Genomic DNA, 140729 nt, shown 5'->3' with positions numbered 1-140729 from the left:
GGGATGGGGTAGGGAATGGTACAGGGTAGAGTTAAAAAGCTACAGTGAACTATTTTTAATCCTACAGAGAAAAAATGTTTACTACTATGAGCATTTGTAATACTCAAATTAATAAATTAATTCAAAGGTGTTTTTAAAACCTACTGAAGCTTAACTTTCTTTAATCAACATCACACCAAATTTTCTGTCAACTATTTTTGGGACTTATAAATCTGTATCCTGTCAGTGCAAAGACACAACTTATGTCTGCAACCTGTTTTCTACTGTCAAAAAAATAAAAAGCTTATTCCCTAATGTTGAAGTTATCTCAAGTTGAACGTGCCTTAAAAACCTTAACATTAAGCAGAATAATAAACTAATGCGGTCTTTATAGAACACACTTTCTGAACCCTTTTTTCAACAAATTAGATATAATCTCTGATCCACCATCACTGTCAAAGGCTATATTAGGCTGCATTCCTTCGTTTCTGATGTCTGGTTTGTGAGGTAGTCAGTCCTGCTTCTCAAAGGGAATCTCATGAGTAACACACCATGATGTGTTGACATTTCTACTGGCATTACTTTGCCAGAAAGCATGATTGGGGAAGGAGGATAAATGATGTGGGTGCCTTAGTGTGTTCTTTGGAATCTTTGGAGTTGAAGCATACGCTGCAATATCTTACTAGTTTCCAGCCTTCTTGCTTACCAACAGTTACTGGAAGGTATTTGTTTCTCCTGATGTTCTTGGTGCCAGCTTTCTACCTAGCCAATGTAGCAGAGCTTGTGGCTTGCTATATTTCTCCTTGCATGCCTTGAACAGCGTCAGCTTAACTGGATGCTCGTTTTATTACCCTAGTGACCTGGTCTATGGATTGCCATGTTAAGAAAAGCTAGTTGTTGTCTGGTTAGTCTAAATCACATACAACTCAAGCCAGGTAAAGAGGAAATGCAGTAAGAACTTTTACTTGTAACAGTTAAAATAGGCAACACACTTAAAAACACTTATGCAAGAGAGAGACAAAAAATAAAAGGCAAAAATGCTTAATGTTAGAAAGGTTTTTACCCCATTCTTGATTTGATCCTCTTCTGTCAGGATTTTCTTGTTTGCACATAGCTTACCTTTCGAGTAACATCTGTTGGAAAGAGCCTGTTCATGAGCCTGCATCAGATAGTTACCCCTCTGATGAGAGAAAGCTGCATCACACCATGTCTTTGGGAGTGTATCTCAGACCATTTTCTGATTCTTGAGCAACCTCTCATTTCTTATTCAGTCTTTTCTACAATTTTTTTTTTGAGACATGGCACTGTTAGTCTTTCATTTCCAAACACATTTCGTTTGTGTCTATCGAGACAAGGTGTCACAGTTGTTCTTAATTATTTCATTATTTGAGACTGAAAGATATCTTTGTTAGTGTATGTGTTACCTTCTTATATTTGACTGGTTAGTCAAAAAGGGAATAAATCTCTTCACCTCCCTTTGAGACTTAGTTTCTGAAAAAAATGTCTTCATGGTGAGCTCTATTCTCTACCAATGAGTGTATTAACATATTAAATGTTGTGCAGAGTTCTGAGTGGCTTTCTTCTGACACTGAGATGGAAAGCTGGTTGTCAGAAGATAGCACAGAGCTGTCTGTTGCTGTCCACTGAATGATGGGTCCACTGAAGTAGGTTACAGGATAGAAGACCTGAGGGGCATAAACTGAGGAGTTTAAGGACCAAGGGCTAGAGAGAAATGGATCTGTAGTGCACTTGGCAAACTGCTTTTCTTTTAACTCTTCAGGGTGCAAATATTTAACCCAGATTATCTTGTCATGTGTGTGTTTTAGACTGTGTGACTGCAGTCTCTGTGAGGGCCTCTAAGCACTGTTATAATATTACTAATAAGGAGTCATGTCTGAAGTCATGTCTTGGTCTAAGAGAGTCCTTTGGCAGAGTGCCATGCTGCTGGAGGGCTTGAGTGAACCTCAGTAGTTTTGCTTATTCATGCATTTGAGTGAGACCCTTTCATTGCGACTTGATTGCGTTTAAGCTCGAAAATAAAGACTTGGATAAAAATACCACACACTGAACGTCTCCCACAGCCTCCAGGGAGCTTGCCCATCTCAATGGCAGTTGTCAGCATCTGCTTTGGGAAATGCCATGAGCCTGTTGATCAAGTTGAAATAACTTTATTCCTCAGCTGCAGGAAAATAGCAAAAGTTAGGGTCTTAATAGCAGGCTTCCACTAGTTTCAATTCAATAACTAATCATTTAGGCTACAGCTATAGGTAGCAATGGCTCAGGGGTACAGAAAGACTGTCTTGTTGTTTCACAACTTCATTAGGAAACACAGGCATGACAGTCTGGTCTTCCAGGCGCTGTGTTTAGAATTCTTAGTTGTGATGTTCTTTGTATGAATGCCTATTGTTAAGTTTCTCGTGACTGGTAGGCATTGCAGAAATTTGTGATGAGGCTGTAGAGACTTTGCAAGTTTCTTGTGCTTTTTTCTCTCACAAGTATTAATTTTGAGTCCATGCTTTGAAGGATCAGAAGTGCAACGACTTCTAACTACATATAATTACATGGGCTGACAGAGAGGATTGCAGATTATTTGCATCTCCTCTATAAACTGTCAAAGGCAACCCAGACCATATAGCTTCATGCCTTTACTAGAACCTATGGAAGAAATGTGATCAGTTCTGTAAGATTAGTACTTTTCCTTATAGTAAAAGGAAAAGTTGTTGGTTGGTTTTTTGTTGTTGGTTGGTTGTTGGTTTTTTTTTTCTTTAATGCACAAGTTGAGCTCCTCAGTTCTAGAATAGTTACAGTTCTGGATTCTGTTTTCAGGTTCATCATCGTCAGATGGTTTAAGGTTTTTAGGCTAAATTGTAATATGCTAACTCTGTTCCACGCCAAGAACTGTTAAAGTCAATGGGGGTGTTCTTAAGAGTACATTAGCATTGAACATTGTTGAGATCTTCAGTCTGCCTTAAACTCTATGAATTTGCAGTTCTGTTGTGCCACTGAAGCCATGTAGTCATTCTACCAGTTTAATTGGTGGCCTGCTCCCAGCTCAAGAGAAGGGGCTTGCAGAGGTGGTAGAGCATAGTAGGGACAACTGGATTGCATGAAGTAATGCAGGCATTCAGTTAAGTTCGTTTTTGCTAGTGATGTCTGTGAGCTAGATTGGGCAAAATCTAACAAAGATGATTGGGGGGTAACAATAGGAGAAACTTTGCAGGAAGTTTTCATCTTCAATAGCAAATAGAAGAGATGTCCAAGTCTGTGCCTGTGATGAAGTGGGCTACCCCGCCATTTACATGAATAGCCATTGTCTTCATGTTGCATTGCCTTTATAACAGAGAAATATAAACCAGTCGCTTGGACGTGGGTATCATCCTCCTATTTGGAAATAAAAGAATAACAGAACAGTGACAGAAACTCTACTGAAGTGAAATCCTGGGGATTTTTTTTTTCCTTTTTCCTCTCCATTGTGTGACTGAAAGTGGTCCTGCAATTTACTGGAAAGATGACATGGAACAATATGCATTCCAGTAACCTTGGAACAGTGTGCAGATACCCCTGGGAAATGTTTCTGCTGGAGAGGGGTGAGGCAGCAATAGGTTTCTGGCTTCCTATTTCTGCAAAACTTTTTTTTTTTTAATAGCTAAGGCTATAAATAGTTGACACTTCTTAAATTGAATAATCCTCTCTTCCTCTCCAGGGTGAGAAAATGGATCAAGATTTTCAAAGCCAAAAGCCTGCAACCAGCTATCCCTATTAATCATCTGTTTGTAATGTTGCTCAGATGTTGAGGGAATTCTCTTATTGTTCCTGTTTTGTGTATGGTGAAGAGAGTCACCCAAAATCTTTCCAGTGGGCCAGCGGCAGAACCAAAAGCAGGACTTAAGTCTCCTGCATTTCAGCTCAGAGCTCTGCCTATGTCATAGTTTAACCCCAGCCGGCAACTAAGCACCATGCAGCCATTCACTCACTACCCCTTTGCCCTTCCGGTGGGATGGGGGAGAGACTCAGAAAGAAAAGAAAACACATGGGTTTGAGATAAACACAGTTTACTAGGACAGCAAAGGAAGAGATAATAACAATAATAATATGTATATATTAATAATGATGATAATAATAATAGAATATACAAAATGAACAATGCTCAATTTCTCACTGTCCAACCACCTGACAACTGATACAGCCTGTCCCAAGCAGTGATCATGGAGCGGAACCAAGAGCAATCTTAGAATGATCTTGAGCAGTGATCTTGGAACAACGATTTCCAGATTTCTGCCCACTGGCCAAGCCCCCTTATATACTGAGCATGATGTCTATGGTATGGAATACTTCCTTCGTCCAGTCTGGGTCAACTGTACTGGCTATACCCCTCCCAGCTTCTTGCACCTGCACGTTGGCAAAACCTGGGAAGCTGAAAAAAGTCCTTGATCTCTTAGCAACAACTAACAACATCAGTGTATTATCAACCTTCTTCACATATCAAATCCCATACTAAATCCAAAACACAGCAGCTACTGGGAAGAAACTTAACTCCTTCCCAGGCGAAACCAGGACAGTTTACTAGATTATATTCTATTGTGTAGCCATATTTAGACATTAGAATCACTTAATTTTCAAAACAGTCAAGCCACCTGTAACTCCACCTGGCTTGGACGCAGTTTACTAAGTGAACACTGCTTTTGAAAGTTGGATTGATAAAGAATTACATGGTAAAATATTCAAACCATGGGAGTAGTTGAATATGCAAAGGACTCCCAGGCACATGCACTAAAGCAGATGGCTTCAGTGACTTTCACATGTTACTTAGACCAGCACTGGTGGTCACTGGTTTGTGTTTCACTCACATCTTTTGCTGGGGTATGAATGATGAAAGGTAAGGAGTTGTTATGTCACCTGTACTGCCATTACTGCTACCAAGGTGGTACTTCACCTACATTTGGGAGGGCTTGCAAGGCACAACATTTCAGTCTTAAAAATGAGATTTTATTCCTTGTATAATTTAAGAGGTTTTTCCAGCATTTTTCCCCATGAATTTACTTCAGAGAAGATATCTGTGAAAGTGCTGGCCATGGTGATCATAACAGTAAGTAGAACTGCATGTGCCAAAGATCAGTGGTAATCAGTGCTGGAACAAAGGGGCTTCCAGTTATGAAGGATTCATTGTGTAAATTTTTATTTTTTACCTTTTGTAATCAGTCACACAACCCCTGATACGGCTGATAGATTTCAACTCGTCCAGTCCAGAGTATGTGTATATTTGGGTTCTTTGCCTTCATGCATCCTACAGCTAATGTTTTCATTAACATTTAGGATGATCATATAGGTACCGACATCCTTCACAGTGGGAAAAGTTATTAGCAAAACATACAGTAGTGTATATTGTGAATCAGGCTACTTGCACTGTTTTTTTCTTATCAGACTGCTATTAAGTAAAAAAAAATTATCTAAGAGGAATATGTAACATATCAGAATATTGACTCAAATCCTAGCAAATTAAAATAGAAATTGTTTAGACTGAGGCACTTATGAAAGTGCTGGTTACTAGCTTAGAAACTGATGTAGAGATTTATTTTAGCCACAGGGATAGAAAACAGCCTAAAGAACATGTTACTTACCAATTTGGAGGATAGCATAAGGTGATCTTAAGAAACAAAAGTCAGCAGTGAAGTTCTGTTATGCTTAATTGAACCAAGTGTATATATTTATGAATGAATTAATAAGCTGTACCACAAATATCCTAGCTTTCTCTGAGAATTGTTCAGGAAATGAAAAGCACTTATGTAATGTTAAAGGAATGAAAGGAAAATTTCTTGTAGCATTAGAGAAGGGAAAATAAAGCTTCACTCTAAAATCCTTAGGAACTAACTATACTAATAAATTAGATCACTGCAAATGTAAAGTACATGCAAAAGTGTGTTTTGACAGCACATCTCAGAACCTCGTATTGTAATGAGTCTGTAGCCCTAATTTTTAGATGTGGCCAAAAAGAGTTTAGAACTGTGCGTGCATGTATGTTTGCATTTGTCCAAATGTGGTTTAAACTTCCTTTTTCTCCCTTGATTCTGGATCTGCCTTTTGCTATGGCAGCCAGGTAGAAGAAGCTGAAGGTGGCTGTAACATCTCTTCTTTGCCAGCAATTCCAGGGAGTGGTATACGTGCCAGGAGGGCCAGAGCTATACGGGATACCTGAACGTGCCTCGTACTCCAGCTGCAAGGAGTATGTGGGAAGCAGACCACTTCTGTTTTGCCAGAAGCATCTCTTACACTGGGGTGTTAGTTATTCCTGGTTAGCACAGGTGGGCAAATGAGCTATGTCCAAGGAAAATGTAGGCTTTTTAAAGAGATTTAAAGGAAGTATGTTACAGATTTTTTTTTCCAGTTAGTGCAGGGCTGTAATTTTCTTGCCTTCCTTGCAGTTCATTTGCTTGAGTTGGTGAAAACAGGCTTACCTGGTGGTGAAGCTTTTTGTTTTCTCTAAAGTAGTTGTCCATTACTTATATTCTGATTAGAATCTTCTTTGCTATGAACTACTAAAAAAATCATAACTTAAGAGTCCAAGTCGAAGAAACTTGGCTGGCAGCTGCTTAGTACTCTTGTAAACTTGTTAAATCTCAACAGCAAAAGAGATACAAAGGTCTAGATTAGAGTTAGGAATTAGGATTTAACAAATTCTCAGTTTCACCTCTTTCCTAGGATGACAATCTATAAAGAGCTTTGGAAAAGGCTTTGCGACTATGTTGGAACCCTCTGGCATTTTACTGAAGTAATCTGTTCTTGTTTTTTAACCCCTATCCCTGATAACAAGGACTTTTCACTTGTTTGATATAACACTATGATTTTACTTTCAGGCAACTCCAGCATGCTCTTTATGTGGGTCACATATTCCTCTTCCTCAATATTGGTCTAGGATTTCCAATTACTTCCATGTCGTAAAAATAAAACAAAACAAAAATAAAAAAATGTCGGAAAATAAAAGAAAAAATAAAATGGCAGAGGACCGAACAGATTAATCACGAACTCCTCATAGAGGTTTATCATGATCTCCATTTAATGAGGGCTTTGTCTACATATTTATAGGGCTATTAAGGTTGCACGCGAGGGTAGGCTTAAACTCACTGGTTATAAGGCTTGTAGCACGCGCCGCTACTATGTGACTGATTGGCTATATGCAAATATGCACGAGCATCTACGTCTTGTTCTTCTCCCCTACTTGCGAGCACATCTTATTCAGCATTCTCTTTCTTCATTGCAGTGTGGCTGTTTGTCACGTACTCGGCTATGTGACCTTCAGATCTCCAGTACTGTAGCTAAAGGCTGGGTTGTGCATGCAGGCCTCAGCCAGAATAGCATGCCCTTGCTCAGTGAGAATATTCTCTACAATTCCCCCTTTTTCTTTTTGCACAACCCAGGCTTTGGCCATTACACGTTCCAAGTTCCTCTTTATACACGATATGGCACAACTTAATACAATCAGACTTACCAATATGACCAAAAGAATTCTCCCTCCTTCAAATATCAATGATTGCAACCAGCCTGTGATTCCCCATTCGGAAAACAATTTACTAAGCCATCCGAGGCCATCACTAACCTGCAATTTTTGCACTTGATCCTTCATGATCTGGATGGCTTTATGAATTGATTCAGAATGGTCTGACAAATTCATGCAGCATATCCCATCCAAATCTTCATATCCATGACCATGTGCTAACAATAAGAAATCTATAGCAGCCCGATTTTGCATTGTAGCGTGTCTTATACTATCCACATCGCTAAGCAAACCATCTAGTGCTATTGAGGTTAAATTGCTCTGTTTGGCTAACCAACATCCCAGTTTCCGCAGATTGGTTAGTGCACTTGCCACACCTACTCCTGGAGCCAGGAAACTGGTGGCTATGATTTCTCCCGGGGACCGGAATTTTGCGTTAGAGTCACATTGTGTATCAAAGGCGTGTGTGCTTCGTCTAGCTCTGTTATGGTTTCTCCTATGTTGCCAAATTTGTGTATCATTAGGGAGGAGTATCGTTAGGCAGCCTAAACTACATGGTCCGCCTTGTAATCGAGAAGGCACTCCGGGTCATGCTCGGTCTCCACATATTAAAAACACTCCTGGTGGTAATTGTATTGGAGTATTGCTGGAAAGAGACAAGTTGGTACTTGTGTAGTTGCACCAATCACTTGCATTGCGATATACCGGCAAGGTTACATTGACAATTTGCCCCTTTTTCATGGTATTACTGCTGTAATTGAACATTACGCAGTAATCCATTTTTATAGAACCAAGAAGTTCCAATTCTTGTGGCTTTACTACTAACCCAGGTAAATGAGGTATAATTCTATCCCAATTGTCAGTCTTGTTCTTGCCTGAGCACACCTCTTTTAGGCTCAGAGGGCAGGGCCATGCCTGGTCATCCAGCGGTACTCCTACCAAACACATGGAAAATGGGTTGCCGGGACTAGCCAAAGATAAGCACAAGGTTGATGTGTTAGTAAGGTTAGCAAGCGTGATCCATATGTTAGTTTTAGGCAAAGCTGGAGGCCGTAAGGCCCCAGCAATACCCCATAATGTGAGTACAAATAAAAACACTTTCTCCATTCTGAGAAGCGGTGATGCCACTCAGTCGTTCCTTTGAATCATGAGTCGTTGTCTTCCTTTTCTCGCACTGCAGGTCTAGTCCATCTGCTGGGCACCCAAATCGGTCTGGAGTCTCTTTCTCCTGTCAGACATAAATAGTTCAATACATACAGCGCTTTTACAAGTCTTTCAGACCTTCTAGTAATTTTCTACTACAGCATTCTTCTACTATTACAGACATAACAACTCCAGTAACTTTCTTATCTAAAAGGCCAGTGACTAGTTTTCTGCAGGCCTCTGTTGAAACAAGCCATAAATTCTGCTAACAATGTCTTGTATATTAAAGCTTCCCTTCTCATTCCATGGCTTTCTTCCTGCGAGCATGATTGTGTTCCTCTCCCAAGGGCAGTGTGCTTTCACTGACACCGTACTGGCTCAGCAAAATACCACGTCTCCCCCTTCTTTTTTTATGAGAAGAGGCTTGTTTCAACGCTTTATCTATTAAAGTTTGAACACATTTTAACACACGGAATACAGATCAAAATACATATATAAGAAGAATGAATAAGCATCCTACAGCTATTTGTAATAAACTTACAACAATCCACCAAAAAGATTTCTGAATATATCAAAATCATTACTTTGTTACAGTTTTTGTACTCCTTTTTGCAAGTTTTGAATACATTTGTGAATAGATTCCGAATGATCAGACAGGTTCATGCAGCAAAGCCCATCAAAATCCTGACAACCATGATTTTGTGCTAATAATAAAAAATCTACTGCTGATCTATACTGTTACTAACCCGATTACGCCAAAGACACCGCCGAGCAGGAGGGTGATTATCAGCCGGGTCAGAGCAGAGAAAGGAGGGAGGCGCAGCACCTTCAGGGCGTCCCCTATTACAAATAAAGTGTGCTTTGGGTCCCTCCTCTCTCCTCTGCTCTGAGCCACCTCTGTTTATACCCTCAGCAGATTCAGTGAAAGAGTACTGACTAGGTGTTGCTGCATGCGTGGCCAGCGCATGCAACAAGGCCTGTCAAATAGGTGCTCTGCAGGCTAACAGCGGTTCTGTTTTGCAAAGTAGCATAGTGTATAGAATCTACATCAGTTAACAGCGTTGATAGTGCTGATGCAGTTGTATTGGTTTGCTTAGCAAGCCAACAGCCCAATTTATTTAGCGTAGCTAACGCCTGGGCACTTGCCACACCAGGTGCAAAGACTGAAGTAGCAATAATTTCACTTGGTTTCCAAAACTCTATATTATCTTGGCAATCAGATTCAAAGCTATGTGTACTTCGTTTAGGTCTTTTATGCTGTCTGGATTTTGATATGTGCTCATGTGATTACATCATGCTGTATCGTTGCAATGTATAGGTCTTAAAACATTTACAATCATTACCCCTCTAGCAACATTAGCTCCTGAATAGTTAAAGAAAATAGGCAGAAGTCCATCTTTACTGATCCCAAAAGTTCCATCTCTTGTAGTTCAGCACTCAGCACTCGCAGCTGCTGTTGTTTTGCTCAGAGTTGCCGTCCCACCGTTACTTGGCAGATTGACCAAGCAAGTTCTGAAAGGCTTATTTGCAGATGATACAGACAGACAAATAGTGTCCTGGCCCGTGGCATTAGCCATAGTTACCCATACATTTCTTCTCTCTGTTACTGATAACCATGGGCCTGCAACACAGCTTGTTAACAGTCCGATGAACCCAAGGCAGCTTGGAGCGCAGGTCGTGCCCATCGTGCACTTGTTCACTGCTCCTGCAGAGACACAAGCATATCCTTCCCCCACGTCATAAGAGGGAATGGTCCTTCCCAATTACCTGTTTCCAGATTATTATTTTCACCTTTTTTTTTTTAAACTGGTCATACAATAAAGGATTATTAATTTGTTTTAACATTGTCCATTCAGTGCATTGTATCACATTGACCACATAGGCAGAATCTGAGACAATATTGAGGGATTAATCTTTTCACTTATACAAAGCTCGTACCACCACTGCAAGTTCTACAATTTGGGTTGAACCTTCTACCAATTGTACGTCATGATGCCACTTATCATTTTTCTTCCACACAATTACAGATTTGTGTGTTTTTCCTGATCCATCTGTAAATATTGTTAAGACATTTTTTATGGGAGTGCAACTTAAATGAGTTGCTGGATACAACATTAATTCTCTTAAAAATTTCAGCTTTTGGTTGCTTAGGCCAATGAATGGAGATCTGTAGCAAAACTGTTTGTAATGCAGTTTGTGCTTCTGGAGTCAGTCTCCTTTAAGTATTTGGAGTAGTGGAGAAAGCAATTCAGTAGAGAGGCCTGATACTGGGCGTACCCAGTTGATAGCTCCCAGCAATTTCTGCAAATTGTTTAAGGTAAACACTGTTTGAGGGATTTTTAACTTTTGTGGCATAATTGTTTTTTCCATAATTTGTCAGCCGAGATACTGCTAGGGACATACCTTTTGAATTTTTTCTTGAGCAATAACCAATTTAAATCCGGATAATGCACTGGTGATATCATTAAGAACTCTGTCCACCAGAGACTCATTGGGTGCTGCAATTAAGATATTATTCATATAATGATAAACAAGGCTGTTCTTATACAAGCGCCTTACTGGTGCTATGGCTTGTGTGTCGTACCGGTGGCAGATGGTTGGACTATTTTTCATACCCTGCGGAAGTACTGTCCAGTGATATCGCTGATTAGGTTCTCCCATATTGATTGAAGGCACAGAAAATGCGAATCGTGGAGCATCCGATTTTCCCGTATTACAAACACAGGTGTATTCTAGGTACTGTCTGTTAGCTTTGTATGTCCAAGTTGTAATCGCTCGTCAACTAACTCATTCAAATGGTGCAGCTTTTTTTCTTGCTAAAGACCACTGGTCAACTCAGACGGGAGTATCTGTAAACTATGGCAGTTTTTGGGTAAGCTGCCCCCGCTGGGGGCGCCTGGTGGTGGCCGCGGCGAGAGATCTTAAAACCACTGTCACAGGCAAAACAGACTCAACCTGGGGAAAATTATTCATTATTATTAAAACCAAAGCAGGATAATGAGAAAGGGAACAAGACAACCTCCTCCCCGCCCCCTCCCTCTTCCCGGGCTTAACAGCATCTCCATGTCCTTCCCCCGCCCCCTGAGCGGGACTGGGCGGTGGGGGGGAAGAAGGAATGGGGGCCACGGTCGGCCAATCACACGTTACCTTATGCTGCAGTTTACTAAGAAGAAACCTACAATAATAACAAAGTAGAAGAACATTAATAGAGACAAAATGAACAGTGTATAATTTCTCATCACCCGATGTCCAAATGACAGATACTCTGTCTGCCTTTGGCCCAGCTCCCTGCATCTGCACGTCAATGAGACTTGGAAAGCCAGACAGTGTCCTTGGTCTCATTAACAACAACTCTTATCATCAGAGCATTTTATCAACATTCTTCACATACAAACCCAAAGCTACTGAGAGAAAAATTAACTCCATCCCTGCTAAAACCAAGACAGTATTCACCCCTTATTCTGTAGCATTCACTTCATGCTTATACGCACACACACACAGACTGCTTATACCTGTCTAGGAAATTTTTTACTTTCCTCCGGACTATAATCTGTTAATTTCTCTGTTTGCACTGCCTGTCCGTTTCCACTTAAAGATTTTATAACTTAGCGCTGTGCCTTGCACGCAACAATATCAGCCTGGATGTATCCCTTGTTCTAACGGGGTCAATCTGCGACACCGCACACACCCAAACACTCAGCTATAGCACAAATAGAGATCAGCTGGAGTAAAGTTACGTCCACACCAACAACACTGAACAGTAACAAAAATATGACACCTTTGACAGGTAGGACACACACACAAACACGCCACCTCTATAATGAGGAAGCTCCAAAGACTGAAGGCTCCTTTTCCGGATCTATGGGACCTGGATCAAAGAAATTTCCTGGCTCGCTGTTAGTCTTTATTTCCATGGACGGAGGAGCGGACGGGGTAATGGGTGCTGTCAAATCCTTCTTCTGCGTGTGTTTCCTTAAGGCTTCAAACATTACACGCCACGCCGGTAATAATTTTTGAACAGCAGGCTCACTCCGCGTTACACAGTCCCACAGTTCAACACTTCCACTATCCCAGGTGCCCATCGTGCAGATATTAGAGATGTTAATGTCCGCTACATGAGCGGACACCCAAATCAACAAGCTCTTCAGGTCAGTGTTATTAATAGCACAGTTCTGTTCCTCTAACATTTTTGTTAGAATCGTTAAAATTGACTTATGTTCCTTTGAAGCAGTGCTTCTCGTCATTCTGGTCTCAGGGACCGCGGCTCTTATCTCCACTGCAAACAATAACGGTGGGGCTTTCATAAAGCCATTTTCTCGTGCCCATATAAAGAGCTTATCCAAGTCCTTCTCTTTTACTGCTTCCCCTTGCTTAGCAAGGATACTTAAAAGCAGTTTTCGTGCCGCTGCAAATTCTAATTCCATGCCAGCGGTCTTAAGGGCAGGGGGAAGGTAGAGACCCTTCCTACCTGGATACCGATGCCCATCTTCGGTCCTTGTTCCAGACTCCTCTGCCAACGGTCCTCTTAAGGCTCCTATCCGTGAACAGTGTTCCCGTTGTGAACATTGCAGACGAATTCTAGGGGCTTTCTTATCAGGGTAACTACTGCCCTCGCTTGCCTGCAAGCAGAGGGTCCCTGTTCAGGCGCCAAATGTCGTAAAAATAAAACAAAACAAAAATAAAAAAATGTCGGAAAATAAAAGAAAAAATAAAATGGTGGAGGACCAAACGGATTAATCACAAACTCCTCATAGAGGTTAGCATGATCTCCGTTTATTGAGGGCTTTGTCTACATATTTATAGGGCTATTAAGGTTGCACGCGAGGGTAGGCTTAAACTCATTGGTTATAAGGCTTGTAGCACGCGCCGCTACTATGTGACTGATTGGCTATATGCAAATATGCACGAGCATCTACGTCTTGTTCTTCTCCCCTACTTGCGAGCACATCTTATTCAGCATTCTCTTTCTTCATTGCAGTGTGGCTGTTTGTCACGTACTCGGCTATGTGACCTTCAGATCTCCAGTACTGTAGCTAAAGGCTGGGTTGTGCATGCAGGCCTCAGCCAGAATAGCATGCCCTTGCTCAGTGAGAATATTCTCTACACTTCCATATTTATTTAGCACAGTCAATTGAAACAGGCAGGCTGCTCAATGTCTTTTCCACTCCAGGAGTAATTTAATCAGGGAGTGACTGCATTATTTTTTTCAGAGCGCTGAGCTGTGCATGCCAGGTGATCTGCAGCAGAGAGCAGTATCATTATTAAAAAGGCTTAGGCATTTCATGCCATTTTGTTCTTCTGCAACTTGTCGTGCAGCTAAAGGTACTGTCCTGATGTTTTTTTCTAATATGCATGATTCAAATGTAATCTGTTAAAGGAGGTGTAGAAAAGAGGATGGATGAGCCATGGAACTGTATGGCTCGTACAGTTGGGTTTAAAAGCTGTTGGATCCTAAGAGATCCTTAATCACTGTTATATTTGTGTTATAGAAGTGCTGGTACTCACTGAGCAGATTAAGTCTATTTCTTTAGTTTCCCTCCAGAGTTCCATCCTAGAGTTAAAAGATCTTTAATGGAAGTTTGATAATGATACATTCCCACAGAAATATTTCAACTTCCGTAAAACAGCAAAGGAGAGAACTGTGTGTGAGGGGAAAGTATACAGGCAATACTTGCCTGTATAAAATCTTAATCTTGGTTGACTAATGTGCTCTTCTTTAGACAACCAGAGAGAATAGGTGAACCTTTGCTGTTACAGGGAACCTTAGGTCCATAAGAATTACCTTCCACTGGGAAGACCTAACTGGATGTTCCTTGCTATCAAGGGCAGTCCAAGGGAAGGGTAAGCTCTTTTCCGGATTTACCAAGGGAATAGAGAACATGGGGATGAAACAGATCAGAGTCCTGATGTGATAAATATCTGTGCTCTGCTAATTTCTTGCTGCTGAGCACTATTATCTAGGTGAACATCAGCTTCAAGTGACAACTGCATTTTTCTTTGGAGTCCCTGGGCCAGCAGGCAAGAGTTATTCACAATTCTTTACTGACATTTTTTCTATTACATGGGGCAGTTTCCTTTGAGTTATGCCTATTTTCTGGCTAAATCTTTAATTGTTTTCCTCAGCACACTGTGTGTTTTTCCTAATTTTGATCTGGTTTTTTGATCATATTCCATCTTGCTGGCAATCCAGATTAAAATGAACCTTTCACTTAGGGTCTTCAAGAGTGTGTTTCAAGATAGAGGGGAAGAATTTCCAAATTGCAGTGTTATTTTTCAGATCAGAAAGCAGCTAGGACACCAAAACTTATCAGTACAGAAAGTTTGTTGCAATTCATAGGGCAAAACCAGCTGATGTCTCTGTGTTGTGATACCTAAGTCAAAGTTAAGACCTGAGTCTGCATTTAGTTCCACGTAAGCTGCAGTTAGAATTGGATTTTAGTCAGTCTCCCAAACTAAAACTGCTACATGAAGCTGCTTTTGCTTTCATGTAGCACAGAGGTCCCAAAAAAACCTGTCTTAAAATTAATCCAGATGTGGCTCAGGTGATACAGGAGAAAACACAGAATTGAAAAGCTTCAGTCTTGCCCAGTGCATAATTCATCTAAGTCTAGGATGCCAGGCTGTGTTGCGGTATCACCATTGTGATATATTGACACCGTTGTCAATACTGCACTTTGTGTTCTCATCTCTTGATTAGTCCTATTTAATGCTCAGAAATATCAACTTATACTGAAAGCCAGTTTTCTGGTAGGTCCCAGTGATTGAAGTTTGACTCCTGGAGATAGGACAGAGAGCTGTTACATGTTGATGTTGTTTCAGCCTTTTTGGTGCTCTATAATTTGTGTCCTCATAACTGTCTCCAGGACACAATCTCTCATGCTGAACATCTGCGTTGGTCCAGGTTTTCACCAAGTGGATAGCCTCTCTCTTAGGCTGGCCTAATTCATGACATACTTAACACAATAATTGTCATCTTTCCTACAGCACTTCAGCATGTGCAGTTTTGACAGCCTGTCTCTTTCCAGAGTTCATATAACATTTCCTATTTTTTCCTCTGTCTTGATGTTTGATTAGCAGTTTACATAACTGTACTGTGATGCTAATTGCATTATCTATGAGTAATCCAAGACATGCAGACTGACATTTGATTTTCAGTGGTATAGTAGCTGGGGAAGATATTTGCTTTGTCTTCACAAATATTATATTCAGAGGCAACATATACTGTCATACATTACTATTCTAATTTTTGCAAGGATAGGCTGGAAGGTTTCTGAAAGATGGAAAATAATAAATTCCTATGAAGTGATGTTGGGGTGCTCAGCAAAGCAGTGCACGTATGTGGCAGGGACCTAGACTCCCACACTGTGGAAAGAAACAGAATGAGGCTGACACAGACCAAAGAGGTAACACTGATAACCTGTAAGGAACTGGAAAGTTGCTCTCCAGTTCCTGGAGAGGAATCTGGGTTCAAGTTTTTTAGGTATAGTTCTTGTTCCCAGATGTCCCAGGAGCTCAGTTAGGAGTCCAGAGTGCTGAGCTGAGGTGGCTTTTGGTCACAGAGCAAGTGCAAATCCATGCCAGAGAATTCCTCAGAAAATGATTCTTACAGATGGCTTGTGGGAGATATCTAGGCTGTGTTTTGACCTTATCTTTCAGGCTCTGCTGCTCACCATGGCAATGGGAACATAAATGGGGAAATACTGGTGGTAAATAAACAGTGATACCTTTGATTCAACTGCATCACTGGACAGATGGCTAAGAGTCTCTGAAGGACAGAGCTATGTGTCTGGAGAGGGAGGCAGAGCAGTCAGAAGCATTCAAGGCCAGGCTGGATGAGGCTCTGAGCAACCTGATCTAGTCGGGGATGTCCCTGCTCCTTGCAGGGGGGTTGGACTAGATGACCTTTGAGGGTCCCTTCCAACTCTAACCATTCTATGATTCTATGATTCTAAGTGTATGAGGAGACAGAAAGCCAGATAGCAACACTTGCCTAAGGCCAGAGAGAAGGGCTAAGCTTTGTAAGATGAAGATATGTAGGGATGTGCCTCTTCTGACTTCTTTTTTTCCCCCCTCCTTTGGCTTATTATGTTTCTGTGAACAAATAAAAGATACTGTCTTTCTGATGTAGCTTGGCTGAGTCACTTCATTTCATAACAGTCACAAGTGCCCAGAAAGTTTGTTGTAGCTGGATTCAGGCCCATTGGAACTTGCTGATATAAATATACTTGGTGGAAAGAAGGCTGTTAAGAGCTTCCTAACCCAGGCTGCCTTGGGAAGACCAAAAGCTGAAAGTCCCTTGCTGCACAGGGAAAATAGGAGAGTCACTTGAATAGGGCTCCCAGTCCACTCCTCACTCCTTCATAAGAGGTGTGGTTCTGGTCCAGGCCCTGTTGTGCTCTCTAAAGCTCTCTTGATGTTCTCTGCAGATATGTGTGTCTTGAATACATTGGAATTTTTTTTGTTTTTTTTTTTTTCCCCAAACACATTTCAGAATTCAAGCCAGCTGCCACAGCTCTTTCCCTTCAGCAAAACTTCAAGCCACGTTGAGGTTTTGTGGCTCTTTGTAGCTGTGAACCTACTTGTAGCCAATTTCTTCACATTGCGAAGTTATTTTAGCAACAACATGATTCTAAGTGGTTTCCACAAAAGCCTTCATCTTTTGTCTCCACTTGTTTACTCCTCACTTCTTCCTTCTAAACATGTTTTTCCATCCCTTCAGCACAACAAAGGGAGTTGTATGTCCCCAGCTTGGGTATATCAGTGCTTATGCCCAGCCTGGAGGAACGCTTGAGGACAGCAGAGTCTACAATTTAATCCAGTCCCTTCTGTTTCCTAGAGTGAAGGTTTCAGTTTGGAACATGTGGTTTGTATTTCCACAAATGTATGGCTTATTTGCATCCGTGAGGTCTAAGCATTTAGCATCTGAAAATCAGCGCCTGTAAACAGCCTGTTGCCTTAGGAAATCTATGCTGTGCTACTTGTTTACTTTGAGTATAAATGTCATCTTGGCAGATTGTTGGAGGTAAGGAATATCAGAAGCCCTGGGATTGAAAAATAAGGGACCTTCTAAGAGAAGCAAAATCGAGGACACCTGGTGGTGGTTAGAGGAACTATGGGTATAAAAGCATGGAAACAGCAAGAATAGTTGGCTCTCTGCCTAGTTTGTAGTGGAGTCTGAGACTGTGCTCTAACAACTGGACTAGACTCTGTCAACTGGAATATGCTCTAAATGGCTATGCACTGACAGCAGGTGATACATCTGCCCTCTTGTGTACACAAAGTTTGTAATTTGATTGCTGAGCTTAAATGGCATAGGCTTGGTAATGAATTTTCAAGTTTGTGTTTCTGTTCTTTAGTGACTGCGCACATTATGCAAAGGCACAAAGCAAGTTGGTGTTCTTTGAAGCTGCTTTCCGATGTTCTGTTACAGTGTATGTGTTGAGATAATCAGAGGGATTTGACATTTTGAGATTGAATAGGTGAATTAAGGAGAAAAAAAAAAAAAGATTATTGTAGTTTTCAACGAAGTGAGAGCATGGACTGATTGAAATAATGGCTCCTGGCTGTGACATCTTGTCAGATCGTCTACTTGCAATGTTCATTAGTAGTGGTTACTACTGCTGTACTTATGTTTTGGACTGACACAATACTTTACAAAGAATCAGTGCCAGAAAAACAGATTCAAATTCAGCAGTTAGTATTGTTCTAAGCCTTCAGAAGAATCTCATTAATTTCTTCCTTTAAAATGAAACTAAAACTTTCACAATAAATGATTATGACATTAGTAATAATTTAATTTTTCCATTTAGCTCATACATAGATGCTCTCTGTATTTTTTCTTCCAAGTCATTTGAGAAATAAGACAAATCCAAAGTGTCCTGATGCCTGATTAGATTGATGTAATTCCTGAATAAATGGGAAAAGTTATTGAGAAAGTGCATGTTTACAGGAAAAAAAGTAGCAAAGGGTAACTAAATGTATCCAGCTGTAAGGCTCTGAAAATAGTTTTCATGTTGTGTCTGCTGTGCCTTTGAAATATACATAGCGGGCATAAAATCAGAGGTTTGAAAAGATTTACTTTCCATCAGTACAGCTGACTGTTGTTTTCACTAGGAAATTAGAATTTGTAAATTCTTTCTCCTTTGATTTATGAAGAATTACTGAAGTCATCTGCATGACTTGCTCATGTTATCTGACAAGTATTAATAAGCTGTAGTGTCTGTGTGCTTGGTGTTATGTTCCTTTGAATAGTGGGACAGAGGTGGTTTGTCCAGCGTATTTTGTCTATGGCAGAGGGAAGTGTGCCTTTGTGGTTTCTGTTACAGTAGAACTAGTGCTACTCATTACAAATGTTCCTCTTCTATGAGCATATCATCATTACCTGAACTCCTTGGGGAACTTCCCTTTTCCAAAGGAAGATAATTCCAGTGACCATCCCATTAAAATCCTTTTTGTGGGATTACTTTTTTTTGGTTACAGGTTTACATGTATCTCTTTTATGAAATACAAATTCTAGCTGTGCTTCCACAGTACACCATCTCCTTTTAGCAAGTCCTCTGTTTCAAGTAGCCTGACAATGCTGTGTTTCAGTTGTGTGAGAAACTGCATCTAGTTACATCATTGCTACACTGGTGAAAAAAAAAAGGGGTATGTCCTTTAGAAAGCTTTCTCAGTGTTCTCAGTGATGGATGTAGTGTTTCCCAGCTGAGATTGATCACGTGTTTATAAAACCAGGAAATAGACATGCTGGGGTCTTTAAAATCATGCACTTTTGGTGTAGAAAGTTTTTAAACTGAACAGGCTGGGCTGTCTTCCACAGGCATGGTGGAAGAATTTGCTGGTCATTTTGTGATTTTATTTTTTTTTTTTTGACAGCTTTGCAGACTGAAGTGGATTAAATTTGAGAACTGACTTGTCTAATGGATAAAGCCTGCATTCTGTGGCATTGTGCCAAAGTGCGAATTTGAGTAGAGGGAGGGCTGTGTTTTGCCCTGCATACGCAGTTAAACTTTGTTTATATCTTTGGATAGAATGTGCTGCTAAGAAATGCTCTATTGCATAAGCCTTTTATGGAGTGTGTTCCAGTGAATGACTCTTAGCTTGAATTGCTCTGGAAAAGGAGACTGCCTAAAAGCAAGTCTTTCTACCCATTACAGTGAGTTGTCTTTACTTTTGCCTCCTTTTGGCTGGATATTAGGGACCCATATCTAGAGAGGCCTCCATGTGCAGTTCAGCATCTAAGGAAGCCACTTCTCATCTGTTTCTCTTGTCTCCCTTTAGACTCTGAATCCTTTTTTTTTCTCCTGTGCTAACAGGAAGGGCCCATCCTGTAACTGCAGCCTGGATTTTTTGTCTGTAGCTGTAATCCTTAAATCACAGTTTCCTACTTACAAAGGACAGTGTGCTTGGAGGGAGTGAATTTCATGGGGCATCACCTCTGGAAGTCAAGAAGGAATGCGTAGGGCCTCCACCCAGCAAAAGGTACATACATCAAAAAGTGATCCTGAGGACGTACACTTCTTTAAAAGAACAAAATATAAAGTGATACTGTGAGATCCTGGCCAAGGTATTTGCCTCACATCTACTCCTCAAATTCCTTCTGTCTACCCTTGTGTGACAGATTCATGTGAAATTCCAGGTCTGCCAACAGCTCAGGAACCTCAGTGTGTAGCTGCAATATGTGCACAGTATCTAGTTTTAGGTTCCAAAATTTGAAGGCTAAGATGAGATTCTGGTGGAGTATTTCAAGGTATTTACCATTTCCTTATTCTTTTCCTCTGGGCTGTAGCCATAGTCTGTACCATATTTAAAGTTTCTGGGCTTATTGCCAGTGCTAATATGTCATTTCAGCAGACCAGCCATGCTGGTTCTGCTAGGTCCTCTGAAATGGCCTGTGCATCCATTAGGGAGAATGAAGAAGCTATGGGCCACTCTCAGGTATTTGATGCCTTGCTGTCGCAATAGGTTCACTGGGAGCCCAACTGAACCTGACTTCCACTGTGCAAAGTGTTGAACAGTAAGAAACATCATTGTTCTGGAGAGATTTACTGTGTACATAGAAGGAATACCTAAAGAGTGCTCAAAGAGTGCTAGGAATCTGTGCAGCTTTCGTCTGGAGCAGGTCTCACTGCCTGGGAGCCTGGGCATCCTGGAGGGAATGCAGTGAGATCACACATGGGACAGTTGGCTCTTACATCACTGATAATGATGGCAATATTTGCTACTCAAAGTTGGGACAAAATGGCTTTATTTATTTAACCATCTGTTTTCAATAGATTCTCACCATCTTTTTCTTTCATCCACAGATTATTTTTATATCCATATGCCACATTTTGCTGTTTTAAGAGCTTCTCAAAGGATTGGTATTTTCAGACCTGTAATAATGGATGTATGTATGACTCCTCAGCTACCAAGCATCTTGTTAATTCAGATCAGTGCCTGGTTCTTGGATTTCTTATATTTTGAATCAAGTATACATTTTGGGGTAGAAAATCTGGAATAAAGCAGAAGCAGGTGTATAAAACCAAAGATAAGGTCAAGAACATCTGTTTTTTGTTATTTCTCTTTTTTGCTGAGTGGGTGTTTGACTTACTGGAGATGTACTGCACAGGTTGCATGATGTCCAGTAATCTCGTACAAGTGGCTGAAGTCAGAAATAAAATTAATAAACAGTAGGATGCCAGATTAGTCTTACAGGAGGCAAGTCAGTGTGTCAAAGTTACCAGGAGGTTTCCCACTTCCTGATACATTCACTCTGTTGAGCTGTGGTCTTCTGAAGTAATGAATATACTGTAATTATGTAAAATAAGTTAGTTGGCTTAGTGCAATGATGCTTATGCGTAGCTCTTCAGTGAAATAATTGTGTGGAATAGGTGGTGTAGGGGAGAGGGAAGAATATCAATTTTGAAGCAGTGGACGGTCAAAACTGTGTTAAAAATCCAGAGGAGAAATGAAGAAATGTAACAATTCCTAAAAAGGAAAATTGTTTCTTGTGCATGTCTGTTATAAAATACAAACTTATGCTTAGGGAATAGGTTCAATTATTAGAAATATTTTTCTGCTACACAAGATTTTTCCACACATTCCAAAGCACTTGGTATTCTCTGCAAGAGGCAATGTAGACCATTAAATGGATGACTGATCTGATCTGCTCTGTCAAGCAGCTTCTCTTACCTCTATTTTCCTTTAAAAACAGTTATGTATCAAAGTTGATGCAAACATATATAAAAATGTGATGATATTTTTCATAAAATTAAAAAAAACCCCTTTTTTTCATAGCCATTTGACCAAAATCGATGTTTTCTGTGGGTGTGACATCAAGTGGAAAGCTGAAGCACTGTGATTTGTTAAGTTAAAACAAAGTAGACATTCTCAACCTGTTGAAATATTTTATTTAAAAATAAATCCATATAAGTGACAGGGTATCATACAAAGATAAACATCTTCATTCTGTTGAGATCAATTGACCTAAGTAAAACCCTGAGGATAGCTGTGTTTTGCAAGATAGTTCTTTACTTTTTAGTTGTCTTCGGTTTATTTTGAATTCCTTTTTGGAAGGAGAATTTCATGACCAAGTAGATAGACTGTAAAATATTAAACATAGAAAGCCTTCCTTTCTTTTCCCCCTCTGCCAGGACCTTTTCTGCAGACACTTTGCTATGATTGATCTTTTCAAGTTCCCATAATAAAGAACTGGCTAGTTTAATAATGAAGGTGAAGTCATTGATTTAAATATTATGTGAGCCTCAAATAAAGAAAAGAAAATGGTATTTGGAAGCTTTCTCTAGAAAGACAAAAATGTTTTACTTAAACAAAGAAAAAAGCTTGGCCTTCTCTAAGAATTGCTAGAAGACTTTTCTGATATATTAAGGAAATGCTAGGTCTTTGACCAAAACCACGTATCAAAACAGTGGTGATTAACTAAATGGGACTGTGTGGTACATCTTTTTTCATTGTTAGTAAGCACTAACCTGGCGGAAGAAGGAAATGGGGGCTGAGTCAGGGGACTGGCCTCTTCCTGTCAGTCAGTACTGACCAGACTGATAGGGAAATGCAGATCAGCAGAGCTTGGGGGTTGGTACCTGAGGTATGAGAGCTGTTAATGTTGCATGTTTTAGAGCTGCGTGTGGAGCTTGAGTAACCTGTCTTAATACTGAGCTGGGTTGCAGTTATTTTCTGACTTCCTGGTTATTAATTTGTAGTCTGAACCTTTGTTTTCTTATGTAATGTAAACCATAGCTGAAGAGCAGTCTTGGTCAGCAGTCTTCGTCCCTATCCTGATAATTTTTGCTTAACCTAGATAACGTACCGAGCCCTTTATACCTTGTCTACCAAGCTGTTTTTTCTCTTGTCCCTTTAACTCTTAATTATTATATTTGAAGCACTGTCTTCACACCATACTACCCAGCAAATTTCACTTGAAGTACAGCAAACACAAAATTTAGAGCTCTGCATTACCATGAGAATGTAACATTAGACTTGTGGGAGCCAGACGTCTGTCCTCAGTTCCCACATGTTGGACTCGGGAGGGAGGAGACATCCTCTATTGTCAATGCTGCTGGAGTTAATGAAGTTCAAGTCCACCATCTAGATTAGTACAGGGGATTCTAGCTGTACCAGGGCATTTCTGGCAAGAGGGGCGAAGGGAATCTCCAGGTCAGACTGGATTGTTAGATATCTTAAAACTATGTTGCTACCTTACAAGGACTTTGATAGAATAGGGACCTTAAGTCACTGTTACTGACTTTATCACCTAAGAGTTTTTCTCAAAGCAGTGGCTTTCATTGCACTTTTCAGGTGCAGCTGAAAGGCTGGTCTGATGGCAACTAAACATACGAGGGCTTATATAGCCCTGACTAAAGCAGTCCAAGATAAATACTGTGACATGCACAAACTGCTTTTCACTCTGCAGCTCAGCCTAGCTAGATTTTCTTGCTTCTCAATACAACTTAGTTGTACATGTTTGCACATTTTAATCAATGGATAAATTACTCTCCTGCTTAATTAGATATGTGCTAAACCCTTCATTGATTCATGACCTATGTCACAGGTCTGTGCACATGCACTGGGTTCCAGATTTCATCAAAAGTCTGGCTGTGGTAGTGTGTGATGTACATCCGGGAAAATCCTCAGGGCTACTGGCATGAAATTATATTAGTATGTACTTTGTACAAAAAATATTTTAAGTAACAATCATGTGACACAATAATGAAGAGATGGGCCCAAACCCACAATCATTCATAGCGTGTCCCTACATAGGTGTAGATACCTTCATTTTTACAAACCTTGCTGCTGCTGACCTGAGCTACGTTTGTAAGGCTGTGGTCATCTTTGTTCTTAAAATGAATGACTGTTCATTCCTGTCGTGGCAGTCAGTTTTCTTTTGCTTGTATAAATCACTGACTGTATGTGTGTAAACATTTCAAAGTGAAGTAACAGCATTTTTTCCAGATCTGGACTTAAATAATAGGATAAATTTTCATTATCCATTTGTTTTAATCAGAAAATACTAAAAGATTTTGTGTTCTATCCATCTTATTATGCTGACTTTGAGCCATTTCAGAAGCTGGTATAACTTGGTGTTATACCAGACCCAGGTAACTACAGGCCGGTCAGCCTCACCTCTGTGCCTGGCAAGGTCATGGAGCAGATTCTCCTGGAAACCAGGCTAAGGCACATGGAGAGCAAGGAGATGGTTGGTGACAGCCAACATGGCTTCACCAAGGGCAGATTGTGCTTGACCAATTTGGTGGCCTTCTATGATGGGGTGACAGCATCAGTGGACAAGGGATGAGCAACGGATATCACCTGGACTTGTGCAAAGCTTTTGACACTGTCCCGCACGACATCCTTCTCTCTAAACTGGAGAGGCATGGGTTTGATGGATGGACCACTCGGTGGATAAGGAGTTGGCTGGATGGCCACACTCAGAGAGTGGTGGTTAATGGCTCAATGTCCATGTGGAGACAGGTGATGAGTGGTGTCCCTCAGGGGTCTGTGTTGGGCCTGGCCCTGTTCAACATCTTTGTCAGCAACATGGACAGTGGGATAGAGCGCACCCTCAGCAAGTTTGCCGACGACACCAAGCTGTGTGGTGCTGTCGACACACTGGAGGGGCGGGATGCCATCCAGAGGGACCTTGACAGGCTGGAGAGGTGGGCCCGTGCCAGCCTCATGAAGTTCAACCAGGCCAAGTGCAAGGTCCTGCACCTGAGTCGTGGCAATCCCAGGCACAAATACAGGCTGGGTGGAGAATGGATCGAGACCTGCCCTGAGGAGGAGGACTTGGGAGTGCTGGTGGTTGAGAAGTTCAACATGAGTTGGCAATGCGCCCTTGCAGCCCAGAAGGCCAACTGCATCCTGGGCTGCATCAAGGGAAGTGTGGCCAGCAGGTGGAGGGAGGTGATTCTGCCTCTCTACTCTGCCCTGGTGAGACCCCACCTGGAGTACTGTGTCCAGTTCTGGAGCCCCCAACACAAGAAGGACATGGACCAGTTGGAGAGGGTCCAGAGGAGGGCCACGAAGATGATAAGAGGGCTGGAGCATCTCTCTTATGAGGACAGGCTGAGAGAGTTGGGGCTGTTGAGCCTGGAGAAGAGGAGGCTCTGGGGAGACCTGATAGCGGTCTTCCGGTACCTCAAGGGGGCCTACAAGAAAGATGGGGAGAGGCTGTTCAGTAGGGCCTGTTGCAATAGGACAAGGAGTAATGGTTTTAAAATAGAGGGGGGTAGATTTAGATTAGATATTAGGAAAAAATTTTTACAATGCGAGTTGTAGAACACTGGAACAGGTTGCCCGGAGAGGTGGTGGAAGCCCCATCCGTGGAAACGTTCAAGGCCAGGCTGGATGAGGCTCTGAGCAACCTGATCTAGTTGGGGATGTCCCTGCTCCTTGCAGGGGAGTTGGACTAGATGACCTTTGAAGGTCCCTTCCAACTCTAACCATTCTATGATTCTACATTAAAACTGAGTTTAGTTTTTCTGGAAGCCCTCTATATGCATGATTTTAAAATAAAGTAAATTAGGGTAGTATATTCTAGCTGTTCCCTGGCTGTAGCTTGTCCTTGTTTTGTTAGCTGGTTTTATGCAAAAAGAAACTGTTCTCAATTAGCATGCTGTTATCCTTGATGTTGTATAGAGCTGTTGCAGCATCACGTGATTGGAATAAAATGTTACTCTGATGCATCTACAAAACTGAGATGGCACTTACCTAAATGAAATTAAATTGAAAATTGTATTCAGAAGGTGCCCATCTTCTAGCTAAGTTGGGCATCTCAGCTATTCAGCCCAAACATTAATTTTTAGGACTGGCAACTATGATGGTTTGTTAATTTGCTCTTAAAAGACCAGGCTAAACTCCAGGTCAACTAAAATTTTTCACCTGCATTTTAGCTAAGTTCAAAACACTTTTGGAGCAACTGAATTCCTAAAACTTCAGGTCAGATCTTGTTAATAAGAAATGGTCCTTTAGAGAAAAGCATTGTAATTTCTTTCCTGTGGTAGCATGGAGTAAATCTTCATGAGTCACAGCATCTTTGAAGCAGCAGTGCATACTTGTTCTCTCTTCTTTACATCTTCTCTTTGGAGCTTGACAGGGCACGCATTAGTCACATTGGCTGCTGGAGGATAAATAGAGTGGTGGAAACTTCCAGGAAAGTCCTGTAAAGGCTTTTGGAAGTGTCCCATAGTACTGTCAGCTAACAATTGTACTGAGGATGTGCAGGTTTATATACCTACAAGTCAGTGTGTTTAGCAGAGAAGAGTAGCGTCTTGTGGTTGCAAGCTGGAAATCTGAGTGTCTCATACAAAAAATAGCATTCCTAATATAGACATTTGCAATTGTTTGTTATTGATCTGTGGATAACTGCCATCTTTAACAGATAACATTGTTCTGGGGGAGAGAAAGCAATTCTGGGAGTGTCATTGCAGTTACGTCAAGTAATAGTTCTTTTTTTTATAATAAACAATGATGTTATTGGTGTGTGGAGTTCATTTTAGATGTTACATTGGTTCTTTTCAGATGTAGTTAGAACTTAATTGATGTTCAACCTTTGTGGTTTTCTGCTTTAAAATAGTTTGCTTTACAGTGGAGTGTGGAAAGCAGTGGCGCTTTCACTCTTGTGTGTGTATATCCACATTGATACACCCCGACACAGGATGTGTATGTACTGGGAGGACAAAGAGACCCCAGTACTCCTTTTGAGTCTTTTGAGCGTTGATTTTTTTTTGTTTGTTTTTTAAATAGAAATAATGATACTTTAAAAGAAATAATTATTACTGGATTTCTACTGTAATAGAAATAATGACTACTGTAAAAGTTGAAACAACTCTGGCATATTTAGTGCATGTAACAGCAGAAGGCTTGTGCCTCTTGGTTTCTGTTCTGGACTGTCTTTGGGAAAGTCACCTTCACAAGCATTGAGACCACAAGTGGATGGTCTAGCACAAGTACACATGCACTTCAGAACTCAACTGAAGTGGTGTGGCAGATGGTGCTGTTAAGTAAAGCTACTGATTTCCCTTGGTAAGAGAGAACCAATTAAATTAGCAGCACTGGGGTCCAGAGTACTAACAAAGGGAAAAGTTATGACTTCTGCATTGATTTCGTAACTTTCAGAGTAGGAAACCTATAGCAGTATCTTGAACGTAAAACCAGCCACTTTGCGGTTCTCTCACAAGAAGGAAACGTGATATTTCCAGGCACATTAATGCTTTTAAGGGTTTCTTGTTTTGTTTAAGACTGCTTCTAATAGTTGTTTTAATCTATTTGCAAGACAATCAGATTGTAATTGTTAATTATAGAGGGGAACAGTGTAATTGTCTTTCTGTGGGCAGGGTTACATACTGAGACTTTTCTCTTTGAGAGTGTGTCTGGCAATGCAAGTAAGATTTTGTTGTTGTTGTTGTTGTTGAAGATTACTCTGGAATCCAAGATTAGGAAACAAAGATTTTTACAGTAAGTTGTCTACTGTCTTCAAGTAGCATTTAGCATTTCATTCTGGACTCTGTTTCTTGACAATCCTTTATTTCTGTTTCAAGCGCTCTATCAGTTGCAAACTTAAGTGGTTTGTTTGGGATGTGTGAGTGTCAACCTAGGAGGGAGCAATGGTGTTGTTTTTAACAGAGGACAATACAGGAAGGCTATGGAAGTACACCCAGTGAGTTTATCAGACAGGTTCTTTTCTTTATGCAGCCTTTTGTTGAATTCAGCCCTGGGCAGATGAATGGGCTGAGAAGTAGTTGAGAAATCATGATTTGACATTAAGGAGAAATAATTTCCTTTTGCATTCCCTCCACATGCACCTTAAACACTTGTGGGAGACTAGATTTTAATCTCAGTGACATGTCCCATTCTGCTGAGTGGCTTAAATTTCTCTTGGGAGGCTAAAGGGAGGAAAAAATCTTGTCCCTAACGTTTAAAGCAGACTAATCCATCTGCAGTGCAGTCCTTGTAATTAAAAAGTTCAAGGCAAATACCAAGTGGCTGCAAAGTGTCTTCTTTTGTTTTGTTTTGTTTTGGTTTTTTTTGTAAAGCCCTTGAAGTCTGGGTGAAACATCTGTTTCCTCCTCCCCGCAACTCATTTTAGAGATTAATATGTTTCTAGTGAAATCTCACTGCAGCATATGATGGTATTCAGTGAAGATGTTTCAAACACCTACACAAAAAGTAATTGCAGCTTTTGCCATTCACTGCCTCTATTTAAAAAAAAAAAAAAAAGAAAAAAAGAAAAATGTAATTTCAGAAAAAATTTTTTTTACTTTTTTTGTTGCCCATGCCATACGTGCTGAGAGATCACTGTCTCTGTAAATGTGACTGTTCTTTTGCCATTCATTTCTGTCCTCAACGTGAAGAGCGAGGAGAGTGTAGAGCTCAGAGGGGAGATACATATACAGAGATATATTCTGCACAAATTCTCAGTTTGGTTTTTGGGAGTAAAAAATTCAGAATTTAAATACCTGGTCTTTTCTGTGCAGAGATAAATTTCCTGTATCTCTACAGTCCATTAAAAATCCAGATGCTGGTGAGTAACAGTGGTGGGTGTGTACCATCCAAAATTTCAAACTAACCAATTTTGTTAAGTTTTGCCATTCCCTATGACTGAGTGCAGCACCCTCCACGGTGCTGAACTGTTTACACAGTGCTTACAGCGGTGACAGAACCTGTTTCTGTGTTCAGATCATTTTTGGGCCCAGGCTCCTTGAAAACAAGTGAAAAGCATCTCTGTAAGCTGGGCTGACCTCTCACTGGGCTAGCAGGTTGAGCTGAGGTTGAAGATGTTTTTGCAAACAGAAGCATTTTTAGAATTAATGTCCTTTTCCTCAGCTATCAGACTAACCACTGCATGTTCATTAAAGCTTCTCTTTGCAAATAGACTAAAACTACTTGATGCAGCTGACTGCTGTGAAATACAGAGGTGTTTTTGTCAGTTCCTGGAAAAAACCTGACATTTCAGTTTGTCTCCACTTCATCTCAGGCTCTCTCAGTTGGTGTGAAACTGTGTATGTAGGTCTAGTGAAATCAACAGAACGGTTGTTAGGAGGAGTTGCCATCCGTAGCTTTCTGGTACTGTCTGTGCAGCTGAGATGCCTTAGCTGTGACCACCTTCAGTGTTGACTTAAAGTAATCTGCTTATTTTGGCACTGACAGAGATTGTAACTGCTTTCACAAGCATGCCCATGAGATAGTAGTACAGTAAGAGTTGTGTATTTAAATGTTCGTCACTGTAAGGCAATGCCACTGAAGCCACCAGTACAATTTAATAAGACAGATCTAGCAACAGAGGGCAAGTAATGAATGCTTGTTGTCAGAATGCTTCCAGTTGTAATGGTAAAATCCCTGTGAAGAAGGTGGAAATCCCCATTTTCTCATTATGAGAATGGTGGTTCAAAGGACAAAGTAGCTCAGTTAATTTGCCGTCGTGAAGTGTTTTTAAAGATTCATCTTTGAGATGTGAGATTATGAACTAGAAAACTACATAGGAAGACCCAGTATGTTTTAGTGAAGATAGCTATATATGCACATATATTTACACATATATTTACATATATTACATATATTACAGTCAACATTTGAAGAGCTCTTTACCCAAAACTCAAGTCTGTTGCTGCTTATAGACATGAAATTGTGTGTTTATCTAAGTCATTGAGATGTAATTTCAGTTTATACTGTGTTAACACAACTAATCCTTTCAGTGATGTTCAGCTTCTGCCAATGCAGTCAATGGACGAATTGTGTGAAGTGAAGCATACAAGCACAGCAGTTATTTTATGTACTTACCACTTCCTGACCCTGTCTCACTGCACACTACCTTCTTGCAGTCTTCCAGCCAGATCTGTTGTGGAGTTAGAAATGCCCAGATTAATTTTCCCTGCTTTGACAAGCTCCTTTACATTGCAGGAGACCAGCTTTTATAGAGCATCTATAGGAGGCGTCTCCACTACAGCCTTTCACCACACAGGAGACAGACTGAAAATGTAGGCAGCTGGCAAATGTGAAAGCAATGAAGAGGTGTTCTGAGGCTGACGGTGCTTTTTATAGTATGCACATTTTCTGGGAAGGGCATAAAAAGGGAGATAAATAGGAGATGATTGTGGCAAGCTGAGAAGTAGCTGTAGCAGACCAAGATGTTCCAAAGAGAAGATCACAGCAAGAAGGTAAGGGCACCAACTTCATCCTGTCCTTTTTCCTGCTGCTTGAATATTTTCTTCAGCATCAACAATTCTTCCTTTGAGAACACTAACATTTTCTGGACAATCCTATAAATACTATAATAGTCATTCAGCATTACTCTGAGAAGAATACAGTAGTAGTTTTATAGCTCACTTTACTCCCCTCAATTCCTACTCTCAAAGTGGTTTTTTTTTTTTCCTAGAAGCTCTGCAGACTAATGAAATATTGATAACAGTTCAAAGATCAGAAATATTTCTGCATAACTGCTATATATAGAGTAATAGTGAATCAAGACACAGGTGGGGAAGTCATGTAGCAGTTATAAACAGTCCTACTTTGACTCAAGACTAGAAAAAAAATGAAAATAACTCTGAAACTCTTACTCTTAGATAAACTGTTTTTACTTAAGGGTCTGCCAGCAAGGATGTATGACTAAAAGGACTATGAATCTCTATTGTCAAAAGCAGTGTCATAATGTCATGCATGCATCCAAGGGGAGAGTGTCAAGTGGTTAATTTGTTTGTGTTCAAGTCTAACAATGCAGTGTCACAATATAATCTAGTATGTTACTCAGCCTTGAGTCAGCTGTGTAAATGATGAAGTTCTTTGCATTGGCATGGATTTGGGCCAAAACTGAGGGATTTTGAAAATCCCACTGATAGTGTTTTCAGTGCAATTGTTTTAATGGAGGTTACGGCTAAATCAATATTCATGTTCAGTTATCTAATTTTTCTTTCCTGTTTCTAAGTATATTTGAGGAAGTCTTACTAAAAATTATAATGTTCACGGTACTGTACATTGTTGCAAGACTTTTTATAACATGAGAAACAGAAGAGGGCCTTAAAATTGTAACAGTGTGTGCAACGATGACAGCCTCCTAGATAGAAAAAAAGCTTCCCCTGATTTTGAGTAAGACTTGATCCGAATGCTCCTGAAAAAATCCTATCCCTAGTTCTTTGGTTTTTATGGAAGCATCTGGTAGGATATTTCAAACATGTTTGTTGCAGCAGTTGCCCTTGGTAACAATTTCTAGTTTCTAGGTTATCAAATTTCTGCTCCGGATCAGGCTTCATGTATTCAAACAGGACTGTATTTGCCACCTGGTGTTTTGGAAAAACATGCCTGGAAGCTGAAATGTATGCGGTAGCTGTGGGACTGACTGACTTCAAAATTTGAGCACTCCAAGAGCTGAGAACACTTGGAGGGCCATCATTGCTTGTATGAACTGAGCACCTTAACATCCCACTAGAAAGTAACAGATAATGACTTCCTAATATTTCTAAAGCATGGCAGACTTTGAGGCCTGGACTAGTTTTTCATTGACAATAGGCCAAGTCATTTTAGTAAAATTAAATGCATGCATACAGGATTTCTTGCACAAGAGTCTTGGCACCTTTTGGGCCTTAGCGGAAGCACTTTACAGCTCTGAGATATAGCAGAGCAGTTGAGAAATGAGGTAAATTCTTAAAACACTCTCAATGGTCTGGACTGAATTACCACATTCTAACATCCCTGAATGACTGTCCTTGTCATTTGTCTTTCAGATCCTCAGGCTCCATCAGCCACCAGCTAATCACATTGCAGCAGCATAGGTGTTGCCATGAGAATCAGGAGGTGTCCTGTTTGCTTCACAGCTTGTCTTTTTGGTCCTGCTGGGTAAACATCAGAGAGTGCCCAATATAAAGGCAGAGCACACGTTTTAAGGGAGCTAACATCCAGTTCCTGCACATACATGCATCTGTGTAAGAATACTCCAAGTCCAGGGACCCCTGTGGCTCTGCATGGATATAAGAACCGTTGCATGTGTGGGATTAGACTCTGATTTTTGAGAGATGTTTCTCCGACGAGGATTTATTCTGTTTCTCCCCCGACTTGTAGGCCTGCTGGTGGTGGCCTGTTGCTCCGTGTCTATTGTTTATATGTTGGCTTGCACACCCAAGGGTGACAACCAGCAGCTTGCCTTGCCCAGGGTACACAGTCCAACTGTGAAGGAGGGATATGAAGCTATTCTGCAAGAGCGAGAAGAGCAACACCGCAACTACATCATCAACTTGAAGAAACAAATTGCCCAGCTGAAGGCTGAGCTCCAGAGCAGAAGTGAGCTGCTTAAGAGTGTGCAGAACGAGTACCCAGACCCCTTGAACATCCGGCTTGACCACAGTAACCCAGAGAAGGCCCAGGCTAACCTACTGGCTTTCCTCCGTTCCCAAATAGACAAAGCAGAGGTGCACAGCGGCATTAAGCTGTCCACAGAATATGCAACGGTGCCCTTTGAGAGCTTTACCCTGCAGAAGGTGTACCAACTGGAGACAGGGCTGACACGCCATCCAGAAGAGAAACCTGTAAGGAAGGATAAGCGAGATGAGTTGATAGAGGTGATCGAATTAGCTGTTGGGAGTTTGAACAATGCAGAGCGGGATGGCAATGCAGAACACCGTGTATACACAGCCTCTGACTTCATTGAAGGTTTGTATGCAGACAGGAGGTTAGAAGGCCCACGTAGTGCTGGTGAGGGGTTCTGCTGTGACTGTGCTGCTGAGGAAGATGGGCATTATCTCAGAGCACGAATGTCTGGGACGGGGTTAGTGCTGTGACCCAGCGATGCTGTCTCATGCACAACTAAAGAATGGCAGCTTTCCTGGGGAGTGGGACTTTGTGACAACAGAGCCTGCCAGCCTCTGGTGGTGACCACCAATGTGTGCTCACAGCTTTCTAGTTATGCGCTTGCCTCAGAACTGACAAAGCAAGGAGTGAATGACCAGGCTGCAATCCAAGATCTGTTACAAGTGTTAAGACTGACAATTGCAGTTTAAATACAAACTCCAATGTTACCCTTACTTCCATGTGCACGGCTCTGCCAGAGACTGAGTGGCAAGACAGGTTTTGAGGACAGCAGCTGAGGAGCTCCGTAACTCAGCTGGTGGCACTTGTGACTCTAAATGACTAGGAAAGCTTAACCTTTACAGGGTATATCCTATACTGGGCGTGGTGCACCTTAGCCCTTGGATTCTGAAATGAGCTAAACAGTCTTTACCCTTACATGCCATATTGAGGCAGGAAGTGTGGATTTTTAAAGTGCCACTTCTAACAGCAACCAGCATTTACTTAATGTCTTCTGTCATTAAATCTGAAGTGCTTACTTGTTTCCAGTCGGGCTACTTTTTCCTAGCCAGCCAAAGGCATCAGATGTATTCCAGGAGTTGTGATGTCTCTGTGGTTGATACTTGTTCAGGTTAGCCTCTGCTGCATGGCAGCTCTGAGTTTACATGGCAGGAACATGTGCAGCAGAAACATGATACAAGACAAGATTTCACAGATTTTGTTTCCAAGGGCTCATTACTGTTTCTCATTCAATGAGTGTGCTGTATTTTTACTTGTAAAGTGTCTGTTCCCTGCGTATTGTTCAATAGTGTTATCTGCAAGGGAGATTTAATCCACAGCTGGCCTAGCTGAATTTAGTATAGGAGGAAAAACTTGTCATCCTCATCTTCAGATGCTTGTGCTACAGACTTAGAGGGTATGTGGGTAAGATGCCTACCTTTTATGGAATGACTGCTCTGTTCTGCTGAACAAAAGCCTCCGTGCTTATCCCAAATCACTAGTGTTTTTTCTGTGGATTGTTTTCTTCATCAAATATTTATGAATAGAACAGAGTAAAATGCATCCTCCATGTGATGATGAACTATTGCTGTTGTGCAATGGCAAGTTGTTTATTTCCACTCCCTGTATAAGTTTCTCCAGTGATCATGGTATTGAGAGACAATAGTTTCTTGAGGCAGTGCTGGACAGATGCCTCCCATTGCAGAGACATGAGTTGTTCAGACTGTGGAGGCCTTGTTGAGGCAGGTCCAGGCTCTTCCTCCACACCTGTCAAATTCGTCTTGCTCAGGGATGGGATCAGGGCATGGGCAGGGAACTGGGAAGTGCTGCTGGCTGCTAGTATTTGAATGCATCATGGAGATTTATAATTTCAAAATATGTTTCTACTGTTTATTATAGGAGCTGAACAAGCATGTACAATTGTTTGGCATCAGCTCTTTCAGGGGAAGAGGGTGAGGGGAAAGGAGGAGATGTTTCCTACCATACATTGCTTAATTCTCCATTGAAGTTACACTTTTGCTTAGAGCTTGCCTTTATACACAATCAAGGGTCTTTGCCTGGGTACAAGTGCTGCCCTTGGGGAATGAGGCAGAATCTAGTGCGCAGAAAGGCATGGGGAAAGGATGCACACTGCAGTGCTGTTTCTGTGGAGGTTCTTCATGTACTAACGGCCTTGCTGGTTTTCACATACAATGGTGGAATAATTCAGAGGGAGGAAGGCCTGCATGTGACATGGAACTCAAAAAACTGAAGTCCTGCAGGCAGCTCAGTCTGAGCTCAAACTTTCCTATTGTCCTCCCTTGCAGGGCACTGCCTCTGCTTCTCTAGGTGCAAGGTAACAAATTCTCATTCTTACTCAGCAGTGCAAACCAATTTGTTTGCAAATACAGAGATCCATGTATCAGGGCTGGAAACAAAGAGCTGACTTGGCAGAAGATTTCCCTGCAGAATTTGTTTGGAAGTCTCTGTCATCTCTTGGCAGTCTCTTTTCCTCCATTCTCCAAGAACGGCAAAAACTGATGATCAAAGCACAAACAAATTCTCTGCTCTGTATAACTTGAGCAGGAGAAGGAGGGACTGAGTTTTATGTTCCAGTTCTACATTTGAAGTGTGGTTCGTACTCAGAACTTGTTTTTGAGACAGTGCTCTGCAGGTGCCACTGCCTACGCAGCAAGTTAGTAACATGCTGGATTCCATGGCAGCTGCTGGCAGCTTCATACCAATCCAGCAACACAGCAACCATGAGCGGCGTAACCCAGCCAGCAAAGCCAGGTGTTTTCATTTTCTGGAACTGCCTAGGGTAGCTGGAGCATTCAGGGAGATATGGCCCAGGTCTGCACTGAAAGTAATACCACTTAACCCTGTAAGCTTTTTATCTTTCAGCTGCTTTAGCAATAACAGCACACAAAAGCTGTGTGTCTCTTATGTTAAAGGTGGAGCTACTGCCCTTGTCTTAAGGTTTGGCAGGTGAAGGGTTGTGCTGAAATGAAAATCAGGTAATCGAGGTCAGAGACAGAATTCAAAACCTGAACTGCCGCTCTTGATATGCGAGACTTGTGTCTTTGTTTCTGTCCTATTCAGCAAAGCCTTTGGCACTGGCTTTACTCAAGTGTGTTGCTGATCCTGAGTCTTACTAGCATTTAGAGTGGTGCAAGTTAATCTTGTTTGCTTGGGGCTCTTGTGTGGATTATTCTGTTCTTGTGGGTCACATTTGGTACCTACTATCACTTTTTCAGTACTAGTTTATTGCTAACATACGCCAATAGGCAGGGTGGTGGTGTGGTGCAATAAATTTGATTAGGGTCTGTATCTCTTCCTCTTTTCCATTCTGTGCCTTTATTCTTGTCTTTGCAGAGAGATGATGTTTCTGCAAACACTTCTTACATTTAAGGAGAAATGTTTTGTCGCTGTGGCTCAGATTTCTTAAAATAAGTGTTGCATCCTCTGCAATTTCTAGACAGAACCACTTATGTGTGGGAATTAAACTGTGACCCTAGTACCTTACATCTTAGCTAAACTCCTTCTCAGCAGATTTGCTGTTACATGAAATTTGGATAGGATTCTTAGACAGTTCTCCTTCCAGGAATAATAGCTGACATGTGGTGGAATTTTCCATTTTTTCCTTATTCAAAACCAAGAGAACCACACCTTCTCCCAGGGGCCCGAAACATATCCATCCGGCTGCTGCTCTGCTCTGCTTCTCTCTTCATAGAGGCACTCGGGCTGCTCAGCTGCTATAATCCTCCCCTTTCCCCCTTACTCCTCCTACTTTTATACCAAGTTCGCTGTTTTTGTGCCATGAAGAGTTAGTAAGAAAAAACATGAAAAGGATCAGAAAATTCTGTGTATTACAAGCAGGCAAAGGACTGCTCTGTTTCCAGTAGAAAGTTGCTCAGTGGGCGGAATAAAAGGTCTGGTCATTAATTTGTGTAAATGGTAGCAGATCTGAGTATATTTGGAAATAATTAATTTTCTCAAAGATGGAGATAATAATTTGGAGATGCTGACAAGCCTCCATAAGTGAATGTAGTCACTACCTGGTGATACTCTTTCCCAACAGGGACAGTTCCAGAAAATCCCTGGATTGCTTCAGAAGTGCCTTGCCATAGCACTATCAAATACGCTGTATCATAAGTTTTCCTATCTGAAGTACGTGGCTGTCTAATGACTGGAATTTTAAATAAGGCCTTGGGGACAAATGAAAAAGAGTACCTTGCTTTCTCAAATTGATACTACTGGTAGTGGGCTCTGTGATGCAGTTTTGCCCTTGAAGCTTATTGGGAGAAAGGATGATGCTCTTCCTCAAAGGATAAGATGCTGTATTTTACTGCATGTGAAGTGGGAAGACCACCGTAATATTAAGTTAAAATGGGGACAAGAAATGCTGATAAATCCTAATAGTGGTTCCTACAACATCTAACAGAATATAAGTAATGACCATGGGCTTGACAGTGGAAGACCTGAAACCTATGGTCTGTGAAACTGAGGCTAAAATTGTCATCCACTCAACAGCAGTTTGTTAAGGCTGCATTGCTGTTTGCTAGTTATCAGTTCCATGTATATTTCTGAAACTTCTTTACCTGCCCTGCTGAATGGATATCAAGTGTTTTCCATTTCTTTAGAGAGCCCTGGGAATTCCTGCTCTGAAGACTGGACACTTACTGCTCTTCAAGTCAACCCTTCAGCCCAAGTCTTTTTTTACTTCTCACTTGTCCTTTTCCTCTATCTTAACGCCAGTCTCTCTGCTAACCCAAAGCTCCTGTTCACTTTTTTACATTGGGTTCCCAAAGGCTTTGTCTTTTTTCCCTGCCTCTGAAAGAAATGGTGCATATTCTGAAACATTGCTGCTGAAATGGAAGCAACAGATGATCAATTAACCTTCTTTTATCCATAGTGAACATCTAGCCTTTCCAAGGCTTTCATTTCAGGAGCAACGTTTTCAGGAAAAGGTTTTTTTTGTTTTACTTTTTTGAGACTACTTTTTTTTCCTCTCCTCATAGCTCATCTCTTAGAATTGCAGCTGCTCGACACATCAAAAAGTCCTGATGGCACAAATGAAGTAGTGCCTTCAGAAATGGAAAAATCTTGTGAAAGGCAGGATGTTTTGCTTGGTGAGTCCCCAGTGTGACTCAAGACATTCAGGCTCACTTCCAAGGCTCACTGCCTGACCTTGGGCAAATCACTTTGTTTTCTGCTTCTAAAAAGAAGATCCTTAAAAAATGAAAGAAGATGGTTAAAAAAGTAAAACAAATTGTTTAAATGCACATCAAGAATAAACACATTTAATTACATGCATTAAACATGCATACAATTCTCTTCAAGGTAAAATGTTAGGATTATAAATTCTTGGATTACCATGTTGGCCTTCACCTAAGCTGCTTATTTTTAGCTGGAGTAGAAGTCCTGAATAAGAACAAAACTGCAGAGTTAGAGGCAGCCTCTGTTCATGTGCCTGTAGCACTAGGAGGGACCCCTTGGGTCACAACATGCATTCTGTGTGAAGGTGCTTCTTGCTTATTTGGCAAAACTTCCTTTATTCCACAGATGTAGTACGTATCTCTGGGGAAGTGGTATTTGTGGGGTGATTGTTTCTTGGCTGAGGTAGAAAAGGACATAGAAGCAAAGAGTTTGCAATGTTGTGTGGTAGCTGTTACTAAATTGCTTAATTTAATTTAGATGTTAGTTATTATGAAAAATGTCAGTTCACTGTGTCAGACGTGAAACAGTCCTATTTATTTATCTTTAGAGACAATGCAAGTCAGATTTAATTTAGATTTTTATTTAGCTTAATGTCAAAAGGCTACCTTAACCTTCTACATCACACACTTCCTTGGCAAGACCTGTGTTCAAAAACTGCCTGAGTAAATGAGTGCACTCAGATCATCAGCAGGCTTTCTGTAAGAATAAATAAGTGAGCAGAATTCAAAGGCCCAGATTTCCATTCTCTGGCCATCAGGAGGAGGAAATGCAGGTCACCATTCAGATAATCTCAAGTGCAGGCTCAAGTTCAATAACGGAAACATGGTCTGCACCTTGGGCAGACTATCTAGAAAAAGCTAGGGGGAATCAAGGGCACAGCTTTGGAAGACTAGCAGTGAAAGAATGATAGAGCTGCTGTCTCACTAGATTCATCTGCTCTGCTGGAGGGAGGTTTGGAGCATTTGTTTGAATCAATTTATATTAAAAATAAAACATGAAGTGAATAACAGATCAGTAAATCTGCATCTAGCATTAACCAACTGAAGTCTTCATTAAGAATAAAATACATAATGATAGTGAAGATAAGACAATCCACAGAACTCTGGCCAGATAAAATCACACCTCATTTATCTTAGGGATGTTCTGGACATACCAATGTAAAAGCTACAATACAAGATTAAGAGCTTATGTCACTTTGCTGTTCAAAGAAACCTTTGACCCAGACCTTCATAAGAAATACAGACAGAGCTGACAGTCTATGAGCTGGATGTATAGCAATGTTACACATCAGGGAATGATTAAGATTGGAAAAAAAAAAAAAAAAAGCCTTATTTTGGTCAAGCTGTTCTTCATAACCAGATGGGGAGGAAAAAAAAGAAGAAGAAGAAACAAGTCAAGTGGAAGAGTTTTCTTCCAGACATGTTTTGCTTGCCTCTTGAGTTTCTACAAGAGATGGAGGGCAATGCAATTATACTCTTCTACTGATTAAGTTGTTAGGATATGTACAGTGGCTTAACAAGTAGTTAGAATAAATATTTAATTATTCCTTCTTAAACCTAAAGGATTTAACCATAAAAAGTTTTATTTCTGTATGCACTATAGACACTGAAGTGTCATTTAAAGTGGGTAAAAACTATAGCCATTTTGCCAAATTTATCTAATTTAAGGTATCAGAGTAGAGTTTCAGTGGGGTAGGACCAATACTTTTGTAGTTCCTGGGAACCAATGGGATCATTTTCGCCCATCGAGTATGTTAAAAGTTAATTCCATACAGGAAAAAAGTACATGCTTGTATGAATTAAATATCGTTGGAGACTGTGTAATGCAGTCTCCAGGACTGTGTCCTGAGTCTAGCCTCTGACAAACTCCATAGTGTCATCCTTGCAAACTGTTCCTCACCCAGGAGTGGGCATCATTGCCACAAAGAAAATAGAAGTCTCTTGAGAGCTGAGTAACAGGAGAGTTTTGTCTTGACTGGCAGTGGGTGAAGCTGATGGCTGCTGGGGCCTGGTTGCATAGTTTTCTTTGGGACTTTCCAGAGAACCTCCCAGAAAGCAGAAAATTCATGTGCTCATCAGGAAATTGCTTTTCTGGGAGATGGCCTAATCACTCATATTGCAGAGAGGCAAGGCTGTCTTTTGCAGTCTCTCTGCATCACAATTACCATGCATGCCTGCAGTGTGCAATTGGAGCAGTCTGAAAAAACAAAGACAGTATGTCTGCTGAGTTATACTGAGTGTGAGCAATTGGTAACCTTCAGGGGTTTGTAACTCAGCCAAGCCTAGAAATATGCCTGCAAGAACACCAAATAGCTCCTGCAACCAACCCAGGGCTGTGTCCCTGTCAGAGTGACAGCCTCCTCCAAATTATGGTTGGTTTGGTACTGGTTTAAAAGTAAATATCTCATGCCTCTGCTGTCTTTTCAGCTTAGATGTAACACATGAAGACTGCGTCCTTTTTTCCCCCAGGAGCCCAAAAATCTCCTTCCTTTTGTTTTCACGCAGGGATCTACCGTACAGAAAAAGACAAAGGCACATTGTACGAGCTGACTTTCAAAGGAGACACAAAACATCAGTTCAAGAAGATTGTTTTATTCCGGCCGTTTGGTCCTGTAATGAAAGTGAAAAATGAAAATGTCAATATGGCTGACACACTTATTAATGTAATTGTGCCATTGGCCAAGAGAGCCAACAAATTTCGGCAATTCATGCAGAATTTCAGGTAGGTTTCCATTCCGGTGCTGCCTTTGCTTTTTCTTAATTGGAAAGTAAGATACAATTTCATGAGTTATCAAGGCCTTACTCGGTGAAATCATGCTAGTTTTACATAATATTTCATCATGCAACTAAGAAGTCCATTTTTGAGATTATAGACACTGAAAGGCATTTAGCTGTTTAATGCATTTTGATTAGCAGTAAAAGCAATTATATTCCAGTCATCAGGGTCTCTGATTTGCATGTACCTGACTTATGTGTCTCAATCTATTTTGTTGGGGCACACATGACTGTGGCAACATGAGACTTTAATTCCATTTTCCATTAGTTGCAAAGGAACATTTCTAAGAAAAAAGGAAATTAGTACTCTCAAACACTTTGCCAGGCTCTGTTAGAGAAAAGATTAAGACAATAAGAGACAAGAAGGAATTGTATTTGAAATTTCAGGATAGTTGCTTTAACCTTCTTTTATTTATTTTTTTTCAGCACAGAGGGAGAGAGGGAGAATTTAATTGAGATGTAGCTTTAAATAGCTGCCCAGAAAAGACTGTGTTAGCAACAGATACTGGCTCTTATAATGGGATTTGTAATTACAGCCATCCAAAAACAAGCTTCTCGTCTAAATTAGCCATCTGATAGATGCTTGTTTTAGGATGGGAGAAATCACCCTCTGGTCATGCTGATCTCTCTGCTGACTGTAGATGAACTCTTGCTGACTAAACTTTGCGCAAGTAAGGCATGATGTCTAGCATTAGTTCAGACCGGTCCTACCCTTAAGCTACTGGCTTAATCTCTGATTGATACTTAGATTTTAGTAAATGTTTCTTAACAAAATGACAAAGATCTGAACTCTGGAATATCTGTTACAAAAAAATCAAGGTTAAGAGGTAGGGTATGTATATCTTCTTTAAAATCTCCCTTTTCGTATTCTCGTGAGTCCTGGGGTTATTGCGTACCAGGTCATTCTTCCTGGGGCTGGATGGCATTTTTTAATAGTGTCCTCCTATTAATATAACAAATACTGCTTAGAGAGCTTTTTCCTAATCTACCCAAAGATAGTCTTCTGTCCCATCAAACAGAGATAGTGAGCCTCTTTGTCAGGACAAGGATCTCTGTCAGTGAATCTCCAAGGAATGCCTTCCAAGATTCACCCTACATGGCCTTCCCCAGTGGATACAGGTTATTGAAGAAAGCTAACTTCTGGGTCAAGTCACAAATCTGTCTCTGTTCTCTAGGGAAATGGGCATTCAGCAGGATAGGAGAATTCACCTCACTGTCGTTTACTTTGGAAAAGAACAAATGAATGAAGTCAAATCAATACTTGAAAATACCTCCAAGTAAGTACCTGAATATCTGATCTGTGCTGTTCATACACAGCAATCATACCATGAATTGGAGACTAGATAGCTGTCCAAGTTTGTAGTTGTTCTGAAAAGTTCTAAACTGCATTGGAGAAAATGGCTTTTTTTTTCCTTCATACAGGATAAAAATGGTGTTACCTCCATAGTCCCATATCTGTGTTTTTGTGATGTTGGTTTTTAGAACGACAAAGCAGATTTTACTGAATTTACCTCAGCTTTTTTTCTTCACTGGTAACTTCTGTAGTGCTTTTGAAAGTGGCTTTAACTATTAGGACTGAATGTTGACTTCCAAAGGCAGGTACAGACAATTTCAGTAGAGCACACAAGAAGTAGATGCTTTTGGCCAGATGTGGTCTGTTGTGTTTGCTTGCATAGCTGTGTTTGTCAAGGTCATGTGGCAGTGTAGCCTTTTGTTATCATCTCTACGTGGGACGAAGACACTTGTATAGATACAGTAATATGACCACAGGGATTTTATATTTGCCTACTAAAGATATTTTTGTCCTTCTAAGACTTGTTGGGATTTTTGTGAAGTCTGCCCGAAGAACGCCTGTGACAGGAGCTCTAGTATAGGAGTACACAGGTCAAGCTCTGAATCTAGATGTAGTGGAAATCGCCTCAAGACTCAAAGAGGACATCTCTTCCCTCAAACTGCTCTCAGAACTGCAATGCTACAGATTTCTAGGTTAATTTTTCATATTGGGTTCCTGCCCCCACTTGTATTAAGAGCTGGAAGGACGGGATAAGTTGCTGAATATTTTCCTTCTTCTAGGTCAGCCAACTTCAAGAACTTCACGTTTATCCAGTTGAATGAAGAATTTTCCAGGGGCAAAGGATTAGATGTTGGTGCTAGATTTTGGAAAGGAAACAATGTTGTTCTCTTTTTTTGCGATGTGGACATATACTTCACAGCTGAATTCCTGAACTCCTGTAGATTGAACACACAGCCAGGTACTGCTACCCATGAATTTGTCTTTCAACAGATTTTTTACCTATTGTGTAACAGCCTTCATCAGAGTATTCTTGCCTTTGAGTTGGTAACAAAGCTGCTGTAAATCGTTCTTCAAGCTTAGAGAACTAATTAAGACATGTATAAAAATTCCATTGCTGGTTGCCTTTTGAAAGGTTATAACACTCCTGCTCCCAGTGTGATTGAATTTGTGTTCAGCACCTGTGCTTTCTGGAACAGGATCTTTTTGTTAATTATATCCTCACACTCACATTCTCATGCAAAGAACAGTCCAAAACTTGTATGACTTTGTCTGGATTTGGCCTGGCCTGGCCAGCATCTTGTGAGTGTGTGAAGTGTGTTTTATATAGCTTTAAAAAAAAATAACTCATTGTCATTTCTAGGGAAGAAGGTGTTTTATCCTGTTCTCTTCAGCCAGTATAACCCGAGTATAATTTATGGCCGCCATGATTCCATCCCATCTTTAGAACAGCAGCTGGTAAGTACATGCTTCTCTGAATGCTTGCTTTTATTTGAACAAACCATTTTTCAAAGGTGCATGTGCTCTTGGGTAGCATTTCCCTATTCCTTGTGCACAGTGACTACAGTGACTACCACACATGCAAAATTAACTACAGCAGTCACCTTACTGTGAGTTCTGCAGTTAAGTTTCATTTATTTTAACTCTTGTTTGATGGAACCTAAGAATTTAAACTGTGTCTGCTTCTCTGCCAAAAGGGATTTTCAGATTATCGAACAATTCCCCCATGGTGTGTTGTCTTGGGGTGAGAGTCCCTGATCTTGCTCTCATTTCTTCCTTGCATTGAACAGTTTCTTTGCCTGCATCTGGAAGACCTGACATTTGTAAAAAGCATAGATACCCTTAGATGAGTCAATGAAAACAGATTTCCAGGGGCTGTCACAGTTATTCCCCCACTTATTTGAACAACTACAGTGGCTTTTCCCATCCCACAGTTTGTGATTAAACTGCGTGTGAGTAGACAGTGTGTTTCTGAAGTGTACCACATTGTTTCAGAGTTCAGTGACATGCTGGGAGCTGTCCCTTCTGGCTTTAATCTGGCACTGATATAACACAGCATAACTCCACTGATTTCCTTCTCCATTTGGTAATCAAAAAGCTATCAGTTATGCGAGCAGATTAGAACCACTGTTTTCTTCCAGAGCTTTTGTGGTCCATGATCCAGATGCCACCATCTGCTTTATAGCAGAGTCTGACTGGTTTACCAGTATGTTTCTGATATTGGATTTGGATCCCATAGAAACTAATGCTTTTGGAGGATGCTTTGCCTGCAAAGAAGCAAACTCCAGAGAGTGATGTGATGTTGCTTCACTTGGTCTAGATCAGCAGGAATGGAGCAAAGCCTGATCATTCCAGATCAGGGGGGTTATCCATGACAGCTAATGACATGGCTTTTTGTCGGGGGGGGTGCAGGCAGAAAAATGCAATGAGTATCTACAAAAACTGCTTCAGGATCAGCCATGGATTTACATGGGGAAGGATAAAAGTGTAGTTGCTCCTATTTCTCACTACATTCAGGGACTTGTCTGCTGCTTACTCTGAAAGAATTTGTGCTCACATATAAACATTCCTTTCCCTCCATGCAGATTATTAAAAAAGACACTGGATTTTGGAGAGACTTCGGTTTTGGGATGACTTGCCAGTACAGATCTGATTTTATTAACATAGGTAAGAACAATACACTCCAATACATCTGCCTTTTTACTGAAACAGAAAATTGTGATCAGCTTCACTTTCCTTGGCCAGTCTGTCTATGCTTTTAAGTTGCAGCAGTGCTCTGGTTAAATGTTCGGACTATTCCTAGGTGACATAGAGGTTACTAAAATCTAAGTGCTGCTAAGTACAAATAAGCAATTTTATCTGATAGTGAAAGGTTTGAAGCTAAAAAATTTGGACACTTTGATGTTGGCAAAAAGTATGGCTGTTTTAAAGGGCTGACTGGAGCCAGAGAACAGCTGTAGTGCAATTAATAGCATTGAGTTTGCTAGTATATATTTATAGTTTTATTTTGGATTTTGTTTGTGTCAGGTGGCTTTGATCTGGACATTAAAGGCTGGGGTGGTGAAGATGTACATCTGTACCGCAAATACCTTCACAGCAACCTCATCGTGATCCGAACGCCTGTCAGAGGTCTCTTCCATCTGTGGCATGAAAAGCAATGTCTGGATGAGCTGACCCCAGAGCAGTACAAAATGTGCATGCAGTCCAAGGCCATGAACGAGGCTTCTCATGGCCAGCTTGGGATGCTTGTTTTCAAGCAAGAGATTGAGATGCACCTGCACAGACAGAAACTGAGCAGTAAGAAGACATGAAGCCAGAAAGGGAGGCAAAAAGCCTCTGAATTGGACAATATGGTGTTTTGGAAAAGAGTTGGTAACAAGAAAAGACTGGATGAGACTGAAAGAGAATGGAGATTATAGCAGGATGGCAGCAGAAGAAGATGAGGGAAAGTGCTTTTTTTTTCTTAATAGGGCTTTTATGTACTCTGTTAGCCTGACTGTTCAGCTTTTGCTTCTGGGGGAGACTTGTGCACTTCATAACACTCAAGGTCACGGAGACAATGAACGTTACATGAATGCCAGTGTGGTATTCACAAAAACAAATGGATGTACTCTTCCCTTGAAATATTTGTAAGATGTCTACAGTTATTTAAAGGATCGACCCTTTGGTGGGCAAATAATGAGTTATTTTCTACATCTATCCTTACAGATCTAAAAAGGGCTATTTTTTAATAAGTACAGAGCTCCTGCTCTGAGAAGGACATCTCATTATTAACAGTGGTTAATCTGGAGTGACCAAAAATCTTTTTCCCTTAAGGGGCTGGGGCAGAGGGACAGCAGCAGTGCACTTACAGGATGTTCTTGGTTCATTCAGAGATAAGAGGCATCTCAGTGCTTTCTAAAATTCAGGAAGAGAAAGCCTACTGGTCAAGTGTGATGTTTCAAAAATGCTGGAGAGTAGTGTTTGTTCTCTTCTGTGGACAGTGAACCAAAAGCAATGAGCCATGTCTGTATCACATGGATCAGATGGTGTGTTTCTGCTTTAGAATACTGTAAGTATCTCAAGATTTATTTTTAAATTAAGTTAGTTTTGCTTGGGAATTACTCTGTCATACTTCAGGTTTTCTACTTCTAGCCTTACTAGGAAATAGTACAGCCTTTCAACACTTGGAAAATGCTCTGCAGATCTGTGTTTCCTGTGGATGGGAACTGAACTCAGTTAAGTGAAGTGATTTTTCTACAGAACCTCGGTGCTGGAAGGCAGAAGCTTTACCATGCTGAAGAAAAGGAAATACATATCAACTTGGAGTACTAATTTAGTAGGAGGCTTTAAACTCTGAATGTCAGATACCGAATTTGATGAACATTTTCTGACTTTATACCAAAGTATTCCTTCTAAACCAAATACAGAATCTTGCCGAGGGCATACCAAGCTTTTTGTAATTAACAAAATAAATTTTTGTGCTGAATTACTGGACCCTGCAAAATACCTTACGATAGTTATAGGTGCATCCTAAAAATCAGTCTCCTTCTTAATAGATTTTTTTTTCAATTGTCGAAAACTGTTGAGAGCATGAGTTACTGCTCTTATAAAGCATTTTCTTTTAATGCTGACTGCTGTTTATCTTTATAAGGTATCCTAGCCAACTGCATGGGCTTGGAAATCCCATTTGCTTACCTAAATGTTATTTCTCTGAGCGGTATCTTTGTTTCATAGCTTCAGATTAATTCAAGACAGTCTAAAACCAGATTCTAATTTGGTTTTTGGCTTGTAAAACCTGGGGGAAGAAATATGCAAGATAGCACTGTACAATGAATAAAATGCTATTTGTTGTGCCACTGTATGGTAGGAAGAATGCTTATGAACCTCTTTTGAAAGTAGTACATGCAGAATCTGCAGAGACCATGCTACTGTAAGTACCCTTGACACGTTTACATGTGTTTGTCTTTTGTTGTATGCAATGATCTGCATTGCACTTCCCTTGCAAATCATCAAATGTTCAAAACCACTGCAAAAATACAAAAAGAATGGAAACTCTGTATGCTTAAATAACCCAACCCCCAATTACATCACTTACCATAAAACTTCAGCAATAACTCAAGTAGGTCCTCCAAAGAACTTTTTTGTTCCCAGAATATGTGATAAATTGTTTATAAAGGGCTTTGTTTTGATGGAGTAACTTTACAAATATTATGCAGTAGGAGGAGACAGGCATGGCTTGTTGAATGTGTATGAGAGCTATGGTAGCTGAGCTGCTTGTAGGTGATAGTTGTTCCTACAGTCCCACTTAATCTGAATTTGAAATTGGGTGAAAGTTTCATAATCATAACCTGCCTCTAGCCTAGACTTAACTATTTACATAATCTTCCCTTAGGTTTTCCTAAGCCCTCAGCAACTTAATGTAACTTTAATGTGATGTTTTAGAGCAGAGCTAAACCAGATGTTCTGCAGAGGTCACTTCAAACCTATGTTAGGCTTTAATTCTAAGCACTGGGCACCTGTAAATTCAACACTTTGTTACTCTGGGTACCTTAGCAAGCATGTCATCCAGGCCCCATCAGAGTTTCACAAGTTATGTTTTTAAATAGCACCTTTTGTGATTCTCTTGCACATCCTTTTCTGCAGAGATGCTGTTCCTCCTGCCAGGAATGATACTGTCTATGCAGTTTCTGTTCCTTGGCTGCAGAAGCCAGTTTGGCAAGAGGCGAGATTGAATCAATGGTGGACAGAGCCAGTCCGCAGTTATTGGTCACCTCCAGGAGAAGCTAATCACAGCAGAAGTCTGACAGGGCTCTCTTAAAGGTGGAGACTGCATTGATAATGAGAGGTGAAGAACAACAAGAGAAAGGGAGACTGCTGTTAGCTATGTTTCTGTGGGACAAGTGGAGCTGTAACAGGTCTTCCAAACTGGTTAGAAAAAGATGAAATCCAAAGGGAGCAGCCAGTAGAACTGTAGATTTTGCCAGGCAGCTCTCTAACTTTCTTGTTCCAGAAACAGCTTGTGATCTTTCTCAGAGTGGCAACTGACTGGATCTTAGTTGAGGAGGGAATAGAGATCACCCTGTGTAGACAGGGAGGCGATATGGGGACCCATTGCTTTAGTTTTTGACAACTTTTGCATGCTCTGGCTAAAGGCACAGAGGCATGGGGCAAAACAAATTACCATATCCATCCACGTGTCATGATCTTTCCAGCAAGCAATTTTCAAACATGACTACTCTTGTAACCCCTGTACGGCATTCCTTGAAGAAAGAAAGATTCTACAGAGAAACTCCCCAAGACAAACTAGCACCCTTGATTCCCAACTCCTGCAAGTTATTCTTGCCCCATGGACTTTCAGGGTAACTAGATTTCAGAGCAACAGAAAAGCCAGTTTTGAGGGTATCTGTTCTGGCAAAGGTGCTGCCTTTGCAGTCAGTGCAGTAATCTAAATGTGTAGGTATAAAACTTCAGGTTTCTTCCCTCACAGCAGACAAGTGAAGCTGGGAGCCTTTTAAAAAACTGAGGCATGATTCTCAAACATGTTGGGTAGATGTGAACACTGATAATGGTTTCTGTGGGCTTAACTGAGGCAACATTTGCAAATAAGTAGTTATAATATAAACGTATGTAAAGCTACTGGTCCACTGGTCACCAGGTCCAACCCCGAGGAGTTCCACTATTGATTTTAGAGCTAAAATTGATCACGTCTTGCAGTCCTGCTGTGTCCATGCCAGATCAGCCTGCATCTTACTTCTGCAAGTTAGCACCTTGCCTCTCAAACTGCCTTTTTAAAGGAGACTTTGGCACCCGTCTGTACCAGCCCATAGGTATACAAAACACTTAGTGATTTATCTCCAGCAGGACACAGCTATGGCATGTTCTTCACATGAGAACAGATGCTAACTTTTCTCTAGGATCTCTGAATGACTTTTCATTTTGGCTATATTTAAAAAAAAACAAACCAATTCATGAAGAAGGAAGGAGGGATTTTTTTCCCCTGCAAATTATCTAGTACCCCTCTCATGACTGATCCAGGTTATGTTGAAAAAATCTCTTTGATACAAGTGATGTAGTGCTCAAGAAGGTCCTTACGTCATTTGCCCTGCCAGTCTTGCTATTTTCAGAATCTCACCTTACATTAAGTCTTTATCTCTAGCAAGTTAAACCTGCTGTAACTGGAGTGCAATTATCCCATTTTTCCTTGTATGGAAACCACCTGTCAGCATAGTTGTAAATTTTCAGACCAGATTATTACAATAATTTATTTTAATCTTTTAATCTGTATTCTGCAAAACACAGATCAATATAGGACTGAAGTTTTTGACTGCTTCCTCAAGTTAAGCAGAGTAGCCCTGATCCAACAGAAAGAAGCGAACAGGTAAACAACTGAAACAAGACTGACTCTTATTCACTGTTTAAGGACCATGTCTGCAAAAAATGATGTTATCAGATTCACATGAGAACCCTCAGCTGTACAGTTTGCCACGTGCAACAGCATGAGGGCAACTGGGTAAGAATTAATTTGTTACGTGATTCTGTCCAGCCTGTCCCCCAATATTCTGAATTATGTATTTAAAGAGCAGTGTAACAGATACAAAGAGAGAACGTTACGTTGACAGAACAAGTTCTGTGTTAAAGTTTACACCAGATGCATCTCAGTAATCTGGACACAATTTGCAATAAATAGGTCAATTTTGGAAAATAGCATTCTTTACTGGCAAGCGCTCTTCTGTAAACTGTAGTAATACTGATATAGACACTGCTGCGTACATTTTTTAGGCTTTATGCATGTGGTAATATTTCATACAAATTCCTGTATCCCTTCTCCTTTCCCTTTAAAAAGGTTAATCCCTTTCTATACAGAAAGGCCAGTGTGGGATTTAAATACAGGTTAAAAGAGTGAAGATCTATATTCAGAGGCTAAAGGAGTTTAAAAAATGCACTTTTCATGAAAATCCCTTTTCACAGAGAACACCTTTCACTGAAAGGCACTGAGGGTTTGCTTGGATGTTTGGCTTGAACATCCTTGATTCCAAGGGCACAGCATTTTACAGGATTAAGCTTCACATTATGCAAGTTACTATATCAAGACATAGTCACCTCTCCAAGTTGTTTTGTGCCTTCAGGAAGGTATGATGTCATTCAACTGTAGACACTAATCTGTTTCCCAGATGGGACACAACCTCGTATTCAAGAACAAAAGGCAGATTGAATACAGAAGTGCCCCAGGGGAATCTGCAAAAACCCACTGAAAATACATGGCAGTATCTCCCTGCTCAACTGATTACTTCATCACCTCACTCACTCCAGTGTGCAGGATACATCCAAGTGCTTTGCAGCTTGCTGAGCTGATGCATCCATGAACTCAGTTGATGCAGCAAGCCCACAAACAGTACTTATCCTCCCACTGTTTTGTTGTGAAGGATATAACATAGAGGCTCTTATGACAGCCGTTTCAGGTAAGCATCAGCAGCTCTAGTTCAAAGTTCAGTCTTTGTGAATACAAGCATGGGGCTGCACAGCGAGTTGAGCAGGTTCATTCAAAGAGAGAAATGTAATCTGGTTCTTGGTCCTCCTGGCTGCATGGGTAAAGCAACAGCTCCTTCCCCAAGGAAGTGATGGGTTCATCCTGTTGATATAGGATATGATTAAACATCAGCTTTCAAACAGACCCTACCTATCACAACATCATGGGGTGGACAGCAGTCTTCCTGCCTCTGTTACAGTGCGGACTTGTTCATCCCACTGTGTGACACAGCTCAGTGCTCCGAGGCACTCAGGGAAGGACCCACATGGCTGACCTCTGTCTTCATAAAACAGCGTTTGTGCTTGGTGCAGTAACCTACTGACATGACTCTGGCAGTTCTTGGAAAAAGCTGTGCTCATCTTGTAGGCAGCCGCAGCGTCTATGGCATGAAATGCTGCCCTGCCTAGAAAGTGCTGGAGTGAGGACTGTGCAGCATGCAGGTAAGCAGAACGGGATGGTTGTGGATCATGCTCCTGGCTGTGTTTATGGGAGGGAAAAGGGTGGGTCCTGGAGTGAGCACATGCCCTCTGCTCAGGCAAGCCCTATTCTAACAAGGGAATTCCCTGATAGTACAGTCTCTTTGGCTTCCCATCTCGTTCTTCACCCTAACAGCAGATGCATGGTGAGAACTTGCCTTCTTTCATGATCATTCAGTGGGTGATAAGCAGAACACACTAGAGCACTTCAGCAGAGTGGGTTCATCTTACCCGTGTCTGCTGTAGTGCAGGGAGACTGTAGGATTCTTTGCAGACTGTGGGCATGGCTCTATCTTTAATATAGATATGCACAGCTAGGCTTTAAATGCTCCGGGTCTAGTACCAATAGCTCCTGCTTTCAACAATTTCAGCCTTAATTGTGAAACCCAAGCAAGAAGCAAGTTTAGATAGCCCAGGTAGAGCTCCATATAGCAAATGAACATAGATATTTCCCTCATGTCCGGTTTTGTTTAGCTGTGTCTGTATTAGGCTAGGCACTTATTTAAAAGAAATGCAGATTTTAAATGAAGCTTTAGACAAAATGATTGTCCTATTCCTGAGTAGATTTCACAGTAAAGGAATGAACAGTCCATCTGGCCCTCCTTGGAGCCTGTGTAACTGCAGTCAGCGCTAGTAAACATTGCTGTTATTGTTGCAAGAACCTGCTGACCTCCTTCTTTCCCTTCTATTTTTTCTTTGCTCAGTATCACACCTTGCCTGCCTTGAGATTATAAAGAGATCTTATTCTCTTTCATGTTGAAGTTGAAGGCAAGCAGGATTTTCTGCTTACCCAACTTGCTAGGACTCCACAACCACAGAGAGAATCCTAAAAAAAAAGGAGTCTGTGTGAGTATGCTGTCACCTCTCACCTTATCAGCATTTCCACTAAATAGTAAGTAATTTGAGCCCTATGTGTAAGGTGTTCTGTGCACTTGAGGGTGAGTGAGTCAGGTCTAAGATGTTTGAGATGTGTTAGGTCACCTGAGATGTATCCACCAGGCTGGCATACCCTTCTAAAGCAGCGTACAGGATACACAACAGCAGCTAAAATGGATGTAGTTACCCACTTTAAAACAAGTTAATCTATTCTTTCTTATTTTGAAGTTCCCTGAGGCAACTAAACAAACAGTTAATGAATGCATTGCTAGATGTTCACCTTGTGGTAGTCTATAAGATCAGCCAGCGTTGAATGTTGTAGCTGCTCCACTCCAAGGAAGCTGTAGGAATCACTGGAGGCATCAATGAGGAAGTGTTTACATCCTTCCACAGACCGATAGGAGAGCACATAGCCTTTGATTTTCTCACTGACTCGGACCAGAAAACTCCCCGGTACTGTTTTATTCAGAAGCTCCTCTGCTTTCTTAGAGGTTAGGATACCTGTTCAAAACCAAAACAGAAAACTGAAGGGAGAAAAACATTTGTGCAGGACTGGATGGAGCAGTTCTCACAAGAAATCTACTTTACCACTCTAAAACTAATCCATGGCACTTCCATCCCTTGCATTGTTTTCTTGCCCAGTAACCCAGGAAGAACAGTATTGCCATTGCTAGTAACAGACCATGGCCACGTGCTAACTGTGCTTTATGTTAATTGTTCCAGACTTGGCTGATTGTGAATTATAAATGTGCAGGGCTCAAAAGGACAGTTTCTATGTTATGAGAGAGAATGGCATTGCAGTGTGTTGTATGTTGATCATGGTTTAGCAGGGCTGTGTGGACAGTGATCATAGGTCCTGTCAGAAAGCCATGCAAGCATTGAAAAAGCCCAGTTACAAGAGAGTAACGCTTGCGTTGCTGTAGTCTCGGATCAAAGAGGTTTCCAAAGCAAGGGAGACAGATGGGATCATGATGACCTATTAAAAATGGGAGGGAAAGGTGATGGATGATAAACACATGTGGAGAGAGAATGACCTGGGGCCAAGGATGAGTACAATGAGGTGTGCCCAAATCTCTCTCACCCTGGTCTAAACAGTTACCAGAGTGACCATGCATCCAGTACAGGGAGGCAGGGGTGGCACAGAGATACAGAATATTTTGAAGATCTGGCCTCTGTTCTAACACTTTAGCTTGCCCTTTGTTATAATGCTGAAGGCATTTAAACTACATCCATAGATATTTAAAATTGAAAGCCTAGCCAGCTTTAAAAAACTCCCAGGCCCAGCCTGTAGCAGCAGCCATCTTAGCAGAAACAACTCCTTAAAGAGTTGGGTTGGGGCAGAAATGCTCAGGACTCACCGTGGAACCAAGGCGCTATTGTGTCTGTGGTTTTCTGATAGCCAGCTCGGAGAGGGAATTGGTCTTCTTTGAACCACTTGATGATGCTTTCTTCGGTGCAATTGGAAATTGTCCTCTGAATTCCCTCTTTCCTATTAGAAAAGACCATGGTTTGTGCATCAAGTTCAAATTATAGCTTTTGAGTCCTTGGCAGGACTTACTTTTTGTTCAGGATGTTAAGAACAGCCCTAAACGGAAGGCTTACACTAATGCAGCTGTGAGCAATATTACATGGTTTTCAGTGGACACCTAGCATAGAGGATGTATGCACTATTGGCTTAGGAGGCTCTACTAAATAAACCTCTTCCTCTCTAGGGATGAACAAATAAGCCTCATCACACTCTAGGCTGAAATATAGCCTAGGCTCTGTATTTTTCCCTGTGGGGTGTCTCCGCATGTGAGGAGGAGAGCTAACCATTCCCATCTCAACCATCCCATGCTAGAGCAGAATAATCTCATCCGTTCTCCCCTCCACAGTGCACAGGGGTTTCCTTACCTAATTGCTCTCTCATTTTTCATCACAGGAGGTAGGAGTTTAGGCTTAGGGGGGAGAGGCGGATATTGGAGTGGCCGCCGATCTCCTGCTGCAGCACCCTTGGAAATATCTGCCTGCTTCCCTCTGTGAATGCCCTGCAGTGAAAGCCTCCTGTAGTCATCCCTGGCTTGCCGTGCAAGGGAGCGTCTCTTGTCATCTGCTGCTTTGGATTTCCGCACTGGAACAAAAAAGGAGTCCTACAGGAGCGAACAAGCAGGCAAGATTTAAGCTTACTGCCCTTTGGCCATCTTCCTGCTTGATGAAGTGGAAGAATAAGCCGTTTCATAAGTTGAAAGATGCACCATTTGCCATGTCTCCCATCACTTTTTGGTATCTGCTACTTAACAGGATACAGTTTTTATTTCTCCAAGAGATTAAAAACCTGGATTCTTTCTGGGCACCAGGTCCCTTGTACTTAGAGACTACTTAGTTTTGTTTCGGATGCTTACTCCTGGTTCAGACATAGAATTCTATAGTGCCTTTCATGTGAGCCGGCAGTGGTGAGGGGGATGGTGTATGGAATAAAAGCTGCTGAAATGACCCTAAATAAAGTATTTGAAGGATTTGAAAGTACTAATCATTTTTTGAGGATGGGAGGGAGAGTTGCTGAAACTGTTACAGAAAGTGAAGAACTTGGCTGGGTTTTTTTTTTTTTTTTTTTTTGCTGTAAAACTGCCTTGTTCGTTTAGGTCCAGCTCATCCTGGAGTCTGTATGAGTAACCAGCTCTGGTTGGTTTGCGTTAGGCTAGTTCTTTCCTTGCTTTTGTAGTCAACTTCAGGGTTTGGGGTTTTTTTGTTGTTGTTTTTGGGGTTTTTTTTTGGGGGGTGGGGGGGGTGGGTTTTTTGGGTTGGTTTTTTTTTTTGTCAGTAAGAAAAATAAAACCCCAGTCCTGAAGTGGAAACAATTACTAGTACAGCATTGTCATCTATTGAGCAGCAGGGGAGGAAATGGGAAAAAAAAATCATCAAGGTTCTCCTTCAGGAAATATTTTGCAGTAGTGATTGATGCTACTGGAAGTCTCACACTGCCATTTTCCTTCCTGTCATAGGTATTCATTACAGGAGACAGTGCAGCAGGGCTCTGCTTTGGTGGGATCTTGCTTCGATGACAGGGAAGCCCTTTTTAGTTAGTCTCTGTCACTCATGATTCTTGTCCTCAAGAGCAATGGTTACTGCAAAGTCCTACGAAAGGCCAGCTTCTAGTTTAAAATTAATTATCCTGACTATACTCATGTGGTGCCTATTTGTTGCTTGTTTTAATATGGTATCTGTAGGAAAAAAATTCCATTTCCCTACCTGGCTCTAGTCTCAATGCTGTGTGGGCTCAGAAATATTTCTGATAATACAGCACTGTATTTCTTGGCAGTACTCTCCACTCACTGACTAATTATTCAGTTTTAGTGTGGCAGGAGATGGATTGAGATGACTTCACTGAGCCCTAGAATGTCTTAAGCCCCATAGGAAAAGGTCATTGTAAGATCTTACGGGATTCCTGCCATTCAGGCTCATTCTCATCCAATTTCTGCAGTGTCCTCTGGCTCTCTGAGCTGTGGTGGCTCTGTGGTATTGCCTCCTGGGATGCTCTGGTCTCTTCTCCTGAATTTATCCTCTGTGCTTCCTTCGTCTGTGAAAGAAACAGTATGTTCAGCTTTGTCCCTGGCTAGTATTAACCCTGCTTTTTAGCTAGCCTTGAAATACTGGGAACTCCATTCTTTATTGTGAATCCCTCCTATTTCAAGAACATACAGACCCTCTGTCTTTACTGCAGGTGACAACAGAGGAAGTAGGGGAAAACAGTCTACCAGAAATCATGAGGACATCTCCCTGTGCTGCTCTCCAGTGTGCCAGTCTGGCCTGCTTTGTATCATCTTCAAATTGTCACATGAGGAGCACGGCAACAATGGATAAGACTGGTCCAAGAGGTGAGGATGTTCTTGGGTCAGATGAGGCTCTGAGGCTGACTGGGACTCTAGGATAAAGTCTGAGCCCCAGTCAATGTGTTAGGAGTGTCCTAGGTTCCCAGTTACCTGTTGGAAGTCACGCTTCCTCATATGGCAGTCAGCCAGCATCTGATGAACATCTCTGGTTTCCCTCTGGGTGGTGGAAAAGAACGGTGAGAAAAAAAAAAAAAAGTGGCTTTAAGATCATTGCTGTCTTTTGGAGAAATAGATGTTTAATGCAGAAGCAGTGATGTGACATTTGTGTTAACAAATTTTGCCAGCCTTCTCTGAGAAACATTGGTTCTAATATGCCACAGGAGGAGAACTCAGGGGTGTCAGGATTGTCATAAGCACAGCTAGATTTGCTAAGCAATGCTCCCAAGTGCTTGCAGGAAGCAGTCCCTTCCCTCCCTCCCTCTAAAGCAAGACCTGGCAGAACCTGCCGTCCACAGCTTTACCTGCCTCTGCTTGTTTGCTGCTGTGGCTGGGGTGCCACAAATGCCTACTCATCAAAGTGACCCAACTAGTTGCATATCTTGTGTTCACTCGTCCCTGCAAACCAGTCTACCAGTCTACCCTGGCAGCAGTCGCTAGCTCAGACCTGCCTTTGAAAATGAACAGTTAGACTTGTCTTTAAGCAAACCCTCACCCACCTCCTCTTTGGACCCAGACTGCCTCCCACAGCACAGTGAGTCATGAGTTAACTGTGCTATGCTGCTTAGCAAGGACACACTTTGTTTTATCTCCATCACCTACTTGGCTAATATTTAATATTAACATGGCTTTCCTGTTTTTCTCTCCTTCACAGGAAACAAGGAACTTCAAACGTGTGTGAAGCAGCTTGTTTTCTTAGATCAGCCCCACATCCCCTGCAGCAGACAAAGCACAATGCCCGAATCTCTCAGGTAGGAACTAGATCTCAGAGAAACCACTTTAATGAGGAAGGTGAGAAAAAGCCCCTCTCCTAGGCCGAGCAAACGCAACAGATATCTTCAGTCTGGATCTCAGAAACGTGGGAAAAAGTACTAATAATATAGTGACAGAAACAAAAGTAAAGTATACACCCCTCCCTCTATTTCCATGTGCAATACTTTGAAAGGGGTTTAGATTTTTTTTTTCAGGTGGTGGTGGTATTTTTGGTTTGGGGTTTGTTGTTTTTTTTTTCCTTTCTTTGTTGTTAGCTGTGACTAATAGCTTCCTTTGAGAAGAAAAAAAAAATCTTCCACATAGTTGCTCAACTTCAGCAAACAGTGCTAAGAAAAAACCCGTGTGACTTGGAGGCTTTTGATAAAGGAGCCAGCTGCTCCAAATTGCCTTCAGTATTCTGGTAGCAGTGGGAGAGGCACTTTGCCAAAACCCAACTTTAGTAATCATGCTTTTTATACTGAAATATGGAGTGGCTGTATAATAAAAGAATATCCACTCATACAAGTTAGCAGCAAAAGGCTGAATGAAAACTCTGATGAATGAGATTGGACTTCTCCCATCAAATTGGCAGTGTTCTGTTCCTTCTGTCCAATTTTGATTGCATGGGTAGTTAATTTAGCTCATCTATTTCTTAGTTCTCTGCAAATGGCTTTTTGTAGCCAGTTAAAAAGTAGAAATACATTTATTGCTGGAGGAAAATATTTCTTTGAGGAAACACCACAGCAAAGCAGACACTGTAGTTACTGCATTTGGAGCTGTCCTATGCTGTCAAGGTCATAAGCTATTTTCTAACTTTAAAAAAAAAAAAGAAGAACCTAACATATGAATATCAGAGGATGCTGGTAAAATTATCTTCATCTGTTCTTTTATACAAGTAGATGATTTGTCTTGAGGGCTGTGGCCTTGCATGTACCAATCCTGGAATAGCCTCCCAGGTCTTGCCCCGAAAGCCATCCAAACCAGCCACAGAGCAGGAGGGAAAGTACTGTGAGCCTTGTTTTACTTGTGGAGAATGGAAGCAAGGGAATCTAGAGTAACTTTCCTGTCAGTACCCAGCAGATCTATCTCAGCTGAGAACAGTGCTTGGATTTCCCATATCCTAAGGAAGGATGTAGCAGCACGGCTTCTTCTCTGACTACAGAGAAGAAAAGCCTTCACATTTAGCTGGCTTTTTTTTCTTCTTCAAATTTCTATTTACAGCAACCAAGATTTGCTGCACATCCTAAATCTCAAAGTACATATTTCTGATAGTTATGGAGAAAAGGGCAAAAACTACCTTTGTGAGCTCCTGGCTTTTCCCTGTTGTAGCAGCAGCAGTTTTTCTCCCACCTTCCTTCTTTTCCTCCACAGTGCTTATTTTATTCCTGTGAAGATCTGTCTCACCTAGGACTCCTGGTTGAGAATGTAGAGACCATGTTACAGAAGAGTCAGTCTCTCTGAAATGCAAGAGAAAGAGGACTTAGGAACTCAAGGGAGTAATTTTCTGCTATACACGGACACCTGTTGGTGAATCAGTGCAATCCAAACTCATCACCTGGTGCGATAACAGAGTTAGCATTTCCTGTGGTCTGCAGAGGAAGGAGGAGCTCACACAGGAGCCATATTATGGGAGGCTCAATGAGCTGGGGCAAGTCTCAGGCTGGAACTGGTCTCTGCCAGCACTGTGTGTACGCGCAGAAAGCCAACCTTTGCCTGCACCTTTTGCCTGCAAGTCCAGTGTGACAGTGGTAACCACAGCCCCTACAGAAAAGACTCCAGCCTCTAGGTCCCTAGAAATGCCTTCTCCTCCACGTCTGCCCACCAAGTCCTCCAGCTGAAGGGTGCTTACCTGCCCTCCTTGCCTTGCTCTCTTGCTAACCGCTTTGCCCTTTCTGCCTGTATCTCTTCACAGATGGCCACGTATGATTTATCTGAAGGATGCTCGCCCATCACCCAGACCCAGACATCATTGTCAGCGCCGAGCTTCCATGTCACTGACTTCCTGTTGGCTGGAAAAGAAGCAGCTCTTTGGCAAACACTGTTTCCTCAGTGGCTCCATGCAGGGCCCGTGTCCCACCTGCTGTGCCCTCCCCACTGCTGCTGATGGCAGAGCCTCTCCAAAAGCAGCTGTACATGGGGAAAGCTCAGCTGGGACACAGCATGCACCTCCCATTTTCTGAAGCCAGGTCAGTGATGGAGGCATTTCTGAGTCTGAAGGCAAGGGAGAAGACTCACTACTGTTTCCTTTCCTGCTCTAATTCCTTGCCACTGCACTCCCCAAACTGTGTGAGGGTGAACTATCTGGAAACAGAGCACGTGACAGAGAGCTGGGAGAGGAGTGTTATCTTCCAAGCAGCCAGCATGCTGTGTAATCCTGGCAAGGGGACTTCAGGTCTGAAGGCACAATGGGAAGCCCCCTGCAGATCTGGTACCCCAGGACAGACATTCAAGTTCATGGTTATTTTATAGACAGATTCATAGGCCCCATTTATTGGAAACAGTGAGATGCATCTCCTGGGGGCTAAGCCCTGTCTTCCCAGCTAGGGGAGTTGAGCAATTTGGTCAAGGACAGTGTGCCTAGGCCAGGGAGTAAAACCATTGCATGCCTGGCCAAAACTACCCCACCACTGGTGGGTTTAGTTATGGTTTAGAAATACGACTATGCCATGTCTCTGGAAGAAGAAATTACCCTAAGGACACATTACCTACTATTTCTAGGGAGCAGTTGACTTGGCTAGATCTGTGCCAAAGGGGAAGCAGCCGGGAGACAGAGACTTACCTTTTCTCACCAGTGGCTTCTTTGCTGAAGCCTTGTCCACAGCAGCTTCTCTTTCCTCCCACCGTCTGATCTGTTCCTGTCTCATCTTGAAGAAGAGGATCTGTTTCTGCTCCTCACTGAGTTCTGCCAGCAGGTCAGGATCGATGTACATGTCCGATAATATCTGTTTCAGCATGGCTGCAGGTTTCAGTTACGCACGTTTGTGGCAATGATCTCCAGGGATCAGATCCTCTTCCTGGCTCCGACAAGAAAGAGTCCCTCCCTGCCTGAGCCTGGAGCAGGAATGCAGGTGTGCCAGAGTAATTATACTTCTGTCTTTTTTTTTTTTAGCTCAGACTTCCTGCACAGACCAAAAAAGTAAATAAGTAGCTTAAAACCTGCTGTTAAGATTCCTTGAAATAAGAGGTCAGCTCAGCTCCCACGCAGCCACTGCCTGCTCTGCAGGGAGAGCCGGCCAGAAGGGAAGAGTCCTGGAGTGGGGAGGTTGTGTTGATAAACCCAGCTGATAGTATATCAACAGAGAGAGAGCACTGCCTGTTACAGTCATCAGAGGCGCAGCTTGGCTGTGCCCAAGCAAACATTCCTGCTGGGCAGGGAATCAATGAACCCATGACTAGATGGCTCCTCCTCCTTCTGAAGAGGAAAACTTTGATGATCAAAAGCCCAACCTGCCTCGTTTTACCAAAGAAAGATGGATAGGGCTTTTGGCTCTGCTTTTGAGGTGAGAGTAGGAATTTTGGGGTGCTCTGGTCCATAAAAGGCAACCTCACAGCAAGTCAAGGGAGCACTAACAGTGCAGCTGGTTTGGAGAAAGACAACTCGGGTAGTCAGCAGCTGAAAAGCTGAGGCAGCTCCCAGTCTGACATATCTTACTGATGCACCTTGCCCACGCGGTGAGCTTGGCACAGGACATCCCTGTCTGACAGAGTGAAGTGGATGGAGAGAAGGAGCACCCCTGTTCCTGCCCAGGATGCTGGGTCATGTCTGGTGCACACTGACAAGGTACTAACACCCACACAGCTATGCTTTTGCCTGTGGACTTACATGTACCATGGGTTTCACTGAAAACCTCTGAGTTCTCCTATCACTTGGGAAGGTGCCAAGTGAGAAAATAGAAATGTGGACTAAAGACCTTGGAACCAGCTCTTTTCTTTATCTTATCTGGATAAACGTGAGGAAATCAGGAGGCTGGTTGGCAGTACTTTTGGTGACACTGGGAGGCCGACAACCCCATATGAAGTCCAAAACCAGAGCAGGGTCGCTGGCTGGCCAGGGGCAGCGGGGGCTTTCTGGACAACCTCTTGGGAAACGTTGCCAGCAGGCTATAAGGAAATTAAGCCAGTGGGATTATTCATGTACTTCTGCACAAATCCTGGTAGTCTAACAACAAGCACGCTAGGATATAGTGCAGTAGGTGGGAGGGAGCGGGTTGGTGGGGCAGTAATGTGGAGGTACAAAGGGCACAGACATGGCAGAAGGACCTGCGCCAGGGTGAAGTGGGAGTATATATTAAAGTCTGGAGTCAAATCAATTAACCATCTTACAGGAGAGGCACTGGATCTCTAGGGACCCAATTGTTGGAACAAAAAGTGTTTGGAGCACCCTCGGCTTCAGAGTATAACTGCTTGGCTTCTGCCAAATAAAATAAAATAACAAAGAAGGAGGTGGTAGAGGAGCCAGTGAGCACAATACTGAAGATTTCCAAGAAGCACACATACAGCACATTTAATTAGTTGAAATGAGGCAACACAACAACAATCTTCAAAAGTTAGACTTGGCAGGACTGTATCTGCTGCATTGGTCCACCTTCCCCCATCTCACCCCCATGACAGGATCAGACAGGCTGTCTCAAGCATCCTCCCACTTCTGAACATGGCTTGCCCTAAAACTGCTGGAGACAGAGCTGGGCTGGAGCCCCAGTGCAGTGAAGTCCCCATGCACTTTCAGCAAGGAGAGCTTGAAAGGAGCTTGGAGCAGCTGGAGGAGCTGTAGGCAGGGAGACAAGGAGGACCTCAAGGCACGGACAGAGCAGACCACGGTCCCAGCATAGCATTAGCTGCAGCAGAGGTCAGGAGCAGGAGTCCCTGGGAAGGTGCAGTGACCAGGAGTTGGGGATAAAAGCCTTGTCATTTCTGTTTTGTTTCTCTGGTTACTTTTTATTTTCTCTACTAAAAATATTAACTTTAATTCCAGAAGCATGGAGCTGCTGTTCAAAATCTGTATTGTTTTTGTTTAAACAAATGGCTTTCTTGATTTTTGTAAAAATGGCTTTTCGGGGAGGTGATCTCATCTGGGCAATGTTTTCTGAGTAGCCCCCTGATAGCAGAAATATTCCAGCTTACCAGTCAAAGGGGCTTGGGGCTGTCCTCAAGCCATGGGGGGTGGCAGCCACAGAAAGGGAAGGGTGGGGGGGATGTTGGTGAGCAGGCCCTCATCCCTTGGGGTACCAGGACTGTCTGTTAAACTGCAAAACTGGGGGACACTGCTGGAGAATTGCTGTTTAAGCTTCACTGCCTCCTGCTCTTAAGCACTACCTGAAAGAGAAGCCATTTGCAAACAGATCAGGGTGTCAGAAAAGTGCCTTTAAGCAGAAATGGGTCCCTTAAGCTTTTAGTTGTGTTTTTAAAGATCAATTCAACACAGAACAGTAAGAAGGACACAAATTTGGGGGCTTATTTCAGAGAAACTGATGCCTTCAGAAAGTACTTGATGTTACTCTGATTGTAGGGGACATGACAATCTCTTTGTCTGAGCTCAAGGTTTTGTTTGGAGAAGTGACCAGAGTTGCATGTTTTGTGGATCTGAAATAGTAACTGAAGTGGACAGTAGCTCTGGGCATGGTCTGAGCTTGATGGTCTGGCAGAGATGGGCCAACAGAAATTAATCACGATGTCTAAACTTGAAAGGTCTTTTAACAAAAGAGACTTGTTGCGTACAGGAAGCTGAAATGCTTTTTTTCCCTTCAGGTGAGAAGGTATCATCTGTGGTTTGTGTGGGCCAGATGCCAAGTGGATTTCTTAAAGAGAGGGCACTCAATATCTTGCCCAGGGCCATAAAAGGCCAGCCAGCTGGTCAGACTGTCTTCTATCTCTGGATCAGCAGAATTACTTTCTCCCCAGAAACTCTTCAGGACAGTCACAGTTCACTATCCAGAGGGGTGCTTGGAAAAGAGGATGGCCAAAAGTTATCCTATAAAGATGTTCTTGCTACAAATGAGGAGAGGCCATGTGTGGCTTTGGCTGGCAGGAGCGGCTGGAAGTGCAGATCGGGATCTCGCATTCTGAACCCAGCCTCTTCAAACAGCAGTGAGCAGCTTGAATCCACCTCTCCATCACGTCAGCCCTCCTGTTCACCCCTTGGCTGCACAGAAGGTATTGGACATGGCCCAGAGTCGTTTATGTTGGAGAGCTGAAATTTGCAGCAAGCAAAACTGTGGTGGTTAAGCAGCGTTTCTTGCCCTGTCTCTCCCAGTACTGCCTCTTGGTGCTTTAGGAGCCCTTCCTCACTCTGTCTGGGATGTGCTTCTGTCTTTGAAGTTTCCTTCTTGTATCCTCTCTATCCAACTTGATTCTTTCTGCCTGACCCTCCCAAAGTACTTGGGAGACAGAGATTTTTTTTTTGTAATGATTGCAAATCTTTTCTTTATTTAAACTAGGCTTCCTGGAACATGATGCATGAGGAGCCATCAGCAGCATGCATGTAGCATGTCCACACTGCTCTGGCTTCTCAAGAGTGGGAATGGCTTTGCTATGGCATTTCCTTAGGAAAACATGATATGGTCTGCCATATGCAGTGGTGATGAACTGGTCCTGCTTTCCACACCTGGAGACACAGTGTGTTGGCAAGGTAGAAGGGCGCTCAGCAAACAAGTTCCATGGTATTGATGCAGTTTTGCAAGTTGGATCTCCTTGTAACGTTGGTTCTAAGAGGAAATTTTATAATGCTGTGTCCCAAAGGTACCTTTTAAAGCACCAGCTCCTTTAACACTGGAAAATCACATATGCATTTTGAGAGGTTTGCAGTATTTATCTTTTTTAGCAGTCATTTCATTAAAGATCTTGGGAGCTGGAAGTCCTTGTAGTATCAGTTATATGCTGTTCCCAAAGTTTGAATGAAAGCCATAATACTGACACTTGGCCAGAAGTGTTTTTGCTGATGCTGTTCCACCTGTAAGTAGTATATTTACAGCTCAAACTTAGGGAAGCCAAGGACTGCAGTAATGGCAGTGGGATGTCTGAGCAGGCAACTTGTAGGAAAACTCTGGTAGAGGTCTTGTTAAACTTTCTACTGCTTGTGGTTTTTTTTCATGGGACTGATAGATAGGAGCTGATTTTGCAGAGGAATAGGAGATGAGAGTAGCCAAAAATAGCACAAATTAAGTAGGAGGAGGTGGGAAGCCACAACAAGGCTTTGGGGGCTCTATCAATTGTATATAAGATAGTTGAATTGAAAGCCATAAAGGTAAGTGCAATTCAAAGATTAAATGCCTCTTCAAAAAGCAAGGTCACGCAGCATTTAAATCACCTGCCAGATAGCAGCCTCTTCTCTGTGCTCCTGTAAGTCATCTACTGTTAACAGGGGAAACATAAGTGCATGAATAGACATAAAAGTGCATTTGCTTTGAGAAGAGCTGCCATGAGTTCCTGCTCATATGTGCAGCAGGTGGCACTTTGACCACCGACAGGCTCATGGGACATCCCTATCCTGGTCCTCACCATCAATGCTGCCAGTGGAGGGAAAGGTTCTCCAAGAATACAATAGACAGACATTTATGATTTACACCAATAAATCAAATAGGAGGGTGTAAAATGAAAATAGTGTACAAATTGAATTTTTATTTTTAGTTTAAACTCACCATCACATTTACAGTACAGATGTGTGCAGCAGGTTGACAAAGCCGCCTCCCAGAAAATCAGTACAAGAACCTGAATAGCACAAGGCATACATAGCTGCCATTTACATTTTCCACATAGTTACTCACTCTTCTGAGCCCACAGTTGTTCCACATTGATGTAGTTTTGCCACTGGAAGCCACAGGGCAAATGGGAAGCATTGGGCTAGGAGCAGCTCTCAGCCCCTCAGCCCTGGCGAACGTAAGGGCTGTGCTAGTGCGACTTGGGGCCATCCCAGCCTTTTGGTGGGGGCTGCCCTGGGGTGGAGAAGTGCACCCTGACAAGTCTGATCCTGTCCCAAACCTCTCTGATTTCAGAAATAGTTTGCTGTTAATGCATTACTTGAGCATTGTGGAAATGCAGGATAAAACACAAGTTGTGTGTGGGTATAAATTCCATGAGGAGAAGGAAGGACATTTAGTTCTTGCCTATAACTATAAACTGCTTTTAAAAACTACATGCAGTTAATAAATTGCATGTGCTACTAAGGGGAACAAATTATTTGTGTGAAGACAGAGCACCCAGAAGGCAGGGGTCTGAGTCTGTGTCATCCCCCAGGGAACTCTTGGGGATAAAAAGGAAATATTGTGAGAGAGGAAATGTGGTGAGAGGCAGGTAAGGGGGTGGATGGGGTTAGATGACAGGGGTGAGGCAGAAGCTGTTCTGGAGGAATAAAGAGATGGAAATCAGTATCCTTTTGCAAATAAAGCATGTTACACACCTGTTGATCTTCCCTCTCTGTTAGCCCATGTGTAACACCCCTTGTTCACCTGGATTTGGTGCTCAATGCACAGCCCCGGTTGCTGTTGGAAAGATTGAATCAATTGACCAGGAAGAGTAGTGATGCCAGTTCTTGGAAGAAGGGGTATGACAGCAGGTCTGCTTCCGTTTCTGTTTGAAGCACTCGGGAAGATGAAAGCATCACACCTCTTCCCTTTGACAGTGCTGGGGGTCACCCATGTGAGGGGTCAGCCCCAGGTAGCCCTCCTTTTCCCCCAGGCACACACTTGTTCCCACACCTTCCCTGGCTTCTGTCACTCCACGGCCTTGGGAATGGCTTCCTGAGGTCCCACCTGGCCTCCTACCTGAAAGAGTCACTCTCCCAATCTGTTGCCCTAGCAAGAGGCAGAGCCCAGCCTGGAGCTGCCTAAGGAGCCATCCTTGTGCCAGACCCATGCCATTGTCCTGGAGTGCCAAGGCCCAAAGCCTGGGGCATTGGTATTGGCATCACACCTTATTGGGCCCCTCCAGCTCGCTGCTCGTGGGTTCTCCCCCTTTTCTCCAGCCATGCTCTCTGCTAGTGTCAGGCGCATGGTAGGAGGTCCAGGCATCCTGATGCCTGCAGCTCACACCTTGTGTCAGCAACCTGGAACTGATTTAGGGGCACTGGGTCTCCCTGGTGCCAGCCCAGTGGGTGGGAAGTGCTGGGAAAGGTGCTCAAAAGGGTTCAGAGGAGAGAGCCTCTCCAGGTGGGGAGGCTTTGGGCCCTGGGTTCTGTGCCTGGAGCACCCAGGGAGCTCAGAGCATGGTTTCTCTCCAAGTCTTCCCTGCAGTGATGCAACCGACATGGACCTTGTTCCCACAGCTCTGGAATGAGACCCCCAGCTCCTAACACATCCTGCTGCAGGCTGAGGAGCGGGTCCGGGCGATGCCCCTCTGTGCCCTGGCAGTGGGATGCTGCTGGAGGTGCCCAAGGAGATGAGAGAGGACTGGAGGATGCTCAGGCTGCGGTCATACTTGCCTAAGGCAGAAGCCATCCTGGGTGAGGTGGAAGCTGGGTGGGAATGGGATGGGGATGACAGGCAGGAGAGGCTCAGGGGCTGGGGAGAAGTGAGATCGGGTCTGGAATGGGGGCAACTGTGTGGAACCCCATCAGTGGCTGGAGCTCCAGTTGTGTTGATCCCCGAAGCTTGGGAGGCTGGCGTGCAACAGACCAAACTCAGTGTCTGAGAAAGGTAGTCTTGGGGAGGGGAAAAGGTGCTTTTCACACCATCTTTGTTTGTCCCACTCTTTCTTCAAGGGTTGGACACAACAGCCAAATAGTCATTAACTCATTAGTCCATATTTAGACAATGTACAATTATGAGCATTCATATTCTCATGACAGTGATTGATCTACAGCCCTGTCAAAAGCCAAGACCAAGACCCGCACGACATCCTTCTCTCTAAACTGGAGAGATACGGGTTTGATGGACGGACCACTCGGTGGATAAGGAGTTGGCTGGATGGCCGCACTCAGAGAGTGGTGGTCAACAGCTCAATGTCCAAGTGGTGTCCCTCAGGGGTCCGTGTTGGGCCTGGCCCTGTTCAACATCTTTGTCAGCAACATGGACAGTGGGATAGAGTGCACCCTCAGCAAGTTCGCCGCCGACACCAAGCTGTGTGGTGCCGTCGACACGCTGGAGGGGAGGGATGCCATCCAGAGGGACCTTGACAGGCTGGAGAGGTGGGCCCGTGCCAACCTCATGAAGTTCAACCAGGCCAAGTGCAAGGTCCTGCACCTGGGTCATGGCAATCCCAGGCATAAATATAGGCTGGGTAGAGAACGGATCGAGACCAGCCCTGAGGAGAAGGCCTTGGGAGTGCTGGTGGATGAGAAGCTCAACATGAGCCAGCAATGCACCCTTGCAGCCCAGAAGGCCAATCACATCTTGGGCTGCATCAAGAGGAGCGTTGCCAGCAGGTCGAGGGAGGTGATTCTCCCCCTCTACTCTGCCCTGGTGAGACCCCACCTGGAGTACTGTGTCCAGCTCTGGAGCCCTCAACATAAGAAGGATGTGGACCAGTTGGAGAGGGTCCAAAGGAGGGCCACGAAGATAAGAGGGCTGGAGCACCTCTCCTGTGAGGACAGGCTGAGAGAGTTGGGGCTGTTCAGCCTGGAGAAGAGGAGGCTCTGGGGAGGCCTTATAGCGGTCTTCCAGTACCTAAAAGGAGCCCTACAGGAAAGATGGGGAGAGGCTGTTCAGTAGGGCCTGTTGTGATAGGACGAGGGGTAATGGTTTTAAAATAGAGGGAGGTAGATTTAGATTGGATATTAGGGAACATTTTTTTACAATGAGAGTGGTGGAACACTGGAACAGGTTTTCCCAGAGAGGTGGTGGAGGCCCCATCCCTGGAAACATTTAAGGCCAGGTTGGATGAGGCTCTGAGCAACCTGATCTAGTTGGGGATGTCCCTGCTTCTTGCAGGGGGGTTGGACTAGATGACCTTTGAAGGTCCCTTCCAACCCTAACCATTCTATGATTCTGTGATTCTATGACCATTTGAACAAGCACAAGTTGTAATTAACCACTCACCCAAGTGGGGCAGGAACTGGGTGTAGGCAGGGCAGGCAGCACAGCAGCGGCAGCTCCCGCAGCAGAGACACCCCGTGGGCAGCAGCCAGCGTGGCACTTGCCCGGGGTCACCCCTGGGTCTTGGCAAGAGCCCTCACCTGAGAGCCAGGGCGTCTGGCCCCACGGGTGGATGAGGCCAGCACCACACTGCCTGTGGGAGAGGCAGGGCCCCACTGATACCCCAGCAGCTGCCTGCAGGCAGGGCATGGACCTGAGCTTCTAGCAGCACCGAATGGGCAGCGGCCAGTAACCCTGCTCCCACACTGCAGCCAGTAAGCCAGGGAAGAAGGGAGGAAATGGTCCAGTTTAGAATGATTTTGATTGGAAAAGACTTTTAAGATCATTGAGTCTAACTGTAAACCTCACACCGTCGAGTCACTAAACCATGTTCTTAAGTGCCACATCTACATTTCTGTTAAATACCTCCAGGGATGGTGATTGCACCACTTCCCTGGGCACATGTTCCAGGGCTTGATAACACTTTTTCCTAATACCCAACGTAAGCCTCTCCTGGTGCAACAAGGCCATTTCCTCTCATCCTATCACTAGTTATTTGGGAGAAGAGACCAACACCCACCTCACTACAACCTCCTTTCAGGTAGTTGTAGAGAGCGATGGGGTCTCCGCTCAGCCTCCTCTTCTCCAGACTAAACAATCGCAGTTCCCTCAGCCACTACTCGTAAGACTTGTGCTCCAGACCTCTCACCAGATTTGTTTCTCTCCTTTGGAGATGCTCCAGCACCTCAGTGTCTTTCTTGTACTGAGGGGCTCAAAACACAGTATTTGAGGTGCGGCCTCACCACTGCCGAGTACAGGGGGACAGTCACTTCCCTACTCCTGCTGTCCACACTGTTTCTGATACAAGCCAGGATGCTGTTGGCTGCCTTGGCCACCTGGGCACACTGCTGGCTCATGTTCAGCTGGCTGTCCACCAGCACCCCCAGGTTCCTTTCTGCCAGGCAGCTTTCCAGCCGCTCTTCCCTAAGCCTGTAGCGTTGCATGGGGTTGTTGTGACTGAAGTGCAGGACTCGGCTCTCAGCCTTGTTGAACCTCATACAGTTGGCCTCAGCACATCCATCTACCCTGTCCAGATCCCTCTGCAGAGCCTTCCTGCACTCCAGCAGATCAACACTCCTGCCCAACTCGGTGTTGTCTGCAAACTCACTGAGGGAGCACTCGATCCCCTTGTCCAGATCGTTGATAAAGAGACTAAACAGAACAGGCCCCAGTATGGAGCCCTGGGGAACACTGCCCCGCTTTTCCCCGGTTTCCCCGTTTCCCTTGCGCAGCCCCTTCTCGGACCCCGAGGCCGCCCGGGAGACGGCATCGCCTCCGGTTCCCGGCCCGCCGGCTCCGCGCCGGCACCGTGAGAGCCGCGGCCGGAGCCGGCACGGAGAAGCCCCGGGGAGGCAGGACAGCCGGGCCCGCCGCGGCTGCAGCCGGTGCCCGGCACAGCGGCACCCTTGGCCCGGGCCCAGCCCGCAGCACGCCCAGGGGCGCCGGTGCAAGCTCGGCCCCGGGCGGAGAGACGCGGCAGGGAAGCAGCCCCAGCACGGGCCCGGGCCCGGCAGGGCCCCCGCCGGCCACAGACCCGGTACCCAAACGCCACTCGCCCTCGGACCCGCTCCCGCTCCCGCCCCCACTGCGCTTCCTCCGCCGATCCGGCGGCGGCGGCTCCCCCTGGCGGCCGCAGAGGGGTGAGCGAAGCCTCGGCGCCGCCCCCGGCGGTTGCGGGGCGGCACCGCAACCCCCGGTCCCGGCAGCGGTGACACCAACGTGGCTCCCCCCAGGCCCCTCCCGCCGCACCCCTCGGGCCTGGCCCCGCAGCCATTGCTCTCCCTGCCAGGCTGCTCGGCCGCGCGCCTGCCTGTAACAAGGCTCCGACCGCCTGTCCCCTGCCAGTGACCGACGGGGATTGGGGTCAGGGGAGGGTCCCACGGGCTCCTGCCACTCCCCCCGCGGCCTCCCCGGGGGATGCCCACCCCAAAACTGCACCACTTCTCAGCTGCTGGCCCTTCCCATTCTTTATGCCCTTTGCCGAGCCGGCTTTCGTTAATCATTACCGCTTGGGGCGGGAGGGCGGGGTACGACAGGCAGCAGAGATGGGGGGCCCCAGGTGGCAGAGCTGTCCCCGCGGCTGTGAAACCCCGTGGCACCCACTTAAAGGGGCTGAAGCAGGGGGAGAAACGTGTCCGGGCAGGAGAAGAGGCGATGCCATGCTCTGTTCCCAGCATGTGGCTTGGGCTTAGTGCGTGGCTGGCACCAAATGTTTTGGGCGGTATCCTGCCAGGGAACCAATAACACCTCTGCCACATGTGATCCGGGGCAGACTTCACCTGACTGGGCGCTGGCCCAAGGCACAGTCACTCCCCAGTATCCAGCCAGTCCCCAGGTCGCGGCAGCAGCTGCCAGCGGGAAGGATATTGAGTGCCGCAGAGACTCACCATCAGCCATGGGGAGGGAAGATGTGATCCGGGAGGAGCTGAGCAGCCTCCATGGCATCCCCCTCTACAAGTCCTTCGTTGAGGGCTGGCCACAGGTGGAGGCTTTCCAAGCCCGGCCAGATGACCTCCTCATTGCCACCTACCCCAAATCGGGTGAGTGGCCCTGGGGAAGGGTTGCCGGTCATGGGGACGAGGTGACGCCAGCCCTTCTGTGGGGGAAAAAGTACACCCACGCTGTTCCTGTGCTGCAGGCACGACGTGGCTGAGCGAGATCCTGGACATGATCTACCACGACGGAGATGTGGAGAAGTGCCGGCGGGATGCCATCTTCAACCGGGTGCCCTTCCTGGAAATGAAGGTCCCTGAGATGCCGAGTGGTGAGCCCCCCGACCTGGCTGCCCCCCTGGGTTGGGTGGGGAGGGGGCTGAGCCAGGGTGGACGTGAGGGCCCTGGTGCTTGCACCGCTGAGCCCCCTCTCCCACAGGCATTGAGCTGCTGGAGAAAACCCCGTCCCCGCGTTTGGTGAAGACCCATCTTCCAGTCCACCTCCTCCCGACCTCCTTCTGGGAGAAGGGCTGCAAAGTAATGTCATGGGTGCCCCCTCCTCTCTCCCAGTCCAGATGGCAGGGAGTGGACACTGCTCCACAACCCCCTAACCACATCCCCGGCTGTCCCCAGGTCATCTACATGGCCCGCAACCCCAAAGATGTTGTCATCTCCTACTACTACTTCTACCAGATGGCCAAGATACACCCCGACCCTGGCACACTGGGCAAGTTCCTGGAAACTTTCATGGCTGGCAAAGGTAGGGGGCGAAGCCCCAGGGTTCCCACCCCAAAATGCCAGTGAGGAGGGCATCCCTCGCCACCTTGCTTTTCAGCTAACCCCTTGACTGCATCCTGCAGCGGCCTATGGGTCCTGGTATGAGCATGTGCAGGGCTGGTGGGAGAAGAGGCAGGAGAAGCAGCTCCTCTACCTTTTCTATGAGGACATGAAGAAGGTGAGGGTGGGATGGAGGGGAGGGCACCCCAGCTGCCTCCCCTTCAGCCTTTTGGCAGCCTCCCCATGTCAGCCGCCCCGCAGGACCCGTGGCAGGAGGTGCGGAAGATCCTGCGGTTTCTGGGCAAGGAGGTGGCAGAGGGGACGCTGGCAAGGATCCTCCACCACACCTCCTTCCAGGAGATGAAGAAGAACCCTGCCACCAACTATGAGACCATCCCCACCACCATGATGGACCACAGCCTCTCCCCCTTCCTCCGGAAAGGTGGGGTTCAGCCAACAGTGGAGGGCTTGGGAGGGGTGTCCTTGGGCTATATTGCAGCCCTGATCTGTGGCTGCAAATATTTCAGGATTTGCTCCACTTGCTTTCTCGCCCGCAGGGATCTCCGGGGACTGGAAGAACCACTTCACCGTGGCCCAGAACGAGTGCTTCGACCAGCACTACCGGGAGCACATGGCAGGCTGCGACCTCTGCTTCCAGATGGAGGCGTGAGGGGCTCGTCCCCCTTCCTGGTGGGCCTCTGCTTCTCCCCACATCCACGGCGAGGAGGGTGGGCCCAGGTGGAGAATCCTTGTGCTGATTTGCTTTTCCACCACAATAAATTGGGAGAGCTGGAAGGCGAGCCATTGCCTGCAGGGAAAGGGAGGTGGGCTGAACCCCATGAATCCTGGGGGGCAGTGGCTGGGGGCACCCTCATGCTCAGCGGGCAGGTGGGTGGGTGGGTGCAGAGGATTTTTAACCGGTGGTGGTCAAGCATCACGGAGGGTGGGCATCCTCCCAGAAACCACTCCTGGCCTGCAACACCTTGGGCTGCCCCAGCCCCATTCTACCAAGGCGTCTGAAGGGAGCAAAGATCAGCAAAGAGCAGAAAAGCCCCAATGCGCTGGCAAACCTGCTGTCCCCGCAGCTCCTGCGTGCATAGGAGCTTTCATGCTTCTGGGTTGCGGCAAGATTCTCGACAGAGCGGGCGGTGGCAAGACTCGCCCCAGGCTCCCTGGCCCAGCCAGAGCTCATCAGCCTGTGGTTTGCAGAGCAAAGGTGGAGGGAAACGCCTCCCGGATGGTGTGCTGCCCTCGGTCACATTGCCATCCTTGCCGGGTAAGGAAGCCAGCTTGCAACCTCTGACCTGGCTGTGCTAAGCTCTTGCTGGGGGATGGCTGGAGCAAACCAGTCCCTGTCCCACTGGGGGCAAGGGTTTGCTTTGGAGCCCAAAATTCCTGAGTCATGCCCCTTTTCCATCCTGCTCTTGAGTTTCCAAGGCTGCAGCTTTTTGGTAAGGCAGTCTCTTGGGATCGTTTCAACCCCGAAGAGCTGCAACCCGGATCCCACTCCTACAGAGAAGCAGCACTATTGAGCAGAGCTCTCCCCCAGGAATAAATCCTTTCCACGCATGTATTTAAAATGCCGTTGAGATCCTCATGCTCCTGCAGCTCCTGGCTTTGCCTGCGGGGTTGGCCCGGGCAGCCAGTTCTGCTGGCACACGGACAGACGGGCAAGCAGGGAGAGCATGTCCCTGCCTGCAAAACACCCGAACGCCCGGCACGGACTGTCCTGCCTCGCCGGGATTCCGGCCCTGGGGACAAATCAGGGGTGTTTTTCTCACGGTTGCCAACAGGGGAGCTGCTCCCCTTGCCTGGCTCCCGTCTCTCCCCACGCCCTCTCGCTTTGCATTCCCCCGTGGGAAGCAGGTAAGGAGAAGCACATCACCGCCACGCGCGCCTTTAAACCCTTTTTAAAACCCTTTTCCCGGAAGCAAGGGTATCGCTCTCGCCTGCACTCGTGCTTTACAGCCCTCCAAACTTTGGACCCATATTTGAGTGCCTTGCGGGGGGGGGAGTGGGGAGGGTGACCAAAGCCCGACCCGCTGGCGAGCCCCGCGGCCGTGTGAGGAGCTGGGAACGTCCACGGAGGTGACCCCCAGATTGAGACAAGATGATATTCAGACCCCCGCGGGGCCGTGGGTTGGGATCTCCTCCCTGCTGTTGGAAGCTGTGATTTCCCTCCCCGCGCCACCTTTGTATTTACGGGCGGGGGTGGGGGGGGGGGAGGGGGGACGGGACGATGGGGTGCTGAGCACGCCAGAGCTCATCACAGGCGTGTCGGGACCGTCCCCAGCGGGGCTGCCTCGCCATCCGCGCTCGCCCCTGCCCCGCACTCCTCCCTCTGAGTCCCTTCCCCATCTCTGCCCCCGCGGCGCCTCCCCACGCCTCCATTTTCCACGCGGGGAAGGGAAAATAACACATTCACGCCCCCGTGCTGCGGGCACAGCTCTGCCTGCGCCCTGCCGGAGCGCCTGGAGGATAACGGGGTGACTCCGGCCCCTTTCAGGGTGCCCCGGCCTCGCTGCATGGGGGGGGCGGGACGCGGGGGGCTCGTTGGCCGCCGAGTGGGGGCTCGCCCACTGCCTACACTGACCCGGGCCCCCCAGGGCCGGCTGTGCCCCCCTGTGCTCCCTGCACTGCCAGCCAGCCCCCAAAATCCCGGCGGGAGACAGATGCTACCTCCCAGGATGCCAGCAAGCAAAGGGTTTCCTTCCCGTGGCCGGGATGGCTGGGCTCAGCAGGGATTTTGGGGACCGCCGGGGAATGAGGTGGCCCAGTGATGTTCCCCACTGCCAGCCAGCCCCTGACGTGTCCTCGTCCACAGCAGGATGGCCAATCCGGACACCTACCTGCGGCAGCCCTGGCACACGGTGCACGGCATCCCCATGGTCTGTGCCTTCGCCCACAACTGGGAGCGGATTGATGCCTTCCAGAGCCGCCCCGAGGACATCATGGTGGTCACCTTCCCCAGATCTGGTGAGCATCCCCAGGCACCGGAGAGAGTCCGCGCCTGGGAAGGGAGGCACCAGCCTGCAGCCCCTGGCCCTGGGCTGGGACTTGAGGGGATGCCAAAAGTCAGCGCCAGCAGACGATGCCCCTCTGGTCCCCGAGATGGGGCTCCGGTGGGAATGGCGCCAGCCGGACGCCCGGCCTCCCCTCTCCAGGCACCACCTGGGTCAGTGAGATCGTGGACATGATCCTGAAAGGCAGTGACCATGAAAAATGCAAGCAGGATGCCATTGTCAACCGTGTGCCCATGCTGGAGTTTGCTGCCCCTGGGAAAATGCCAGCAGGTAGCAGAGCAGTGGGGGGGCAGCGGGTGCCGGATTGGGGGCAGGCTTCGCTTTGGAGGGTGAGCACCCTGCCAGCAGGGGGAGCGATTCTGGGGAAAATCTCCTTTACAGGCACGGAGCAGCTGGAGCTCATGGCATCCCCTCGCATCATCAAGACCCACATCCCAGCTTGTATCTTGCCCAAATCCTTCTGGGAAAACCACTGCAAGGTAACAGGAGGGCACACACCTGCAGGCACCCTGCCGAGATAAGGGGGAGACCTGCCCTGCTGGGACCTTGCAAATCCCCACGCGTCACCAAGCTCTCCGCAGATGATCTATGTGGGACGCAACGCCAAGGACGTGGCTGTCTCCTTCTACCACTTTGATCTGATGAACAAGCTGCACCCACACCCTGGGACATGGGCCCAGTACCTGGAGGAGTTCATGGCTGGCAGAGGTGGGATAGGGCACCCGTGGGTGCATGCGGGGACACTGAGGTACTGTCACCCACTAACACCCCCCGACCACTCCCCCCATGCAGTGGCATATGGCTCCTGGTATGACCATGTCAAGGACTACTGGGAGAGGAGGAAGGATCACCCCATCCTCTACCTCTTTTATGAGGATTTGAAGGAGGTGAGGGACCATGGTGGATGGTGGTGTGGGGTCCAGGGGGTGTGGCATGAGGGGTGAGCATTGGCCTGTGTCCTGCAGGACCTCCGCCGGGAGGTTGCCAGGGTGGCCCAGTTCCTGGGGCGGGAGCTGCCGGAGGCGGTGCTGGATGCCATCACCCAACACACCTCCTTCGAAGCCATGAGGGACAACCCCACCACCAACTACAGCATAGTGCCCTCTCACCTCATGGACCAGGGTGTCTCCCCCTTCATGCGCAAAGGTGAGTGGCCCTGGGGGGTCTCCTGGCACATGGTCCGTCCCCACCCCCGCTGAACCTCATCTCACCCGGCTCCAGGCACCACTGGAGACTGGAAGAACCACTTCACTGTGGCCCAGAGTGAGCGCTTCGACTGGGACTACGTGCAGAAGATGTCGGGCACTGACTTGCGCTTCCGCACCGAGATCTGAGGAGGCACCACTGGATGGCACCCAAATCTGACCTGTGCCCATGGCACCGCTGCCCCACTGGGGGCTCCTCCCTGGCTCCTTCTCCTGGGACTGCTGGAGAGAAATAAAACCCTCCCTGACCCCCTCATGGGATGCTCACTGCCCTCTGCCTGTGCTGACTCCAACCCAGCCATCCCCCTAGGGCCACTGGCCTCTCCTTGGGTTGAGGACAAACTGGTGCCATTCCACGTCCCCCTCAACTGCGGCGGTGGTGGGATTTCTGCTGCTGGCAGCTTGCAGGATTGCAGAGGATTTCAGCATAACCATGTGCAGGGAAGGTGCCAGCTGAGCACGGGCAGCGAGAAGTGGCCTCCCTCCCCATGCCGGAGGACGCGGCCTGCAGCCTGTGGGTGGGGCGTGCGGCCGGTCAGCGTCCCCTCGCTTCTGCCGGCACTCCCTCCTCCTTCCCAGCAGCCGCAGCGCGGGCAGGCATCCCGCGGTCGGCCCTGCCTCCTGGCTTCTCCTCCGCATAAAACCCGCTGCGGGGCCCCGCGTCCCCGTCACTCTCCCGGCGTCACCCTCTCAGTGCAAAGCGACGGCCTTAGGTGAGCCGGGGCGCCCTGTGGGTGTCCTGCCTGCACCCAGCCCCTCGGGGCCACGTGCTACGGGGTCCAGGACGGTAGCTTTGGGGTACTTTGGGGTGCAGCCAAGCACCCCTAAACCTCACCTTGGGCTGGGGGCTGCTGTGATAACCCCAGGGACCCGGTTCCTTGCTCCCTAGCCGTGCTGAAGCTGGGGGGGTGGGCGGGGGGCACGCCTGGCCTGGGTGATGCTGGCACCCCGCGGGCAGCCCCAGCCCTCGCTGGGGCATGGGGTGGGCTCCCATCCACGTGGACAGGATGCCCATCCCCAGTGGCAGGCATGGCGGCAGCTCCACAGAGACCTCCAGTCCCCGTGCCGGTGGCGTCACTGCCACTCCCCGGGCGGGCATGGTGCCAGCAATGCCCTGGTTGGCGGCCACCCTGGCAGGGCGAGGGCCCCCCCTCACCAGCCAGCCCCACCACACATCCCTGTCCTCAGCAGGATGGCTGATCCGGACACGTACCTGCGGCAGCCCTGGCGCACGGTGCACGGCATCCCCATGGTCTGTGCCTTCGCCCACAACTGGGAACGGATTGATACCTTCCAGAGCCGCCCCGAGGACATCGTGGTGGTCACCTTCCCCAAATCTGGTGAGTGTCCCCGAGCCCATCAGACATGGTTGTGCCAGGTGGGTGAGTGTGTTGTATGGAGTCCCAGTGCCTGGGGGTGATGCACCACATTCCAGGCTGTCGGGACAGACCCGTGCAGGATTTCTCTTCACCCCACTGCGCCAGGTCAAAGTTGGGGAGTTGTCAGTGCTGAGCCCCTCAACGCCGTCCTGGTCCCTTTCCCCTAGGCACCACCTGGGTCAGCGAGATCGTGGACATGATCCTACAAGGCGGTGACCCGGAGAAGTGCAAGCGGGGCGCTATCACCGAGAGGGTGCCCATGCTGGAGTTTGCTGCTCCTGGGGAGATGCCGGCAGGTAGCAGGGCGTGGGGGCTTGGCTGCGGGCACCCTACTTGAGGCTGAGCCCAGAGGAACTCTGCTGTGGGCCTACTGGGGACGTGCTTTGGGGTCCCCCAGGAACGGACCAGCTGGCCACTATGCCCTCGCCTCGTGTGGTGAAGACACACCTGCCTGCACATATCCTGCCCAAATCCTTCTGGGAAAACCGCTGCAAGGTAACCCCCAACCTTGGTCTCCACCCTGGGGAGCATTGCACCTCCCTGGTTCTCCCAGGGTGGGACCCCCCATTGCTCTGTCCAGCATCCCAGGTGGTGTTGGGAGCCCTAGGGGATGGAGCATCCCCCCTGTTGGGTGTCCTGGGACTGCCTGTTGTACCCCACGGCCCCTCTGCAGATGATCTATGTGGGGCGCAATGCCAAGGACGTGGCCGTCTCCTTCTACCACTTTGACCTGATGAACAAGTTCGAGCAGCACCCTGGGACGTGGGCCCAGTACTTGGAGGAGTTCATGGCCAGCAGAGGTGGGACAGGGCACCCCTGGGGCAGGTCATCCCATATCCCTCCTCCAGCCCTGCAACTGACATCCCCAGCTGCTCCCCCTACATAGTGGCATATGGCTCCTGGTATGACCATGTCAAGGACTACTGGGAGAGGAGGAAGGATCACCCCATCCTCTACCTTTTCTATGAGGATTTGAAGGAGGTGAGGGACCATGGTGGATGGTGGTGTGGGGTCCAGGGGGTGTGGCATGAGGGGTGAGCATCGGCCTGTGTCCTGCAGGACCTCCGCCGGGAGGTTGCCAAGGTGGCCCAGTTCCTGGGGCGGGAGCTGCCGGAGGCGGCGCTGGATGCCATCACCCAACACACCTCCTTCGAAGCCATGAGGGACAACCCCACCACCAACTACAGCATAGTGCCCTCTCACCTCATGGACCAGGGTGTCTCCCCCTTCATGCGCAAAGGTGAGTGGCCCTAGGGGGGTCTCCTGGCGCATCATCCCCCTCGGCCTCCACTGAACCTCATCTGACCCGGCTCCAGGCACCACTGGAGACTGGAAGAACCACTTCACTGTGGCCCAGAGTGAGCGCTTTGACTGGGACTACGTGCAGAAGATGTCGGGCACTGACTTGCGCTTCCGCACCGAGATCTGAGGAGGCACCACCAGATGGCCCCCCAACCCACGCCCACCAATCCCGCTCCCCAGCAGCAGCTCCAGCACCATCCCAGCCTGCCTGCGTCTCACCAACCTCCGCGTGTTAGAGGGGCTGTTGCAAAATAGAGTTGTATTTCTGTGTCGTCCTCCCAAATTTGCATTTGTGAAAGCTGTTGCCTTGCTACAAAGCACTGTGGAGCCTCATCTCACCTTGCATCGCCCCAGCCCCACATTGCCCCCCCAGGACACATGTAGAATATGACTGTGTGGCCTTTTTTTTGAGAAATAAAAAAGCCAGTAAATGGTACAGAGGTGTTTCCAGCATGTGACAAATAAAAGTTTTTAGCAGCTTCCACATGCGCTTCTCTACCATGGCTGGAGCTCACAAAAGGAGCACCCCCTGTCTCCTACCTCAGAACCCCCCCTGCTGATGTCACACTTTGATGGGGGACAGAACAGGACAGGGCATGGTGATGGCCATGCCCACCCCTTGCTCCTGGGGCCATGTGGAAGAGGTGAGGTGAGTGGGATGGGGACAAAACCAGCCCCAGGGTGGCCGGGAGATGGACGCAGCCTGGGAAGCTTAGGACCAATCCTTCCACCCAGGAGCAACAAACCTGGAGGCAAAAGGAGGATTTTGCTGGTTGCTTTTGTGCTGTTCTGCTCTCAAGAACCTGGCAGCTGCTATGGTGTGCCAGTCTTCCTGCAACCACATCGCCGGTCAGGTATGGTGGGTCCCAAGGGGTTCAAAGGAAAGGGTACCTTTGGCTGCTTCCCCTTCCACCATGGCCAGAAAAACCACAGCTAAAAGGCACTGCAGCACAGTGGCACATAATGCTGCTAAGGGCTGGAACAGCATTGCTAAAAGCTGAGGCTTTTAAAACAGCTGTTTTTATGTCACAATCATGTAAGAAAAGGAAACTGAGTCGGATGGTTGTTGGATCCCTATTCCTCGGATGCGGTCCTCTCCTGCTTATGTTCATCATCCTCTCTTCTGTTTGGTGCACGTACAAGACAAACTTGCCTGCAACGTGAAGGAAATATTCATAGCTTGTAGGCATGGAGCATCTCTGAAGATGAAATTTATTTCTCAGAAGTAGGTGAAATAGGCCAAGAGGTTAAAAAGAAATGACCGAGGACATCGGGGACAGGTAAGGTGACAGGGATGCAGCCAGGCACAACCCAGCGCTGAAACAGGGGCTATTCGATGTGAAATAGCTCCGCCATGCTCCAGGAATGAGACTGGAGGTCAAGTGGGACCTGTCTGAATATACAGGCAGCAAAACTGAGTTAAGTCCACTCGTTCAGCAAAATCCTTGGAGTTTGGCCATTAGATACCACAAACCCAACTGAAGTAGGGGTGGTGGGCGATGCAGTAGAGATAGGTATTACATACCTGGGATGGGTGGGGAAAAAAATAAGGAGAAAAAGAGAAGATACAGAACTGTGATCCCTCCTTGGAAGAAATGTTATTTTAAGTCATAATAAAATGATTGCAAATGGTTCCTGGCTCTCTCTCAGATGCTGGGAGCTTCTCTGTGTTGTATGATGCAGTTTGTGCATTGCTTGGTTGTACTGATTTGTTACAGAATGATGCAGCAAGTTCTGAACCTCACTGTCCCCTCTTAACTTGCAGTCTCAGTACAAGCAAATCTGAGCCAGAGATGCCGGAAGAGGAGACGGTAAAAATAATTCAGGGAATTACAGACAAGAGCAGAAATACCTGAACTGGTGAGTGCTGGCTTCAGCCACTTATGTTGTACAGAAAAGATACCACATAGGAAAGCTCCTGAGCCAGCGTGGTTCCCTGTGTCTGATCACTCTGTAGTTTTGTCTTCTACAAATATGCCTTTGAAGCCCTTACTCTCACAGCATCCACCACATCACACACATTGTACCTCTCCCGGGGATTCGCTTTTCTCCTGCAACTTGCTTTTTTAGTTTGAGGGGGTTGAGGTCCCTTGCTTCATGCACTACCAGCAGTTCATCCACATTGATCTTCCCCATCCTTTGGGACTCTGTAGGCCTTCCTCATAACACAGCCTCTTCCAGCTGTATATTTTCAGGCTGAAGGCATCTTATTCTGTTCAGGCACTGGATTTCCTCTGCCAGTTTATCTCTCAGCCCTTGACATCATGACGTCTTGCTACAGGAATTTCCTTTCATTCTTACTCCCACTGTTACAACTCAGCACCACCAGCGTGTGTTTTGGCCTCATTGTTCTTGCCAAGGACTGCTCCTCCACTAATGTAAAAAACTTGTTCCTCTGTAATTTGTTCCAACTATTTTCTTCCCTCCCTAAACCTCTTGCATGCCTCTGTGTTGCTGCTTGGATATAAAGCCAGGCCTTCCACTTGCCGCTGCTTTGCCCCTTACATGTTTGCATTTGTGTAGAAGCATTTAGATTTACTTTTTGTTTCCCCAAAGCATCTCTGGTCTATTAGATTACTCTTTAATGCCAGGTCTTTCCTTTTCATAATTCAGACAGCAGCTCCTGTGAAGTGTATAGGGGCGTAAAACATGCTTCAAGAAGTGCTTTCGTTCACTACTTCTTGATGAGAATCAGGGGTTTTTTTTTTGTATTTGTATCTTTTGTCCCTGGGCTCAAAGTGCAATCCTAACAGCACCTCCCCCTCACCGATGTAGATATGGTGCTTGCTAGCAGAGATGCAACATAACTGGCTAGGGGAGGCTGAAATGCTGTGCCCCAGAGTTTTGTGTAGGCCCAAGCTGCTAAGACCCCAGGAAAGAAAAAAGCGCTTGGTTATCAGGCCAGAGGAGGGATCACAGAAGTAACTTTGTCCTTAAAAGGACCATCTAGCAAGTAAGGGCAGGATGAGTGGAGCTCCCTTGTAAATACCCTTGTAAGACCAGGACTTTGAATCCCTTGATATGAACGCAGTGCCTCTCTTCCTGCTGCCTGTTGATGCTAAGCTATATACATCACTGGTGAAAGCCCCGATGGAGACCGAGGAGCCTTCCTCGTGGCTGCGCACAGACAGCCAGGAGTGGAGATATGGATCAAAGAATGGGTTTGCTGCTGGCCTAGTGGCAGGAGCTCAGGTGAAGTCCTTGGTGCTCAGAGTAAGAGCAGCCAAGGGTGCTCCCACATCTCATGCAGAGGTCCAGGCATCCAAGCTGATGATATCCAAAGCAAAGGATGTTCCTCCAGCCTCCAAACACCCCAGGTGCAGGATACAGCAGCCCCAGCCAAAATCCCTGTCGTAGTTCAGCCCCGATCGGACCAGACTATGCAGTCTCTCTCTCACTCCCCCCACCTTCCGAGAGAACAGGGAGAGAAAATATAAGGAAAAACGGCTCGAGGTTTGAGATAAGGACAGGGAGAAATCCTTAAAGTTACCGTCATGGGCAAAACAGACTCGACCTGGGGAAAACTATTCATTTATTACTACAAACAGCAGGATAATGAGACAGAGAACAAGGTAACCTCCTCCCACCCCTCCCTCTTCCCGAGCTTAACATTATCTCTACTACCTTCCCCCTCCTCCCCGAGCGGCACAAGGGGGAAGAGGGAATGGGGGTTGCAGTCAGTTCATCATACGTTGTTTTACGCCGCTGCTTCATGGTCGGGGGAAGAACTCCTCACATTCCTCCCCTGCTCCATTGTGGGGTCCCTCCCGTGGGCCACAGTCCTTTGTGGAACTGCTCCGGCGTGGGTCATCTCTTCCACGGGTGCAGTCTCTCCAGAACAGCTGTCCCATCCACGGGCCACAGCTGCCTTCAGGCATCCACCTCCCCCAGTATGGGGTCCTTCACGGGCTCCAAGTGGATCTCTGCTCCTCCGTGGACCTCCATGGGCTGCAGGGGGACAACCTGCTCCACCATGGTCGTCACCACAGGCTGCAGGGGAATCTTGGCCAGGAGCCGCATTACTCCTCCCCCTCCTTCTGAACTGACCTTGGCGTCTGCAGCCGTTCCTCACAACAGGCTGGCAGATGACTCTCAGGATCTTTTTTTACATCTTATTCACTTCTCATCTCCTTTCCACTTCTTGCAGCCGGGCTGGACCGAGTCGGGCCCAATCGGCTGCCTGGCGAGAGGCCAGAGGATGAGGCCTGCAAGGCCCATGAGGCCTGCGCCTCCCCCTCTGCGCCTCTGCCCCTGCTCAGCTTCTTCACATCTTCTCTTCTCCCTTTTTTTTTTTTCTGTTTTCCCCTTCTTAAATACGTTATTGCAGAGGCGTTATCACGGAACATTCTGCTACCAATCAGCTCGGCCTTGGCCAGCAGTAGGTCCGCCCTAGGCCCAGCCGAGTCCACTGAACAAAGGGGAGCGACTTCTAGCAGTTTCCTACAGAAGCTACCACCTTAGGCCCCCCCCCACTAACAAAACCACGACAATCACACTTTTGCATCCAGTGCAAACAGAGGAGAATGGTGAAATACCTCCTTCCCCACAAACCTCTCCTGGTGAAATACCCCCAGGGATGAAACGGTATCCCTCACAGTTACAGGGTGAAGCCCTAGTCCAAACCTCTAGGCCTGATTTCCTGAGAGCAGAGGGGTTGCCTCTCAGACAGACATGCAGAAACACTCCTCCACAGTTCCAGTTTGCTCCCCTCTGCATCCCAGACCACGCTGTGACATATCAGCTCCAAAACTGCAATATCAGAAGAAAAGTAGTCTCTACCTTCCCTGCATGCTGAAGCACAAGAGGAGTCATTGTCACAGGCAGCGCTGGCAAGGAGGCTGTCTTCGAGGATGCGTGCCAAGGCCGGGGTGCAGACTTCTCACATGGATTTACCTCTCGGGAACAAGTGGCAGGTGTGCCACTTGTGTACTGAGGCCCAGGTACAAACCTCGTGCCAGCAGCTTCCAGGGTCAAACAGAAAAACTTCGGTCCTGTAAGACACAGATGTGTATTAGGACCCTGAGCAGGCTGCATTCAAGTAAGAAAACGTTTTTTTTTTCTGATAAATATCCCCTGGTCAGGGATAAGGCTTGCTCTGCTTCCAAATTTCTTTTTTAAACCACCAAGAAGCTACAGTACAGCAGCAATTTTATGTCCAGTTGGCCGATTCAGTCAACATTTAGCAGGGATTTCATTTAGTTCTCACTCTGTCGCAGAGCTATGAGGATACACATGCATTATAGCATGTGAATACCTTACTATGTGGCTCAATGCAATGGCTGCTGGTCAAGCATTCAGGAGGATCCCTGCTCCGTGACAGCCTGGTCTTTGTCCAGCTCCTCCCTGGGCCAGCAGCAAACTCATTCACTAAAAGAAATCATTGGCAAGCTGATCTGGCACAGGAATTAGACTTGGCATGGGAGCATGAGCAGCAAACATACATGAGAAGACGTGAGGGAGAGAGCAACTGCTACTTCCCTTGCTGTTGAGCCATTAGATGAGTCCCACCATGTCTATACCCTTAGTATTTGCAGATTTGCACATCTCCATAGCACTCAGCGTTCCCCTGGGGGTCAGACAGATGCTGGCGAGACCGGGGTGTGCCATATCTGCAGGCAGCTTCAGCAAGTCTGTGTGGCTGCACTTCACTGTAGAGCTGGCAAGGATGGGGGGCAGCACCTCTTCTCCACCAAAAATGCACAATTCCCAGCAGGGACACAAAGTTTGGCCTGGAGCTTCTCTCATTTTTTCTTTTTTTTTTTCCCCTGGCTTTCCAGAGTGGAAATGGTTCCGGTGCAAGCCACCCAGATATCTATATGTTCATATGCCAAAGTGTCCCTGCAGCTTTGCAACAGCAGTGAAGAGAGTTTATAAAATCTTAAACTGAATCAATAAAACCAAGTTAAATGCTATAAACCTAGGCCATGGTATTCTTGTTCTACAACTGCAAGGCAGAGGCATAAAGACACAATTTAGCTGAGAAAGGTGGTTATGGTAAGGCTATTTCAGCTCATAAACTTTTGCCAGTGTTTCCCTATTACCCTTGGGCATTATATAGGAGCGGGCAGTTTACTGAATGCTTGCACATGTGCCTCTGCAAAATTGCTCAATCCACTCTCTTCCATCTGCACTCAGGGATGAGCCAACCTTGATATTTTCCCCATACATCCTCCCCCTGTCCAGAAGCTGCTTTATTGCAGTAAGTGAAAGGAAAACCACAGAGTCATTTGGTGCTTCTCAGGGCAAAGCTTCCCTTTTCTACCCTGGCACCGAATTTTTGAGGTGCTGGCTGGCATCAGGGGTTTCTAGAAATAAAGGTGCCATGTACACTGTAATCCCCCCCATTCAGCAAAATGGTGAAGGGACCAGTATGTGTAAAACACTAATTTGTATTGCCTAACTTTTGCGTAACTCATCTTCGCTTTGAAAAGCCTGTCATTACTTAACAAGGCTGGACGTTGCATCAGTGTTTGCAGTGCTTCTGCATAGTTAGATGTGTGAAATACAGACACTTAACACCATCTACTTTCTTCAGTGCCAATTTTCTCTCATTTGCTGGATTTTGTCCTTTAATCTTCTCAAAATGCTTATCTTCTCTGCATTAAGAGTAATCTGAGTCATGGAAACAAGACAAATTTGACGCTCTGATTCCCTTAATAATAACTCTCATTTGCTACGGATGAATTAGTATGAATTAGTTACTGAGGGGTTTGGAATGAAACCCAGGTTCCCATCTGTCTCAGCTCACATGAACATGGCCTTTCAATAGTTGCTGGAAAAGCTTTATGTTTCTTAGAGAACTTTCCTAAATAAGCTAAATTAGCCCTCCAGAAATATTATCGTGAATACAAAGGTCTATGGAGAGATAGTAGTGAAACTCCTAGCTGTAAGGCCAAATTACTGTTGGAACATGTTGGCATATTTGCCCTGAATTCTGAGAGTTTAGAAAAAGTTAGGTTGAATATTACAGACAGTACTTAAAAACCATGGAGGTGCATCTTTAGATTCCTGTATTTTCAAGTCGTTAAAAACTTGCCTAGATCTCCCAAATCAAGGGCAACACACCCAGCACAAGTAACACACCAACTTCGGAAAAACTCTGCAAACCATAAGATTTTCTCCTTGTTCCTGTGGACAGTTTATAAACAAGTCTATTACTTAACAAGGAATTTTGTTTTGCCAGCTGGGACCCTAAAGGGATCTTTTTAGAAGTCAGACACCATATTTCTGAGCTACACAAGGCAAAGTCCTTCTGAGAATCTGTCTCTGTAATAACGTAACATGGGAAGACCATCTTGGCTATTACATTACTGGAGCATAACAAAGCAATGAATAATCCCAGAATACATGCCTTGTTGTGATCATCCCATATTGTATTACTTCCTCCTTTTGAAAACCCCAGTTCAGAGGGTAGCTTATTTAAGCTCCTTCTGCCTGATACCCAACCTCGCCAGACTAGCCCAGGCACTGAAGAGGTGAGCAGCAAGAAAGAGAAGCAAATTGGTGTAGCAAATTGCACCTTGCAGCTCAGAGCACAGGGGTTATGTACCTTGGAAGACTCCGCTAGGTAAGAGTCTTCTGCTGCATTGCATTAGTTCCCTAAATTGTGTTGGATCAAGTGTATCAGTGTATGCGTGGGTTTTAGGCTCCTGATGGTTAAGAGCGCCTTCCAGGACATAGCACCTGACATTCCAAGTGCCACCTTTCTAAGTGAGAGCCAGCCTAGAAGATGTGGGTTTTGCTCTGAGTGCTCTAAGAAGCACCTTTTGGGGCTGGGAGGGCCCCAGATCCATGTGTAGGCACCTGAACTGAGCCCACAACATGACCAGGTTGGTGGTGATGTGCCCCAGAGAGTAGCAGTGAGCTTCCTGCGTTAAGAGTTGTCTGGGAGCAGTCGAAAACCACCTGTCACATATCAGAACTACAAATTATATCGGCATTATCATCACCCAAATGAAGGATTTGCTGCTGTCTCTCAGCATGGGAAACATCAGCACTTCTAACATCTCACCCTGAAAAAGGATGCCGCTTCCACATCAGCCACTTACATGTACCCTGTGGCCTCTCCTTCCTTGGCCTGCCTCTGGTATTGCTAGTCCATGGAAGCAATGCAGCTGATTTCTTTGATTATCACAGCTGGCATCCAGGGGACTGGCCCACTTGCAGTTTCTTCCTCTGTAAAGATTCACCAACCTGAATTAATGGTGAAGCCTGGAGAGGTAGCCCGCAGAGGCTCGGTCATGACTGCCAGTAATTCTTGTTATTTACCAGCAGGGACATGGCTGCAGAAGGGTTGAGGAGGCTTAAAGATGCCTATGGTATAACTTGCCACTGCTAATCCCAGCACAGGTGTCTCTCCACCTTGTGTTGCCCAGGGCTTTTGCCCCAAGTCTAGCAATATCTTCAAGCAAGCACTCCCTGTAGCACCACTGCCTGTTGGCTAAGTAAGCCCCTGTGCTGCTTCTGAAAAGAAAAGTGGAGAAAGCTTGGAAACTCTCAGAATTAGATATATACATCTTTAAGTACAGGTACGTTTGCTGCCATAAGTAATAGAAACATTACGTATACAGATACTACGGCTGTTGCAGTTGAAAACGAGTACTTAAAAATCAGTTTGGCAAATCTCAGTATTTCTCACTGTTGGCAGTAGTGCCAACATTTGCTGATACTTACAGTAAATCTGCCAGCATTTACTGATACAGTAATTACACAGCTAGAAGATACCCCTGTTATTTGCTTTTATTTCATGGTAAGGATTCCTCAGAAAAACTACAAAAGGTATAAAAAAAATAAAGGATGAAATTATTCTTGTGCAAAGGGAGTAGCTTGATGGCAGACCTTTGACAGCGGGGATTGCTGCCACTCTGCTAACCATGGGAAGGAGCTCCCTCAGGGGGAAACCAACAGGATAGAAGGTAGAAAGGTAAAAGTGAATGACCAAACATCTTTTTCTGTCTTTTCAGACCTGAAACCAAACGTGGGTTTTAAAGGCCCCACCTGTGCAGCAGCAAACTCTTGGTTTTGCTAAGAGGGCTAATAAAGAGCCATCAAACACAACTCAGACGTGCAGCACTCCCAACTGGAAGGAAAAACTCCCAGGCTATCTGGCCCTTAGCACTGCCATGGCCACAAAACCCACCAGCTCTAAGAAATACCTCCAGCTGCTTATTTTTCAGGTCACTGTTCTAGGGCCTGTCTTCTGCAGGAATGTGTTGGTCTGGCCTACGGAAGGCAGCCACTGGCTGAATGTGAAGATAGTTATACAGGAGCTCATCCGCCGAGGGCATAGCGTTACTGTCCTGGTATCCAATGCTTCCCTCTTCATTAAACCCAGGTCTGAGGCTGCGGAAAAGTTTGAGGTCTATAATGTGCCCTTCAAGAAAGACACCATTGAGAAGCTGATCGAGGATGTAGTGGCACTGTGGCTGAATAACAGGCCAACCACCTTGACCTTCTGGCAATTTTACAAGGAGCTGGGAAAACTGACCAAAAACTGGCACCAGATGAACAGGCTAATGTGCGATGCGGTGCTAACCAACCGAGAGCTGATGGCCCACCTGCAGGGGTCCAGCTATGACCTGCTGCTGTCAGACCCAGTGACCCTTTGCGGGGACCTCCTGGCTCTCAAGTTGGCCATCCCTTTCATCTACTCACTGCGCTTCTCCCCGGCCTCCACCGTGGAGAGGCACTGTGGCAAGATCCCAGCCCCACCATCCTACGCTCCCGCAGCCCTGTCTGAACTCACTGACTGCATGTCCTTTGGTGAGAGAATAAAAAACATTGTGTCTTACTACCTGCAAGACTACATTTTCCAGAGCTACTGGGGAGAATGGGATATCTACTACAGCAAGGTCTTGGGTAAGCCTTCTGCTACTTCACTTCTCATTACACACCTTACAATCTGCAGAGCTAGGAACCTGGCAGTGTGGCAAAGTTAAGGTCTGAGAGAGGTCATGAAGAAGTTTGTCATTATGTCCCTATGTGGAGAAGGGAATGAGCCACCGGAGTCCATTAGTTGCACCAACTCCCCTGCCAGGGTGCTGTGCTGCTATGCCGTTGCGTGGAGACATGGATTGGTGATCATCCCAATCATGGATTTGACTTTCGCCCAAATTATTTTTAATTTGGAGTTTGAAACAACTTCCACACCATATAGGGCCCTCAGCAAGGGAGCTCAGTTTACACATTTCCCCCTCCAATGACTGCTTGCAAGGAAAGCAGCCAGCACAGAGCTGTTTTCTTAATCCAGAGCATCATAACAAGGAGGAGGGAGCTGGTGAATTATGAGCCAACTTTGCCACCCTCAGTAGCAGTACTAAAACACATTGTGGCTTAGTAATAGAGACTTCACTTATGTCACCGGACATATAAGACCAATCCTCTCTGCCCAAAACAAGTTTAAGTTAAAACATACCCTCCCCCTAAAAGCAAACAGTGAAAGCAATAAGTCTTCCTCCGCAGTCTTTTCTTCTGGACTGTTTTGAGTAACTACATAGAAAAATAGGTTTATTTAAATATTAGTCACATGTGATCAACATGTCATTTTGGCTAACCTCACATTGAGGTCATGAAAAAGAGCACTTGCAAATCTCTCAGAATTCAATTGCCTGCAAATACCTGCATGCTGCAGGACTCCACAAATGCAAGGTGCACAGCAGATGGGGTATCTCAGCTTCATTCATCATTTCATCCTGGAAAGGACGCTCTAGGCAGAATGAAAGCTAGAAGCAGTAGCAAAAGGCTTGCACAACAACATTACGAAAAGATGGCATAACAGAGCTGGGCAGAAGCCCAGTAATGATGAGTTTTAGCACAGTGAATAGGACTTTAACTATTTCTTAATCGCATATCAGAAGGGTGATCGTAAGTAAAACTGTTTAACAGATTTTCTGGTTCAACTTACAGTGCATAATTGGCACCTAGTGTCAGGCAGGACAGTCCACACCATCACTACCAGCTCTGGCCTCCCATGATGCATGCAAGTTCACAGGAGGACAGTCTTACTCTGATTCTGGAATCACTTGCCATATAGTTTCATCCACTTTGAGATGCAACTTTTTAGCTGCAGCCCTGCATCACCACCTTAAGCGCACTGTAAATGGATGCTCAGTGGCTTTATACAGCAAAAGGGTGCCCATACAGTGGGTGGGTGAACATCTTCACTGCATACATAGTTGTTTTTCAAAGAGCCAGAAGAATGAAAAAGTCACCTCTTCTACCAAATAACATAGAGACTGTAGTTAGACAGGCAGGAGGGCCAGGAGGACCAACAGAACACAATCCTGGCTGGACTGAGACCCCAGGGCTGACAGTGCTTCCCCGTGCTCCAGAGGAAGCCCATCTTCCAGCTTCAGCAAGCTATTTACCATCAGATGGTGCCAGCTGGTCCCAGTCACCTTTTTCCCCAGGAAAACATTCCATTATCCAGGACAGGTTTTCGCTCCAGCTACCTTGGCTCCTGCATGCCCAGCCCAGTTTGGGAGGGTTGCTGTTGCTCAGGGTGAAGGAAGTCCACGGGGGCATTGCCACCGAGGGCAGGCTATGGCTGGGAAAGGAGTAGCAGCGCTGTGGCTGCTGTCTGTGTTGGGCTGGGGGTCTGGGGGGAAGGTGTTGGTCTGGCCAGCTGACAACAGCCACTGGCTGAACATGGAGTACATCCTCCAGGAGCTTGTGGTCCGGGGTCACGAGGTGACTGTGCTGCTGCCTTCGTGTTTCCTTATCCTCAATTCCACAGAGCCCTCAGCCTTCCAGGTGGAGGTGGTTGAGGTGCCGATCACCAAAAAGGAAATGGCTACCTTAATGGAAGAAGCTTTCTATTTTTTGTTTTACCAGGAGAGAGCGCTACCTGTCTGGGAAAGTCTTTACAAGCTAGCTCAACTGGCGCACAAGCTGAAGAATGTAACCAAAATAATTTGTGACAGAGTTGTGAAGAATGAGGCGCTGTTGGACAAACTGACGGCATCCACCTTTGATGTCCTCTTGGCAGACCCACTGGCACCCAGTGGGGAACTATTTGCCGAGAAGCTGGGTATCCCCTTCGTGTACACCATCCGATTCTCCATAGGCAACACAGTGGAGCGGCTCTGTGGGAAACTTCCAGCCCCTCCTTCCTACGTACCAGCCACCCTAAGCGGCCTAACAGATAGGCTGTCCTTTCTGGAAAGGCTAAAAAACATCTTCACCTACACTATGCAGGATATTGCATATCATTACCTTCTCTGGGGAAGCTGGGATCAATACTACAGTGACATTTTAGGTAAGGCTGCTCTTACTTCCGGAAATCATACCTGCTGTACATTCAGGAGTAAGTACCCAGAGTTTACAGGTTAAAGCACAAATCAGGAGCAAGACAGCCCTGAACCCATCTGCTTCCTGCAAAATTCCCATATCAACTCAAACAAGCTAGGCAGTACAAATATTACCTGTTAATCCTGACCAGCTACACTAGTACCACTAAGTTCACACAGGTACTTCTAAGATAGGTAAAACAATGCTAAAGCCACTTGAAACAGAGCTCATCAGTCATATTCATAGATGGATAATGACAAACACTAAGAACAGCAAAATACTACTATATACCCACCAAATACTACTACTGAATTAAACCTTTTGAAGTAGAAATAAGAAATAGTTTTGCAAAGCTATACAACAATACTACCTGTTTTCCCCTAGCACTCTTCTTGCTTGCTAGCTTATCTCAAAATGAGAGATAATGGCCTCCTCCAGTCTTTTAAAGGCTTGAGACAGCAGCTGAGCCCCAGTTTGCAGTGGTAAAAGGCCTTCAGCAGAGACAGTGTTGTTTGGTTTTCTGAAAGTGTCTAAAAGAAATATTAGAAGATAGTTGTATTTGTTTTTTTTTTTCAAGTAATAGTTGCATAATTATTTTCACATTTTTGCTCTAAGTGATCACTGTAATGTTTAAAAGGAAACAGGGCAAACATACATGCTTTGCTGGTGGCAGATAAAATGGATATTATTTCAATATGAATCTCTTTATATTTCACTAGTAGGATGTAATGCTGCTAAGAGAGCTAAGTTGTTCAGATATCCTACTATTAGAGTACCTAGTTGTGTGTTTACTGATGTTGCTTATCATGTTTCAGAGCGACTAGAAAATCTAGTGCTGGCAGTACTGATTTGCTGATCTCCTGTTGTTTAAGCCTCAGAGCTGCTTGGATCTTGTGTTGTCTTTTTTTACAGTTAAATGTGGGGTTTAGCATTTAAGGCTTCACGTGCAATACCTGTTTTGTTAGCTGTCTTAGTTTAGCTGTTTCTACCCTGACTGTGATATGGTTTGATCTGGAGTGTATCCTGTCCTGAAGGAGGTGTGAAAGGAAGGGGCAAGCATTTCACAGAAATGGGGCAATGTCCCAGCTCCTGCAGTGTATTCAGGTACCATCTCTTTCTTCTTGGAAAATCTTCTTCAGGGTACCTATTATTCTAGCTGCTTTCCTAGAGCTACCTCAAGGCTTTCCCAACTGATGAGGTTGAAGCATGATGAAAGACTGCTTGCCCCACTGGGAGCTCATGTGGCTGTGCTGAGCTCCTGGAGGAGTGCTCAGTCTGAGCCTCATTCGCCTGCTGCTCAGGAGAGAGCAGCTGCCTGTTCTTTTCCCTGAAGACATCAATAGCACCAAGCATCTTCAACACATCTGCAGAATACAGTCAAGAGGAGAAGTCAGGACTCTTGTCTCAGCAGTATCTGTCCTGGACTATGTGATACAGGTACACTGATGCCAGTTTGCAGCATCTTCCCAAGAGAAGGCATAGAAGCAGCAAGGTGAGCAAAATGTGTACTCCACACCTCTTCCTGGTTCTCTCCTGGGGTGGCCTGATGCTGGAGTAATCTTTACTAGGACTGTGTCCTTCCAGCAGCAATGCTATGTGTCCACAGCACCTGGTTATAGAGAGGAAAACAACTAGAGCACCCTGGGGGCTACTTGTAAATCACCACAGGACATTTTGCAGCTAGTAAATGAGGAGATAAAAATTGTAATGAGCTTTACAGGTAGGCAAATAAGTAAATCTAGGCTGCAGTCAAGTGATAAGATGGGGTTAATCTCGTAGCTGTGGGCACATAGGCTGCTCATGTGCTTTCCCTAGCCTGAGCTCCTGCTTGGTACAGGAATGTGTATCTTCACCTTGAAGGTCTGGTATACTGATATACTAAAGTTCTGAGTATACTGATTTTTTTCTGGAATAGAATTAATTTTCTTCATCTCTTCCAACGCTAACTATTCTATGATTCTATGATAGTAATTTGCATGGGGCTATATTTGGCATCTGTGCTGAAAATTGTGTTGATAACACAGAGATGCTTTAGTTATTGTTGAGCAGTGTTTATACAGCATTAAGGCTTTTTCTGCTTCTCACCCTGCTCCTCCCAGCAAGTCGACTGGGAGTGCACAAGAAGTTGGGAGGGGACACAACCACGACAGCTGACCTGAACTGACCGAAGGCATAGCACATACCATGCAATGTTGTGCTCGGCAAAAAAAAAAAGCTGCCGGGGGCAAGGGGAAGTTTGCCAGGGGTACTGTTGCTCTGGGACTGGCTGGGCATCAGTTGGCTGATGGTGAGAAATTGTTCTTTTTGCATTACTTGTTTTTATTCATTTTACTTTTGGGTTTTTTTTTGCTTATTAAACTGCCTCTCCCTCAGCCCGTGAGTTCTTGAACTTTTGCCCTTCCAATTCTTTTCCCCACCTACTGTGGGGGAGTGAGAGGCTCTGTGGTGCTTAGCTGCCTATCAAGATTAAACCACAACATCGGGAAAGGGCTTCTGGTGCTCACATGCTGCAAAATGCACTTTGTGGTGAGCAGAAACAGGAGTTGCTGTCATTTTGAGATCAGCTGTGGCTCTGCAGGAGACTCCAGAAGGGGATTTCCTGCTTGCCCAGTCCTCCTATAAGTGTTTTTTTTTGGTGTTCTGACATGCTCACTTGCCAATCTTGGCGCCAAGTGGATCTCACTTTTATAGGCTGGCTCTGAAGTGTTTGCACACCGGAGCAGTGAACTGCTTCCAGCTCAATGAGACCAGAGTTGTACATGGACTGCTGAGATGATGGGGCAAAGGTTCCCCTGGCTGCTCTGGGCCTACGCATGCTGTTGGAGCGCTGGCTTTTGTGGGAAGGTGGTGGTCTGGCCCACTGATGCGAGTCACTGGATCAATGTGAAAGTGCTGCTGGAAGAGCTCGTTTTCCGGGGTCATGAAGTGACTGTGCTGGTGCCCTCAAGTAATCTGCTCATCGACTACCAAGACACCTCCTCCCCCTTCACCTTTGAGGTCCTGCAAGTCCCCTTTACCCAGAAGAGCCTGCATGCTATCATGGAGGACTTCCTCAATTTCTGGATAAATGAGGTCTCTAATCTCTCCTCTTGGAAGGCTATGTGGAGAATGAAAGAAGACCTGGAGGCCTTTACCAATATGTCAAAGCAGACCTGTGATATCTTGGTGACGAACCCTCAGCTGATAGAAAAGCTGCAGCATGCCAAGTTTGATGTTCTCATCGCTGACCCCCTGTCTGTAGGTGGGGAGCTCATAGCAGAAATCCTAGCAATCCCTTTTGTCTACAGCTTCCGCTTTTCTGATGGGAATGTGGCAGAGCGCCTGTGTGGTGGGCTCCCATCTCCACCATCTTTTGTACCTGCTAGCACAACAGGGCTGACAGACCAGATGTCCTTCAAGGAAAGACTATGGAACTTCCTCTTTTACTTTTACATGGATTTATTTTTCTTGAAGTTTTGGCAAGACAAATGGGATGGGTACTACAGCAATGTCTTAGGTAAGGCAGCTGTTGAGTTGTTTCTCCTCTTGCCTAGGTTGTGCCTTTTGAATGTTTGGGAAGCTCAGTGCTGTTGTCTCAAAATACTCTTTCCCAATGGTCAGCAGAGATGGTAATCCTGTTTTGGTCACATGGAAGCTGTGATTTCCCTTTTAGGCCTGGTCTAGTCTAACAGACACCAGTGCAGTTTTGCTCTAGTTCCTCTTGAGGATCTTTAGAGCACATAGTTCTAATTTTTGTCGATGATGGCACTGCTGGTGAGCTCTTGCAGTGGGCTGTATGCTCATTTTAGTGCTTTCAGAGGACAGCTGTTGCCTGTTGATGACAGGCACTTCTACAATTAAGATGGTAGCAGATGAAGGTTGGAGAGCAAAACAATTAATTAACTAAGTGTAAGGCACTGGAGACAACTCCCTTGACAACACAGGGATGGAGTTAACCCTGTTGTAACTAGGAAAACTGGCTGTGTCTGGACAACTGCAGAGCAAAAAAGCATCCTTCATTCACATTGCATGCATCATCTGAGGTATCATCTTGCAACCCTGTGTAGTACAGTATGCTAAGCATGAGTTCATACTGGGGCCACGAAGATGATCAGAGGGCTGGAGCACCTCTTCTACGAGGACAGGCTGAGAGAGCTGGGGCTGTTCAGCCTGGAGAAGAGAAGGCTCCGGGGAGACCTTACAGTGGCCTTCCAATACCTAAAGGGGGCATATAGGAAAGATGGGAAGAAACTCTTCAGCAGGGTCCGTTGTGATAGGACATGGGGTAATGGTTTTAAAATAGAAGGAAGAAGATTCAGACTGGATATAAGGAAAAAATGTTTTTACAGTGAGGATGGTGGAACACTGGAACAGATTGCCCAGAGAGGTGGTAGATGCTCCATCCCTGGAAACATTCAAGGCGAGGTTGGACAGGGCTCTGAGCAACCTGATCTGGTTGAAGATGTCCCTGCTCCTTGCAGAGGGGCTGGACGAGATGACCTTTAAAGGTTTCTTCCAGTCCAAACTATTCTATGATTCTATGATATTCTGCCATAATAAATGCTAAGAACTGTCACCTTTCCTTTTCTTCCACCATTCAGAGTTTGAAATAGTCTCCTTAAACTACATACATACCTGTAATTTTTTTTCCAACCTAGTACAACTCAGGCTTGATTCAAAGTCTGTTAAAGAGAGACCTTTTAGTTCAACGGACTTTGAATCTTACACAGAATATCTATGTTCAGGCAGATAACGAGTAAACAGTAACCACTCCTTATTGTACTTGGTCCTGCTTGCATTAGGCTGTCTTTGGACAATCATTTACCAACACTTCTAACCCTTTTACTCCCCAGTTCCACTTTGTGGGGAAAATACTGCAAAGATAACTTGCAACTTTTACCTGAGAATATATGTATTTCCAAACGGGAAGCTGTAAAATGGTTTTACCCATCAGATTTTTTTCTATAGATGGAGAGGGCTGGAGCACCTCTCCTATGAGGACAGGCTGAGAGAGTTGGGGCTGTTCAGCCTGGAGAAGAAGAGGCTCCGGGGAGACCTGATAGTGGTCTTCCAGTACCTAAAGGTGGCTTATAGGAAAGATGGGGAGAAACTCTTCAGCAGGGTCTGTTGTGATAGGATGAGGGGTAATGGTTTAAAACAGAAGGAGGTAGATTCAGACTTGATGTAAGGAAAAAAAAAATTTACAATGAGAGTGGTGGAACACTGGAACAGGTTGCCCAAAGAGGTGGTAGATGCTCCATACCTGGAAACATTCCAGGCCAGGTTGGACAGGGCTCTGAGGAACCTGATTGAGTTGGAGATGTCCCTGCTCCTTGCAGAGGGGTTGGACTAGATGACCTTTGAAGGTCCCTTCCAACCCTAATGATCCGATCCTATCCGATCCTATCCTATCCTATCCTATCCTATCCTATCCTATCCTATCCTATCCTATCCTATCCTATCCTATCCTATCATTTCTAGAGACATTGGATTTTGCATAAAATGACATTCAAAGCATCTACAGATTTGGCCAAATTTTCCCAATATGTGTCAGAAGGAGCTGACTCAGTCCCCTAGAGAACTAGGAATGGCTGTACCTGTCTTTTATTGTAGTATGAGCAGCCACTGACTCAGTTACCATTTGAAAAATGCCACAGAACTTTGTTTAGAAACTTTCCTCTTCCCTGAGTGGAGATAATCACTTTGTGATTAATTTGTTTTTTATTTGGAACTAAATTTTATGTGATTTTTTCTCTTCCTCAAAGTGCATTTTTATTACAAGCACAGGTAATGAAGTCTTTCAGTGGTACAAGAATTGCACTTCTGTATCACAGAAACTAAATGCTTAGCACTTACTCTTGCACTGCTCCAAATTCATCCTGAAAGTTCAAAATCCTTTTAAAGATCATATTGCCTTGCCAAGCCCAAACACAGGACAGGGCAAAGAATAAGTCTTGGTTTGTCCATGTTTTAATTTCATGCATGATCTGATAAGACTACACTGGCTGGGAGTGCCAAAAGACAAAGGTAAGGCTCCCATTTCACAATCTACAGCAAACAAGATTGCTCCTGTGCATATTGTAAACCTATTGTACCTTGCTCACAGGAAGGCCCACAACCCTGTGTGAGACGATGGGGAAAGCAGATATATGGTTAATCAGAACATACTGGGATTTCGAATTTCCACGCCCTTTCCTGCCCAACTTTGAGTTCGTTGGAGGACTTCACTGCCAGCCTGCAAAGCCATTACCAAAGGTATCCCAACTTTGTTCTGCTGTTGTTTGGTTGTTTGATCAGCAGAACAAAAAGGTTTTCTCCCTGATTGACTATGCAAGCCATGTCCTGAGAAAGCTGATTCTTAAAGAAGATGCTCTGCTCCCGGTGGGGAGCATGGAGCTATTTAGCAATCTGTCCAAACTTGTGCAAGCTGAGGGCTGAGTTTACAGCCTGCTGTCTTAAAAGAGGATAGCTGAGGTCAGCAGGAGGGAATACATTGTTTGTTTTGGGAAAAATAGGTGCCACTTCAGAGTAGTTAAGCATTAGATTCAATTCTAAGACAGACTTGCAGCCCATGATAACATTGAAATACGTGATGCAAAAAGGCACTGTAATCGACACACTTTTTAGAAAAAATGGAGTTAAGACTTGCAGAGACACGAGGGATAAACATTTTTTCTATCGTTACTTAGTTTAAGATATCTTAAAGGGAGTAAAATACTCAGCATCTCCAGCCTACACTCTGCCATGACTCGCAATATTCAGGTGGAATCTGAAATTCCCAAATACCGATGATGGCAACATGACAAGGTCTGGTCTAGATTATCACTTCTGTAGGAGCCTTAGAGGATGCAAGCTGTCTACTAAAAGAAATCTTTTAACTCTCTTCCCACTCCCCTGTATCAGGGGCTGAGTTGGGGGAAATGGATAACCGCTCTCTTTTGGATGCTACTGCTCTATTTCATGATACTAATTAAAAAAAGGAACAGGAAGACCTGTTGGTCTTATTTGTAGAAACTCTGTTTAGCAACATGCGCTGTATTGCAAGAAATAGAGAACTAGCTGACTAACAAAGTGACAGCAGCGACTCGATGAATCTCTGATCAGAATGCTGAAAATCTCTGTCAGGTTTCAGCCACTGTTCCTGCAGAGCTATGAAATGCAAAGTACTTGTTCCAGGAAAATCCAGAACCATGACTGACTGTGCTAAGGAGGGTGTCACAGGGTATGGCCCTCTCACACCAGTACCAGGATCCATTCCTGCTGCTTGTGCTCTGAAAGAAATGTGTCCTGAAACTGCTTGTCTTGCTTTCAAAAAGACAAATCTTCTGCCACCTGTCTTCACTTGTCCTGCTCTTTCTTGGGGAGAAACTATCTTTGTAAAGCCCTTCTGTTAGTAGAAGTGCTCATGATCATCTCCCTGATAAGCTAAAAAGGTTATGCTGTCTGTTCACAGAACACTGTGTAATCTGCAGTGCATAATTACTCTTAGTATGTTTTCTGCCTCTCCTAGGAAATGGAAGAATTTGTTCAGAGCTCAGGGGAACATGGCATCGTGGTATTCTCTCTCGGGTCGATGGTCTACAACCTAACCGATGAAAAAAGTAATGTGATTGCCAGAGCCCTCAGCCAGCTTCCACAGAAGGTGAATTTCCTTTCTAGTCTAAGCTAACTTGCTGTGTTTTTTGTCACCCCTTCAGCGAGCCTTTTATGTTTGGACTAGCCTGGTTTTTATCTACAGCTCTGCTGGATGTGCCACAGCCGGGAAGCTGGTCTCTGCAGAGAGGCAGACTGCTGTGTCACCTCACGGGGAGTTCTGGCATTTCCCCTTCTCTGAACCAAATGACGTGGAGGTGCGCCAATAGGCCAAAATATAAAAACCACTCTATGCAATTTTTATAATAAGCACATAATAACTAATCAAAGAGCTAAACTGGAGACAAAGCCATTTGAATTAGCCTTACATTACATGTAATAATACTGAAGGGCATGTCACATGCACTATGTTTATCTTATTCTTCCTTTGTTCAAGGTCCTCTGGCGGTACAAAGGAAAAAAACCAGAAACTCTGGGCAGCAACACCAGGATTTATGACTGGATACCCCAAAATGACCTGCTTGGTGAGACTGATTATATCTGGGATGCATTGTGCCCTCAGAAAAACTGTTTATTCCTTTGTTTTTTCACTAAAATGGCTTATTCAGGGGAAAGAACCACACACTGCTTGTGGCTTGCAGCTTAAGCAGCAGAGGTTTGCTCTTGGAGCCTTAATTTCCTAGCCTGCTTTTAATTTTAAGTTGAGTGGCCGTGTAAGAACCATAGAAGACACAGCCAGGCTGTAAAGGGAGTAGGGACCAGTGGCTCAAGAAGGCAGCAACTTGAACGTAGCTATGAAGATGGATCTCTAAAGCAAAAGCCTCTGTCTTACAGAGCTCAGCAGCAATTCTTTGGAAGGGCTAAGAACCACCTGTAGGCAGGAGTAAGTATCAAAGTAGAAATGTACTTTGCAGCTGGATTTAGCCTCTGCAGTTAATCTTCAGGTCTCATTCTTCAAAATTCTTGGCCTAAGCAAGGCTGCAGCAGTGGGCTGCTGTGAATCTGATACCATGTTAAAACTAGAACTGCACAACAGCAGAAGGGCTGAAGTAACTCTGGGGTAGTCTGGAGGAACATGCTGATTCACACATTGCATTAAAATAAACATGAATGTGTGAAAGCTAAGCATGCAAGCTTTGATGCTGATCCAGATGTCAGGGCTGTTCCCTTCTCCAGCAGTGCACTTGCCCAGGTAGTCTGCAGTGCTCACGTCCCTGTGAATGCAGCCTGCCACAGCTGCTATTACATGTGCTTCTTCCTTGATACAGGCCATCCCTTGACAAAGGCCTTTATCACTCATGGTGGGACCAATGGGCTCTATGAAGCTATCTATCACGGGATCCCGATGGTTGGGATTCCCATGTTTGCCGACCAGCACGACAACATTGCTCACATGAGGGCTAAGGGAGCTGCAGTTGAGCTGGATTTCAGCACGCTGAAGACGCAGGACCTAGTTGATGCACTGAATACAGTCATTAACAACTCCACGTGAGTTTTGTTCTTGCCTTACAGTAGGATGAGATTATTAAAATCTTGGGCTGCTGATGTGAGAAATTCTGCTGGCTCTTCTGGGAACCAAAAATACCAAATAGCATGAGTTTTTGTTTCAGATGAAAACCATCTTTCATTTCTGAGAATCAACATTTCTCAGAAAGGACAGAAGAGTAATTTGATTGTCAGAAATTAGAGAGTAAGGAAGCCCTGCAGCTGGGATCCTCTGGTAAGGATAGGGCCATTGACAAAGGGATTGGAAAAAGGGAGGAGTCCTCAGTCTTCAGCAGAGACTCCTGTCAAGTGTTAAGGACAGGTACCCCTTCAAGGAAGAACTTGCAAATTCCCAAAGCAAAGGGACCAACATTGATGGAGGTATCCAGTATCTGAGGGAATTAGCCATGGTGGAGGTGATCTGTAAGAACCTGGATGATGATGAGGCAGATGACATCTGGTGCATGTGCCACTCCCCTCCCCACCAACCCCCTCCCCCTAGTTATATTGCTAAGCATGACACCATATGGTATGCGATATCCCTTCAGTCAGCTGTCCCAGGTGTGTGTGCCCTGAACTTCTCATGCACCTTCAGCCTACTCACTGGCAAGGCAGTCTGAGTAGCAGGAAAGTTCCTGATGCTGTGTAAGGACTGCTCAGCAGTAACAAAAACATCCCATATTACTAACAGTTTCCAGCACAAATCCAAAATATAGCCCCATACTAGCTACTCTGAAGAAAATTAACTCTATTCTAGCCAAAACCAGCACACTATATTATACTGGAACAGAAAATGCTGCAAATGCTTCCATGTTCCTTTTTTTTAAAAGGAGTATCTGAAATAATTTTGAATAACACTTATTTGCAAAAGATTGGCTTTCTCTATTACTGTTCATAACCCAGTTTTATGCAGACAGTAGCAAACTGGGCCAGTTTCAAATATGTTTAAATAACACTGATGAAACTAAAAGCAGGGCTGTCTACCTTCCTCAAGAGGACTTCCAGGTGTTGAATGGGTTGTTTCCGGAATTGGTGACATATCTCCTTCATTTCTTTGTTTTTCCCCCAGCTATAAGGAAAATGCTCTAATGTTATCCAAGATACACCACGACCAGCCAGTTAAGCCTCTGGACAGAGCTGTCTTCTGGATTGAATTTGTCATGCGTCACAAAGGAGCAAAGCACTTGAGACCAGCTGCTCACCATCTCACCTGGTACCAGTACCACTGCCTGGATGTTCTAGCATTCTTGTTCACCTGTGCAGCCACTGCTGTCTTCATTCTTGTCAAGTGCTGCTCATTTTGCTGTAAGAGATGTGGCAGGATTGCAAAGAGGAAGAAAGAATAGACACCCTGTCCCCATGAACACTTTTTCTTCTAGCCTGATTTAGCAGAGCATTTATGCACATTCCTTGGCGAATAAAATTATTAGGACATGGACATGCTTTAAGCTGGGTATATAATGAAGAACTCTGTTGAACTGGGTCACGCTAAAAAGCTGTTGTGGGACAGAGCTGCTTGCTTAGCCGCTGAATTCCTTCTGGCCTAGTTAAGATTGAATTACAGTTGCTTTATCCCTTGGGACCCTGTTAGCTGATGACACAAGGTCCCTAGAATGGTAATTGCTACTCTTTGGTAACTGAACTTTTAAAATTAATTCTGTTATATTTCATAAATTCAGCCTTCACATGTGTGGTACTGTGGGTCCCTCAATCTGCAACTAGTCTCCTTACCTTAACTCCGTCCTCTCCTATAACGTCATCCAGGCTTGATGATTCACAACCAAAATGCCTCTCTAGTCAGAATAGCTCTCTCCAGAGTGGACAGTGAAGCTAAGATGACGGGCTTCTAAAAACACTCATCTAAATGGCCAAGATCATTATAATCTGCAACCTGCAAGTGGCTGGGGAAGCCTGTCAGTGCTTTTCACAAAGGCACTGACTACTTGGGGGCTTAGGGGAGACTAGAGTCCTAAAACCAGTAGACAAATTACTTTTCTAAAAAACATTTCTCTTTTCCATTCAGTATATGCCTGGAGTCCTGCTGCACAGGCCATCAATCTAACTGCAACACTGTAAGGATGTGAAAACCACTTCTGTTAGTAACTTGCCCATCCTAGCCCCCTAAATGCCTCCGAGCCATGATAATTGATAAATGCAGGAAAATCTGTAGAGATGATACTTGCAGAGAAGTAGCAATATATATGGAAACAGTGCAATAGTCACTTGCCTGGCTTGAAAAGCTGGAGGGAAAATAATGCTCCTCTTGGTAGTAAATGCAGCACTCCTGAAATTGTTGAAGGTGCACTTGCTGATGAAAGTCCACTAAAACGATATTAGTTTAGGCCTCCTGTTCTATGTTAGTCCACTGCTGTGTCAGCTTACTCAAGACAGAACCTGCCCTGGTTTTAACTGATATTTGCTGTACTCTAGATACTGCAGAATTGTTTTCAAATAGAACACACTGAGAAAACATGTTATATTTGTTTACATAATAAAATTCTCTACACTACATTAACTTCATTAGCATTGTCAATAGTTTCAACATCTCCTTAAATCTCTTCATACTACATTTAAAAAAGCTCAAGTGAATTATTTCCAAACTAAAGAGAGGTTAGAACAAGACTAGTGCTTCTAATGGTAAGTTTTGGTACACTGTTCCTATGGTCATGATGGGATGCTATGCAGGAATATGCATATTGACATATGCATAGTGAACAGAAAATTAAACACCATGACATCCAGGCCCCAGATCTGAAAGGTTTTGCTGTAAGTCTTCATAGTGCTGGGTCCCTAGTTACAGCTCCACCAAGCTTTATCAAAAACAGCCCACATCATTCAGTTTCTACAAGCAGAAGATTTGCCAAGATGACAGTTTGGTTGCCAGAAAGCCAGCAAGCGTCCTAGCATGCCGCATAGACACTGGTCAGATAGGGCTAAGAAAGGACATGGGAAAGAAGATAGCTGGGAAAAGCTGGACAGAGAAAGTGTTCTGCAGTCACTTTAAGGAGGTACTACTTCTCTGTAACTTACTCAGAAATTTGGCTGATCTGGTTTTGTTAAGTGAGGGGGGGCCTAATGTGGCAGCTTTTGTAGGAAACTGCTAGAAGTCACTCCCCTCTGTTCAGTGGACTTGGCCGGGCCTAGGGCAGACCAAAGCCGAGCCAATTGGTAGCAGAATGTCCCGTGATAACGCCTCTGCGATAACGTATTTAAGAAGGGAAAAACAGGAAAAAAAAAAGGAAGAAAAGATGTGAAGCAGCTGAGCGGGGGCAGAGAGGGGGAGGCACGAGCCTTGTGGGCCTGGCAGGCCTCACCCTCTGGCCAGCCTGGCTGCAAGAAGTGGAGAGGAGATGAGAAGTGAATAAGATGTAAAAAGGATCCCGAGAGGCATCTGCCAGCCTGTTGTGAGGAACAACTGCAGAGGCCAAGGTCAGTGAAGAAGGAGGGAGAGGAGTAATGCGGGTCCTGCCCAAGATTCCCCTGCAGCCTGTGGTGATAACCATGGTGGAGCAGGTTGTCCCCCTGCAGCCCATGGAGGTCCATGGAGGGGCAGAGATCCACCTGCAGCCCATGGAGGACCCCACACTGGAGCAGGTGGAGGCCCAAAGGAGGCTGTGGCCCGTGGAGGGCCCGCTGAGACAGCTGTTCTGGAGAGACTGCACGCCGTAGAAGAGATGACCCACGCCGGAGCAGTTCCATGAAGGACTGTGGCCCGTGGGAGGGAGCCCACGATGGAGCAGAGGAGGAATGCGAGGAGTTCTTCCCCCGACCATGAAGCAGCGGTGTAAAACAACACGTGATGAACTGACCGCGACCCCCATTCCCTCTTCCCCCGCCGTGCCGCTTGGTGGGGAAGGTAGTAGAGATAATGTTAAGCCCAGGAAGAGGGAGGGGTGGGGGGAGGTTATCTTGCTCCCTGTCTCATTCTCCTGCTAGTTTTAGAAATAAATGAATAGTTTTCCCCAAGTTGAGTCTGTTTTGCACGTGACAGTAATTTTAAGGATTTCTTCCCGTCCTTATCTCAAACCTTGAGCCGTTTTTCTTATATCTCCCCCTATTCTCTTGGAGGGTGAGGGGAGTGAGAGAGAGACTGTGTAGTCTGGTCCCAATCAGGGCTAAACTATGACACTGGCTTATCTAGTATTGAATTTTAAAAAGTAAAACAGAAAACCAACCAAAACCCTCTCTTCCTTCTGGAATCTGTATATAAAGCAAAGATATCAAAGAATGAACATGGTCTGTGATGCATTTCTCCAATTAGACACAATGTGTGTACTGAATTTGATAGACTGATCTAATCCTACTGCTAATAGGTGTAACTCGCAGTGCACAGTAAACTGTTTTGAGGAACCCAAACATATATTCAACTTCTTGTAGCATTTAAAAAACTCAATATCTTTACATGTTGAAGGTCAATCTTTCTGCTTAGCAAGTGTAGATGTTTACTACAGCTGTGTAGAATAAAATATACAGAACCAAAAGTATTGTCAGATCTAAAAATCATGTTTTTCCACAACTGCCACATCGTGGCCAATCCTATATTGCAGTTTATACAAACAGCTACAGCACCCAGCACTGTGGAGTTAGAGGTCTTTAAAGTAGATGCTACAACCTGGCTTTATTACATGAGCAGACACTGAAGAAACGTTATGAAGAAGTACACAGAGGCAGTGCTACTCATACAATTTTTGAGAACTGGGAAATTGCTGGAGAAACTGACTTCCACTACAAGTTTTATTTTCTTTTTTCACAGTTTTACCATTGGTATTTAGATTCAAGTACTTCCTATTTAAGAGGAATAACAAGTGATGCAATAATCACTACAAAGAAGATGTGGGGAAAAGTTTGGATCTTGCAGGACTAATATACTCCTCAGCAACAGGTATGATTATGCCTGAGGACAGCCTATCAATAGCTCAAAGATAATCAGATTAAGTTGGACATGAAGGGCCTTAATATCCCTGTTTAGCTGCAGGAGCTATAAGTTGACTACTTCACTGTGGAAATAGAAAAGCAATTACCTTTTATTTCAGCAGTCCTTTTCCGAAATTCAGGCTTCAGATCAATTTCACCTATCACAAAACCCTCCAAAATATTTTTGAACACGCTTTCCTAGAACTGACAGAATCTATCAAAACTGGCAAGCTTAGAAGACCAAGAAACCCAATCTGGAGTTTTAATCATTTCAATGGTTACCAATTTATTTTTATAAAAAAATTTGTAGCAATGTAGAATACAGCAATATTTTCTGGTTCCACACACGCAGGCTGTGAACATTCCAAGCAATGTGTACATTTTAGAAAGAGACTAGACAAGAGAATTGACCAAAATGTTACTGAACATGGGAAGATTTTTTAAAAAGGTTAAAAATTAGATATCAATAGTCTCTTCTTCATATTGCTTTTGTTACTGAAGACTGAAAACACTTGACTTTACAGATAGGGTTAAAAACAGGGGCAGAGGGGGGAAAAAAAAAAAAAGAAAAAAAAAGAAGCTGCTACAACACTGCCATACAGTAAAAAAAAAAAATCATACTTTAATATTTGCATACTTGATAGCAGCATTCTCCCATTGAACCATGTGAAAGTACAGGAAGAAAACATAAAAGCAAAAACAAACAAAAAAATGGCAGTTACCCATCAGTATTCAAAAACCTAGAATGAAGTCACTAAGTAGATGAACACTTATTAAGAATTAATCAATATCTACATTCTTAGCTGTTTCCCATTCTGCTCCAATAGAAACACCAAGTTGAGCATCAGCTTCGCTTATTTTATTTTTGGCCGATTTCAGTTTTTCCAGTTCATAGTTCAGTGCATGCTTGGAATAGAGAGGGGCATTATAAATCCTTCTACACAACGAACTTTAAGTAGACAGCTGAAAATAAAATGTACTACTTGTAAACACACAAAAAATACAAGCTTTTTTTGTTTCAAGTGAGCACTGGTTCCAGATAGATTATCTTCGGTATCTACCTCTTTCACCTCTGTCTCTGTCCCGGTCACAAATCCTCTCTCTCTCCCTTTCCCGATCACGGCCTCTGTCACGCTCTCTGTCTCTTCTATTATCTCTAGGACGGTCCCGTTCCCGCTCTCGGTCCCTCTCCCGAGGCCTGCTTCTCCGACCACTGACAACTGCTTGTGTGCGGCGAAGGAAGTCATCTACTCTCATGTCATAGTCATGCTGTGATGAAAGGACAGCTCTGTTTATTTTCTTTCCCAGATTAAAATCCCCTCCATTCCCTTATTCATATGGCTGGCCGTAACTCTTGAGAAAGCTCAGTATCAAAAAAGAATAATAATAAAAATATAATTTAAAAATGTCCAGCATCCATAAACACTATTTTTTTTCTTTCATCTTCAGGGCAGCACCATGTCTGTGCTTCCACTATACAGAACCTGGGGTTCAAATGCGAGATACCAGCAAGACCAGAAATCTAAGCAGCCTTCAAAGCCAGCTAACAGAAGTTATTTAACGATCTGCCCTGTTTTTCAATGTGCCTGTAAAAAGTTATAAAATAAACTTTTCTGCTAAAAATTTGTTGTGCATGAGCGCAAGCAACGTTACAGGCATGTCCTCATTCAAATTGGGCTTTGGCATAAAAAGTTCTGAGTACTTTAAGCACATACCTCAGTTCAAGAGTATGTTCTGATAATTTTGCACTTCTACATCACCTGGGAGAGGGAAGCTTTTCAAAGATACTGGAAGTCCCTAGTCAACCTAACTCACTCATCTTTCCAAGGAAAACTAATACAGGTCTTAAAAATGTAGTTCATCAAAGTCAACAAATCTCAGGTTAGGCTACATCTGTACCCCAAATTCCTCCCATTTCTGCTCTGGCCTGCAGACTCATGTCCCCCTCTGTCTCAGGACACTTACTACTCGTTTGTCTCTGTATCTTGCTTCATGTGGCACAGGATGATGTCCTGAGTATGGAGGGTGAGCTTGAGGTGGAGGTGCATGGTGCTGATAGTAAGGGTGGTGCGGTGGCTGCTCCATACCTGGATACGGTGGCTACAAGAAAGTTACAGGAAGTTTGTTGAGTGTTTTAAAACAAAGGAATGCGCACAAAGCTGAGTGCTGGGAATTAAGAGCAGAAGTTACTTTCATTCAGATGGAAAACAGGACACCTAAATAACTGAAGAGCAAACAATTTTTCATCATGCTGGCATGCTTTATTACTTCTCTGCCACTGCTTCTTTAGAAGTTTGGCGAACACCCTCCTTGAACACTTTCTTTCCATGTCTGCTTCAAAGTGATACTGTACATAAAACTTCGGCTACTTAAGTGTGGGGGGCTTTTTTTTTTAATCTATGCATATGGAATGTAAATTCTGTCTAAACCAGCAAGCTCTTACTGAAATGAGTCTTTGCAGTGCCATTCCTTATGAATATATTCCTATTTTAAGTGAAACAACTTATTCTGCAAAAGAAAGTATTTCACAAAAGCCTAGCAGGTAATATATATATATTTTTAAACAAGACGTTTCTTGTCTGTTCTCTTCCATTTCTTCAATCGGCAAGGCCTTTTTCTCATACTACTGAAGCACCTTTACTTGTATTCTTGTCACAAAGGAAGCAGGCAGAAGTGCTGAATTTCAGGATGACTACTTAGACAGCATGCAGAATGGGGAACAGGGAGAGAAAGAGAATGGGAGTTTCTGGAGGCTTAGCTGTGTTTGGAAAACCATTTTCCTCACAGTCTGACAACTTTGCTCACTTTCTTCAGTTATGACAAACCAGAGTTGCATTTCAGATGAGAAAAATGAGAGGCTATAGTAGCATCTCTACATCTGGAGCTGCCTTTTGCTCATTCACACTACATACGTGCCAAGAGACTCATTACAGTTATCCAAAATCAGGACCCTCAGGGCCAGAATTACTACATATAACCAAAATAAGTAAGCAATCTAGTCAAAGATGTCCCTGCTCTTGCAGGGGGGTTGGACTAAATGACCTTTGAAGATCCCTTCCAACCCTAACCAGTCTATTATTCTAAGTAGTTATAATGACTATTCCTTCTGACATGACGGCAAAACCACAGCTGTATCAGTGAACTATCAGTTAATTTCCATGTATGTTACCATAGATATGTGTACTCATACATATACTCATCTGACTGGGAAAAAAAAGTGCATTTCAATGGAGGCTGCAATACAGCAAGACTTATTTGATTATGGTCTGCAGCACATTCTGCTACTTTCCTACTCACTTCACTGCCATAGCCAAAAGCAAGTCACTGCACAACACTAGAGCACATCAGCCCATTCCATGAGCCTCTGCAGCAAGTCCACCTCTCTGATGCATTTGCTGTTTCAGAGAAAGCCTATTACTATGAATATTTAGCGGAATACAAAATTTCCTTGCACCCTCTTGTGCAGCCTGAAGGAGGGTTCTGCTAATTCCTCAGAGCTTTCAGTTTCTTGTAGGTTTAAACCAAGCCAGATCCCTACTGCGGTACTGCTTACTAGAATGCCGGACTGACAGTCAAGTAAATTACAAAATACTTGGTATAATTTTTGTCCCCTAAAAATTCTACAGTTACAGCAAAGATATATTTGAGGAAAAGGGAATAGCTGAGCAGACATCGAACATGCTAGGCTCTTATAGAGGGGGGGAAAAAAAAAAAAAGCCATATTCTACAGAGAAAAACTGAATTCAACAAGACACAAACCATTCCTTGCCACGGTGGTGGTGGTCCCATGTTGTGGAATTCCCTCATGTAATCATTGTAGGACTAAAATGAAAGATAGTAATATTAACATTTGTGATGAACGTTCTTTGGAAGCGCTGAAAGCTGAATATAAGAAGTTCCCCAAAAGTCCACATGCACCAACTTACCCCATTTAAAAATACATCTCGTCGAACTCCTGAAAATCGTCTGTTGGGAATAAAAATTTGTAGATCTAAATCCAATTTATCCATACAGACAAGTTAACAGGGCATAAAATGAATAACATGAACACACCTTACCTGTCTACATCGGGATATCTGGGATCCTTTATATACCCTGTTCGAACATCAAGCAGTATTAATTCCATTTACCATCTCATTATAACAGTCTTAAACATTCTCATTAGAAACTGCCCTTTCATTTTGTTTCAGCTATGGAGCTGTGTCTACCTGACATTACCCTTGCTTTCAAATAACTTTTTCAAATAACTCTTAAAAACTCAGAAGTTATTGTAGACAGTACAGGAAAAGAAGTATAATGTAGTAACAAAAAAAGATACAGAAATACCCATAGGAACCTGCACACAGTACAAATATGCAAGGGGATATCTGAGCAAATAAAGACTTGAATTTTAGTCAAACAAACTGTAAATGCCCACAAGTGTGAAGGGTACTGTCCCTTGGCAGTCAGCACATAGCTGTTACTACTACTAGCCACGTATTCAGTAGAACATGTTAATCTGGGCAATTCTTTAAGGCTGATTTCCAAATAGATTTTGGATACAATGTTACACAGAAAAATAAAAACCTAAAAAATATCTGGAAAAGCTCAACAGGACAGAGAATTGTTACACCTTTAGTAAATACCAGAAAGTAAACTTCAGAGAGCTCAGTAAAATGATGCAAACCACCAGGCATGCTTATGCTAATAAAATAATGCTTCTGAGCTCCATTACTTAAAAAAAAAAAAAAAAAAAAAAAAAAGTTCTATACTCAAAACAATGGTCTTGAAAAGCCAGGGAGCAGCAACACTTTTTGCATCAAAGAACACAGACTTTGCAGACAAGCAAGATTCAGTACATTAAAAGTGATAATTCCTTTCTGAAGAAAAAAAAAAAAAATCTGCAATATTACTGGTGCTGTTGCTGCAAGCATTTCTTTCTGGAGACAAAATTCCTTTCTCAAACTCATCATTAGACCCTCTTGCAAAATGCAGCAAAACTTCCTCCTCCCTTCCTCATGTCAAGCTTATAAAAAAAATTCTCTCTGAAAACACAACCAAAGGTCTACTATAGATCTAAACACAGGCTGCTAGTCAGGCACTCTCAGCAGACTTTCTTACTTGGAAATTTCTGATAAACATTTTAATCTGACAATTACTGCATTGACAAGTAGGTCAAACCAATTCTTGTGTCTGTCAGACATTTCAACTACCTGCATTAACAAAGCTCCCGAGAGGATGATTCACAACAATGTACACAATTGTGAGGCTCTTAAAAGTGCTCTCCCTAGATTAACTCAGCTCTCTCTCTCAAACCAGTGAAATAGTGTTACTGACTTCTGTGAGAGGTGGGTTAAACCAGCAGGCAGCACTTTGGACTAGTCTCATTTTTATATCACAGTCATATTTAATTTAAAAGTAAAATAGTTAAGGATACACTAAAAGAGAAAACACTTGGGAACTGGTGCACACAAATCTTCATAGTAAGATATTAACCTGGTCTTTGGTGAAACTCAGGGGGATAGTCAATCCTTGGTTTCTTTCTGCTGTTATGAATATCATAATCTTCAGGTCGACGCCTACACAAATTAGATATCAGAGATTAAATGAAGTTGCTTGGAGCATTGGTCACAGCAGAATACCTCACAGGAATAGCTTGAGCTGCTCAATTTAATAATTCCGAATTCCATCTGCTTCAAAATGTTCTACAGCTTTAAATTTGAACTCAAATAACTGGGAACACAGTCAATAAATATCCTCCACTGTTTCTTATTGGCTACAGGAGCTTTGGTAGTTAAAGAAGGAACTCTACCCAACTGCACCTTTGTACCAAATAAAGGCTAACAAATTTGTCAAAAACAAACTCAGACTTAGGCTCTAACATTACACTTCCCACATTACACTTTGAAACAACCTATTGGATAACAAAAAATTTACAGAACTAAATACAGGGAAAACAGATGGCAAAAATATATCATTACAGTCAAAACGCATGGACATTGCTGTATTTGCTAGCTCTGGGGTAAAGTATTCTACGAAAGGTCTATTTCCATAACTTTTGTGCATGCTTTGTGAAATTGCTTCTTTCACAGTAGCTTTTCTAAGTAGGTAGGCCAATTATGTTATTTCTAGCAATTTCTGTTCTAAGAAATTTACCAGCAATGCACCAGTGCCTTTCACAGAAAGTTTAAGAATGCTTAAGCTCCCTAATAATTAAAGTAATTTGGGCTACCTTCTACACAAACAGCTCTTTTACAGAAGAGATGTTATCTTTAGAACTTCACTCTCAGGGAGGAAGTTTGATTACATAACAGTTCTATTCCAGTTGCTGTATGAAGAACTGAAAACTGGCTGCTAATTTTGCTCCAAAGTACATAAACATTAACAGAGACTTCAATGCTAACATAACAGTGTTTCTAAACACAAAGCAGCTACAAATCCATTCCCTTCCTCCCACCCCAGCAACAGAATTCCTTATGGCAAGACATTAACACCTTTGTAAACTGCTTGAGTAACAAGCTCATGTAGCTTTTAGTTTTATAAAGACTCGTTTCTCCTCCCCCTTCCCCACTTCAGTCTTTAAAGCCCACCATACCCAGTTACTAAGCTTTTTCAAATGAAAGCAGATTCTTCACTATGAGCAAAAAGCCCAAAAACCAAAGCAGTTGCATCTACAGCAAAATCAGATAAAGGAAAATAAAAGCTGGTGTAAAGAATAAACATACCGCTTTCTTGTAGTTTTGAGAGTGCATTTACGACCGGTATAAAATATGATAGAAACAGTTCATACAGTAGTCCAACTACTGACTTTAAGCTGTAAGCCACATACATAAATGGAGGCCCTGGCAGGCTTGAGAAGGTGTGGCGGTGTTATATGTATAGTTTGCAGTCCATTGCAAAACCTTCACTTGTATATAACTTTATTGCACTGGAAACCTCTTAGCTTAACTTCAAAAGCCATCGTGGTGTTCAGTCCTTTAAAGCCAAAAATAGGGGGGCGCTGCCAGGTTTCCTCCTACCTACTTGTTACAGTGTCCTTTTTTTTTTTTTAAGCTCAAGGAAATGGGGATTCTTGTTGGGTATCTGTACCTACCACAGGATGTTTCCACCAAGAGGAAACTTAACCAAAGGTTTCAGGCCAAACCATACATCAGTCTGTATGCAAAGTGGCTACACGGGGAAAAGGTATTTGGCAGAAGGGCTAATATCAGTTCTTTGCAAAGACTTCTCCAATTCTGTAACAAGTTATACCCCCTTTTTTTCTGGAAAGTGTTGTTAAGTTCATATAGCAGTGATCAATAACCATGTCGATCCTCTAAAAATACTTTAAGTCCACAGGTACTGCCAGCATCTGGAAAGGTTGTATATACAGACACAGCAACAGACATTCTTTTTGGTTTGTTGCCGGGTCTCCAAGGGCCACTTGATCCCTTTTGGAAAGAACCTACTGTTTTCAGAAGCTCAGCAAGATGTATGAATTCAGTGGTTACATGTTAGAGAATATCTGGCAATGGGGTTAACACATCACGGTGACACAATTTGAAACAGTTCCAATAATGCTCCTCTTGAATATCAAAATAACTTAAATATTTTATCCTCAAAATGAGGCGGCATCTTCTGCAAAATTCTAAGTGATCCTTATAAAAGTCCCATATTTGATAAGGCTTATCCAGAGACACACCTGGAAGAAAAGGCTTTTACAAGATATTAACACATTTTTGGCATATAAATATTTCCTTCTCTCCATCTAGCCTGCTCATAATCAAGCCAAGCTTACCTACAGCTAGCATTACACATTGCATTATCTCAAGAAATTATTTAGTCTAAACTAGACAGCACTTTAAGAGCATTTTTTCTGCAAAAGCAAAGATCTCCATTTTCCTCTTGAAAAATGACAGACCGGGAAACCATGTGAAATCCTCAATGAAGCCACAAACTTGTCCATGCAGCTTGATTTGAGGATTTTCTCTCTTCTTTATCGCAGGGAAAGCTTTGACGAATCATATTCCTCCATCACGTTATTCTGATACATGTGCCTATTATCAGTCCAAAGAACGTTTCTAACCTTCCCACGTCCCGAACAGGGTCTCGACGAGATGGGCGTCCTCTTGATCGGGGTTGTGAGTGCATTCTTCTCTTGTGCCTCATTTTATGAATGACTTGATACAAGTCAATACTTTCATCAGGAGGGAAGAGAAGACAAAGCTGGGTTCCACATTCCGGCTCAATTTCCTAGAATTAGTTAGAAGTTCAGCAGTGGTTTACAAACTGAAGACACGAAACTCTCCCCAATTACACTGACAGCATACATTATAAAAAAAAAAAAAAAAAAAGATGACACTTTGAAGAGACTTCAGTATCACTAGAGACAGCAAAATTCACTTACATTACCTTTCACTCTTTAGGCACTACTTAGAATTTTCATAAAATAGTCCAACACTTGGGGCAATCATATCTTCCCATGAGACATACAGGCCACATCACTGTTTTGCTACAAATTCATCACAAAGAAAATGATCACCTATTACAGAAAGAAAAGTGACACACGTAGGAAAAAAAAAAAATCCATCCCAGCTTCAGATATAAAGCCATGGCCTGACAAAGTTGACTATTACCACTCAAAAGTGAGTTCTTCAGTGTACGGTGTACGCTGGTCCATGAAAATACCAGCTCAATGCTTGGCAGTAGTCAAAACAAGCAGACCGTGTGTTCAGGATTATTACAAAAGGAACACAGAATGAGAAAGTTATTATACCACACTGAAAGTCCACGTTCCACCCACACCTTGAATACTGGGTGCAGTTCTGATCCTTCATCTCAAAAAATAGGGGGACAGTAGAAACGTAAAATCTTAAAAGCAAGGCATCAAGGATAACTGAATGAGTGCAACAATTTCTATGCGCAATGACTGAGGCGGGTCGGGTCTCTCTAGCCTAGAACAAGAGAGTAATATGTGGGGTATGGGGGACAAGACAGATAAAATGGGAGAGTGTGACACCACAAGTTGTTCAGAGTAGAGCGGGACAGAGATCAACTTGTTGACTCCTTCTTCCAGTACAAGAACTCGGGGCCATCAAATTAAGCTAGCAGGAGCCAGGTGCAAAAAAGACCAAAAAAGTGCTTCTTCAACCTGATGACTAGCAGGCCTGCAGAATGCCTTCCCAAAGGATATTGTAAACCCAAGAAGCTCAGTGTACACGTCCTCAGAAGAGAGATCCATTCAGAGTTACACACAATGTAAATGGATAAACCACCACCACGTCAGGAAATAACCTGAGCTGAAAAGTAGGGAGCACAAGCATCAGATAATGCTTGCCCAGTACTAACAGTACAGCAATTTTATGAAAAAAGACGAAACCCACGTCTGGATTGAAACTCTGCAGTGAAGCGGACGAAACAAAAAAGTTTATTTCCTTGACCATTTAACAGAAACAAAGTTAAAAAAAAAAGTATTTCAGTTAAGTTCACAATAGATTAAAAACAAGATCGAAAATATTGTTTTACTTGTGCTACCCAAAGTGAATGTGTCTATGGGCAAAAAAACCACGGAGTCTACATTTTCCACATAGTATGGGGATTATGCAACTCCCATCCTGCCTTAAGAAAGCAGGACCTGTTAATTTCGTCACAGCTGGGTTACTTGACAGCAGCACACACCTGTACTCTGGTATGTCTGACAAGACAAAGAGCCACCTCACTTAAAATTTACTTAGCATATACTTTATATTGGTAGAGTCTACAGTCTACACAATACAATATATTCAAAATTAAAAAAAAAAAAAAAAAAAGTAACACAGAACATACCTGGCAACACCAGAACTTGTTCTCAAAAACTGATGCTATAGAGGTTTGTGCACCAGACAATACAAAGCACGTTACATTTAAAATCCAAAGTATCACATACTTTTGAAGCATCAAACACTGGTTATCATAAAGATGACAACAGAATTGTCACCGTACTGTTTTCCATTTCCTTCTTCTGCAACATTAGAAATAAGCCAAGTGCCTTTGTCACAGTACTCTACTGCAAGTAACAACTGATCTAAAAATAATCCAAATCTTCTGTAGATACAAAGCTGAAAGCAAACACTAGAAGATATGGGTTATAGGGAAAAAAAAAACCAAAAAACAAACCTGTCCATCACGTCCAATCTTTACTGGTTTATGTTCGTTCCAAGGATTGGTCAGGTGAGCAGACTTAGTGAACGGCAATTCACGCCTAAATATGCAAGTGACATCATTTATAGTTTTGCCTCTGTTCTTCGTTAGAAAAAAATATATTTTAAAATGCATATAGTAGGATATTACACACAAAACAATCCTGTTACTCTTTGCATTGTAAGGTCTCTGAAATAATGTATTAGTACATATTAAGTGTTACTAACTGAAGGTTCCACTTCAGCTTATGCTGGTATTAACTAGTACAGTACATACTATGACAGTCTATCTTATTGAATAATTTGTTTGTTTGTACAGTACTGAGATTGTGCTTGCTTATTATCTGACCATCTGAACACTGTGACCTGCCTCTGTGAGGTGGCATCTCATGGTGTCTACTGAAACAAATCCCTCAGCATTTGAACTAACTATGAAGCTAGAACTGCTTTGAGCTGGAGGTGGGAGTCAGTAACTTCCAGATGACCTTTCCGATCTAGTTTTTTTCTCCAATTTGACGTCTCACCTTCCCTGTATTTAGTCTTTCTGGCAACCCAAAGTGCTTGTACTACCAAGCAAAGGATATCACAGGATTGATCACAAAATCATAGAGTAGTTAGGGTTGGAAGGGACCTTTAAAGTCCATCTAGTCCAACCCCCCTGTAAGGAGCAGGGACATCTCCAACCAGATCAGGTTGCTCAGAGCCCCATCCAACCTGGCCTTGAACGTTTCCAGGGATGGGGCATCCACCACCTCTCTGGGCAACCTGTTCCAGTGTTTCAGCACCCTCATAGCTCTTTTTCTGTAAGACATACTCAATTAAATCAATGAGCATACTGCTCACAATCTATACATGATTCAAAATATCTGTACTATTTCATATGCTATTTTAGAGCAGTAGCATTTTCTTTGTTCGGTCAAAGGCATATTGCTTCTCACTGGATTATTTTCCTTTTTACCCACAGCTGTCTATTCAAGCAAGCAGTTGTTTTTACTCAAAGACTTCAGAATACAGTTTTCTGGTTTCAGTACACGAGATCAGTGAAGGAACACAATCAAGTGTTAAAAATATCTAAATTAATTAATTGTCTACATAAAAAAAGAAATATATTGTATAGTGCATGGCAGGTACAGATCTGAGTCTCAAACTCAGTAATACGGACGCATGGATTTGAGGAGACTGGAGGACAGATCAGTGGTTTAATTGAGTTTTCAAAAGAATGCTGTCAGCACTCGAGTGAGTCATACACAGACATGGTGTCATAATGTCTTTTTACTAAACAGCAACACCAAGGAACAATTATTTACCTGCAAATCCAGTCAATTTTAAAGACACCTCCCAACATTTTTGCATTCATTCCTGCAGGCAGCACCCAGTGTATAGGTGATCCTCCATGATGGGACTCTGAAGACAGTCTTGCAAATCCTAAAGGATTCCACATGAATTGTAACAAAGACACAACAGAAAAGCTATTGCACACTTACCTTGATAATAGCTCACTTTCCCTTACCTTGGAATTTGCCACTCTCTCTTACAGAAAATATCAAAACAACACTCCTCGCAGATCTAAATGCAGCATTAAGTTTCTTCTCATTCACTGGAAGGGTCGACCATACTCCCTAAAACAAAACAACCCCCATCCCACCACCAAAATATAAGAGTTTATCTCAGATGATTTAGCTAAAAGAAGTATACAGTACAGCTGAGGAAAACAAGAGCAAACTAGTGTTATGGGCTAAAAAACAATGGGAAGAGAAAGGTATTGCTAAATTCAGTGCCTTCAGAAAATATTTTTAGCCTGCCCTATGATAAAACTTAAAACATTGGCTTTTCAATCCTTTTTGAATACTGCAGATGCATTTAGCCCATCTATAAGGTTCCATTTGTAATTATAATGATGGATAGACATATGAAAATCTTTGCCTTTAGTACTTTTAATGTGTGTTTTAAGTGACTTGGGAGTTCATGTACTGTATAATACACACCAATTATAAAAAAACAGCAGCATATAGACTGAAAGGTGGGCAAGTAGACTTCAGTAACCTTATTAGTATGACAGATTTGTTGAGGCTAGCTTGCAGACTTAAACTCTTAGTCAAAGACCAGAAACATGAAGGACAACAGACGAACATTTTGAATTGGCAAGACAACTCAAACCAGTTTGCTGAGCCTTCCACAACCCCATCCAGTAATTCCTACCTCTTCCCTTTCACCAGTCATTGAATAGCTATGCACAACAAAACCTAATCTGTTTTAAGGTACCAGCTGAGAATATAGAATACCAGTTTGCTGTATTACTTTTCAGCAAGATCAGCTTCTAAATCCATTCTCTGCAACAACTCTGAGGAGAAGCTTATGCTGGTTTAGTATGTTCACACTTCAGTCTGAGAATATGACCTAGGATCTACCAAGGAAAATGTCACTCCCCTTCCTTTTTTATTGAAGATATGTTGTCATGTCCCACTCTGTGCTTAGATTAGTGCTTGCCTCATGCTGAAAATTCATTAGAATAACCAGAGAACTATTTGTTTTTTTCTATTAGCTTTCAGTCAGATATATATTGCTTTAGGCTGTTTGTGAAGCCCTGCTGTGAACTAGAAGAACTTACTGCATTGGCACCACAAAGGCCAATTTCATGGAAGTGCAGCAGCAAAGCACCGACACCTATACACCATGCGACAAAGCATCCACTCCAAGAACTTGTTCCTCCAGGAACAAGGATACTGTTGCAGCCCCAAGTGTGGATGAGGCATACACCCAGAAAGGACACACTCCTCTGAAGAGCTCAGGCAAACACCAGTCAGAATGGTGTTCACTGCACAGATCAAAGCTGGGAGGGAGAAGCAAATCTGCCTAGGAATTTTAAGATTCATTTAATCGTTTTGATGCTGTTTATTTCATAAAATCTTCACTAACAGTATCAGCTACTCTGTGGATATTGTGTAACAGCAAATCAGCTATTTTCTCTACAAGCTATTCCACATAACACATGCAAATACAAAGCCACCAGAGTAGCTTAGTGCCATTCCCCAACAGCTGAAGTCCCACTGGAATCCTTCACAAAGAACTCCCCTACCCCAGCACTGCCAGGCATACACTTCTGCAATAAGGCTCCAGGATCCCTGAATCAACTGAAAAAAGTTACTTTTACAGCATGAGATGAAAGCCAAACGAACGTTCTGAACTTCCTCATAGTACAGCGATATGAACACAGGTGCTGATGAAAGGCAGAAAATACCATCACAGCATTCCCAATGGAGGCTGGCTTAGGACATTACCAAATAGACCTTGAGGCCTTTTTTTAATCCTATTCTTGCCAAGATAAATGCCTGATACTCTAGAAACTTTTCCAGGTTACAGTGGAAGCAGAATAGCTACACTTGAAGCACCAAGAAGCAGTAGCTTCCATCCTTGCCTCTACCAAGATCTGAGTGATGGAAAAAAGAACAGATCTATCCGTAAGCTTTTCTATAGTAAGGTGGGTGTGTTTGAAAACTGACAAAGTGATCCATTTGAAGAAAATTGAACATACCTTTGCTTTAGCAAGTGATACGTTTTCATGGTTATTACTCTTTATGAGAAAGAATCTTGCATCTTGGAGAATGTATTTAAGTTTACTTGTTTGGTCTGAAAAAACAAAGCATCAAATAAGCTGAATTGTAAATATTTACATTTGTCAGAAGTGTTGCTTTGAGTATAGACAGTTGTTTGTTTCCTTCAAAAGACACTGTATACCACCCAGTTCCTACCTGTGTATTATCACAGTCAACCACCCAACTTGAAACTTGAAGTCTAAGCTGTCAAGCACAAAACGCCAGAGGAAACCAAATCAAAACTAAAACTTCGGTAAAGAAAAAATAAAACAAAATCAGCATGATTCAGTGATGTTCCGATATACAGTACTTATCTCCTTGCTTAAGAATCTTTGGAAAAATACAGGGTAACATTTATATCCGCATGAATTGTCTTATACAGAATGCTGAAATGTTCCCCTTTTCAGATGCAAGCACTTTATTTTTTGCTTTGCTGCCTCTGCAAGGAGCAAAGCAACTGAACTTTTTGCACGTTGCTCTCAACACATGCATAAGTAGCTCAAAATTAACTTGTTATGCTCAGAACAACTATGTGCTCAAAGTAATTTATCGGAACATTACTACTTACAGGTAATTTAACAAATAGAGACAATGGCTTGCTATGGGGCATGCATTAAAAATTCAAATTTAAATTATACCTTTTTGGACAGCACGAACGGAAGATGATAATTTCTCATGCTTCTTTTCTGAACCTGTGTTTAGCCAAAGTACATTTGTTCAGACTGAGCCTTAATAGAGATAATATACAATTTCTACAGCCTTGTCACATACAATTTTCATTCATGACAAATTACGCTTTCTGGCGCGTACCCACACACACAAAAAATACTATTCCATGTGCACGAGTGTTTTGGTTTGGTTTTGTTTTTTTTGTTTTGTTTTTGGGTTGTTTGGTTTGGGTTTGTTTTTTTAAAATAGTATTTGAACAATTTCCTACTCAGAAAACTAGTCACTGAATCATCATCTTCCAAGATTGGAGAGAAAAAAAAAAAAAAAGTGAAAATTCCACTTAAGCAACAGAATAGCATTAAAATAACAAGAAAGCCTACTTCCCCTCAAAGGTATCCACACACAACATGCCAGAAGTTAATACCAAATCATACAAAGCTATATACCCCATAAACCTCTACAGCCAGTTATATCTGTTTTAGATTACACATTAAGATTTGATGCAAGTCAGGATGACAAGCAGTAAAAAGAAAGAATACCTGCATATGATTCTGATGCAGAACTTCCACTTCTGTCAAAAACAATTGGAGAGATACCTCTAGCTCTCTTCCTCTCCTTCTTTTTCTCATCTGAAAAAAAAAAAAAAAAATAATACCAAAACCACCAACCCATAACAAGTAAAAGTAATACTGTAAACATCAAGTGGCAGGCAAAACTGAGATTAAAAGTACTGACACAGGAAAATAACATCTGTAATAGTGAAGTTAGCATTTGCCTTGCATGTGAAAATTGTGGTTGCTGCCCCCAGAACTATCACACACAAAAGAAGCAAATGCTAATTACTCAAGCTTTTCATTCACAAAAGGAAAATGAACCTCACAAATCTAGTAATTCTGTGCAAAGTTTAGAGACAGAATTTATCTTCTAGGTGTTTTAGTAAGGGTGGCTTAGGTCTTCTCTCCAACCTTCAGCCAAATATGCAAAACAGAGCACAAACTGTACTGCAATAGTGATATGGGCTCATTCGCTCAGAGCTCAACAAAATGGCAAGAGGTACAAAAACAAAACACTGTGGCACACTGGCAATTACTTCCTCTCTTAAAAGTGTTACATAACACTATGGAGTTTTTTTTTAGAACAGTTATTGCAGCTTAATTTGTCTTTAGGTTACACCTTTCTGTTCTCTAATTCCAGACAGCAGAACTGAACTAAAAAAGGCATTATTTTAAACAGCATGACCACCTGCAGAGACTTCAGACAAGGAAGATACACTAGGAATCTTAACAGGATTGCAAGCAGTTTTCTTAAAAAAGCAAAACAATCACAAACAGCCAAACCAGAAGTATTTACATCATTAACACCTCACATCTGTAAGTCAGGACCAGTTATGATATGTAACTGCAAAGCATTTGTTTCTAGTTTCTGCTTAAAACACTTCTTTCTTTCTTTCTAAGTCTCCCCTAACAGCTAGTCGTGTCAACTTAATTTAGATTTCCTATGCTGAAGGCAGACACTACTTAAGATTCAGCTATCCTTCCCTGGGCAGATGGTTCTTTTACTACACCAATGTACCTGGTCACTCACCTAGATGAATAGAGAACAGCTCAACAACAACTTAAAATGAATTGTATGGAAAACTAAGTATTAGATACCTAAGAAAATACAAATTCTAAAGTTTCAAAGCATTGAACACCAAGGCCAAAGCAATCAAGAACACTATGAATCCTCAGCATGGTAATCCTGATATCTACAAGTTTTAGTGTTAGGAAATACCATTTTCCAGTACATTTTTTCCTTGCCTATGGCATTTCATAATTAACATCTTACCAACTTGTGCTACTAAGGCTTACTTTTGACATAGTCAGGAATCGGTTATTTTTAAAAGCAGCCAAACTTTAAACGGCAAGGTATTTCAGATTAGCATGCTAGATGTTACCTACCTGATGCATCTGAACCAGACCCAGATCTAACCGATCCATCTGTGAAAGAGGCAGATTCAGAATCAGAATCGCTGGCTTCACTTCGTGTATCATAGTCATTTCCTTCCTTTTGATCTCTCTCATCTTGTTCATACTCCTCTTCATCCTCCTCCCCATCTTCTTCCACCTCTTCATCCTCCTCCCCTTCATCATCTTCCTCTTCTTCCATTCCTTCCTCCTCATTCTCTGTATTGCATTGTTCAGAGGAACCACTACTGCCAGTCTCGTGATCTGAACAATATTCCTCAGAGTTCACCTCTTCTTTAGAAGAATGGCTGGATCTGCTTGGTCTTCTATCTACCTCATGCCTGATTCTCTGATGTTCAAAGAAAAAGTAAATCAGCAGTCATATAACATTGTCAGGATGCACACACAGTCATAAGAGAATATGCCTTATAAAAGTCTTGTAATTGCTTTATTTATAAGGCAGCAAGAATATTTAATACCTCTGAACCATCTGGTGTAGAAGACTTTGCCCTTCTGTCAATATCCCTCTTCCTCAGGCAAGTTTTTTCTGGTTGTCCTTTATAAGGTTCTCTGGAACTGCTTGACACTGGCATCTTTCGATCACCATCTGGGCGCTTATTTCTGTCAGACCTCTGATACTCCTCATTCTTGTATTCTGATACTGGTTTTCCTTTTGTACTTACTATTCTCTTGTTATTGCTAACTGACGAACTAGGTGGCTTTGGCATCAACTGCCTTGATGAATGCAAAGAAAGTTTTTGTCTCTTGCTTTCTGTGTTTTCCATCCTGTTAGTTTTTCTTTTCGATCCTTAAACAGAAAGGGATATCAAGTTTGACATTATTTTGTGTATCAAACAAAAAACTGTGCAGAGGCATCTACTTTCTCTACTATGGGCAATTCCCTTTTTGCAGTCATAGGTAGCATCTTCCAGTTGCAGGCTTTGCAACAATACTCAAAACTGCTTGCTACAAACAGCTCATCTTCTAAACCATAAATTTTACTTTAGAAGTGCAATCCTTTAGGCTTTGGTAGGTGTTTTCTAAATTTAACATACGGGAGTGCTAAATTAAATGCTTATGGGATTGGCCTAAAGTAAAATCTAAAACTAAGCTGAAACCCAGCTTCGAGACCCCCTTGCTCCATTTCACTTCATCGAACCAAAAAGGACAGTAATTTCCTAACAGCAAACAACTTCACATCAAGTCAGATGGAGCAATCACTTCTGAGACAACAGGAAATAGTTAACTGTTTGCTTGGAAAGTCAGGTGAAAAAGTAGATGTCAATGAAAGGACTTCTGGAACTCTTTCACTCTTTGAATCAGGTTATAAGAGCCACTACTTCAAAGACTTAAACCCTAATAAGAAAGACAGTTCTTATCATTTATGTTCCTGCAGGAGATCCACTACCAAAGTCACCTACCCTTTTTCTCACTTTTATCTTGCTCGCTGTCAGGGTTATACAATTCATCATCTTGGTCTGGAGCATCAGTCAAAATGTCATCCAGAACATTCAGTTCACCATCTGAAAACAAAAGCAAGGTTAAACAGAACTATAAAAAGTCTGGATCTGTAAACTACAATAGAACTAGCATTTACAAACATAAACATTTCCTTTAAGGTTACAAATCTGCCACAAAGCAAAAATTAAAACTATTTTGATTTATTTCCACAATTTCAAGAATTGATTTCGGAAGGATCAAGCAAATCCAATGAAAGAATTAAGATACGTCACAGGATGCATTTAGGCCTCTGAATAAGGTCCAAGTTGGCTCCTCACATCACACAAGCTTTGCAGGAAAGCTGACCTACAAATGAAAGCTTAACAAAAAAGCCTGTACAGAATTTGGGAAAAAGGATACTGGGAGATAGCGTAGTGCCATAAACAAAGAGGAGGGACCTCTCTCTCCTCAAAAGCCTGAAGAATTTGCATGTTAAATTATCTCCCCTCCTGCCCCACTATTTTTGTTGTCATTGCCGTATCAGGAGGGTAAATTTTGTGGTTCACCTACAAGTAGAAAAAAATGCAACAGGGCAAGTTAACAACACGAACATAAGCTAAGTCACCCCATTGAAAAAGGGGACAGTAGTACTTACTTGCTGCACAATTAATTCTCAGCTGCTCTGAAAAACAAAAACCGCACTACAACTAATTCACCTTGATCAAAGGTTTGAGAAAATTCACGCTAGAAGCAGTAAATGACCACATTGGGTTACACAACTTTCAAAGTTTGTCACTGTTTCCAACTCTGTTTCACTTTGCCTGTAACCAAAGGGGATATATGGCGATTCTGGTAGAAGAAGGATTCACCAGCTTTATATAGCAGATCTATATTCAAAGCATTTTAAAATAAAAGTGAACTAAGCCAAACCATGTAAAGGGAAAAATAATAGAAAAGGTATTTATTTTGGAATCTCTTATTTCTTCTCCTGAACTCCAGAATTCTTTGCTCTTTCCACTTTATATTATTACTATCGTTGATTCTATTTGCCAACCGCATCCTGGGTTGCATCAAGAGAAGCGTGGCCAGCAGGTCGAGGGAGGTGATTCTCCCCCTCTACTCTGCCCTGGTGAGACCCCACCTGGAGTACTGTGTCCAGTTCTGGAGCCCCCAACACAAGAAGGACATGGACCAGTTGGAGAAGGTCCAGAGGAGGGCCACAAAGATGATAAAAGGGCTGGAGCACCTCTCTTATGAGGACAGGCTGAGAGAGTTGGGGCTGTTCAGCCTGGAGAAGAGAAGGCTCCGGGGAGACCTGATAGCGGTCTTCCAGTACCTAAAAGGGGGCCTACAAGAAAGATGGGGAGAGGCTGTTCAGTAGGGCCTGTTGCGATAGGACAAGGAGTAATGGTTTTAAAATAGAGGGAGGTAGATTTAGTTTAGATATTAGGAAAAAAAATTTTACAATGTGAGTTGTAGAACACTGGAACAGGTTGCCCAGAGAGGTGGTGGTTTCCATCCCTGGAAACATTCAAGGCCAGGCTGGATGAGGCTCTGAGCAACCTGATCTATTTGGGGATGTCCCTGCTCCTTGCAGGGGCGTTGGACTAGACCTTTGAAGGTCCCTTCCAACCCTAACCATTCTATGATTCTCTGTGTTGAGGAAAAGGAAAGCAGAAAAAACTCCAAGGACTGAGCTAGCTGGCAGTATCTGTAGAACATGCTTTGTACAACGTTACAAAGCAGCAGGCAAAAACTCCTGTACTGGATGAAATCAGGGTAAAATAGCAAATAAAGTCCTTCAGATTCTGGCAACTCTTCGATCTCAAAACCTTGAGCTGCTCCGCAAGAGAAATTTTACAGCTTGATTTTTTTAAAATACACAATCCACATCAGAAAAAATAAAGTTAGTATTATAATTGTATCCCTACTATATACTACTGAATCTGAAGTCAGCATGTGGGTTAGCTTTCCTGCTGGCATTTCTTCACATTTTCTGTGGTAGGGAAATGTAGAAGTGGTCCTGGAACTGCAAAACTGCTGTAGCTAATGCAAAGGAAGCAGCGCACAGAGAGGCGGATCAAGTCTTTCCCTAGCAGTTTACAGTCAAGGGAGCATTTAAATATAACACTCAGCTGCATTGTAACGCTCATGGGAAGAGCTCTTTATATTTGTAGATACCTATATATCCACAGCAAATATTCTTGCTGTTACTGATGAGATATCTAAGTCAGATTCACGGATGCACAACTTTAAACATGGGATACAGTTTCCTGTCTTGCATTCTTCCCCACGGAAGACCAGGCAAGTTCAGAGCATAAGTTTTTTTTTTACCCAAGACTAATGAAAAACAGGTGCACTAGAATTGGAATATTAAACATAACATCTATCTCAGGTGACACACACTGAACTTTAGCTTTGTTTCCCTGTTGGTGAGGCAAGCATACTTGAGTAAACTACATTTAACCTAGCTAATGCAATCGCATTCAGAAGTACTAAGAGATTCACGTATCAGCTGGTTCAGAAATAAATGAGAAGATAAGGAAAATCTTTTAAATGATAAATGCCTTCTGGGTTAGGTAGGCCTGATTTCTATATTTTTTAAGTACGCAAAAGACAGTAGCAGGATGAGTTCCCCCTTCTCGCTCTCTTCTGTAGATACATCTATCTGATTAATTTAAAAATCAATTTCCAGATTTATTTAGCAGCCTTGTGATGCAAAAAGGGCAATCCAAACACACAGACCCCTTGCATAGAGTATACTGCTCAACTGACTTCCACAAGCTGACTCCACTCACTGAACTGTCACTGTTGGTGTTCAACCTGATGAGCTAAATTATCACAGACAGATCAAGATAAGCATCAGGAGAAACACAAAAAAAGAAACAGAGAAACGACAGAGGACAGATTTCCTACAGTTCATCCCTGACTAAGGGGGAAGGTCCAAATGAGTCCTTTTCATTACAGATACTCCCAACTCTCCTGCAACTCATCTTTTGTTGACTTTGGGATGTGTTGGATCCTTCCATGAACAAATTTAACTCACCTGAAACAGCAGGCAAGTAACCTAGGGAGGCCATTTTTCCTCTGCTGGCCACAAGCATTAGACCTATTCAAGGAAGGGTCCAAACAAAAGTCTGATTTGACAAACAGAGGAGATAAGACCGGGCGATTTCAAACTAAAAGGGTATATGAGATTTATTTCCACTTTTTTTTTTAAGCAGTGAATTAGCACTTCTCTTCCAAAAGGAGCATAAAAATAATGTCGCATTTACAGTAGAAATAAGTTCAGTTACAAACAGATGTGCATCAACATCTGCTATTCAGTGAGAATAATCCCTTTCATAGGACAAAAAAATTAAAATCATATTAAAAAAGAAACAAAGACATTTATTGTCTGCTACTTATGACTTGACCACTGTCAGTGATTAAAAAAAGAATAAAGAGCCCAAAAAAAAAAAAAAATTCAAGACAATCTGGATAAATGATTGAATGAGTAGAAATTTATAGATGACAAAGTAAACATTTCAACTTCATTGCTCATCTACAGTGGCAGCTCCCATCTATTTCAACACACTCTGATCATCTCCTGTCCCATGAGTCTTACAATAATACCATTAAGAATCAAGCACCAGAAATAATTTTACTTATCAGTTCTAACAAAATAGTGGGAATTTTCCATCTGATCTAATTTCACAATAAATGTTAGAGACAGGACACTTTTACTACTCTGACAAAAGACATCTATCTTGCAAAAAAACTTTACATGAAATGCATTCCATAGAAACTCAAAACAATGTAAGCCAAACCACAAGAGCAGTGATCCTTTACCTTTTTCATAACACTGCTATTATCTGCACTAACCACCAAACATTAATGTTCCACATTGAAACTTTGTTTTTACTTCTTAAATTGGCTATTTTGTGAGGACTAAGTCATATAACCTCACAGACAACATGCAGGTCAATTCAGCTTCTGCAGAGTGACAAGCAGCTACAAGAGCTGTGAATATACATTACCCTGAAAATGTTCAAATCCTTTAATTCAAACTTATTTACCCACAGTGCCCAGAAAGCATAACTGGCTGCAAAAAGCCAAGGAAATATCACGAAAATAATACTCCAAAGTCAGCTTCTGGTTGCTAAAATAACTACATTCCAGAGCAGAAAATCCTGCAAAAAACACAGTGAGAGATCCAAGCAGAAATAAAGAAAAGCGGATACTTTCTGCGATAAAATAACCAGTAGTAACACGTTGCCAATAAAACTTACGGCCCACAAACTTATTCCTACTCCCGCTTCTCAAGTCCCCTTGCCCTCAGCCCACTGCCGCCGGGGCACCACATGACGGCACAACGGCCGTAACAGCCCCGGCACCCAACAAGGACCATTTCCCCCCACGCCACATCTAAAGACTACGAAAACCACCCTCGAAGAGGTCCTCACGGCCCGCCGTCCCTCCACTCCCCTCACGGACCTACATCTCCCAGAATGAAGGCCCAGCATCAGCAACCAAGCAGGCCCCGAAGAGGGCTCCGGGAAGGGGGGAGGCACCCCCCCCCACCTGACCCCTCCCCGGGGCCTAGCCATTGCCCCCACCCGTAACACCGGATACCTTTTTCCTCCCGGCCATCACCCGCCATCCCGCCCGGCCGCAACGCGCCGCGCGCCTAAGATGGAGGCTCTTTCTTTCTGCGCGTAACGCTTCCTTCTTCCCAGAGTGCACCGCTTTGTTTACGCCTCGCACTCCGCAGGGCGCCACCGGCAGAGGGGCGGGGCGAAGAAAGGGCGGCGCATGCGCAATGGAAGAAGGGGCAAGGCCAGGGCGCTGGTGTGAAATGGCGCTTGTGATGCCGGGAGTAGAGGGGCGGGTGGTCGGTCGGTCAGTCATTTTTGTGTGTGGGTGGTTGGTTGGTTGGCTGGCTGGTGTCTGTTGTTAATTGCGTGGTAGGGCTGTCTTAGAGTGTGGTCCTGAGCAGTTTTCTTTGCTGGGAAAAGAGCTGCAGGGGAAGAAAGAGGTTCCTGGCTTCTCAAAGTGAAGGAGCTGAGGGGAAGCCTGCATTTCTGGGCGTTCCTGTGCTGCTGTGACAGTTGTGTGGGGGTTTGGAGCTCTTGCTGTGGTTTTGAGTCGGGGAAAGTAACCATGGCCTTACTCAGTATTAGGTATTGCTGTTCCCTGCACCTTCTTTGGCTGTTATATTGTGTGGTTTGTTTTTTTTCCTACAGCAAAACTGTTTTCTTTTTCTTGCTCCTGGTGATGTTCAGCTTGTTTTGTAATGTGTCTGTTAATATATGAACCAAGTGTCCTTTACCAATCCAAATTATTTTTCTAAAAATTTGGGTTAGAGTATGCATCTTTCATATCATAACCTAGGTGAAAAATTACCATCTCATCTTAAATACCCTTTCAGGCAACTTATGAAGAAGCCGGGCCACTTGAGTGGTCTTCAGTAGTTTGTTAGGGCTGTGTGTAACTTGCAGTTACCAAATAAAAGCTTGTTTTGTCCACTATGGTATTTTAAATCATAGAATCATAGAATAGTTAGAGTTGGAAGGGACCTTCAACGGTCATCTAGTCCAACCCCCCTGCAAGGAGCAGGGACATCCCCAAATAGATCAGGTTGCTCAGAGCCTCATCCAGCCTGGCCTTGAACGATTCCAGGGATGGGGCATCCACCACCTCTCTGGGCAACCTGTTCCAGTGCTCTACAACTCTCATTGTAAAAAATTTTTTTCTAATATCCAATCTAAACCTACCTCCTTCTAATTTAAACCCATTACCCCTTGTTCTATCACAACAGGCCCTACTGAACAGCTTCTCCCCATCTTTCCTGTAGGCCCCCTTGAGGTATTGGAAGACCGCTATCAGGTCTCCTCGGAGCCTCCTCTTCTCCAGGCTCAACAGCCCCAACTCTCTCAGCCTGTCCTCATAGGAGAGGTGCTCCAGCCCTCTGATCATCTTTGTGGCCCTCCTCTGGACCCTTTCCAACTGGTCCATGTCCTTCTTGTGTTGGGGGCTCCAGAACTGGACACACTACTCCAGGTGGGGGTCTCACCAGGGCAGAGTAGAGGGGGAGAATCACCTCCCTCGACCTGCTGGCCACGCTCCTCTTGATGCAGCCCAGGATGCGGTTGGCCTTCTGGGCCGCAAGGGTGCATTGCCCACTCATGTTGAACCTCTCGTCTACCAGCACTCCAAGGTCTTTCTCCTCAGGGCTGCTCTCGATCCAATCCCCGCCCAGCCTGTATTTGTGCCTGGGATTGCCATGACCCACATGCAGGACCTTGCACTTGGCCTGGTTGAACTTCATGAGGCTGGCACGGGCCCACCTCTCCAGCCTGTCAAGGTCCCTCTGGATGGCATCCCTCCCTTCCAGCGAGTCGACGGCACCACACAGCTTGGTGTCATTGGTGAACTTGCTGAGGGTGCACTCTATCCCACTGTCCATGTCGCCGACAAAGATGTTGAACAGGGCCGGGCCCAACACGGACCCCTGAGGGACGCCACTGGTGACCGGTCTCCACTTGGACATTGAGCCGTTGACCACCACTCTCTGAGTGCGGCCATCCAGCCAACTCCTTATCCACCGAGTGGTCCATCCATCGAACCCATGTTTCTCTAGTTTAGAGAGAAGGATATCGTGCGGGACAGTGTCAAATGCCTTGCACAAGTCCAGGTAGATGATGTCCGTTGCCCGTCCCTTGTCCACCGATGCTGTTACCCCGTCATAAAAGGCCACCAAATTGGTCAGGCACGATCTGCCCTTGGTGAAGCCATGTTGGCTGTCACCAACCACCTCCTTGCTCACCATGTGCCTTAGCATGGTTTCCAGGAGAATCTGCTCCATAACCTTGCCAGGCACAGAGGTGAGGCTGACCGGCCTGTAGTTGCCCGGGTCTTCCTTACTCCCCTTTTTAAAAATGGGGGTTATGTTTCCTCTCTTCCAGTCATCGGGGACCTCACCAGACCGCCACGATTTCTCAAATATGATGGCCAGTGGCTTGGCAACTTCATCCGCCAGTTCCCTCAGGACGCGCGGATGGATCTCATCAGGCCCTATGGACTTGTGCACCTTCAAGTTCCTTAAATGATCTCGAACCTGCTCTTCGAGCACTGTGGGCGGTTCTTCATCCTTGCAGTCCCTGCCTGTGCCTTCCACAGCTTGGGTGGGGAGACAAGAGTTCTCATCAGTGAAGACTGAGGCAAAAAAGTCATTGAGTACCTCAGCCTTCTCCACATCCCGGGTAACCACGACACCCGTTACCTTCCGGAGGGGGCCTACATTCTCCTTGGATTTTCTTTTGTCCCCTACATACCTGTAAAAGCTTTTTCTTGTTACTTTTTATATCCCTGGCCAGATTCGATTCCATCAGGGCTTTAGCCTTCCTCACCCTATCCCTGGCTGCTTGCACAGTCACTCGGTAGTCCTCCCAGGCTACCTGTCCCAGCTTCCACCCTCTATAGGCTTTCCTCTTCACTTTCAGTTGGTCCAGGAGCTCCTTGCTCATCCACGCCGGCCTCCTGGCCTTTTTGCCCGACTTTTTCTTCATCGGGATGCACCTCTGCTGAGCTTGGAGGAGGTGCTCCTTAAATATGGACCAACTTTCCTGGGCCCCTCTTCCCTCTAGGGCCGCCTCCCATGGCACTTTGCCCATCAGGTTCCTGAAGAGGCCGAAGTCCGCCTTCCTGAAATCTAGGGCAGAGAGCTTACTGTGCAGTTTCCTTGCCGCCCCGTGGATCTTGAACTCCACCGCGTCATGGTCACTGCAGCCAAGGCTGTCCATCAGTTTCACGTCCCCCACCAGCCCCTCCCTGTTGGTGAGCACAAGGTCGAGCACAGCACCCCTCCTTGTCGGCTCCTCTATCGCCTGCAGGAGGAAGTTGTCATCCACGCATTCCAGGAACCTCCGGGGCTGCCTGTGCCCTGCCGTGTTGTCTCCTTTTAGCAGGCATGCTACTGTTAAAAAAAAAAAAAAAAAAAAAAAAACCAAAACCCAACAACAAACAAAACAAACCCAAAACTCTACCTGCTGTTTTGTTGGGTTTTTTTTTCCTTCTTCTTAACTGAAGTAGATGTGTAACAAAGCGATTAATGCTCTAGACTAAATGACAATTCTTTTTCTAAGGCTGCAGATACTAGCTAGAGTAGGTGCAGCCAGTCCACTCAATGCCTCAAATTCCTCCTTCCAGAGCAATACAGTTCCAGGATGCTTCACTCATGATATTCAGGGTGTTTGCCTGTGCTTGCAGAGTGGATAGGTTAGTAAAAATGTCTGGTCAGCACTGTAACCGTTGGTTAGCTTGAGGAAGCACCTTTCCTTTTCAGTGATGAAGACTGCAGTCCAAAAGGCACTCTACAGCACTAGTTGATATTTGTGGAATCATAGAATGGTTTGGTTTGGAAGGGACCGTAAAGATCATCAGTTACAACATCACACCTTTCACTAGACCAGGTTGCTCAAAGCCACATCCAGCCTGGCCTTGAACACTTCCAGGGATGGGGCATCCACAGCTTCTCTGGGCAACCTGTTCCTGTGCCTCACCACCCTCACAGTAAATAATTTCTTCCTTATGTCTAATCGAAATCTACCCTGTTCCAGTTTCAAGCCATTACCCCTTGTCCTATCACTACATGCCCTTGTCAAAAGTCCCTCCCCATCTTTCTTGTAGGCCCCTTTTTAGGTACTGGAAGGCTGCTACAAGGGTCTTGCCAGACCTTCTCTTCTCCAGGCCAAACAACACTAACTTTCTCACTTCAAAACTGTCAAAGCAAAGCCTGAAAAGAGGATAAAAGCATCCCCTCAAGAACTGAAACATTTCTGCAGAGATGATAGAAGTTGGAATTATGTGGAGAGGCAAAAATTACAAGGTGACTGTGAAGCTTACAGAAAGAGATAAAGATACCTGTTCTTCAACTTCGTATTGGTTTCTTGATTGGATTGAAGCTCATTGGAATTGCTGTAGTACTACAACTGGTTCAACATTTGCACATCCGAGGAGTCTTTATCCATTCTCTGGGGTTTTGTTTTATTAAATATACAGGACTTGACACTAGGAGTTTTACTGACACTTAGCCTCTTTATTCTGTAGTCAAAGATTGAAACAATTCTTATGTGTCTGTGTTCCTATCACATCAGTTCCAAAAGCTTGTTGTGAAGTGACCTTTCAGCAACTGGCATGCACACAGCTATTTTTTTTTTAGGATGCATTATTTATAAGCAATACCTGCATTTTCTAATTTTACTAGAAATTACCCTGTGGTGTTACTTTACTGGGTGTTTTGTTACTGATAAAAAAAAAAAAGTTTATCTGCTTGCAGTCCACTAGATGGTGTCGTTAACATGAATTAGATGGAAGAGCACCTAAATCGAGCTGCAGTTTTTGTCAGTTTCTGTACTTCTCTTTGAATCTGCTGGTACACCAAGAAAGCTTTGGAGAAAGCTGTGCTTTAAAGCCAGGCGTGGCCCTTTTGGTGGGTTTCATGCCTTTCATGTGGCACAAAGTTCAAATATTGGTAGCATGAGTCTAGCACCTTTACTGTGGTATGTTTTGGGGAGGGAAGTTTGCCAGTGAGGATAGCTGCTGATGGTTTTCTTAAGGATGCGGTGGCTCTAGATTGACTAAACCATCTCCAGAGGTTCCTTCCAAACTTAAACATTCTGCTGTTCTGTTATTGATGTGCTCTTATTCAAGAATTATAGGGTAAGGGAGACTCCTTAGTGCAGAAACCAGCTGGTAGCTGTGGATTCCCATGCATATTACAATGTCATAGAACCACAGAATCATAGAATGGTTTGGGTTGGAAGGGACCGTAAAGATCATCAGTTACAACCTCCCTGCCCTGGGCAGGGACACCTTCCACTAGACCAGGTTGCTCAAAGCCACATCCAGCCTGGCCTTGAACATTTCCAGGGATGGGGCATCCACAGCTTCTCTGGGCAACCTGTTCCTGTGCCTCACCACCCTCACAGTTGACGTAAGCATCACAGTAAATAATTTCTTCCTTATGTCTAATCTAAATCTACCCTGTTCCAGTTTCAAGCCATTACCCCTTGTCCTATCACTACATGCCCTTGTCAAAAGTCCCTCCCCATCTTTCCTATAGGCCCCTTTTAGGTACTGGGAGACTGCTATAAGGACTCCCTGGAGCCTTCTCTTCTCCAGGCTCAACAGCCCCAAGTCTCTCAGCCTGACCTCATAGGAGAGGTGCTCCAGCCCTCTTATCATCTTCATGGCCCTCCTCTGGACTCACTCCAACAGGTCCATGTCCTTCTTATGTTAGAGAATCCAGAACTGGACACAGTACTCCAGGTGGGGTCTCACCAGGGCAGAATCACCTCCTTTGACCTGCTGGCCATGCTTCTTTTGATGCAGCCCAGAATGTGGTTGGCTTTCTGGGCTGCAGGTGTGCATTGCCTGCTCATGTTGAGCTTCTCGTCCACTAGCACACCCAAGTCCTTCTCCTCAGGGCTGGTCTCGATCCACACTCTGCCCAGCCTGTATTTGTGCTTGGGATTGTGCCAGCCCATGTGCAGGACCTTGCACTTGGCCTTGTTGAACTTCATGAGGTTTGCATGGGCCCACCTCTCCAGCCTGTCAAGGTCCCTCTGGATGGCATCCCTCCCCTCCAGTGTGTTGACAGCACCACACAGCTTGGTATCGTCAGTGCACTCTATCCCACTGTTCATGACACTGACAAAGTTGTTAAACAGCAAATCCCAATGGAAAGGAGCAGGGAATAAAGGGTGCTGAGCTTCGTAGTTGATTTCTTTTTAGTTCTTGCTGTGCCAGAGATTTGATAGATACACTTTTGTTTCAAGGGACAGATAATTGCTTTGCTCAAACCTGTTTAAAAGGAATGTTAAATAATTCCCTTAGCATCTGCAGAATGCCTTTCAGAACTAGTTTACAGCTGCTGCTTGGAATTTCTCCCTTTAAAATTGTCTTTATAACATCTTAGTGTTAGCCCATTTGTCCATGTTTTTTGTGCAAGTGACTATGGATGGGTCTTCTCTGAAGACTGCATATTAGAGATGGGCCACTGTTGAGGAATGACCAGGGTGACTGAGAATAATCGTATCCTACATTAGAGACAAGGTTTGGTCTTCCTTTTATGTCCAGGCCTTTTGCTGTCTATCAAGGGACTGAGTGGAGATGGTTACTGACTGCTCAAGAGGTGTATTTTTGAAAATAATTTCTTTGTAGGCCTATTGCAGCCTGTATAACTTGCAACTGTGAAGACCCAAGATGAAGCAGGGATATAATTTTTGTGAAGTAGGTTAAATTGTCTAAGTTAGATTAAAATACAAAATCCACTAATTCAGAATTTGTCCTCCAGATCGGAGGGTAAGACTGTTTACTGCTCCTGCTCTTCTCAAAAAGCAGGCTTTTATGATGCAGGTCTGCAGGGAGCCATTCATGTAGCTGCAGCCTGGTATGTAAGTCTCTGATACCCATACATTTGGCTGGTGTTACCATGTGTATGATTCCTGTGAAGTTTGATACCTTTCAGAATTTATTGTGCTAACCCTTGTCATCTGCTTTCAGCCCTGAAACAGTAAGGTGTAGGTTATAACCAAAATTTCCTCTACCTTGGTCTAATCTGCTTATGCCTAAAAGCCTTTTTAAAGCTACCCTGAAATGCCTGAAAGTGTTTTGGCTATGTCAGCCAATGGAAGATGTTTACAATGTAAATTATTGTGATTTTTACAGAAAGCTGCAGAGAGTGCTGGCAAACACTTGTTGGCATAGATAGCCATAAAGTATTTTTTATGTTTTATTCAATTTCTGATTTGCACTTTAAGTAAGCTGCAGGAGGTGCTAGTGCGGAAGTGTAACTTCTGTGTGGCTTTTGTTCCTGCGCCTCAGTGCATTGGCAGTAGCATGCTTCCTGTTTACAAGGTAATTACTATATTCTGGACTGAGTGTGTGTCAAGGCCACATACTTCAGACCACTGAGTTTATTGGCTCACAGAGTTACTGCTGTGTAAACAGGAAACTCACTATAGGTATTACTCAAAAATATATTTTTAATCAGTAAGTTAATAAGATGGAGAGGGAAAGGGAAACTTAAGTTTTTGGAAGCCAAGTTTTTCCCCTGTCTCCCAAAAGATACGGTTTTGGCTTATTTTTCCCATTGTTGTTCCTGTTTGTGTTCGTTGGCTGTTTTATTTCTCTTGGGCTTCTTCCCCTCCCCTTTCTCCCCTTAGGTAATGTGACTCTCATGCTGAGAAGGTGATAGGGTGATACCTATTTGTTTGCACTTGGTTTCAAGGAAGGTGAGATTTTTCTGAATAAATAAATAAAACCTTTTTGGAAGTGCTTGTTGTGAGACAGACTGACCCTGGAGAGTTGAATAGTCACTTCAGTGACAAGAAAGTTAGGACAAAGCTGAGTTTCTTGGGTAGTCCTGTCACTGAAATTGGGAATCAAAGTCCTTAACACCAATGTAGTATTAAGAAGCAGGCATCCTTTATTGCGGTGCCAGATGCATGGGGGATCCTTCCACCTAGCATGCATGCCAGTTTAAAAATCCACACGGAGTATATTCAGTAATTTCATACATAATCGTCAACAATTCCTGGAATATTGATACATAGTCATTAGTCTTCCTAGTAATCATTATAATGTTCTCCACCCACTTGTGCATGCTCAGTCTTTTGAGTAGAGGGTCATCAGGTGGTTCCAGGGGTCGTCAGACCTCCTCAAATCTGCTCATTGAGCTTTCCTTAAAAATCTCCATATATGGTCCTGAGAACGGGCCACGGTGTTCCTTGATCTTCTTTCTTTCCAAAGTATTGGCTTAGGACTTGTTTTACACTCCACCTTTGAGGCCTATCTTTGTTCTACCATCCCTCTTAATTACTCCAGATATGCTAGGCTAACTTTTAACAAACAGAATAATAAATTTTCCTGACAATCCGAAAACTACCAGTTCTCTCTAAGGATTAATAGATTATATATGAAGTCTAGCCTATGTGACTGCAGTTACATAGCAAAAACTGCCTAATATTTCTACAATTTTCAAAAATCATATTGTGATCTAGTCGGGGATGTCCCTGCTACTTGCAGGGGTGTTGGACTAGATGACCTTTGAAGGTCCCTTCCAACTCTAACCATTCTATGATTCTATTCTAAAATTATGTTGCTTAATTATTTTATGTCGTAGAACAGTCCCATTGATTCTGCTTTTGCGGAAAGACCTGTAGAATCTGCATTTCATAATCATTGCTGCAATATTCCCTTGTTTGAGCACTTCCATTTTAAAAAAGAGTAGACTATTTTTCCACCACTTGCTTTTTCAAATTATGTAGATGATGTAGCTGACGTGATCAGTGTGTTTCTGCTGCCTAATGTGGTAACCCTCTCTTCTACCTCTCCTGTCCTTTGCTTTCAGTTGTGCTGCCCCCACTTCCCATAGTCATCACTGACCTGATTTAAATTGCTAATCTGAAAGAAAACAGTTTCCTTTTTCTTTCCTGGATATCTTCCCAGAACGTGAGTTGAAATGGCTTTTTCAAGAGGCAGAATGAACACAGTGAAAAGGTGACTGTCCCCTTTTGGCAGCAGTGTGTAGTGTTTAGATGCACTCAGTCCAGCTGCAACCCGGTACAGCTCTGTGGGTTTTCTGGGTCAGTTCCCTACGGAATCAGGAGGTGGCAGCATCTTGCATTTGGTGCATATTTTGATCCTAGACCAAGGTGAACTATTTTATTTTCTTTGCTGCAGGAAACTGGTCTACAATGGTTATGGTTAGAGGAAAGGAAATTACAGAGTCCACTCTAGATCACTAGCATGAAAGTACCGCTTGGCTTAGCTAGACCTTGTCTGGAGATGGCAGGATTTGTTCTGGGTAATATTTTAAGTGGTAAATTTTTGCTCCTTGTGCTATCTGTTTTCCCAAGAAACAAGAGAAGGGTGGAAGTTGCAATTAAGGTCATCCCTGAGATGTATTTCTGAGATCTGGTTTTGACATTTGCATTTGCTTGGCCTGAGTTTGCCATTTGCAGAACTATGAGAGCTCCTGCCTGAGCCTTATGGAAGCCACGAGGTCCTAATCAGATGCTTGAAGTTAAGCATGGCCTTATGCTCCTTACTGAATCATGTTACAGTTAGCTCTTTATTGCAAATGAGCCACATACTAGGATCTCAGCTTATATGCTATGCTGCACTGAAGGGGTGAGGAATGTATTTGGCCTTCTTCGGCCTGCTGTGATTTATAGTTGCTGAAAAGTACAGCTCTCTTCTCAGTTGTCATCTCACTGGAAGTGTGTGAACAATTGATGTGTGGTACAAACTGTCTAGTCCAATTAGACAGAGGTTTAAAGAACAAGCTTGACAAGACTAGGTGTCTACATGGTACTATGACAGACCCTATCATTAGCTAGATAGCCCTACCTTAACTTACCCTGAAATAGATGAATAGCACCCTGAAGCGAACCAAGGAATTTTTTTCATCACAAAAATAGTGTCCAGTGCTCTGTGCACAATGAGTATTCACACCCATTGGCAGTAGCATAGTTTAAAGCTGTAACATGATGGACAGATAGTTTTCAATAACATAATGGAGGGAACCCATGTCAAGTTTCCCTGTGTCATGCAAGCCTATTTTTCCTCCATTCTCTCCTGCCTGAGGAAGAAATGCAGAGGGTTTTCCTTTCTGATAGTACAAACTTTCAAACAAGAATTACAAGAGAGACAGCACTGTGTGCTACTTAGGTTCCAGACTGTAAAGGTCACCTTTTCCAGCTCTCACTGTTGGAGTCCAGTACAGCGAGGCCTTCTGTGTGCTGACAGTTTCTGGCTGTGGAGAGCTGTTCAGGGTTGGAGGCCTGATTAAAGACTGAATATAATAATTGTGATAAAGTTGCTGGGAAGTCATCTTTAGAAAAAGAAGGAAGTTTGTGTTTGATGTGTTTGTAGGGGGTTTTCTGTTAAATAGTTATTTGGGAAGCCTAACCAAAGTAAAGCCCAGTTACTCATCTGTCTTTAGTGGAGTTTCTGGTGTCTAACAAGGTGTGGGCATAAATGTCTTTCTCTCAATGGGGCAGTAGCCTCTTTTCCTACCCTATTCCCCCACAACTCCATTCAAGTTCTTAAAATTTTAGAGCCTTTTGGGTTTGTTGGTAGACACTGTCTGCATTAATGCTATTTCTTTAAGAAACCAGGTTCAAAGTAGCAGCTGCTCGGAGGTTTAGACTATTAGAAGCAATATCTGAGGGGACTTGAAGGGCAGGAAGCAGCTAAGAAAAAATGCAATCCATCTCATAATTGTAGACATGTTTGTTTAGTGTGCATATCTATGTTATTGGGTAAAGGTTATGTATCTATCCATCTCTTGACCCCAAAAACATGAACCACACAGAATGAGACCAAATATTATGTCGTTCATAAAAAAGGGGCAGTGTGCAAATAGACATTAGCAATTGCATAAGGAGCTCCTATCTCATTCTGCACATATAAGTATGCAGATAATGGTCAAGTTGAGACATACGTGCATGTTCTACTGTGGCAGGAAATTCTTTTGCTCCCAGTATTGTTCCCTCTCTGCATTTGCAGTCTTTATGCTCAGAGTCTTGGTTGTGAATAAATATCTTGGTTCAAATTACAAAAGCTGTGCTGATTTAAAAAGTGCTTGCTATATTTGATTGTGGATGGCTGCAGTGTGCATCACTATTGGTGGATAAGCTGGTAATAGCCATTTGTGTTTGTAGTGGCTTTTGCGTCTGTGATGGATATATTTTTTCCTATGATTTGTTCCCATGAAAGCCAGGTTGCCCTGTTCTTAACCTCTCATTCCAGCACCAAAAGAGCTGTTAAGGCTGTGGCTCTGTGTGTTGTCATTACAGTGCAGGTTTTGGCTTGTCTCTTGCTTTTGTACTCTCCTTGTCTTCCAGGTGAATCACAGTTGTTATCTGGTATCACACCCTATTTTTAAATCACAATGCTTTTCTGTTTCTAGGGCTGCTGGAATACTTGTGCTTCATAGGACTGGAGTTTAAGCTTGCCTATTCAGTGTCTTGTTTCAAATTATTTTAAGTTATGGTTAGATTTTTTTCCTGTGTGGGTTTGCTTGTTTGTCAAATGGTTATCTGTGTTGCCCTCATTAGATGGTTAGAATCATGAGTCAGGTGGCAAAACTGTGAGGTTTCATAGATAAACAGTAAAGCTATAATAGAAACTGGGGCTGAAAGGATATTGGTGGGTCTTCTGATTCCTCCTCCACCACAGGCATGATCAGCTACAGTTTAAGTGCTCCTGATTGTTTATTTGCAGAAGCTTTAGCATATCTGTAACTGAAGCTTGGAAGAACAGGTTAGACGATTATTAAGTGCTCAGATACCATAAGGATAGGTATTCTATTGCCTTTGAGTTTTAGAAGTAGGACTCATACTTTAGTGCTTTGCCTCACCATAAATGTTAAAGGAACAAAACTAAATTACCAGGAAGTATCTTGTCTACAGAAAAGTGGGAAGAAGTGGAATGGTGGAATGAAAACATTAGACTCTGAATCAGTCATCAGTATCAGCATTGACACGATTGCATGTGTTTGAAGCCTTGATCTCATATAGTAGGTTTCAGTAGAGCACTGAAAACGTTGAAGCTCAAATAAATTGTTCATCCTTCTCAGGAAATTATCCATCTATTGGATTCAAGAAATGTCTCTTATTTGAGATTACACTTCTCAGCCTGTGTGTATGTCCCTCTAGAATCATTCAAACTAATAATATTTTAAATTATGTCCTGAAGGGCTTCTGCACATTTGGAGCCTTTAAGTTTCCCCCAATTACACATATGCCTCCCCCACCTCCCCCCCAAAATCCCCACCATTGTAAAACAATACGATGTGGATGACTCCCTCTCCTTGTACAGTATGTGTTTGTGTTTCCTTTCTGCTCTTTCTCTGCCACCTGGCTTTCTCTGCAAGGCAGTGACAAGTTCTGCTGCAAAGCAAGGCAGCTAAATACAGCTCACCTTCTCTGACCCAAGTGTAGAAATACTTGCATGCTGAGATGTTTTTTTTCAGGCACAGCTTGCTTGGCAATTATTCAGATGAGTCATAATACATAGGTCTAATTTAATCTGCAGGGGGTATTTTTGAGTTTGTCAGCACTGTTGGGTCACAAGCTCCACTTGTCTGTTTGTTTCTGATGTAGGATTTAATGTTTCATTTTTTGGACCCTTTTGCAGGTCTTGGACCCCTCAAACATGGACTGTAGGACCCAAATGACCATATTTGTGGGTTTTGGTACTTTGACTTTTGGTTCTTTTTTTCAGAAGTACCTTGAATTTTTCTGAAAACAGTTAACACGATCCTGAGGATCTTTCATTTTGCATCTCCTAAAGTGTAAGCAGATGCAAAAACTTGTAGTGTCACTGCACTGCTTTATCTGCTTTATCCTTGTCCTTGTAGTTTAGAAACCATTCAGCTAGCTGGCTTCTGATGTAATGGGAAGACCACATGCTCTTTTTGTTCTCTGCTCTTGAGATCCCTAGCTATTACAATACATTTTCAATTAACCAGTAGTTTTTATTTTTTTGTGCCCTAGATTGTCCTAAACTGTCTTTAATCTGACGTACATTACTCCCTTGGTTTGTCAGGGGTAACTCTGCCTTGTGTGACTCTGGAGGGAGCTGACCCTGGCCAGCATTTAAGCACCCACCAGCTGATGGCTCAGGCCTACCCAGCAGGATGAGGAAGAGAATCAGAAGAGAAAAAGCAAGAAAAACTCATGGGTCAAGATCAAGACAGTTCAAACAAAGGATTGGGTGTGTGTGGGATGCAAAGGCAATAACTGACCACCTTGCACAAGCAGTGGGATGCCTATCCAGTCTCTAAGCAATGCCTATTTCAGAAAATTCTATCCTCCAGTTTTGGTTTGGTTTTGGTTTGGTTTTTTTTTTTTTTTGGCCAACCATGATGTTACCTGGTGTGGAATATCCCTTTGATCAGTTTGGGTCAGCTGTCCCAGCTGTGACCCCTCCCAGTCTTTTGCCTACCCTGAGCCTACTTGCTGGCAGGAAGGGGAAGAGTAGAGTGAGATACAGAGAAGGCCTTGTTGCCGTGCAAGCACTGTTCAGTAACAGCTGAAATATTATTGTGCTATCAACATTGTTTTGGTCACAAATCCTAAACACAACATCATAATGGGCTGCTGTGAAGAAAATGAACTCCATCCCAACCAGACCAAGTATACTCTTCTGGGATAGTAGTCTGCAAGGAATTAGAATGTTTTAATTGCCTCCTATTTTATAGCCTACTAACTGCTGCTTTTGAAGTTCTCTTTAAACTCGTATCATGTAACAACATGTTAGTTCTTTCTCAGAGTATTGAAGTAGAAATATTAATTATGTGTATATGATAGATTAATTATCTTAATTATGACTTCCTTGGATATTATAATTGCTTCAAATGTGGATATATTAGATAGAAACTTGACCATCAAAAGAACAGCAAAAATAACTTTGCTTGGGAACAAAAAAAGTTTGGGTTTTTTTTTGTTCAAGGTCATGGGGAAAGGCTGTTTAGTAGGGCCTGTTGCGATAGGACGAGAGGTAATGGTTTTAAAATAGAGGGGGGTAGATTTAGATTAGAAATTAGGAAAAAATTTTTTACGATGAGAGTCATAGAACACTGGAACAGGTTGCCCAGAAAGGTGGTGGAGGCCCCATCTCTGGAAACGTTCAAGGCCAGGCTGGATGAGGCTCTGAGCAACCTGATCTAGTCAGGGATGTCCCTGCTCCTTGCAGGGGGGTTGGACTAGATGACCTTTGAAGGTCCCTTCCAACCCTAACCATTCTATGATTCTATGATTCTATGATTCTAACATGCTAGATTACTTCAATTTTAAGGCTTCTGTATTTTTTTCTTAAAACCAAAACAAAATTAAACTGAATTTTATTTTTTTTCAAGCTGTTCTATAGGGCAAAAGCATTAAAAAATTTTCAGTATCTGAGTTACTCACTTCAACTTAACAAATTTCACTTATTCTGCTTGTAATGCCTGAAATTTTAAGATGTGGCCTCAGGATGTTCTGCTAACTTGAGTAGCTATCTCCTAGTCTCAAGTCTGACAAGGAGGTTGTGACACTGAGAAAGCCAGGAACCTTCAGACTTGATTCCTGATCAATGTTGTCACCTCATCTTGGAAGGCTGTCCCTCCTTGGAATAGACATTCCTGATTTTCGGGGACCCCTTGGTTATCAGCTGCCCTTTTTCTGCG

The 140729-nt window shown here is 44.1% G+C and overlaps 7 protein-coding genes across 17 annotated transcripts; 5 read left to right on the top strand and 2 right to left on the bottom strand.

The window, feature by feature from the left end:
• Nucleotides 1–32112: 32112 nt before the first annotated feature.
• CSGALNACT1 (chondroitin sulfate N-acetylgalactosaminyltransferase 1) lies at nucleotides 32113–46291 on the top strand. The gene is made up of 7 exons (XM_010122376.2): nucleotides 32113–32746; nucleotides 40084–40300; nucleotides 41529–41630; nucleotides 42427–42605; nucleotides 43008–43102; nucleotides 44230–44311; nucleotides 44672–46291. The coding sequence occupies exons 1-7, from the start codon at nucleotides 32113–32115 to the stop codon at nucleotides 44953–44955; spliced, it is 1593 nt and encodes a 530-aa protein (XP_010120678.2). The 3' UTR covers nucleotides 44956–46291.
• Nucleotides 46292–48892: 2601 nt separating this feature from the next.
• Nucleotides 48893–59451, bottom strand: SH2D4A (SH2 domain containing 4A). The gene is made up of 9 exons (XM_010122375.2): nucleotides 59063–59451; nucleotides 58133–58292; nucleotides 57581–57740; nucleotides 55465–55530; nucleotides 54923–55061; nucleotides 53399–53615; nucleotides 52864–52994; nucleotides 51786–52006; nucleotides 48893–50255 (listed from the first exon to the last, which is right to left on the bottom strand). Exons 1-9 carry the CDS (start codon nucleotides 59235–59237, stop codon nucleotides 50163–50165), a joined length of 1362 nt encoding a protein of 453 aa, XP_010120677.2. The 5' UTR covers nucleotides 59238–59451; the 3' UTR covers nucleotides 48893–50162.
• A 10214-nt stretch (nucleotides 59452–69665) lies between these two features.
• Nucleotides 69666–71350, top strand: LOC104482658 (sulfotransferase 1 family member D1). Its single transcript, XM_010124192.2, has 7 exons — nucleotides 69666–69886; nucleotides 69985–70110; nucleotides 70218–70315; nucleotides 70412–70538; nucleotides 70639–70733; nucleotides 70817–70997; nucleotides 71113–71350. The coding sequence occupies exons 1-7, from the start codon at nucleotides 69742–69744 to the stop codon at nucleotides 71223–71225; spliced, it is 885 nt and encodes a 294-aa protein (XP_010122494.2). The 5' UTR covers nucleotides 69666–69741; the 3' UTR covers nucleotides 71226–71350.
• Nucleotides 71351–72274: 924 nt separating this feature from the next.
• Nucleotides 72275–75039, top strand: LOC104475452 (sulfotransferase 1B1-like). Of its 4 annotated transcripts, none has more exons than XM_086746867.1 (8): nucleotides 72275–72421; nucleotides 73383–73531; nucleotides 73720–73848; nucleotides 73960–74057; nucleotides 74160–74286; nucleotides 74371–74465; nucleotides 74544–74724; nucleotides 74800–75039. In XM_086746867.1, exons 2-8 carry the CDS (start codon nucleotides 73384–73386, stop codon nucleotides 74910–74912), a joined length of 891 nt encoding a protein of 296 aa, XP_086602993.1. In that variant the 5' UTR covers nucleotides 72275–72421; nucleotide 73383; the 3' UTR covers nucleotides 74913–75039. The 4 variants fall into 4 exon arrangements, with proteins under 4 accessions (XP_086602993.1, XP_086602992.1, XP_086602994.1 ...); XM_086746866.1 differs by having other exon boundaries at nucleotides 72299–72421; nucleotides 73352–73531; XM_086746868.1 differs by lacking the exon at nucleotides 72275–72421 and adding an exon at nucleotides 72590–72643.
• A 49-nt stretch (nucleotides 75040–75088) lies between these two features.
• On the top strand, nucleotides 75089–77948 carry LOC104481584 (sulfotransferase 1B1-like). Of its 2 annotated transcripts, none has more exons than XM_086746864.1 (8): nucleotides 75089–75496; nucleotides 75972–76123; nucleotides 76330–76458; nucleotides 76560–76657; nucleotides 76836–76962; nucleotides 77049–77143; nucleotides 77222–77402; nucleotides 77479–77948. In XM_086746864.1, exons 2-8 carry the CDS (start codon nucleotides 75976–75978, stop codon nucleotides 77589–77591), a joined length of 891 nt encoding a protein of 296 aa, XP_086602990.1. In that variant the 5' UTR covers nucleotides 75089–75496; nucleotides 75972–75975; the 3' UTR covers nucleotides 77592–77948. The 2 variants fall into 2 exon arrangements, with proteins under 2 accessions (XP_086602990.1, XP_086602991.1); XM_086746865.1 differs by having other exon boundaries at nucleotides 75090–75496; nucleotides 75975–76123.
• Nucleotides 77949–78258: 310 nt separating this feature from the next.
• Nucleotides 78259–101327, top strand: LOC104480048 (UDP-glucuronosyltransferase 2A2-like). 3 transcript variants are annotated; one of them, XM_086747263.1, is made up of 8 exons: nucleotides 78259–78744; nucleotides 79230–79324; nucleotides 86428–87322; nucleotides 95838–95986; nucleotides 97242–97373; nucleotides 97761–97848; nucleotides 98593–98812; nucleotides 99879–101327. In XM_086747263.1, the coding sequence occupies exons 3-8, from the start codon at nucleotides 86587–86589 to the stop codon at nucleotides 100153–100155; spliced, it is 1602 nt and encodes a 533-aa protein (XP_086603389.1). In that variant the 5' UTR covers nucleotides 78259–78744; nucleotides 79230–79324; nucleotides 86428–86586; the 3' UTR covers nucleotides 100156–101327. The 3 variants fall into 3 exon arrangements, with proteins under 3 accessions (XP_086603389.1, XP_086603387.1, XP_010119171.2); XM_086747261.1 differs by having other exon boundaries at nucleotides 78259–79324; XM_010120869.2 differs by lacking the exons at nucleotides 78259–78744; nucleotides 79230–79324; nucleotides 86428–87322 and adding an exon at nucleotides 92525–93248.
• A 2651-nt stretch (nucleotides 101328–103978) lies between these two features.
• YTHDC1 (YTH N6-methyladenosine RNA binding protein C1) lies at nucleotides 103979–126260 on the bottom strand. Of its 5 annotated transcripts, none has more exons than XM_010127696.2 (17): nucleotides 126122–126260; nucleotides 121489–121590; nucleotides 120547–120875; nucleotides 120062–120416; nucleotides 118661–118750; nucleotides 118091–118144; nucleotides 117392–117486; nucleotides 115370–115478; nucleotides 115167–115284; nucleotides 113837–113921; nucleotides 111768–111934; nucleotides 109199–109281; nucleotides 107782–107818; nucleotides 107650–107689; nucleotides 107483–107545; nucleotides 105689–105823; nucleotides 103979–104992 (listed from the first exon to the last, which is right to left on the bottom strand). In XM_010127696.2, the coding sequence occupies exons 1-17, from the start codon at nucleotides 126147–126149 to the stop codon at nucleotides 104768–104770; spliced, it is 2115 nt and encodes a 704-aa protein (XP_010125998.1). In that variant the 5' UTR covers nucleotides 126150–126260; the 3' UTR covers nucleotides 103979–104767. The 5 variants fall into 5 exon arrangements, with proteins under 5 accessions (XP_010125998.1, XP_086602185.1, XP_010125999.1 ...); XM_086746059.1 differs by lacking the exon at nucleotides 126122–126260 and adding an exon at nucleotides 124554–124626; XM_010127697.2 differs by lacking the exon at nucleotides 118091–118144.
• Between the last annotated feature and the right edge of the window lie 14469 nt (nucleotides 126261–140729).

Source organism: Chlamydotis macqueenii, chromosome 4 (assembly GCF_036417535.1).
Source record: "Chlamydotis macqueenii isolate bChlMac1 chromosome 4, bChlMac1.mat, whole genome shotgun sequence".
Taxonomy (NCBI): domain Eukaryota; kingdom Metazoa; phylum Chordata; class Aves; order Otidiformes; family Otididae; genus Chlamydotis; species Chlamydotis macqueenii.
Note: the sequence above shows the minus strand (reverse complement) of the source record. Positions and strands in the feature narration are given on the sequence as shown.

Coding starts and splice junctions, on each gene's coding strand:
- LOC104481584 (XM_086746864.1), top strand. CDS start 75,976: ATGGCTGATCCGGACACGTACCTGCGGCAGCCCTGGCGCACGGTGCAC. Junction 76,459..76,559: donor TCCTGGGGAGATGCCGGCAG/GTAGCAGGGCGT, acceptor GGGGTCCCCCAG/GAACGGACCAGCTGGCCACT. Junction 76,963..77,048: donor GGAGTTCATGGCCAGCAGAG/GTGGGACAGGGC, acceptor CCCCCTACATAG/TGGCATATGGCTCCTGGTAT.
- CSGALNACT1 (XM_010122376.2), top strand. CDS start 32,113: ATGTTTCTCCGACGAGGATTTATTCTGTTTCTCCCCCGACTTGTAGGC. Junction 40,301..41,528: donor CAATTCATGCAGAATTTCAG/GTAGGTTTCCAT, acceptor TCTGTTCTCTAG/GGAAATGGGCATTCAGCAGG. Junction 44,312..44,671: donor ATCTGATTTTATTAACATAG/GTAAGAACAATA, acceptor TGTTTGTGTCAG/GTGGCTTTGATCTGGACATT.
- LOC104482658 (XM_010124192.2), top strand. CDS start 69,742: ATGGGGAGGGAAGATGTGATCCGGGAGGAGCTGAGCAGCCTCCATGGC. Junction 69,887..69,984: donor TGCCACCTACCCCAAATCGG/GTGAGTGGCCCT, acceptor CCTGTGCTGCAG/GCACGACGTGGCTGAGCGAG. Junction 70,734..70,816: donor TCTATGAGGACATGAAGAAG/GTGAGGGTGGGA, acceptor GCCGCCCCGCAG/GACCCGTGGCAGGAGGTGCG.
- LOC104480048 (XM_086747263.1), top strand. CDS start 86,587: ATGGCCACAAAACCCACCAGCTCTAAGAAATACCTCCAGCTGCTTATT. Junction 97,374..97,760: donor TCAGCCAGCTTCCACAGAAG/GTGAATTTCCTT, acceptor CCTTTGTTCAAG/GTCCTCTGGCGGTACAAAGG. Junction 98,813..99,878: donor ACAGTCATTAACAACTCCAC/GTGAGTTTTGTT, acceptor TTTTTCCCCCAG/CTATAAGGAAAATGCTCTAA.
- SH2D4A (XM_010122375.2), bottom strand. CDS start 59,237: ATGCTGAAACAGATATTATCGGACATGTACATCGATCCTGACCTGCTG. Junction 57,741..58,132: donor GAGCAAGGCAAGGAGGGCAG/GTAAGCACCCTT, acceptor CTTGCATTTCAG/AGAGACTGACTCTTCTGTAA. Junction 55,062..55,464: donor GGAAGCGTGACTTCCAACAG/GTAACTGGGAAC, acceptor TTTCTTTCACAG/ACGAAGGAAGCACAGAGGAT.
- YTHDC1 (XM_086746059.1), bottom strand. CDS start 124,611: ATGCTTGTGGCCAGCAGAGGAAAAATGGCCTCCCTAGGTTACTTGCCT. Junction 107,690..107,781: donor AGATATCCCGATGTAGACAG/GTAAGGTGTGTT, acceptor TATTCCCAACAG/ACGATTTTCAGGAGTTCGAC. Junction 107,546..107,649: donor GAGATGTATTTTTAAATGGG/GTAAGTTGGTGC, acceptor CTTTCATTTTAG/TCCTACAATGATTACATGAG.
- LOC104475452 (XM_086746867.1), top strand. CDS start 73,384: ATGGCCAATCCGGACACCTACCTGCGGCAGCCCTGGCACACGGTGCAC. Junction 73,532..73,719: donor GGTCACCTTCCCCAGATCTG/GTGAGCATCCCC, acceptor TCCCCTCTCCAG/GCACCACCTGGGTCAGTGAG. Junction 74,725..74,799: donor CTCCCCCTTCATGCGCAAAG/GTGAGTGGCCCT, acceptor ACCCGGCTCCAG/GCACCACTGGAGACTGGAAG.